This window comes from Eretmochelys imbricata, chromosome 8 (genome assembly GCF_965152235.1).
Source record: "Eretmochelys imbricata isolate rEreImb1 chromosome 8, rEreImb1.hap1, whole genome shotgun sequence".
NCBI lineage: Eukaryota > Metazoa > Chordata > Testudines > Cheloniidae > Eretmochelys > Eretmochelys imbricata.
This window is the reverse complement of record NC_135579.1, coordinates 15,797,198-15,941,376: the sequence shown is the minus strand read 5'-3', so window position 1 is coordinate 15,941,376 and position 144,179 is coordinate 15,797,198. Positions and strand designations below refer to the sequence as shown.

General features: G+C 41.3%; 4 protein-coding genes across 8 annotated transcripts; 2 read left to right on the top strand and 2 right to left on the bottom strand.

Annotated features, from left to right (window-relative positions):
- Positions 1-26,648: 26,648 nt before the first annotated feature.
- Positions 26,649-45,026, top strand: ZCCHC10 (zinc finger CCHC-type containing 10). Of its 2 annotated transcripts, none has more exons than XM_077824493.1 (4): positions 26,649-26,721; positions 34,026-34,187; positions 39,255-39,296; positions 42,907-45,026. In XM_077824493.1, the coding sequence occupies exons 1-4, from the start codon at positions 26,681-26,683 to the stop codon at positions 43,172-43,174; spliced, it is 513 nt and encodes a 170-aa protein (XP_077680619.1). In that variant the 5' UTR covers positions 26,649-26,680; the 3' UTR covers positions 43,175-45,026. The 2 variants fall into 2 exon arrangements, with proteins under 2 accessions (XP_077680619.1, XP_077680620.1); XM_077824494.1 differs by lacking the exon at positions 26,649-26,721 and adding an exon at positions 26,755-26,948.
- A 5,528-nt stretch (positions 45,027-50,554) lies between these two features.
- AFF4 (ALF transcription elongation factor 4) lies at positions 50,555-125,397 on the top strand. Of its 4 annotated transcripts, XM_077823484.1 has the most exons (23): positions 50,555-50,931; positions 78,931-79,024; positions 79,520-79,646; positions 83,882-84,676; positions 86,572-86,616; positions 87,240-87,326; positions 93,112-93,148; positions 95,170-95,218; positions 100,715-100,735; positions 101,450-101,504; positions 102,766-102,803; positions 103,197-103,359; positions 103,995-104,909; positions 107,528-107,616; positions 109,489-109,726; positions 111,987-112,084; positions 113,851-113,914; positions 114,057-114,193; positions 114,620-114,691; positions 116,591-116,684; positions 117,901-117,944; positions 119,106-119,326; positions 119,995-125,397. In XM_077823484.1, exons 3-23 carry the CDS (start codon positions 79,524-79,526, stop codon positions 120,111-120,113), a joined length of 3,504 nt encoding a protein of 1,167 aa, XP_077679610.1. In that variant the 5' UTR covers positions 50,555-50,931; positions 78,931-79,024; positions 79,520-79,523; the 3' UTR covers positions 120,114-125,397. The 4 variants fall into 4 exon arrangements, with proteins under 4 accessions (XP_077679610.1, XP_077679612.1, XP_077679613.1 ...); XM_077823486.1 differs by lacking the exon at positions 78,931-79,024; XM_077823487.1 differs by lacking the exon at positions 100,715-100,735.
- Positions 125,398-126,866: 1,469 nt separating this feature from the next.
- Positions 126,867-130,519, bottom strand: LEAP2 (liver enriched antimicrobial peptide 2). Its single transcript, XM_077824274.1, has 3 exons — positions 129,302-130,519; positions 128,646-128,785; positions 126,867-127,129 (listed from the first exon to the last, which is right to left on the bottom strand). Exons 1-3 carry the CDS (start codon positions 129,356-129,358, stop codon positions 127,093-127,095), a joined length of 234 nt encoding a protein of 77 aa, XP_077680400.1. The 5' UTR covers positions 129,359-130,519; the 3' UTR covers positions 126,867-127,092.
- Positions 130,520-138,062: 7,543 nt separating this feature from the next.
- UQCRQ (ubiquinol-cytochrome c reductase complex III subunit VII) lies at positions 138,063-140,444 on the bottom strand. The gene is made up of 3 exons (XM_077825056.1): positions 140,346-140,444; positions 139,010-139,178; positions 138,063-138,289 (listed from the first exon to the last, which is right to left on the bottom strand). Exons 2-3 carry the CDS (start codon positions 139,161-139,163, stop codon positions 138,195-138,197), a joined length of 249 nt encoding a protein of 82 aa, XP_077681182.1. The 5' UTR covers positions 139,164-139,178; positions 140,346-140,444; the 3' UTR covers positions 138,063-138,194.
- Positions 140,445-144,179: the final 3,735 nt, after the last annotated feature.

Genomic DNA, 144,179 nt, shown 5'->3' with positions numbered 1-144,179 from the left:
GTAATTGAGGGGAGTGTTGTGTCTGCAGAGGAGGTGAGTTCACAGGAACAATTGAGCCATAACTCTATAGTCAAATTACTAATGAAGACAAGCCCACTGAGATCAGAATCTGGCCTGAAGTTTCTAGTCCTCATGGTTGCAAAAATAACATTTAAAATGCTAACCGAGAATAAACCAATACTGTGATACCTGCCTAAGTCTGTAAACAGCTGGAAAGAATTTCTTTGAGAAGTGTGAACTTCCCTGCCTACCGTTATTCATGGGGAGATCTAAAGCCCCCTTCCCGATTCTAAATGTAAGCATTAACTTCTTCATTGCTTATCTTAACAGTGAAAAGGGAAAGGAGTTAGGAGTGAAGTCCTTGGTTGGGGGGGTGAGGAAGCAAACTGGAAGTTGCTTCTGGGAACAAATACAGAAAGAAGAAGAAGAGACACTGAAGGTATGTCTACACTTCGAGCTGGGGGTGTGATTCCCAGCTCAAAAAGACATACCTGCACTAGCTCTGATCAAGTGTAACTAAAACCAAAGTGTAGCCGCAGTGGTGAGAGGGGCTAGCTGCCCTGAGTGCATGCCTGTCAGAGGCGCTAGATACATATTTATGGCAGTTAGCCCCTCCCATCATTTGTGCTGCCACAGCTGCGTATTATTTTTAGTGCACTAGTTTGATCAGAGCTAGCATGGGTATGTCTCCTCAAGCTGGGAATCTCATGCCCAGCTCAAAGTGCAGACAGACCCAAAAACAGAGACGAGGGAGAGAAAAAGGAGGATGGGGAAGAAACATAGGGTAGGGATAAGGAGTAACCTAAAGGAGAGTAGATTTGCCCACTGAGTGATAATGCAGTAATGATAAGGTATTGATTAAATGATAAATAATAATAACAACTAAAAGTTTACTTATTATACAAAGGCACTGCTCTGTCCTTGATCTCTGTGCAAATCTTCATTAACCTCAGTGAGAGATCTGCTGTGGATTAAGGCGGGGGGGGGCAAACTACGGCCCGGGGGCCACATCTGGCCCTTCAGACGTTTTAATCCGGCCCTTGAGCTCCTGCCGGGGAGTGGGGTCCGGGGCTTGCCCTGCTCTGCACGTGCCGTGGCTCTGGGTGGCTTCTGGAAGCAGCAGCATGTCCCCTCTCCGTCTCCTATGCGTAGGGGCAGCCAGGGGACTGTGCATGCTGCCGCTGCCCCGCCCCAAGCGCTGCCCCTGCAGCTCCCGGTGGCCGGTAACCATGGCCAATGGGAGCTGCAGGGGTGGCACCTGTGGACGGGGCAGCACGCAGAGCTGCCTGCCCGCACCTCTGTGTAGGAGCCAGAGGGGTGACATGCTGCTTGAGGTAAGCACCACCCGAAGCCTGCACCCTTGACCCCTCTAGCACCCCAACCCTCTGCTCCAGTCCTGATCCCCCTCCCACCCTCTGAACCTCTCGGACCCAGAGCCCACACCGCCAGCCGGAGCCCTCACCCCCACACCTGCACCCCAACCCCCTGCTCCAGCCCGGAGCCCCCTTCTGCACCCTGAACTCCTCATTTCTGGCTGCACCCCAGGGCCCTCACCCCAAGCCCCAATTCCGTGAGCATTCGTGGCCTGCCATACAATTTCCATGCCCAGATGTGGCCCTCAGGCCAAAAATTTTGCCCACTCCTGGATTAAGGGATGTACTGAGTTCTACATATTTACCTTGACCCACAGATTGCAATTAAAATGTAATTTGGTCCTCTCTGCAGAATGAGTTTAACACTTCTGACCTAGGGTGTTTAGATGTCCAATAGGAGGTTGGCTTGACCTACTTTTCCAGCAAGACAATCTACTTTGTGCTTGTCCTGAGGTAGTCAATGCCCTACTTATTGACATTACTGCCCTACTTTTCCTAGCTAGAGAAAGTAAGGCGGGGCTTAGACCCATTTCAAAGGCAGGAAATCATCACCATCACAAATCTTTGCAGATGTCCAGGATGCATGCTGAGAATGTGCAGATTTTTTCTTCCATTAAATCTCAAACTTCACACCACTGTGTCATGCTCTTTTGGTCTGTCTAAGAACCACTTATGGGCTACAGATGCTTCAAACTACAAATGTTCTTTACTTTTTTCATAGTGGTTGGCTTTGCACTGAAGTCATGTGCATTTGGAAATGCCCCATAGATGAAACTCTTAATTATTAGCTTTTGTTAGTAATTTATTATTGGGCCAACTCCTAGATTGTCCGGAGTCCCTGAAGCTCCCATTGACACGAGTGGATTTGGCCTATTATTTGTAGTATTTATTCATTATAGATTCTATTTCACCATAGATGTACCTATCTCTGAATTCTGGAGAGCTGTACAGAACAGGCAATATTCTCTGCCACAAAGTGCTTACTGTTATGGGTACAAGCTGAAATAGTCCTGGACAAGATAGGACTGTACAGTACAAAAGCAGAGTGGTACATGGCCATTTTTAGGTGGCCTGCCTCAACAGCAGATGACCTGAGTTTTCGAAGGAGGAGAGTGAGAGTGCTTTGCATATGTTAAATGAAAGGCTGTTTCAGGCATAGTAGAAAAAGACAGGATGTAAAGATTGAGTGACTTAACCATTCTTATTTTTTGGCTCTGGAATTCTGATCACCCTTGTCTTGACTCAGCAGTCCATCTCTGTCCAGCAGAGCACTTAAACACGTGTTTAAATTCAGGCATATGTTCACAAATAGGATGCACGCACATGCTTAAAGTTAAGAATGTGTGACCTCTTATAGGAGCAGTAACACCAAGTTCCCTTGGACATCATCTCTATTAATGTGTTTCTATAAGTTTATACTCCTCGTCAAATGATAGAGTATGAGACAAATTCAGCGCAAGTGTAGGCAAGGATAACTCCATTGGGACTGTGCATGTTTAAGTCAGGCATTAATTTATCCTGTTTTGGATGATTTATAATTACAAATATCTAGCTTCAGAAAGCAGAAAAAAAAAGAAATTCATGTGGCTCCAGGAGAAATTTTGTCTACAAAGGCTTCCCATGGTGAATTTTGCTGCAACATGGCTGAGCAAGAGTTTGGCATAATTCAAGTCCCTTCCTATGGGAGGTTGGGGTCTCGTTGAAGATTTCCAAAACTTGTTTCCACTGTATGTTCAAAATCTGTTGGCATTTTACGGCTGGGTTCAATATAAATTCCATCCATTTTATCTATCATGGAAACCGATAGCAGACTCCGTAATCGTGAAAAAAATGAAATGTAGTGGGGGTTATGTAGGCTGCCATGGTGCAAAAGGCTGAGTTTATACTGAATCTGGCCCTTAATCTGCAACACCAGTAAACATAGACACACAATGAAGCAGGGCTTCTCTGCTTTCTCCACCTGGAATAAAACAGAAAGCATTTGGTGATTTATTCTCGTTTTAATATACATGGCACTACAGTGAATTCCTAAGCAGTGAGATGCGAACATAACATAACTTTAAAATTTTGCTTGGTGCAATCTGTTCAATACAACTTTGTTAAAGTAGCATCTTTCACACAAACTGAATCTTTGAACATTTTACTGAACTAAATATAGAGCCTGATCTGCTCCCACTGAAATCATGGGCAAATTTTCCATTACCTTCAATGGGATCATGAGCAGGCCAATAGTTACAGAGCCACCAACTTTAATAAATGAGAGAGCCATACAGGCAAGAGAAAAAGACATGTTGTCAGATGAGACTTGAAGATAGATGGAGAGTCAATGAGTAAGGGAGATTAATGAAAGCTGTACTCCAGATGGCAAGGGCCAAGTGCATAAATGTGTCTAAAACCACTTTAATCCCAAAACTCGGGATACATTATTTGTATTACAGTAGCATCTAAAGTCCCCAACCAAGTTTGAGGCCCCTTGGTGCTAGGCATTGTACAAACACAAAGGATTGTGTAGGCTAAGATAAAAGGTCTGTTTTTAAAACGTTAGCTAAAATATTTTATAATTCTAGTGTAGTCAGGGCAAGCTGCATTTTAACACATTAGCTGCTGGAGATGTACCCCTAAGCACAGAACAGGGAAGCAGCTCTCCCAAGGCCACACAATAGGTCAGTAGTAGAGTCAGGAGTAGAACACAGGTCTCCTAATGCCTAGCGCAGTACCCTACTCACTACACCATGATTTTTTACAGTGCATCTGATTATGTACAAACATATATCTACCACTATACAGTAAATAATACGGGCTTATCCTATAGTATTTTACTCATAAATACGTGAAGTATGATGTGGATACAGATGTCTGGCACTATGCTATATGTGTCTTATGTTGGAACTCACATTGGGCCAAAGTCTGAAATCCTGCATTTTACTATTTAAGTTGTTTCATTGACATCTAATTTTGTCATTGTGCAGGCAGTTTGAAAGACTAAAAACTGTTTTTTCCCATTTCTAATTGCTTATTTAACATTATTGACCCTTCCGATCCATATTTCCATTTCAGAAACACAACTTCATTTTCACGGCATTTACCAGTGCAGCAGGAGAAGTGCTATTTCTTTATAGACTTCACGCATAAATACGCAACAGTTTAGATACATCTGCATGAAGTTAAATCAATGTGACCATGGATTTCAAATATACATAGAGAGAATCTTTGTGACAGATGTGGAGCATCTCTATAATTATTTATGAACACTATATGTTGACCTGCTTATTGGGATATTTACTGTGTGAATATATTGGAGCAGTTTAATACTGGATTGTAAGGAAAAGCAGGCAGGAAGGACTCAATGGCTTAAGGTAAGACACTTCCCAACAAACACTTCAGGGTGGTCATGGGACAATGAGAGAGCCATTGGCTTCAATGGGTCTTAGACTAGACCCTCTGTGTAGCCTTCCAAACTGATTTTTGACAAGCAAGGTGAAAAGCCCAGGAATCAAGATGACAAAGAAATTCTGGATGCATAGAAAGTTGCTCTCAAGGTAGTTGTTGCTGGGTAGCTGCTCAAACCGCCCTGTCTGTGGAAGTTAAGCCTGCCTGGCCCATCATAAAAGGATGGTATGGCTTTAGGTAAGATAAACATACATGTTGACTGTTTGTTGTTTTAAAATCCTTTTCTCTAATTGCTTTATTCCTACTCTTAAGATTAAACAATACTTTGGTTTAAGAAAGCTATGTGGTGTATTCACCACTGGCCACAGGCTCCCAAAGGGAAGAGAACGGCAAATGCCAAACCCAGTATAACCTGCTGGGTAAGTGTGGTGAATACACAGCGTACTGTAGTCCAAAGCCTTGTCTAAGTGTGGGGGAATTGTGTGATTCTACCCCAGGAGAGATTAAGTCACAAGGCTTGACATCTGTAGGGGTGCACTCAGAGAGGGGTTCAAAGATGCAGCTATCCCTGCTACTGTGATAATCTTCTTTACTTCAGCATACAAAAGTACAGCACATGTATTATTATGGGCTTCACCCCTGTTCATCAGCACCCAGTGAACACAAACAGGGTCTGCTTCATCATAGTCTGCTTGTGCCAATGGGTTTGTGTCAATGTAGCCAAATTTTATTACTTCTCATTTTCAAATTTGGACCTAATCCTGCATTCCGTGAACATCTAAATTCCCAGGAAATCCAGTGGGAGTTTCGAGTGTGCAAGAACTACAAGCCTAGTTGTCTTAAGAAAAGGCATCATACAAAATTAATTGTAACAGACAGATGTCCTGTTGCTGATGTTTATCTGTGCCACTTTCAATTCAAATCCAATACTCTAATGTCACAGCAAAATCTTGGCAGCTGAGGCAAGGGCCTCTCATATGCTGAGTAGAAGGAAATTAATTCCATTCCCCTAAATGGGTTTATTGCTGGTGCAGATTCACTACCATCACCTACTGCTCCTGTGCTCACCTCCATGAGGCATTAGCTGAATAGCAGACATGGATTTGGAACAAGACCTTCGAGTTTATCACAGCTCTGCTATTGGAAAGTTAAAATACAAATGGAAAATGAGAATGTTTTTGCGTTATAGATTCATAGATTCATAGATATCAAGGTCAGAAGGGACCGTTACGATCATCTAGTCCAACCCCCTGCACAATGCAGGCCACCGAATCTCACCCACCCACTCCTGCGATAAACCTCTCACCTATGTCTGAGCTATTGAAGTCCTCAAATCATGGTTTAAAGACTTCAAGGAGCAGAGAATCCTCCAGAAAGTGACCCGTGCCCCATGCTACAGAGGAAGGAGAAAAACCTCCAGGGCCTCTTCCAGGAAAATTCCTTCCCAACCCCAAATATGGAAGAAAATTCCTTCCTGACCCCAAATATGGCGATCAGCTGAACCCTGAGCATATAACCACTGTGCACTAAATATTTTGAGTAAGAAGAAGGTAAGTGTGCTAGGTGTTCAGGGGGTAGACACTGGAGAAATTTTTCTGAAAAGATTTCATTGTGAAGCTGTCTGTGGCCATGCATGCGGTACTGTTGGTGAAAGTTAGACATACCCATGGGTTAGTTTAACTGATGTATTCAGTGTTTTTAAAAATGGGGCTTCATTTTCCATTCATGAACTTATATTCTTTGCTTGATTAAGTCTGTTCTACTTTTCTTTCTCGCTCCTTGTGCTTTGTAATTTAGCCAAAACTCCCACCCCCTTATCTCTGTGACTACTGAACAATCCACCTTGGCAATTTATATTCTTTAAATAGTTTTCAGGGGAAGATTAAGTTGCATTATTTTTGTAATTGATGTACAAATATGAACTTCTGAGAAGTGCACTTTATGACGGAGTCAATTATTTTATGTTATTAAAGTGGGAAAATGTTTTAGAGCACCATGAAAGTAAAGTAGTAGCAAAGCGAATGATAGGCAGCCCATGTTTCCTGGTTGATTGCTCTACACAACTGCAATGTTCTCATTTTGTGATTAAGTGGGAAATATAATTCTGTCACGGGATATAATTGTTCCAGAGAAGCTGGAGCATGATAAATCAACATTGAGTACACTCTGCCATGCTAGAAGTCATGGAGGGTATGCCTATTTGTCACTGCTATAATAAGAAAGACGCCTACCACATTTGTGCATAAGGTTTATTGCACTGGTGCTGAATTATTATTGACAGTGGGATGCAGGGCAAAGAGAAATGACCTGGTATATTAAGAAATTATCTGGACCAAATTCAACCCTTGGGTAAACAAACACAATTTCAATTAACTTCAAAGGGAACTTCACCTCCTTACACAAAGGCTGAATTTTGCTCTCTTTTCCCGTGAAAGTACAATGATTTCACTCAAGTAAATATCATTTAAATGTATAAACTGCTTGTACATATGCAGTCCTGATCTACCCCAATACCCTGCATACTCTAATTAATTTGGAGATCAGCAAATTGCATAATGACGCTATTTCAGAACTGAGGCCTGCACACTGTTCTTACATGGTAATAACTCTGGATAAGGAAATAGGTGGGATAGTCTCATTTCTGTTTTTACATATACAAAGAGAAACTACATCAGATAAAGGGGAAAAAGAAAAAAAGAAAAAGAAAGTCTCCATACAAAAGGACACCAATATTCCACACACAGATGGACTACAAGCTATCAGGAACAGTATCCCCGATAATGTCACGGCAAACCTGGTGGCTGACCTTTGTGACTTTGTCCTCAACCACAACTATGTCACATTTGGGGACAATATATACCTTCAAGTCAGCGGCACTGCTATGGGTACCTGCATGGCCCCGGAGTATGCCAACATTTTTATGGCTGACTTAGAACAACGCTTCCTTACCTCTCGTCCCCTAATGCCCCTACTCTACCTGCGCTACACTGATGATATCTTCATCATCTGGACCATGGAAAAGAAGCCCTTGAGGAATTCTACCATGATTTCAACAATTTCCATCCCACTATCAACCTCAGCCTAGACCAATCCACACAAGTGGTCCATTTCCTGGACACTACTGTGCTTATAAGCGATGGTCACATAAACACCACCCTATACCGGAAACCTACTGACCGCTATACTTACCTACATGCCTCCAGCTTCCATCCAGGACACACCACACTATCCATTGTCTACAGCCAAGCTCTAAGATACAACTGCATTTGCTCCAATCTCTCTGAAGAGACAAACACCTACAAGATCTCAAGCATTCTTTAAACTACAATACCCACCTGCTGAAGTGAAAAAACAGATTGACAGAGCCAGAAGAGTACCCAGAAGTCACCTTCTATAGGACAGGCCCAACAAAGAAAATAACAGAACGCCACTAGCTGTCACCTTCAGCCCCCAACTAAAACCTCTCAAGTGAATCATCAAAGATCTACAACCTATCCTGAAAAATTATCTCTCACTCTCACAGATCTTGGGAGACAGACCAGTCCTCACTTACAGACAGCCCCGCAAACTGAAGCAAATACTCTCCAGCAACCACACACCACACAACAAAAACATTAACCCAGGAACCTATCCTTGCAAAAAAGCCCGATGCCAACTCTGGCCACATATTTATTCAAGTGACACCATCATAGTACCTAATCACATTAGCCACGCCATCAGGGGCTTGTTCACCTGCACATCTACCAATGTGATATATGCCATCATGTGCCAGCAATGCCCGTCTGCCATGTACATTGGCCAAACCGGACAGTCTCTATGTAAAAGAATAAATGGACACAAATCTGACATCAGGAATCATAACATTCAAAAACCAGTAGGAGAACACTTCAACCTCTCTGGCCATTCAGTAAAAGACTTAAGGGTGGCAATTCTGCAACAGAAAAGCTTCAAAAACAGATTCCAACGAGAAACTGTTGAGCTTGAATTAATATGCAAACTAGATACGATTAACTTGGGTTTGAATAGAGACTGGGAGTGGCTGGGTCATTACACATATTGAATCTATTTCCACATGTTAAGTATCCTCACACCTTCTTGTCAACTGTCTGAAATGGGCCATCTTGATTATCACTACAAAAGTTTTTTTTTCTCCTGCTGATAATAGCTCATCTTAATTAATTAGCCTCTTACACTTTGTAAGGCAAATTCCACCTTCTCTGTATGTATATATATATCTTCTTACTATATGTTCCATTCAATGCATCCGGTGAAGTGGGCTGTAGCCCATGAAAGCTTATGCTCTAATAAATTTGTTTGTCTCTAAGGTGCCAGAAGTACTTCTGGTTTTTTTGCGGATACAGACTAACACGGCTGCTACTCTGAAACCATACAAAAGGACAGTGTGTTATGCCTCCTCTGTAACAGAATGAAGCTGCTCTGAGGAGAAAATGGCTGATGTTTCTATAGACAAAGACAGAAATTTAAAAGGGATGGTGGTAAACAAAAAACAAAGGCCTCAAAATATGGTAACTATATCTACAATATTCTCAAGGTTTTGTCAGTTCAGTTATTGATCAGCGGCTTTTACATTCAAGCAAATGTAAGATGGAGAATGTATGGACTGAAACTCATGGGTATTTCCTGCTAAAGAGACAATTTGGCCCCAAATGCCTCTAAACTGTTTACATGCTGAATGCCATCTCATTGCTTTGAGTTGCAAGTAGTTCATCTATGTAATAGTCCCAGGCATTATGAAGATCCATTGCTGACAAACTGTAAGAGAAGAAAAAGCAGAGAACCTACTCATCTGACATAGTCTATATCCTAGATATGAATAAGTATCTCCAGTCAAACCATTGTCCAGCCTGCCAATCTCCAGAGAATAAAGGATGGTTTTGTGACTAAAGCTCTGGGCTGGGACTCAGGAGATATGGGTTCACTCTCTCCATGCATCAGTTTCCCATTTTTAAAATGGGCATGATAGCACTTCCTTTCTTCCACCTTTGTCTGTCTCGTCTATTTATACTGTAAATTATTTGGGGAAGAGACTCTCTCTTAGAACCAGCACAATGGAGCCTTGATCTCTTTTGGGGCCACTAGTTTGTACTGTAATACAGGGAGTAAATAATACTGAGAACTGCATACTCTGCTGTGTGACTATTCAGGAGGTGGTCCTCAGGGTATGCATAGAATCAGAGTGCCCTGTACAATACTTAGAAACAGACAACATGCTACATAAACTCTTAGAAAGACATAAATAGGGGGTCTTTTACAGAAACATATAATGCCATGTCGCTGTCCTATATCAGTGGTCCCACAGCTACAAGAGATAATACATACAATGTTTCCTACAAATAGATCATAATGCAAAGCTGAACAGAATATTTAATCTTAAATTCATAATTATTTTGTGTTACATAATGTTGCCAGTTAAGTGACAGAAGTTTTGCTCATGAAGATTGTGTGAGAGACATGTGGAAGAACAGGTGCCCAAACTACTAGAGAATATTTGTGGTAGGGCACAATAAACTCACCTGCTGAAGGGTGAGGGGAATATTTACATTAATATTCTATCCTCTTTAGGCTCTTCTCAACATCTCATGTCCACTGTGAAGAAATCTTTACCAGTATTTACAGACTGAAGTGGATATTTGTCCTAAATATTGGGACAAATTTTGAAGTCCTGTTAAAACCAATGGAAGTCTTCCCATTGACTTTAACAAGAGATGGATCAGACACTTAGGTTTTACTCAATCCTTACTCGGGCAAAATTCCCAGTGACTTCAAAGCTCAGCACCTCTCCAGAGCACATCCCTGGGCTGGTTGAGGTTTGTTAATTCCACATCTGGGAGAATCAGCCTGGACCTCTCCAGCAGAGCTCTTCAGTAGAAAGTTATCAGTGAAAGACTATAAATATTCATTAATTTCCCATCCCACCTTCTTTATGCTCCTATTCTCTAATTTGCATGATCAGTTCTTTGGTACACTCTTCCTCACTATTGATGTTACAAGACCTTCTGGGAATTTCACAAATAAATAATAGCCTACAAATATTACCTAGCGGATTGCGTGCCCACCTTCATTTTCCATAGCCTGCATGTTCAACAGATACTTTAAGCAGAAATATTTATATATTGCAAATCTGCCTCTGTGCCCCAGACCTTGTTTACAGTGACATGCCCTGCAATTCACTAAAGCAGGCCAAAAACTCAGTGTGTTCTTAAAATAAGTCATAGCTAATATCAGTCACAGACAATCTTTGTACTGCTATAAATAGTCTAAGCATGTCATCTAATGTATAGTTCATAGTGCTATTCTGGGACATTCAAACACAAGTGGAGTTTGCAATCTCCTGAATTCAGGGTATCTGGAGTAGCATGCTTCCTCACACTCTAATTTGAATCATATAGTGCATAGGACACAGTTCTCAGAACATCCCCACTGTTTGTGATATAAAAGGTTACATGAAAGTCTTTTTCACCCAGTGCAAGTATCTCAAATATTTGTAGGTAAAGAACAGTTGTAAAGATATGTTTTCTCTTACCCTGGTTTCTGTAAATCTTCACACTTGAAAGATGGTTTACTGAGTGCTTATGAATTATGTTTTCACATTTCATAAAATGTCAAGACTGGATGACCCCTCTTCCCAAGAAAGAAAGAACTATGTAAAGTAGTGAGTATTGAAACAATAACTCCCAGGTCCAATAGCTACTGGAATACTTCTAAAATGCCTGTTCTACTTCTTGAAATTTGCTTGCTATATAATTGCATCGTGTAAGGCCAATTCACTGGCCAGAGCACCAACATAACTCTCAACAGTAGCAGAATTTCAATTCCTTTCTTCATAGATGCATTTATTTTTCAAAACAGAAACAGTCCAACATGCTCCCTATCCCCCCTAAAATCTCTGTTTCACTGCCTCTGCCTACACAGCAGGTGTCTTCCAACTGGCTGGCATTGAGAATTCCCTTCCAAATCCTTATTCCTAAACCTGGGCCTCTTCCAGGTTACTCCCCTAAATGAGCTGGTTTCCGGTTTGCTCTGAGGACCAGGTGACCTGATGGCTATCACCTGCCCCCTGGCCTCAAATCCATAACTTGGCAGCTAATCAGGCACAGGTGGTTCTAAACCCATCTCCCTAAATGGCCCATTCCGCCTCATGACACATGGCTTTTCTGTGACTCACTGATCAGTAAAGAGATTGGAAGACAGAAAGAATGGACAGTGTTAATTCAGGGGTGGAGAGTGCACTATTACTGTTCAGTAGTTAAGCATTTGCTTATATCTCCATTTTAACGAGATATGTATTTAAGCAAAATGCAAGGGAAACCTACACAACTTATCTACCTCTAGACGATGCTGTCTATATATTATTGTCCATCTAGTCCAGCATTTCTCAAATGTGGCCCCCAGGGTTTTTCTTGAGGCCACAGCCTTCTGGATGGTGATGGGGGGAGAAAGCAGCAGCCCCTCTTCTGGGGCTGCCAGCAGTGGTTGGGCCCTGCCCCCCCAGAGCCACAAACACTGGAGGAGCAGACAGCCAGTTCAAGTTCCTCATCTTCCTGGGAGTGGTGGGGCTCAGGCTTCTGGCTTCAGCCCTGGGGTGGTGGGTGGCAGGCTCTGACCACATGGCAGTGGGCTCCTGCCACGGGCTCTGACCTCTGGGTGCGCAGACTTGCAGCGGTGGACACCATCCCCAGGCTCACCACCCACCTCATCACCCCTGCTGCATCCCTACCCACCTCCCCATCCAAGGCCCAGCTTGTCAGGGCTGAGTTAGTCTGCTGTGAAAAGTGATATTTGTATGTTTGTTAATATCACTTGTCTCTGCCTCTCAGCTAGCTAACAAGTCCCACTGTTCCTCACGAAAGCTTATGCTCAAATAAATTGGTTAGTCTCTAAGGTGCCACAAGTACTCCTTTTCTTTTTGCGAATACAGACTAACACGGCTGTTACTCTGAAACAATGCCTACATCTGTAATTTTCACTCCATGCATCTGAAGAAGTGGGTTTTCTACCCACGAAAGCTTATGCTCAAATAAATTGGTTAGTCTCTAAGGTGCCACAAGTACTCCTTTTCTTTTTGTTCCTCAGACGTTCTTGTCAACTGCTGGAAATGGCCCACCTTGATTATCAATACAAAAGGTCCCCTCCCCTTATCCCCCCCAGCCCCCACCCCGCTCTCCTGCTGGTAATAGCTCATCTTAAGTGATCACTCTCGTTACAGTGTGTATGGTAACACCCATTGTTTCATGTTCTCTATGTATATAAATCTCCCCACTGTATTTTCCACTGAATGCATCCGATGAAGTGAGCTGTAGCTCACAAAAGCTTATGCTCAAATAAATTTGTTAGTCTCTAAGGTGCCACAAGTACTCCTTTTCTTTTTGCAAACATTCAAATATCACTTTTCACAGAAACAGACTTACTAGCTAGCAAGTCTAAAAAAAATGCAACCAAAAAAGCAAAAGAAACAATCAAAAAAGACAAGAACATGCAAAGCACCCTATTTGTGTTTCTATTCTGTTTAAGTCCAATAAAGAAGAGAGACAACTGAAAATTATTTTTATTACTGAGTCTGCTAAAAAACCCTACATAAATATGCACAGGTACATGTCCAAATCATACTAATTTATTTATTTATTTTTTCTAAAGTTAATTGTTTTAGGAAAAATTGTCTAAGCAGCCACCAACAAGAGTTGGCTTTCTGAGGCCACCAAAAAAATTGTTGTGAGAACCCTTCTAGTCAAGTGACAATGTTCTATATCTTTTTTTAACATACTCAGTTTAAGGCTTGTGAAGACAGCCCTGGAGAATCAATTTCTCTCTCTCTGGCCCGGCCTGAGTAGGCAGGCTGCATTCTTGACAGATGCAACTCAGTGGTTTAGGGTGGGGGAAGATTCCTTCCTCCTGTGAATCCCCATGGAAATTCACTTCACATAGCTCATGTACTTGGGATGTGCATGGGTTCAAGGATGTGGTCCAATGAGCCTTCATGCTGAAGTGAAGGGACCATCTCTTGGGACAAGAGGAGAGGTCGGTCCCTATACCCATTCAGTCTTTACTTCCCGCTGAGATTGCCAATACACATTCCAAATGTTACAATGATTTCTGTGGTGCAAGGACCTGTCCAGTAGGGCATGAGCGGAAACCCACCAAATTAATTTCATCTGGGCCACCAAGAAGCCACTGGTAACAGTTTTCATTCACTACCAACGAGGGCTGGATTTGAACTAATGAACAATAAATGAAAGGTTCTGCATCCAGTTACCAATCCCTAGCCTGAAACCTGTAGTACCCCCACTAAGATGCTTTTCATGTATTACATTATGCTGGTTTTATTCCAGAATGGAAATGCTTGTGAATTCATTTTAAACCAATTTAATAAATTCCAGTGATGTATTTAATGATGTAAGCTTCCACAAACTGCCCACGTTACGTCTTTGCTACGCTGACATGCTTCACACTCCAGTGGGAGACATTTATGAACTGTTGACACACAAAGATACTTAGCATTCACTGAAATGTGAACTCAGGGTCTAAAAATATCACACATTTTTATAGGCCGATGTTTGGAATACTCACCACACAGGAACTCAGAGAGGAAACAGTTAGAATGGCAACAATACGTTGGCATGGGAACATTACACCAATGATGCCCCCACTAGAAAATGATACACAGTGCCAAGTTCACAGGCACAGTGTGAAAGAGATTTGAAACCTTCAGAAAGATAGAGGGTGATCTTCAAAATGACAAGTGCAAGGGTATAAAATGCTGTTATTTTCCAAATGAAAATATTTGGCTTTTCCTTTTTAAAGAATCCTGCCCTCTCTCAGCATTTTCACTGTGGGTATCTGAAGTTATGACAATAAATCCATACTTAGCCACCTAAATAAAAGAGCCTGATATTCAGAGGCACGGAGACCATTGATTTCAATGGCAGTTGTGGGTGGTCAAAATCTATGAAAATCAGGCTACTTTAATTTAGATTGTATATTTTTTGTGGCAGGGACTATCATTTTCAATACATTTGTACAGTGCCTAGCATAATGAAGTGCCAGCCTAGTTGAGGTATCTAATTTTAGGCATCCATGTTTTAAATTATTGCTGGTAATTTGTGACCCAGCTTTCTTTCCATGTTAACATAGCCATGTAACCATGTAGGCTGTTTACGAGATGTGTTCTGTAGCAATCTGATGTTACACAGGCTCGGAATTTTAACACATAGGGTCAGTTTCTGCTCTCAGAGCTTCTCTAGATGATAATTTAATGCAGGGCAAGCCGGGGTACAAATCTACCACACTCCCACCTGCTGTGCACGAAATGACAGTGTGGACCCTGTTGTCATGCGCTACAGCAGTATATCAAAGTGCACTACAGGATTTTTAATATGTAGCAGCATGATTCACGAGGCCACTTCGTGCATGGTAGGCCAGAGTGATGTAGATTTACATCTGGTTTGCTATGCACCAAATCACTATATAGACATGCCCTCAATTACATCAGTGTTAATCCTGAGTATCTGCATTAATGTCACTAGTACTACTCTGGATTTACTAATTGGGATCACAATCTGGTTTACACAATATTCTGTGGTTTTTGTCAGATCTTCTATTACTTGTTGAATGAACAAGTGTGAAATTTTCAGTGATTTATTGTGAAATTTCTAAAAGGGGATGCCATGATACCAGGTAAACAGTGTGTCATAATATATTTAGCAAAATATTATGCAACTCACAGAAAAATATACAGAAGAATGGATGGGACAATACATTACTTGCCTGGGAAGTTATGAAATAAAGAACAAATAGTTGGGTGTTGTTTGCTTGTTTGTTTTTGTTTTACGGGTGTGTGTGATAGGGTTTAAAGACCTCACACAGAAACTGAGGCAGTGAAGGAGCAGTACTGGGCCAAGAGCCCAAATCCGTCTCCCCTTGAACACTGGGGAGGTTAAGATCCAAATCCAGATTTGACGGTTGACCCTCTCTCTTTAATGGTCCTGAACTAAAGCTCCAGATCTGAATGTTTTCAGGGCTCTGACCTAGATTTTAACTCCACTGCTGGCTTTCTTTTTATAAGTAATTTGGTTATTGTCTGGAAAACCAGGGTAATCTGATGCACGGACAAAAAGAATCAAGTCACCTTTACATGGTTAGGTAACTCAAAAGTGGGGAAGATATTAATCAAAGAAAGAAAATGGTGGAATTGCTGACCCCAGTACAGTTTCTGTCAGAAAATACTGATTCAAAGAAATCAAAGTGTTTTTGCCTGAATGTATCGATTTCATGAAAAATTTCCATGAAAAGTTATTGGAAACATTTTGATAAGGTTGAAGCACTTCATTCAACATTATCATTTTGATAATATAATATAGTTGTCACAAGGTGAAAGGAAAAGCACCTGTGACCAATTGTCTGCTGTCCAATGGAATGAAGTTACCTGGGCTTTATAAGGCAGGGAAGGGTGGCCAGGCAGGCAGGTTGGAGTGTCCTTGGAAAAGGCAGTCAGAAGAGGAAGGGAAGTGCTGCTGGAGACAGAGAAAAGCAGCTTGGGAGTGTCTTAAGCTCAAGATAGAGCTCCTGGGAGACTGGAGGCAGGAAAGTAGTTGTGGAAGCCTTCAGAAATGAGCAACCTGAAATTCCAGAGAACACTGTGCCCTGGAGAGGAGCCTGGTAACCACATGACTCTAAGAGGGAGAGTAAACAGCAGTTGGGGAGGGCTGAAATCCTGTGAACAGTTGAAGCCAGACCTCAGACAAGAAAGGCTATGTTTGAAACTACAAAATAGATCTCAACAAGAAGGGTCTGTGCCTGGAGGGAATCTGGTGAAAGAGATTGTGTGAAGCTATTGTATGTTAATAAATGAGTCCCCAAGGAGGGGTGTTATGTGACTCAGGTCTCTATGGACTTATTGAGAAGCTTCTGGGTGAAGGGAAACTGAGGCTAGAGGGCTGCAGAACCATTTGAGGCAGAAGGAGGTGCTGTGGAACAGGTGTGTCTGTTTAAAAATGTCAAGCCAATAATTTTAAAACAATGTGTTTCAAATTTATTAAAAGAAAATGTTTTAATACAGTTGCTTTGATATTCCCAATTTTCCCCCCACAAAATTTTAACTTTCCATTCCTTTTTGGGGAGAAGAAAATTTCAAAATGTCAGTTTTACATGTGGAATGGAAATTTGAAGTTTTGACCAGCTCTAATCTCTGATATGTTTGTATGATGAAAAACCTGGATAAGGGAAGGCTGTTCCACCACCAATAAGAGGAAAAAGTCTTCTTTACCTACAACAACCAGCGATGGATGACTGGTTAGTTAGTCAAAAATCCTTCCAGGCAGGGGTGAGGCTCAGATACATGCATGATGTGCTCTTCTGCTTTCCTAGGCAAACAGGGCCTGATTCTGTTCTGATTTACACTAGTGTAAATAAAGAGTAGCTTAACTGAAAGCAGGGTGCAGCACAAGTGTAAAGCTGAAATAAGATCAAAAATAGGATGAGAGACTTTCTAATGTAAAATCTACCAGTATGTTTGGATAAAAAAGGCTAAATTCTCTTCTCAGCCACATGGGCATATATCTGGAATAACTCCATTAAAGTCGATGACATTATGCCAGTTCTATACAGCTCTGACTGAAATCAGAATCTGATAAGGAATCTAATGTATTATCTTTGTAAACTCCAATAACATTACTCAAACCTGTGACTGAAAAGACCCCTATATTCACATCCTACACACTCTCATAGAACTGGAAGGGACCTCGAGAGGTCATATACTCCAGTCCCCTGCAGTTGTGGCAGGACTAAGTATTATCTAGACCAGTGGTGGGGAACCTGCAGCCCGCATGCGGCCCATCAGGGTAATCTGCTGGCGAGCCGAGAGACAGTTTGTTTACATTGACCGTCTGGAGGCACGGCCGCTCGCAGCTCCCGGAGGCCGTGGTTCACCGTTCCAGGCCAATGGGAGCTGTGGGAAGCGGTGTGGGCTGCACTCAAAAACTGTTATCATGTCCCCTCTCAGTCTTCTCTTTTCCAGACTAAACAAACCCAGTTTTTTCAATCTTCCCTCATAGGTCATGTTTTTTAGATCTTTAATAATTTTTGTCACTCTTCTCTGGACTCTCTCCAATTTGTCCACATCCTTCCTGAAATGTGTTGCCCAGAACTGGACACCAGTTGAGGCCTAATCAGCGCGGAGTAGAGCGGAAGAATTACTTCTCATGTCTTGCTTACAACACTCCTGCTAATGCAAACCAGAAGGATGTTTGCTTTTTGCAACAGCGTTACACTGTTGACTCATATTTAGCTTGTGGTCCACTATGACCCCCCAGATCCCTTTCCACAGTACTCCTTCCTAGGCAGTCATTTCCCATTTTGCATGTGTGCAACTGATTGTTCCTTCCTAAATTGAGTACTTTGCATTTGTCCTTATTGAATTTCATCCTATTTACTTCAGAACATTTCTCCAGTTTGTCCATATCATTTTGAATTTTAATCCTATCCTCCAAAGCACTTGCAATCCCTCCCATCTTGGTATCATCCGCAAACTTTATAAGTGTGCTCTGTATGCCATTATCTAAATCACTGATGAAGATATTGAACAGAACCAGACCCAGAACTGATCCCTGTGGGACCCCACTTGTTATGCCCTTCCAGCATGACTGAACCACTGACAACTACTCTCTGGGAATGGTTTTCCAACCAGTTTTGCACCCACCTTATAGTAGCTCCATCTAGGTTGCATTTCCCTAGTTTGTTTATTAGAAGGTCATGCAAGACAGTACCAAAAGCTTTCCTAAAGTCAAGGTATACCACATCTACCGCTTCCACCCTATCCACAAGGCTTGTTACCTTGTCAAATTATCATAATAATCTTTGTACAAAATATGCCTTGTGAAGTATCATTTGAAAACTAATAACTTGCTGGTCAATAATATCATGGCAAAATGAATACAGCAACAGTATAAATAAAGTAATGAGTTCCACCAGTATGATGTTAGCACAGAGGTGGGCAAACTATGGCCCACAGGCCACATCCGTCCCATGGGACCGTCCTGCCCAGCCCCTGGGCTCCTGGTCGGGGAGGCTAGCCCACAGCTCCTCCCCTGTTGTCCCCCCTCCCCCACAGCCTCAGCGCGCCGCGCCGCCAGTGCTCTGGCCCGCCACTCCTGTCAGGCAGCGTGGGTGGTGTGGCTGGCTCCGGCTGGGCTGCGAGCTCCTGCTACTCTGAGCAGCATAGTAAGGGGGCAGGGAGCAGGGGGTCCTGGGGGCAGTCAGGGTACAGGGAGCAGGGGGCGGTTGGATAGGGGGTCGGGTCCTAGGGGGCAGTTGGGGTGGGGGTGTGGATAGGGGTCAGGGCAGTCGGGACAGGGAGCAGGGGGTGTTGGATGGGGCGGAGGTTCTGGGGCAGGGGTCAGGGGTCAGGGGACAGGGAACAGGGGGGGTTAGATAGATATGGGAGTCCTGGGGGGCCTGTTTGCGGGCGGGGGTGTGGACAGGGGTTGGGGCAGTCAGGGGACAGGGAGCGGGAGGGGTTTGATAGGGGGCGGACTAGTGGGGGACGGTTAGGGGCGGGGGTCCTAGGAGAGGGTGGACAGGGGACAAGGAGCAGGGGGGGTTGGATGGGTCGGGGGTTCTGAGGGGGGTAGGAAGTGGGAGGGGGCAGATAGGGACCAGCGGCCAGGCTGTTTGGGGAGGCACAGCCTTCCCTACCCGGCCCTCCATACAGTTTCACAACGCTGATGTGGCCCTCGGGCCAAAAAGTTTTCCCACCCCTGTGTTGGCACATATTCAAAACTCTGCTCTGCCTCGGCAAAAGTTGTTAAACAGGCCTATCCTCAAAAAGGAATGTGTGTTTACCTCAGTTTATATATATCAGTAGTAAACAGCATTCTCAGAAAAGCAAGGGGAGGAGATAGCAGGAAACAGAACAATTTGAATTTCAGCAAACACAAGGTGGTGAAGAAAAAGCATGGAGCTTTCTTTACTACCAGACTCCATGTCACCTTCTTTACTGATTGCATAAACTTTCCTGTGAAGGGTAACCCTCGGAAGAATCCACACCAGAGGTTCACTGGACTATAAAAGAAAGGGGAAGAGAACCCCAACTTCTCTCTCGTTCATCTAAGAAGACAAAGGCACCAGCACCTTTGGGCTTCTGGGAGAGATCCTGACCAAGGAAAGGGTCATTCACCGTCTTGCTGGAAGACCTGGGGTGAGAAAGGCTATCATAAAGAAAGCCTTGAACAAAAACTTACTAGATCAAGTTTTAGACTTTAGATGTGTGTTTTTACGTTTACTTGCTTGTAACCATTTCTAACTTTATCTCTTATACCTAAATTCACTTAAAATACTATCTTCTTTCATTAATAAACTTGTTTTATTTTTTAATCTAAACTAAGACAGTGCTGTGTGTAAATTGAACTGTTTGGTAACTCCAGTTAAACTAGCAAATTGGTGAATATTGACTCCTTACAGGAGCAACAGATTTTAACATCTGAACTGTCCAAGAGAGGCCTGACTCCAAGGAGTGAAAAGAAAAGGAGTACTTGTGGCACCTTAGAAACTAACAAATTTATTTGAGCATAAGCTTTCGTGAGCTACAGCTTACTTCATCGGATGCATGCAGTGGAAAATACAGTGGGGAGATATATATACACAGTGAACATGAAACAAGGGGTGTTACCATACACACTGTGAGGAGAGTGATCACTTAAGATGAGCTATTACCAGCAGGAAGGGGGGAGAGAAAACCTTTTGTAGTGATAATCAAGGTGGACCATTTCCAGCAGTTGACAAGAACATGTGAGGAACAGTGGGGGAGGGGGAGAAAATAAACATGGGAAAATAGTTTACTTTGTGTAATGACACATCCACTCCCAGTCTTTATTCAAATTAGGTTAATTGTATCCAGTTTGCAAATTAATTCCAATTCAGCAGTCTCTCATTGGAGTCTTTTTTGAAGTTTTTTTGTTGAAGAATTCCCACTTTTAGGTCTGTAATCGAGTGACCAGAGAGATTGAAGTGTTCTCCAACTGGTTTTTGAATGTTATAATTCTTGACATCTGATTTGTGTCCATTTATTCTTTTACGTAGAGACTGTCCAGTTTGGCCAATGTACATGGCAGAGGGGCATTGCTGGCACATGATGGCATTTTTCACATTGGTAGATGTGCAGGTGAACGAGCCTCTGATAGTGTGGCAGATGTGATTAGGCCCTATGATGGTGTCCCCTGAATAGATATGTGGACACAATTGGCAACGGGCTTTGTTACAAGGATAGGTTCCTGGGTTAGTGGTTCTGTTGTGTGTTGCTGGTGAGTATTTGCTTCAGGTTGGGGGACTGTCTGTAAGCAAGGACTGGCCTGTCTCCCAAGATCTGTGAGAGTGATGGGTCGTCCTTCAGGATAGGTTGTAGATCCTTGATGATGCGTCTGCCCTGCCCCTACCCCCACAATCTACAACTACCAAAAGCTCCACTGCCCTGTTTAGTCCCTCAGGTTTATAACTTCTTTGTTGTGTGAGACGCCTCTCTCTTTCTCTCCTTTTCTCCCTATCTTATTATTGTTTGGTGACTTTTGGAAAACGAATTTGGTAGGTCTCAGTTCAAATCGTAGGGGCAGGCATCCCTGTCACTAAATTCACCACCACACTTGGAACTAGTATAGGGCGGTCTTGACAAAGGAGAGATGATCTATGTCTATGGAGACTTAACTGCCCTTTCACCCTTAGATTTGGTCCATTGCAGGCTGTGATGGGAAACGTGTACAGCTGCTGCCCAGGCTGTTCTAGTTCTGTGCTAAACAGAAGACTCTAGTTTCAGGGCCATTAATCTGCTATCTTGCTTTCATGAGAAATAAATTTGCAGAAAAAATATGGGCAAGGCAGTTCGGTGCGGGGGGGTGGGTGGGTGGGTGGAAGAATGCTAAAGCTTTGACTGGGAGCCACAGCAGGAATATCTACCTGTTCCTTCTGACGAACTGCCATAGAGCAGCTCAATGTTCATGTGATTGGCAGCTAAAGTTACTTTCTCTAGGCTTTCCCCCCACTTTGTGCCCGGTCTCACCTTTCCACACAAAGGGTGCAGCATTTTGGAAAGCAATTTTCCTGCAAGGCCCACTTAGAAGTACCTTAATGATACTGCAGCTTTAAATAGCAACCTAGCATGCTAAGACAGGATTGATGTGCACAGCCAGTTCATTGAGCCATCCTTAAGCCATCCTCTTCCCTTCAAATGGCCTGAGTGCTGTGTAAGGACGCTGAACATTTAGTCTAGGTTTTGGATGATGTTTGTAATCAGATTCTTGTATTAATCAGCATTTCAGTGCATTTCCTCTGGTTTTGCTGTTCAAGAGGCAAGTCAGGTCATAGGCAGCTGCAGAGGCAAGGCCCTCAGTGGAAGAAGAATGTAAACTGGAATGCCCTCCTAGAAGCTGCATAATTGAAGCATCAACACAAGTAAAACCCCACCACACTTTGGCAACAAACAACATACTGCGGAACAGCTTGGCATGTGAGTTTCCTGTGCAAAGTCTGCACCCTGTAATCAGAGGCCCTTTCTATGCTGCTAATTTTAGAGAAATCTCCTGCCGTTGCATTAGCATTGGTACAACTCCACTGGTGCTAGACACAATGGGAGTGTTAGTTCCAACGACGTGGGTATTCACCCATGAAAGCTCATGCTCCAATAAGTCTGTTAGTCTATAAGGTGCTACAGGACTCTTTGCCGCTTTTACAGATCCAGACTAACACGGCTACCCTTCTGATACTTAGTAGAGCTAGAGGACAGGTGCTTTTACCACTGTGTTGTCAAGACCTCTCTGAACAGGATTAGATGAAAGTGGTATAAAAGTGCTATAAAAGCTGGCAGCAGACAAACAAATTATAATAAATTATGGGCTGTTACAAGGATATGTTCTTAGCTATCTTGTCTTAAGGAAGTTTCTTAGCTCAGTCCTGGGAGAGGAAGTTCTCCTTTCTTACTTTCATCATCAGAAGTGAGATACCACCACAGGGATTCAGGCTGAACACCAGGTACTGGCAGTAGATTCAGTAAACAAGAGTCAGATACTACAGAAGATAATTATGAGTGAAGTCTCAGATATTGGACATCAGAAATTAAGAAAGATGCAGGAGTCGGATGTGAATAGTCACAGGATTAGCACAAGGTATCACCCAAAAGGAGACAGGGATTAGAAGCCAGATAAAGCCCCAAATATAGTATGACACCTGAAGTATAGGGCAACAGCAATCAGCCATTAGACATTACAGTTGAAATGTTTGGAGCTGGGAACTGCCATTAGATTCAGGAATGAGTCATACAATAATTAACTCTGATGAGCTGGAAATGTTTATATATAACAAAACCTTTTACTATCTTATCAGCCATAGGCAACATTTAATTGGTTGCCGCTGTATCAAGAGGATGCTATTATTATTAATAGAGCACACATTGTATGACTGCTGCTGGCATAGCTGGGAACTCCATTCCTTTTGGGCCATATGGAGTGGGGCAAAAAACCTGCCTCGTGATTCACCAGAATTGTATTTATTTACACTTAATTATAGAATTCATGGATTTATATAGGTAAATGTGGTTTATTGAAATGGAATATCCCCATTATTTGGAGAGATCACTATTATTTAATATATTATGGACCCATAATCATGGCTCCATATTTGAGGCAGACTTTAGCTTTTTGGTTGAAATAGGGTATTAGTAGGGTATTAGTAGAGAGATATAAAACTGGGCCTGATAAAATTAACATATATGCATGTAGGGGTGAGATGGTATTTTTGGGAAAGCTACAAGTAAATACTTTGAAGTGTTAGGATTTCTAATGAGTTAAATGACTCCTTTTTGAAATTTGAGGACTGTCTGATATACGCTTGGATCTCTCTAGCTCAAAGCCAGAGTGTTTCTACAGCTGCAAACTTTTCACATATTTAAATTTCCTTGTACATTTGTGTACAGGCTAGTTTTTAATTATTATTATGAATTGTTATGTGAGGAAACTAGGTTATAATTATGAATTGTACCAAACTGTATGGTTACAGTCAAGCATTTGTCAATAACTCAAGCAATTCAAAGTGGTGGCATTTAACATCAGAGGAACTTCCACCAATAATTACTCTTCTTCTCCACCTCATTTGTATGCTGCAATTCTATTGGTTGAAATGAACTGGTGTGAAGGGCTTGTATGTGTGTCAAGAGTTCTTATTGGTAGATTTAATCTGCACAAAACAGAACACTGGATTGGCTCAGAGTTGAGATGCATTACTATATTAGTTGTATATATTTAAAAATATAACCAACCTAAGAAAACCCAGCAACCCACAGGAAGGGTACTTCTTTGTCCAAAATATAGCATGTGAGTATGTGTGAAACCTGTTATATCCATTTATACAGTTAGTATCTCTAGAGCCTAATATAGCAACAAAAACACAAAGTGGTAACACTGATTTATGTAACTGCCTAGCATCACATAGGAACTCTGTGGTCAAGCCAAGGACACGGTCAGAACAAGCTCTGGGAAACAAGACCAGTTATTACACCTTATGACCTGAGCAGTTATCCAAGAATTTGGGGTCTTGTCCAGTTAGAAGGAGAAACTGGTGATGGAGTCAGGTGTATGTTTGTAAATAAATAGGATTGCATCAAAGTCCTGTTTCCCTGAACACAGCAGGAATCAAATAAAGTGTGGAGAGGCAAGCAACATGACCTGAATAAAATTGGGACAGTGTATCTATTTTTGGTTTATCTATAGCACCTATCACTGTGGTATCTAAGAACTGAAAATCCTAAATCAGACTGTGACTCCAGGGAACCTCAGCTCCTTTGGGATTATTGAAGTTTGAAAGCCATTTAATTTTATCATTCTTGTGATGAAGGATTTTTTCCTCTCTCTGTGTGTTTCAATGTTCCATTCAAACTAATCCAGGAAAGAATCAGCTCTACCATTCCAAATTCACTCAGTTCAGTAGTTCCCTGAAATGAGGGTGTCTGGGAGGCAATAATGGGTATAACTGAACCCTGCGAGGCCAAAAGAATCTTCCCCAGAAAGGGAGGGGAAGACAGAAGGAAATGTGGGCTTGTGGGAGGGGCCAAGATGCAGGCAACCCCACTGGGGGCAGTGTTCACCATGAGGAAAAAGTAATTAACAAGAGGAAGGAGTTGTGTATAGGGATCAGGCCTCAACGGAGAACATACTTGGCTGACACCTATGGGGGTGTCAGGGCCCAGTGTCGGTTTAAGAAGGCCCAGAGTGAAATGGATTTTGACCATTTAGGATTTAAACCATGGACTCATGCGCAGATTGTATTGTTCTCAGACATGTTATAAAACAAAGTGTGGAGTAGCAAGCACCTCTTGTGGTAAATCTTACAGATTTCCAGATGGCTTTTGACAGCATACACAGAGACAGTCTTTGAAGAATTAGGGCATATTATGGAACACCAGCAAAAATAATTAGACTAATCAAGGATCGGTATGATAATGCTAAAAGCGCAATCTGAGGTGGTGACAACATCAGCCAACAATTTGCAGTGAAAACTGTAGTAAGGTAAGGGTGTATTATGTCCTCACTATTACTTGCACTTGTCATGGACTATGTCATGAAGAAAGTAACTGCAAAAGGCAACCAAGGAATTTTATGGACAAATGATAACACACAATTGGATGACCTTGTTTTTGCTGATGACATTGTCATGCTTAGTTCTTAAAGAAAAAAAAGATACAGCTTTTGGCAGATACAGCAAAGCAAGCTGGTTTGTTCAACCACAAAAGAAGACAAAATATATAGCTATCCATGTATCAAAAGTACTCATCAGAGTGGATGAAGACACACTAGAAATAGTATGTTATTTTACTTATCTAGGGAGTGAAATGTACAATGATAGTGACACCATGTTAGATATCAAGCAACAAATATCAGAAGCACCACACAGCTTTCATAAACTTGAAAAGAGATGAAAAAGTAGCATGTGCTTAAATTGCAGCTAGGGAAGTTTTGGTTGGATATTAGGAAAAACTTTCTAACTCTCAGGGAAGTTAAGCACTGGAACAAATTCCCTACAGAGGTTGTGGAGTCTCATTCATAAGAATTGATTAAGAACAAGCAAGTTAAACAAACACCTGTCAGGAATGGTCTAGTTATTGCTTAGTCCTGTCTTAAATGCAGGGGACTGGACTAGATGACCAATTGAGGTCCTTTCCAGTCCTACACTTCTATGATAGGCACAGACACAAAAATACAGTTTTCTAACATTGGCAACATGTCTGTCCTCCTTTACGGAGCTGAGTCATGGAAATCTACAGCTAAAGCATCAAACATGGTAAGATCAAAATCTAAGCTAAAGCATCAAACGTGGTAAGAAGATGACGATGGAGGGCATATTAGGAGAGGCTTTAAGGATGCACTTCTATGGCCAGTGATAACGTGGAAACCCCCTGGGAAGAGAAAAAGAGGGTGACCTAGAGAAACTTAGAGAAAGAAGCCAAATCCACCAGTGTGACACTCAGAAGCGTGAAGAGACCAGCCCAAGCCGAAAACAAGAGACGGGAACTGGTGCCTATGCACTGTGGGTACAGGAGGGTAAGAGGGGGACGGACCGCCCGGGGAGAGGCATGCACATGGCCCCAGGAAGGGCGAGAGGCCCCGGGGGAGAAGGAGACTGGACAGAGCTGAGCGAACCGCTGGAACGGCAGGGAGCCGCATGAGCGGCTAGGCAGGCCCGGAGGAGTGGAGCTGAGGTAGATGACGGGCCCCAACGCACGTCCTCTCTAGCCGCCAGGCGCCTGGCTCTTTGTGGCAGGCAGCTGCCCGCTTCTCTCCCAATGGGGAAGGAGGAGGAGGGCGGAATTGCCCAGCATGCAGCGCGGTGGCCTATCGTCGGCATCCCTCACTTTCCGGCCAGGGGCTAAGATGGCGACTCCCATGCACCGACTCATCGCTCGGCGGCAGGCGTGAGTGCGCCGGGCCGGGGGCTAAGGGCGGGTCCTCGGAGACAGCGGATCCCCGAGGGGCTTGTCTTCGTGCGGCAGCCCGAGAAAAGCGGCGTCCCGTGGGCAGGAGAGTGGAGGGTTGTCTCGGAGGGGAAGCCTCAGGGACGCGGGCTCTCCTGGGAGGGGGCGCCTCGGAGGGGAATCCCGGCGGAGGCGGTGATGCTCGTGTGCGTGGGACCCCTCGGGAGGTGTGTGGGGAGCAGAATCGCTGCCTTCACCCAACCCGGAGAGCCTGCAAGTGGGGTGGGGAGCAAGCCCTTCGGGAGGGGGGCGGGTAGCGGTGGCTGGCCAGGCCAGTCGCGTACGCCAGGGGCCGTGGTATAGGCGGTGATGGGCAGTAGATAATGCATTGCAAGTGTACAGGACCCCTCAGCCCCTCCGGTGTCTGACGTGCACCTTGCAGCACTGGAGTGCAACCCCCCCAACCCCATAGGGGGACAGTCCCACGGTTAAAGGGCCGCAGCGTGAGAGCAGATTTTTATTCTTTTAAAGTTGTAAATCTTTAGTTGGGATGGATAATGAAGTACTTCCTCCGAGAAAGAGCTGACTCTACCCTGTCTGTGCTGACTGTGAACTGGGACGGGCCTGCTGTTCACTGATTCCTAAAAACAAATTCTATAATGTAGATTGGAAGATTAAGTTAACCATGGTACAGAGCCTTACAGGAATAATAAATACTCTTCACTTCTCTAGCTCCTTGCATCTGAGGATTTCAAAGCTCTTTACAAATGTTAACAAACTAAGTGTTTCACTATCAGTGTGAGATAGCTAAGTACCACTACAGATCAGCCCCCTGATAAACAAAGAGGTTAAATGGGCTTTTTTCTTCCCCTTTTCAAAAGTTCAGAAAATATTCTGCTTGTTTTTTACACCAGAAATTCAGATCGTGTGTGTTTTGGCAGACTATGGTGATTAAAGAACTAGTGAAATGATGGTGTTACAATAGTAAAGAATGAAAGCTGAATGACTGAGAGGGGAAGAGGTCTCAATCCGATTATTTAAAACTCTGGTTTTGAGTAGTTGTTAACACCAATGTCTTATTAATCAATCATGACATTCTTTCCACAAAATGTTAAAGGTTCAACACCCCCACCTTTCAGTTAAGGTGTGAGAACTCACAATACACCAGTCTGGGAGATTCATGAGGTCCACAAGTAAACCAGGGACAAAACACACTATTTTAAAGTTTAACAAAAGAAAGGCAGAAAAAAGTCATGTCAGGTTTATTAACACGTCCACAGAAGTGCACACAAAAAAGCATAAGCCTACATTTTTGTTTTTAAATTCTGTAGGTCACCTTAAAGTATCTTGGCCAAAGTAATTTCAAATGAATTTTTTTGTTGTTAGCCTTTCAAGCCAAGTGAGCAAAAGACAAGCCTGGGAGAAAGTACATCAAATGTCTGTTTAGGGTTTCACTGTAGTATTTGGGAGTTTATTCCCTGTAATGATTTGTTATATTTGTCTGTTTCAGTTGCGATAATAAGGGGTGGATAGTGTTATTGCATTTCTTCCTTTTTCCAGGATTATGTAGTTTTTCCTTGCTTTTCAGTGGAAAGTTTCATAATTTCGGATGATTTATGGAATAATTATTTCCCTTTAATTTTGGAACAGTCTCTCCATTTCAACTTATCCTTTTACATGTTGGTTGTATGTGTTTTGCATTGTGCTATGTATCTCCTAGCTTCCATTTACAGTTTATAGTCACTGATCCCATGTTCAGCATGAGCTTGCCTTAGGCCTTGTGTACACTACAGTTTTGTTGACAAAAGTTATGTCGACACTCAAAAAACGCGATCATAAAAACCGGTATTGCATGTTCACACTCATTTCCTCTGTCAGCAGAGCACGTCCACACTTGGGGCACTAGCATGAACAGTGTGAGCAGTGCACTGTGAGTATGTATCCCACAGTCCAGTCTGCCGCTAGGTCTTGTGGGAAGGTGGAGCGGATCGTGGCGCATCTTGGGACTGGGCTTTATGTCCTGTGAAGCATTGCTTTCTGTCCCAGCATTCCATGGGCTTCCGGCTTTCTTTTGCAGAATTTTTCAATGGCCCTTCTTTGCTGTGCACCCCGGCATCTTTGTGAGAAGGGATGGATCCCGCACTGCTCTCTTATGCTCTGATAACTGTCATGAAGATATCGCGGATGGCAGTGCAGTTAATTGTGAAGAAGACTCCTAGTCGCCTAACTGAAGAAGACTCCTAGTTGCCTGACATGCTGTGTGGTATGCATAGGAGCAACTTTAGATTGCTTTTGGCATTCACAGAACAGCTGCAGAGGGTAGACTGTTGCTTTTGGGCTCGGGAAGCACTGACTGGTGGGATCGTATTGTCATGCAGGTGTGGGATGACGAGCAGTGGCTACAGAACTTTTGGATGTGGAAAGCCACCTTCCTGGAACTGTGTGCGGAGCTCGCCCCAGCACTGTGGCACAAGGACACCAGAATGAGAGCTGCCCTATCAGTAGAGAAGTGTGTGGTAATCGTATGAAAGCTGGCGACTCCAGACTGCTACTGGTTGGTCGTGAATCAATTTGGATTCGGAAAGTCGACTGTTGGGGCTGCATTAATGCAAGTGTGCAGGGCAGTTAATCGCATCCTGCTACGAAGGACCCTGACTCTGGGAAATATGCATAAAATAGTGGACGGCTTTGCAGAGATGGGTTTCCGTAACTGGAGGAGTACTAGATGGCACGCACATTCCAATTTTGGCACCAGACCGCCTTGCAACAGAGTACATCAATAGGAAAGGGTACTTCTCCATGGTGTTGGAGGCACTTGGTGATCACCATGGGCGTTTCACTGACATGAACATGGGGTGGTCCAGGAAGGTGCATGACGCACGCATCATCAGGAACTCTGGCCTGTATAGAAAGCTACAAGCGGGGACTTTCTTTCCAGACCAGAAGATTACAGTAGAGGATGTTGAAATGCCCATAGTGATCCTGGGAGACCCGGCATACCCCTTACAGCCATGGCTCATGAAACCTAACACAGGAAACCTGGACAGCAGTAAGGAGTGGTTCAACAACAGGCTGAGTAGGTGCTGGATGACTCTGGGATGTGCCTTTGGTAGATTAAAGGAGCGCTGGCGATGCCTTTATGGCAGGTTAGACCTCAGTGAGGATAATATTCCCATGGTCATAGCTACAATTTGTACATTGCATAATCTTTGTGAAGCTAAGGGTGAAAGATTTTCTCAGAGGTGGAGTATTGAGGCAGACTGCTTTGCTGCTGATTTTGAGCTGTCAGAGGGGGGCAATTTGAATTGGGGAGGCTTTGAGGCAACATTTGGAAAATGAGAACCAATCATGTATCTCTCTGTGATTGGTGCTGCAATGTTACATTACATGTAGTTTTCCTAGGAAGCAATGGTGACATTTGGGGTATTACATTCCAATAAGCAAATGATTAAAATGCCTGTGTATGTATTGGTAGTGCCTGCTATCTTAATTTGTAGGAAACAAATAAAGATGAATTACCGTTCAAAAACTTTGCTTTTATTGTACAAGAAACAGCACACAAAGATGCTTGGTGGAAAAGGAGGTACCAGGGAAGGGCAAATGATCTGAGCTGTGGGTCCAGCTATCGTTTTCAAAGTTGTCCTGGGGAGTGGAGTGAAGGGGAAACTAAGAAATCCAGGAAAGCAGAAAGGACTGTGCCGGTGGAGTTTGGGGAGGGGTGCATGGAAAAAAGTTCTGAATGTGCTGCAGAGGAGGGTGGGCACGCATCTGCTCAGTCTGCAGCATTATTAAGGACTTCAGCATCTGTGGTTGCTCCTCGGTGACTTTAATCATCCGCTCAGTAGCATCCTTAACAAACTTCTGATTTTTTTTTTTTTCTGTCTTGCCTTTCAGCTTCCCTCCACTCCTTGCATTTTCTTTTCTCTGCATTGGAGAAGAGCGGTACCTCCTGGAACATGTCGTCTTTGCTCCGACTTGGGCTGCCTTTTGTCAACAAAACTTAGTAGTGTAGACAAGGCCTTAGTCTTGTCCATTTCACTTGTGTGAGATTTGCTATTAGGGCTGTGGTTAGAAATCTGTAGCAGTCTAGTTTGTTTGATCTGTTTTTTTCCCGGTGATTAGATTGCTTTTAGATTTTGATTTTATTTTGGTTTGGGTGGAATTGTCTGCTTTTTTGGTCAGGAGATGAGTGGTGTTGGGACCTGGAAGTGATGGTATGTTTTTGTTTGGTTTTACAGTCTAGTTTTCTAGTGTCTTCCAATAGAGAACATATGTGCTGGTTTGAGTTGGCACCAAAAGCTGAATGTTTGTTTGTGTTTGCACGTTCATTAAGTGGAGGAACTGTGCTAGTTCTGCTCACATATGGCATCTGTGGCAGAGCCAGCAGTCTAAGGCCTGGTTTTGTTCAAAAATTAGATCAACCTAGCTATGTCGCTCAGGTCTGTGAAAAGTTTTGCATCCTTAGTTAGGTTAACCTAACCCCCAGTGTAGATGCGACTAGATTGACAAAAGAATTCTTCCGTCAACCTAGTTACCTCCTCTTGCAGATTGAATCCAGGTTTTTTTCTGTCAATGTAGTCAATGTACCAAACTTCCTCCTCCTCTGAGCTTCAGTTGAGACAAGACTGATTTCTGTAGGAGTTGGCAGGGAGTTGATGCAGCAGAAAAATCTTCCCTCTCTACTAATCTCCATGGAGGAATAGGCAGGTGGCATAAGAATCTTCATCTATCTAATGTCTAAAACATATATTGCTACAGTATATAGGTGTTTCAACCCCTCTTCTTAGTCGGGGCTGGTAGCAGTATCTTTCCATTAGTTTGGATACCCCTCCAGCACATCCAAACCTATATGGTAACATTTTAGGAGCAAAGATCTTTTTTAATATTTGTCTATTAAGTGACATCCACCACATAAAATATATCAGTGATGGTTTACTAGCTGTTTGGGGCCTCATTTTGTTTACAACTCCATGTATTCAGTAGTCTAAATACACCTAGTTAACCTTAAGTTCTTTTTTTAACCTTTGTAAAATTTCAAGTAGAGTTATTTTACTAGGCTAATGGGGGGCTGACCACTGAGTGCAATGTGCGTCTCAAGGCAGGTCAGTATTCACAGACATTCTCTCAGTGGAGTCTAGAAATGGAGCTTGAGAAAATGAAACTTTTAAAAACCTTTCAGTAGCCCTAGAATCTTGTTCAGCCTACTTACTAAAAGTACTGTTCCCTACTGAAATTAAATTCTCAAAGTTAATTGTGTGCAATTAATTGTGAGTCTTACTTTTTCCCTATTGAATCTAAATTAGCACCATTTCTCCTTAGGGCTACTGCAAGAAGCCAGAGAAGTTTAGTCTCGAAAAGGTGTTGGATGTTATAGACAGGATGACTATTAGAAACTTGATAGACCTGGGAGCCTGAGTAAGTGATGACAAAGGCCAATGAACCATGCCATTCTTCTGTACCTCAGTAGGTGACTCATAGTTCCACACCAAACCAAAACATCCATCAATGCTAATAGCCTCTCTCTCCTCCTTCCTCCTATCCTCCTCCTCTTTACTGTGTCTAAATGCTAAATATGGAGTTAGGAATTTTCCTCTTTCTAGTAGTATATGGCTGTTGTATATATGTGGCTCTGAATGGACTGAACTTTCCGAAGTGAGTCTTTCAGTTGAGGGAAGAGGGGTAAAAGGCAGAGCTGAAAGGCAGCTTGGTGCAATAAACTAAGCAGAAGACTGGGAGTCAGAAAATCCTAGCTTTAATCTTGGCTCTGGCACCAATTTGTGATGTGACCTTGGGTGAGTCACTCAATATCTCTGCTTTAATTTCCTCATTTGTAACATTAGACTAATACCTACCTCATGGGAGTGTAAATATGAATCACAGTAAAAATGCTAAATATTTTATTTTAAAGCTAAAGAAATTAATGAGGCGTGGGAGGGAAAAATAAAACAGAGGAAACAACTTTACCTCCTTTCCTGTGTCAGTGAAAAGTTATTAGTGGGAACTCCCTTCTTCAGGATGAGTATATCATCAGAGTCTCATTTAACCTATATTAAACTGAAAGGAAGCATTTTTTCCTCTGTGAATTCTAGCAAAGTATTGCAAAATTCTGTGAATATTTACCAGTGTGGGCTCAAAATTATTCACCCATGTTTACTATGATGATGGTGAAAAATTAATAGCTTACACCTTCTCAGGAAGCAGGTGAGTAAAATTTTGCATGGCTAACTCTAGTGAATTATGCACGCAAGAAAGCCAGAATCAGGTTATACTTGGGATGGACAGAGTAAAATGTTACCTTTGAACTTCACATGCCTCAGTTGCATCTTTTGTGATAGCAGTCATTAATTGGCTGCTGAAATTGTAGGATTGCTCTTCAATTTCCCACAAGGAACACAGTGTCCTATTTAGTCTGACATTCTGTCCTGCCTCTAATCACTAGACTCCCATGATTTGAAAATTAGGCTGTCCAAAATATTGCAGCAAACTGACTCAATGGATAGGAACAGATTTTTAGGTGCTTGTTTGAAAAAACTACGGAGGCAGGTACAAATTCTTTGGAGATTGTAACATCGAGTACAATTTACTAACATTTATCTATGTTTATGTAACCATATTTCACACAGTTGGTGCCGGAATATAAAAGATGCTGCCAAAATATTTGCCAGTTAGTTTGGGACAAGAATTGTGTTTTCCATAATTGAATTACCTTTGTTCACTGGCTGAAACTTAAGAATTGCTCCACTTCCATTTTTCTTCAAACTCTTTAATAGTTGCTTATGAATTTTAAATTCTGAAGGGAATGGGAAATTATGAACTCCCAGTAGAGTGAGGAAAGATTGAAAGAGAAACCAACCAATAGGAGTTACTAAACTAAAATATTGGCCACACACCACTTGCCAAGAGCCAAGTGTAGTTTAGTCTTTACCACTTCAGCAGAAAGAGAGAATTGAGAGCTCCAGTTCTGGAATAGAAAAGTGTCTTTGTGTTCATTCTGATAAATAACTGATACAGGAACATTCCAGTAATCACAAAGGACCCAATCCTGCCATTGACTATATGCAGACATATGCATGTGCTTGTCTGGAGCTCCAGTGAAATGCAGGATTGTTCTGATTTGAGAAAAGCTAAAGCACCAATAAATACAGGCAGACAGTTGAAGCTCAAATTAAACAAGACAAATACTTTGTCTTAGGACTGGTATGCTAAAATGTACCATGTAATTTTCAATAGACAGTGCTGATTGTGCTTAAATATCCCAGCTTTAAATACAAACCTGCTCTTAAGCAAATTCTGTATTTTTGTAGGGAGGCCAACAAGCAGCATGTGAGATGTCAGAAGTGTTTAGAGTTTGGACATTGGACCTATGAATGTACAGGGAAAAGAAAATATCTACACAGACCATCAAGGACAGTTGAATTAGCGAAAGCTCTGAAAGAAAAAGAAAACAGACTATTGTTGCAACAAAGGTAAGATCAGCTGGGCTAAAGCTTAAAAGCCATTAGCAGAAGTATGTATAGACTGTATTTGGGAGATTGTAGTAGCGTGGTAAGTTTTCTTTGTGTGGTTTTTGTGTTCATTCTCTTGAGTCTGTATGTGTAACTCCCATTAACATTAATAGTAACTGTATGTACATCAGAGGATGTATATATGTATTTGTATCCCACAGTATCCACAAGTTATTTGGTCAGCCTCTCCCTGTTATAACTTAGGTCAAACAGTTTTTTTAAACAAAAATGGATCACTGGAATAAAGTCAAAATAAGTAATGGGGCCTTTATGTAATGGGGCATTGTTTTCTGGGCACCTTGATCACTTACCTTATTACGTGTTTACAGGGGGCTTAGAAAACAGTTTGTGTACATCTTTTCTAGTGTGGGGACAACAATCACAATTAGAAAAGTATGTGATGTGTCCATTTTTGTAGTCTCACCATAAATGTCCACCAACAAAAACATAAGTGCTACGTTAACAGTGTATCAGAAGCATAGTTTTTCCTTGTATTTAGTTTTGAAGAATAAAAAGCAAATAGGGGAGCAAGATATGGATTCATATGTATTGCCAATTCTTTATTCCTAGAAATATCGGGGATACATTTTATTGGATTAAAAGAACTACATGCTTTGCAGTTTTGACATCTGAGACACCTGGGCAGGTGATACCTGCAACCAAGAAGAAATAGCCAAATTGGACTTTGCCTTAATCTGAAGTGTGACTTCACTTACTCTTTTGGCCCCCTAGATAGAATTTTGTTGTTTCTCCCAGCGAAGAAGAATTCAGTATTCAAACATTTCACCCTTTTAATCAAAAGTGCCTTCAGAGAGAAAATAATTTAATGAACTGAGAAGCTTTCCAAAATGTTGAACATAAAGGGATATTTCATATAATTTTTATGTCAACCATCCTCCTAGCTGTTATCATATACTGAATAGCAATGGTACTCACTATTGGTAGCAATGGTAGGAACACTATCATAGGCAAGAACTAATGGCTGCTGATGTGTTGAACCATGTGTTGTGTAGACTTGTTTTAAGCAGGGTTAGACAACACAGTGCTTAATGCCATTGGCCAAGTGAAGCCCAAGGATTTAAGGTGTCCTAAGCATTTTAATTCTAACTTTATTTTTCCCTTTGTCAGTTGCTTATGACTTTCTAAATCTTTATTCTTTCGGGGCTGAAATTTTCTATGCAAGTATAACACGGACAGACCCCGGTTGTCGGCGGGGGGATCAAACCTGGGACCTCTGAAGCTTAATATATGAGTCTCTAAGGAATGAGCTAAAAGCCTTAACTGAGGCAGTAGCAGATTCATTAATCTCTAAGTGGTCTTGGTGCCACTAAAGGGGACAGAACATCACATCCAGAAGGTGTGGGGATTACACAAGGTCTCCACCGAAGGGTTAATTTTCTTTTAAAGTCTGAGCAAAAAATGGTTCAGCCATTTTTAAAAACGTGAGTGGTGTGGAGGAAAATACTTTATTATAAAAAAAATGTTTTAAACTATTTCTTTTTAAAAGGTTTAATGTGGAAATAGTTTGGCATTAGAAAGGTGAAATTTGGTATGAGGCTAATATTTTATGAGATGCACTTTTCAGTGGTGCAGTAAAAACTGGTTTTGATTTGGCAGTTATGAGTCTTTGAAAATCATAGGTGGTGCATTAAAATTTTTTTTAGCACAAGCACTTTTAAAATAATTATTTTCTAGAGAAAAGTGGGATGTGGGGGGGGTGAGGGTTTTTAAAAAAACTTGATTGGTGTGCATAATTACAGCATAATGAGATCCAAAATCTATTTCACTTATGTTATGACCTGTGTACATAATGATTTTTTTGGACTTTTCTTAAAAAACCCCAACAAAAAGCTAGGACATTCCATATAAAAACCTACATAGAACAATATGGTTGTAAAAGTAATACGCATTTACAAGGGCCAGAATTAAAGCCATTGTGTCAGTCTTAACATCTTCATTTTTTGACAACTGTAGTTTTTTAAATGGAATAACTGCATATCTAATATAGCCTTGCACTGGCAAACAAGTCTCGTTGTCCAAGACTAGGTAATGTGAAAATAATTTTGCATTATGATCCTTCTAGTTAGTTATTAACCTAGATGGAGGTTGTGTGACCTAAAATCAAGGAACTTCAGTACAAAGTAATAATTCTGATTATGAAGCCCTCTAAGACATAATGACTGTGTGCTTTTAGACACTTAAATTTATTCCAATTTTGATGCAACATTTGGAACATATTTCCTTGTCCCTACTTGTTAGGTATCAAGTACTGTACAATAGCTGGGGTGAGGAAGGGAAGTGAAGTAAGAATGAAATGTAAAGATACTTTAAATACTGCAAATAATGTTCTTAATGAAGACAATGAAAAGAGAATTTTAAAGGCTTCTAAAATTCTAAAAAGGTTGCTGTAAGATTCTAAAAGAGGAAAACTGAATTACCGCTTGTTTAAAAATGTAATACATTTTATGTAGTACAAAGCTGAGACGTGTAATACCTCCTCAACATCCTGAGGGCAGACACCCTGGCTTTTCTATAGTGAATGATGACATAAGTACAGTACCAAATGGAGGCTTGAAAGGTTTCATTCCAGTAGCTGCCAAGTTTTGTGCAACTCTGTGTGATACATGTAAATTACCCAATTTTTAATATTTGTAACTAATTTGCATACTAGCACAGACTTCAGCTATGTGATTCTGTGTAGGGGAGGAGTGTGGATTTAATGCTCATGCATCTGTAGAGAATTAATATCTTGGTTTATCTATAGGGCAGCAGCGGGGCAATAATAAAACAACACAGGTTTGATCCCACAATCTTCAGATTTATGCCATCGTCCTCTACCATGGCAACTATAGGAATAACTGATAGGGGAAGCTTACTGTTGTCCCCCTATGGAGCCGATTGTAGAGGGGGAGATAGCACACTTTATTACTGGGTTAGACAACTGCTTGTGAATGCAGAGTATGAGGATTCCTGATTTGTATTGCTGGCTCTGGAAGCTGAGTATGGTAGAGTAGAGATTGCATAGCCAAGTATAATAATGTCTCTGTTTGGATCATCTGCAGAGTTTGAACCTGGGAGTTCTGGATTTAAAAGTATAAGCTTCTACCACTTGAGCTCCAGGACAATACACATTAGCATGGAGGTAGTAGCAGACTCATAAACTTATGTCTGGGTTGGCCACTAAATTGGGACAAAGAATCTACGCTCTGTTATCATGGGTTAGGCTAACACATAATCTAGGCCCTTTCTTCTGAGAGGCAATTTGGCAAATTAGAGACCGGGGTTGTATTCCCAGCTTTGCCTGGTGTAAAATGAATGAATGACAAATGCCTCCTCTAAGGTGGAGCATGAGGCCCTGATTAGTAAAGGTTGTGGAGGTCACAGAAATATGGAGAACAATTAGTAAAAGAGTTGGGATTAGAATTTGTGAGCTCCTGGTTTGTAGTTTAGTGAACCCTCTGTATGGCTACTGGGGATTATGTGAGGAAAGCACTCCTCTTGCACACAGACCCATGACGTTTTACCAGTTGTTCAGGAATGCTTGACATCTTGCAATATGCTCATGCATTTTGCAGGTCTGTGTGACGGTAGGCAAGTCTGCATTCTCCTTGATGTTACCTACCACCATTTTATTAAAATATTATGTTAAAAAAAAAAACCATTATTTCGGAATCTGTATGGATGAGCTCTGTTTTCTAAAATCCATTGCTGCTCATCTTTTAAATGAAATGTGAGTAACTGAATTGTAAAAACCAGAAATAGTTTTTGCGTCTATTTATCTAAGTTTGCTTCTAATATTAGGCCTTGATTAAGGAAAGAATCCCTTTTTGGGAAAGGTCTTAAATCCACTGGATGTCAAATGGGACGTAAATACAAGCTAAAGTTAAACATATGCTTAAAAGCTGTCTGGAGCCAATGGCTCAATGGACTGCTGTGGTTAAGGCATATCAGTTTCATAGCCAACAGTGTACCAGGGAGTGATGTGGCCAGCATCACATCAAAGATGGTGAGTAGAGGAAACCTTTCAGTGTGAAGTCAAGTGATATGCATCTGAAGAAGTGGGGTTTTTATCCACAATAGCTTATGCCCAAATAAATCAGTTAGTCTTAAAGGTGCCACAGGACTGCTCGTTGTTTTTGTGGATACAGACTAACACGGCCACCCCTCTGATAGTTGGTACTCAAACCCAGGATCTTCAGGACTGTAGCTGAGGACCTTCACCACACAGACACGCTACTCCACTCCCCGAATAGGGATGGAATTAATTACATACTTAAATGCTATGCAAAATAGAGACCTCATGTGGTTTACTTCTGCTGTTGGCTGAAAGGGTGATATGACCATATGAATTGAAAGGGGAACAGTCATGGCAAATTTGGCCTAATTCTGCTACTTTGTGGAAATGTTTTCTCAAAAGTTAAGACCAACAGAAATCTCCTTCGGAATTAAAAAGGAAATCCCAGGGAGAAAGTATTTTGTTAAACAAGCATTTCACTGCAGTGTTTGAAACCCAAACTTTCTATCAGTGTGTGAATGCATGAGGACCTGAAAGTGAAATAGCTAGATATTATTAATAAAAATGGACTTTTTTCTCTCTATTGCACAGGAGAGAAATTCATGAAGAACGTAAATGATGAAAGCTAATTTAGATTTTGAAAACTTAGTTTTAATAATTTGAGATATTAGGTAAAGAAAACTTGTACACATCTTCTTTTCACACCGACAGTATCACTTTAATGTAAATAACCCTTAGCAGAAGGTAACTGAGAGTGTGGCATACTCAAATACAAAAAATGTTTAAAAGGGTAAAATACAACAGTTTTTTTTAAGTAATAGGGAATGTCTTCTTGGGTTGAAAAATGGCTGAAAGTGAATGTGCCAAGTGAACTTTAGTCATTACAACCCACTGTTGACTTTTCTGCCAGTGGGATGATGATATTATAAATCTCAACTCCACTATGCACCTGTTTACTTAATTTTTCCCACTGCATTAATCAAAGCCATTGTTTTTCCCCTCCCCTTAATTAGAACTGGAGAAAGTACTGCAGAAAGGAAGACCAAGAAAAAAAGGTATGTGGGAAAAGATTAAAACTGCAGCTATTCCATTGCATTATGTTGCACTCATTACGGAGAGGGTAATTTGAAAGAGGGTGTGTGGGATACGGAAAGTAGAAATTGCAGTGAAGGTTGTTTGTTGCCTTTGGCCTCCTTTAAGTAGTCATGCTATGAGCATTTGAAGTTTCTCCAACCCCTTCACCTTCTAATTCTCTGACTTCACTTTTTCCTTTTTGATCTTCCCTTCTCTACATACTCTTCCCTTTAGTAGAAAAAAATATTCCTTCCTTTGGCTAGAAGGGCATTATTTTGTATTTCAAATAAGTGCAATAATTGACTACGGTTTTCCAATTAATAATAGTTCTTTCTCCTCAGCTTGCTGTTCCTTCTCTCTTCCCCATTCCGAACTGTCATCTCCCTCTAAAAGTTTTTCTAGCGACTGTAAACAAAACAAATCCAAACCCAACCAAACAAAACTATCATTGACACTAAAATTGGGTCTTATGAAGCAGCGTTAGCGCTGCTGGGAGCCCACAGCTACACCAGTTTAATTATTGTGTTAGTATAAAAAACAAGTAGAACTTTGTTATATGGTTGCCATTGGTGCTGTCATGTGTTCAGTATCTGCGAGCAACATTTTTGTGAGACAATCCCAAATGGAAATATGGTATAACCGTCTTCTCCCACTTCTAGCTTAGTGCCTCCTTTATTGCTGCTCTGCTGATTGAAACAGCCACCCATGCTCCACTTCAGAAAACAACCTTGGTGTCAAAATCCCTCCTTTAGGGGAGACTTGCAAACAAGTTTAAAATGTTGGTCTGGTGTCCTTTTCTTTGTATCTCTATGAGATTATATATGTAAGAGGCCAGAAAGGCTTTTTTAAAAAGCCTGTATTTACCATAAGATATCGAAAATGTCAAGACTGGTTTTACTGGTGGATTTCTGGGTGAGCTCTCAGCTCAGCTGAAGAGGCAATGTTTTTTATTAAAGACGTCCTTTTATTTTGGAAAAAATATTTTAGACTTTATTTTTACATTGACAGACCCATTTTTTTCTTTGCAGATCACCTTTAAAACATTACACATTCTTGGTTTGAATTGTTTTCTCACGTGTTATAGGCCTCTTCAGATGCAGCCACAGTATTCATTTATTTGCATATAAGGCATCAAGTACACTTATATGCGTTAGGAAGAGTTAAATACAAAAATACTCAACACAGCATGTTGTTGTATACTTAAAATCCTGAAGTTAAGAGATGCAAAAGTTAAGGTTCCAGTAGCATTGCTACAGGCTTAACCAGAAAAATACGAAATGACAAAACTCCTGCAACTGTGCCCCATAACTTTTAGGTTGCTTTGGGCTTTCTTGTGCCCACACTAGCCCTTACCACCTCCCTCATGGAACTCTTTTGGAAGGTAGATTGCAAACCCCAAGACACTTGGTCTTGTACTCTGGCTGATTCTGCCTCCTTTGATCCATGGGTCTACTGCTTATTCTGAGGCACTTATCTGTAGTTGTATCTAGTGTGCAGTATCAGAGATCTGATTCGGGTTGCCTTATATAAAAATCATTTTATTGATACATTTATTGAAATGGAATTTCAAAATCAATGCATCTATTCAGATACAAAATATAAAAAAATGTCTAGAGCATGATCTAAAGGTTACTTTTCTTACACTGTCTAAGCCATGTGTGTATCACTGCCTCTTTCAAGGAAGTACATTTCTTCATCTGCCCCAACGATTCATCCCCCTTGTGTAACCAAACCAACATACTATATATTATGTAACCTTCTGAAAGCAAGTATAGTAGAACCTCAGAGTTACAAACACTGCGGGAATGGAGGTGGTACATAACTCTGAACAAAACTTTATGGTTGCTCTTTCAAAAGTTTACAACTGAACATTGACTTAATACAGCTTGGAAACTTTACTATGCAGAAGAAAAATTCTGTTTTCCCTTTATTTTTTAGTAGTTTACATTTGACACAGTACTGTACTGTACTTTTTTTTTTTTTTTTTGGTCTCGTCTCTGCCTCTGCCCGATTGCATAATTCTGGTTCTAAATGAGGCGTGTGATTGACTGGTCAGTTCATAACTCTGGTGTTTGTAACTCTGAGGTTCTGCTGTAGATGATTTTCTGCTTCCTATCCCTGGCCCTTGCCCTCTCCCCAGAAATATTTCTGTCAAGGGAATAGCTATTAGACATTATCTGAAAGTACCCACTCTACTACCTATGTAGTGATCCATCCTAATGATTCCGAACACCACTTTAAGATGTGGCTTTTATTAGCTTATTTTCTGGAGATTCCTACCTGAGCAGCTGTATATAAACTGCCCTCAATAGAAAAAAACAGCTGTTTGGGGGGAAAAATACAGATAACAGATGTATATTAAGATGTTAATGGCTCAGAACATTATAACACACGGCTCCACGTATGTCAGTTTGACACAACTGTGGGTGCACAATGAGGCAGAGTTAATGTAGTTGTTATAACCTTAGCTTATGAATTTCCTGACTTAGTGATTTTCAACTAAGCACCCTTAATCTTATGAGAGCATTTAATTTCCTTTTTTCTGGAGAAAGGCGAACCTATGCTTAATATTTCTAGCACTTTACATAGTACCAGTTAGGAATGACATTCAGTTGACTGAATGGAATGAGAGCAAGGTGAGCTAGCACCTTTGGTTTTTGGGTGAGGTATGTTTGGAAAACCTGTGTTGTTCATTTTTGGCACTTAGTAGCATTGTCCATATCAAAATCTCAAACTGCTTAGGAGCAGTAGCACACCTGCAATAGCTTTATCTTAATGGGAAAATGACTGATTTTTAAAAATCAAAATGAAAGCTTGGAGTTTGCAGAATATGAATTCAGAAAAATGGCAGAGCATGCAGGCCTTCATGATATTTACCCCCATATTCATGTTTTTTCTTTGCCCTTGATAAAGCTATTTTTAAAGGATTTGTTTTTCTGAAAGTTTCCCTAAGGTTATTAAAATCTCCATCCCACAAAATGTTACCGTAGTGGTGGGCACGTTGGATTCCTTCTCCCTCAGTAGCTTGGGAGCAGCATCCCTTGGGTGAAATTCTGACCCACTGAAGTCAATAGTAAAACTCTCATTGACTTCAGTGGGGCTAGAATTTCATCCAGGGAGAATGTACAATAATGTGTCAAAGGAACAGATCTTCATTAAGCTTTTCTAAAACCTTTGTTGTCCAAAGTCATTTTTTCCTATCACTTAAAACTTTTATTCCCTCTCTCCCACTCTAACCAAGCAAAGACCCCAGTCCTCAGTAAGGATGATACCTGTACCAAGTTTCAAACCTTTGCTTTTTCTCCTGTAGTTATGTTTTGTTTTACAATGGGGAAGTATGTATTGTACTGTCCCATTACTCAAATGGCTGAAGGGTATTTGTTCAAAACAGAAGCAAGAAAGTGGAGGAAATACCAGCTTCAGACAAAGTCATGTCTGGAAAGTTTGAGCCCAAATGGTGAATGTTTTGAGCTTATAAAAGCAAGCTTATAATGAACATTGTTTTTTGTAGTTGTGCCTTCAGCAGGTCTGTTCAGTGACCACTGTACTGGGAAGAAACTCTCTCACCTGTCCTTTTCATGTTTCTTGTAGGTCTAAGAGCGTGACCAGTTCCAGCAGCAACAGCAGCATCAGTTCAGCTAGTGATTCTTCATCCGAGAGTGAAGATTCCTCTACCTCTTCTTCTTCTGATGAAAGCGACAGTGACGAAAGCTCCTCCACTTCCTCATCCTCCCCATCTTCAAGTAGTTCTTCCTCTTCCTCAGACTTCGAGTCAGATTCTAGTTCCTCCAGTAGCAGCAGCACCAGCACAGACAGCAGCTCTGATGATGAGCCACCGAAGAAAAAGAAGAAGAAATAGCATGGTGCCATGTTCGGTGACAATGTAGGACTGGTATTAGTGAACGATAATGTCATTCTGTAAGGAGGTTTTGAATACATTATTGCCAAACAGCTTAACTGGTTAAAATTTCTACAGTTTAAAACTTTCTAAGTGTTTTACATATTCGTCATAAGACATAAAAAGGTATACATGGCAAGTGAGACTTATTGAAAGAGTATTTTTGTGGTTAATTCTTTAATAGGAAATTTTACTTTTTTAGTTTAAAAATCTGTCATCAGATTTGTTTATATGACCTAAAGTCCAGTAACCCTAATGTTTACATGCCAGAGAGCAAAACCTTCTTGTTTCAGATTGTGCTGTATACATCATATACTGACTCTCCGTTTACAGCAGCTTCATTTATGTTTTAGAAAATCCTGTAAACTAGTTAGGAAGGAAGAGGAATAAGAGCTTCTAACACCATTGGCTGTGTAGTACTCAAATAGCATTACCATTATCTGGCTAAACTGAATGCACAGTATTGCTCAGAGGGTGACTTCAGTCCCTTTGCTGAGAAATATATTATACTTTGCTGCTGAGCTTTTCTCAAATGGCTTTTCCTGAGATTTCCAGGTCAAAGATTAATTGCAACATAAAACTTTTATTAGCGCTAATTTGTTAGAGATCCATATGCTGTTTGTACTGTACAAAGGCTTTAGCTAGTCTTTTCAACTTTGCCTGTTTCCTGAGCTCATGGAACTGTAACATTCTCTGAGACAAAGAATGTCTCTTGCAGCAGTAGCATTGGAATAAGATGAAGGTTATGGGCAGGGGGTGCGAATCATAATAACTGATGCTGCTTAGGAGTTTCATCTTTGTGCCTTTTTTATAAAATTAAATGTATCCTAAAAAGAGAGGGGCATAGTGGTGTCTCTGCCCCACCCCCTCAACTCATTTAGCTTTCCACACAGAATATGAGTCAGAGAACTTGGAGAAATGGTAGTAACATAAATATAATCGAGGCATTATTTTCAAAGCAAGGACAAAAAGCTATTTTCATTGGAAGTTTGGTTAGAAAAAATGAGTCACCTTTAAATATAGTTCCCAAAAGGAAGATATTTCCCTTTTGCTATTTTTGCAAAATTATTATGTAGTGTAAGATTGTCAGTTTACGTTTGTTGGGCACATGGTAGCTGGCATTATAGTCTGCAGTATAAAATGATTATTTGGCTCAGTCCATTATTTTTACATAAGAAGTTTGTGCACATTCGTGAAAGAAATGAAAGAGGCATATTAGCTAAAAAAACCCAGCAAACTAGCATCACAACCCTGCATATTGCAAGATGTCTTTTGCAAGTTGCTAAATAGAACTAATTTGCTGTTGTGATGAATTTAAGCAGATGGCATTAGTCATTTAATTTTGTGATGCAGTCTCCTTTTCAATTTCTTATTGATGGAGTTCCCTTTTTCTGGGACAGGGCATCATATGTGAAAGAAAATTCTTAGATATCCTGGTTTAGGTAAAATATAGTAATTAAACTATTTTTTATATTTTTATGGAAAAAGTAGTGTGTAGAATTACTTTGGAATAAAATGTGCATCTATTTAAATGTTTGAAAATATGTATGTTGTGTGTTTTAGTCTGTAATCATTACTGAGTTTTACAGAACATGCTGAAGACTGTAAATAAAACTACCAGGAAATTGTTTGTCATCTTAGAGAATGTACCATTTAATGGGAAAAGTTAATAAATTATTAAACACTGTTTGCTAAGTTTATATTCATTGGAATATACTGTAAATTTACTGATATGGTGGAGATTGGGGAAAATAACTTTAGAAAATGGGCACACTTGCCGATCCAAGAAGCTGTCTGCAGGAGATAAGACAAAACAATACAACTGCTAAAGAGATTAAGGAAACCTATGTTTAACTTCTGGTCTATTGGTCCCTGAGCTGGGAGGTCTAAGGAGACAGTATGCTATTTCACGGGATACTTTATATCATTCAGTAGTGATTAAGTGGTAGGCCACGAAAGGAACTCCTTCCAATATTTTATAGCCAAAAACATAGTAGCTTTTTATGTAGTTAATTAAATTTATTTATTTTAGATCACTTGCTCTCAGATGTGATATTTCTGCTTTATTTTAAATCCATGCTCCATTCTGTTTTATTTATCCCCAGCCGTTTTTATCTTACAGGGCAAAACCCACCAGCCTGACCAGAGCTTTCAGCCATCCAATTCTTACTAGCTCAAGTCCTGATTTGCTCTTAAAAGGATATTTTATTTCACTTTGATTCTGCAAGGAAAGGTATTTCTTTAATCACCATCTTCCAAAGCTCTAAATTAGGCACAAATTATAATTAATTTACAAAGATTACTGACTAGAAATTGTTACATTTACTCAGTAGTTATTGAGACCCGTGCTGCTTTAAACAGGCTCAATTTAATGCCTCCCCATTACAAGTAAAACTGCCATTGCTAATTGAACTGAAGCAATTGATGCAGTCTAGTGGAAGAATGGCCTCAGGAGAAGTGTCATATTTCAAGGGGAAACATTGCTGACGGGATGGAAAAACAAAAGGCACAGGCAACTTGATTTTCTAGTTTGGAGTTTTATTAAACCAAACATTTGTGAGAGCTGGACGTAGGTTTTTGATGCCCTAACTGAGGGCACGTAAGAGGGCTGTATGTGAGATGGATTTGTAGATAGGATTTTCACTAATAAATAGGAATTTCTCTACTTTAAGAAGGTTTTAGAGTAGCAGCCATGTTAGTCTGTATCCGCAAAAAGAAAAGGAGCGCTTGTGGCACCTTAGTCTCCTTTTCTTTTTTCTAATTTAATTCTTCACTTTAAAAAGAAATGATACTGAACATCCTACCCTCAATGGGTCAAACTGAGTTTATACAAAAAAGATATTGTCCCAAGCCCTGTTCTCCTCTCACTTGAGATGCCACTGAAAGCTGCTTGTGCAGATCTTCATAAGTTAATTTACCCTCAACTTTTTTGTATGGTTTGATCAACAGTAAAATAATCAACTTGATTTTTTGAAAAATGAAGGATTTAAAAGGGGTATTCTGTCAAAGTGGAAACTTTAAAAAAAAATAAAAAATCAAGGACTGCAAATTTAAAAATGCTTCCATTTTTTTTTTTCTGCTCCTCTGTTGATGTTTATAACGGTATTTTCATCAAAGAAGAAACTGTGTATACACAAAGTGCTGTTAAATGCACAAAGTAAATAAACTGCAAAAACAGATTTCTTTTTTTTGCAAGCACTTTTAAGTTATAGGAACCTGAAAGATTACATTTAACTATAGCTTTTACAAAATTTTCAGGCAATTAGGATATTGTTTCCTCCTTGATAGTATTTTTGAATAAAGTTGATATTTAAATTATAATACAGTCTCAGATTCAATACCCTGTTGAAATGCAGTTCACATGTCTCACAGTTATTGTGTCAGGCTGGCAGTAGACTTGAGCAGATGTTCTTATCTTTTTGCACTCTGCTCACAATTTGAGGGGTCTTTGCAACAGTACAGGATAGAGACATAATTTAATTTTAAATGAAAAGTTAGATTCTGGAGCTTAAGATAACATTTACTGAAAAATACTATTGCGCTGGACTGCTGCCACTGGAACACTGGAGGGGCACCTGTTGCTTTATTTTTAAATGAAGAAATAAATATCGGATCATACTCATTGGCGGAAGTCTTAATCTCACTGACATGAAGTCAAAGGCCCGGAACTCTGCTTCAATATATTTTAAAAATAAACAAACAAAAAGCAGGACTAGTGACTGTTTAAAATGTAAGACCTTATGCAGTAAGGAAGAGGACTCTGAAAGAGCCTCTACTTGCAATCTGTATTAGGAGGACACACTACTGGTAAATCAACACAAAGTGTAAATGTTGAGCCTAAGTACAAATGCTATGTATGTCTGTTTAAAAAAATCCCTGTAGCCATATAACCAACCTTACCATGAATGCGAAGGAAGAAAAGAAAATTCAGGATCCATACAGACAACCATAATTGTTGGGTTGTGAAGGGGGGATTTTTATGAACTGGAACAGAGATTGAATCCTCCCCTGGGATATTGAGCAGTAGTAAAGATGCTTCAGAGCCTTCACATTGCAGGAATCACTGTGGCTAATGTACACCTCCTTTTAATTATAAGTTAGCTGTTTTGTTTATGCCAGACTAGTGCAGAAGCTCCTGCAGGCCACAGTTACCTTCTGTGCAGGGGGTGTAGACCTAACCACCTAGTGTCTAAATAAAGACTGCTGTTTTAAAGTACTGTAATTAGCTGGCTAGTATGTATCTGCGCTTTTGTTCCCTGTTGGGTGGAATCAGACGTGCACAGCTGTGTGCCTACCTCCCAGCCATGTTTGTCCTTTAGCTCAAGGAGTAGGGGGCCTGTGCTTTTGCAGCAGGAGAAATTAATTCTATCTCTCCTGGTGCCATAAAATTCTGAGTCGCCCTGATGTCCAGAGTAGCAACAATTGTGTGAAATTCTAGATGGATTTGTTTTAATATGCATGGAATAAAATGTCACAGGAACAAAACACTTCATTAGCTGAATTGGGGGGAAAAAAAGAAATACAGAAAAACACCTTTAAAACAGATTACACAAAGGAATATGGGTAGTCCAAAAGCAGCATTTTTACAGCAAACACTCAAATTAGCACTGGTAATTCATGCATTGATGATGATTGATTGGCTTTTTCTAGTGCCTTTCATGAGACGATCTTAACGTGGTTTACAAACATAGTGTGATTAACGGTCCCAATAAGAAGAGGGTCCATCCTTTTCTGTGCGTTCAACAATGTAACATTCTAAGTATAAATATTTAAACAGTAGGACCTCATCTGTGTAGTACACAGCTGTATAAAATCAGAAAGCATTTGTAGATGGGTCAGGATTACAAGGACAGAATTACTAGATGAAGAAAAAAAGCCTCTCTTTAATCTGATGCCTACAGTCTTTCAAAGGGACAGATGCTCAGATGCTAAAGTGATTTGTGTACCTAGATTATGCTGCTGCCATGAATTCACTCAATGTCTGAACTGGCAAGTATAGGAATAATGCTATAAGCAACACCCTGTGAACATATGCCAAAAATAAGTTTAATATTATATTTGAGATTTTAAATGGAAAGAAGTCCAGAGCAGAGGCTATCTTAATGACTTTTCTCTTGTGCCATATGCCTCCTAGATGAAATTCATCCTGGGTTGGCGGACTTGAAGTACTCCTGCACATGTGGGTATGGAAATTGAGTATGAATGGTGAGGATGGTGAAGGGGAGGGGGTTTTGGATCCATGTTTTCACTGATGTGTTAAATGACTGCTTCACCCAGTTCTTGATCCACAGAACCTAGTTGACAACTGTCCACATCAAAACTAGAAAGTCTCACTGGAGAAGCCAAAACTTGAATGTAACAGGGACAATGACCTACCTTCTCACCTCTATATATGATACTTTCAGTGGTACTATGGGTTTCCTCCAGGTGGGTAGAGTGTGTGTGAGAGAGGTTGTGCTGTCATTGCCTGTGTTGTGCATGTTTTGTAGCTAGAGGACTTCATGCTTGAGGGTTGTAAATCAGCACTTTTCACCACCTGGTGAAACAATACTAGTTAGGACAAGGTGAATATATAGTCTGAAGGATGAACACAAATACACAACCATTTGCTACCTGACACCATATTTCACTGACATGCTGTCATCCTTTTATTACCTCAGACAGAATTCAGTAATCCTTTAGTAGCATGATTATCTGTACAAATGTTGGAAACGTGAAAAGACAGTATTTTGGGGGGTTAACTTCAAATGCATCTTCCTAGAAAACACTGTCAAGGTTCCTACTTCTCTTGTCTCGGATAACATAAGTGATAATGAGCTGGTCCTCTAGTGACTTTTAGTTAAAGCATTTTGAGATCTGTTAATCTTATTTTGAAGTTAAATTTGTTCATATGTAAGTTTGGAAAAGGAGTCTAAAACTATATGTAAACTTTTGACAAATAATGGGGGGAGTCCTTCCTTCAAACTATTAACTACAGTTTTGGTAATTAATTATTGCATAAAGATCAAAGGAAGAAACCAAAGAAAGGAACAAAGCCAACAAAAGCTGATATACTTGTCACAAGTTATCTTTCAGCCACATGTGTATCTCAAGTCTAATCTCAGGCATCAGACCAGGAAATACATCTCACAGATGTTGACAAATTCCTAATGTCCTGTTAACTTTTCAGTTTAACATTGCCATCTATTCACTGCCCAAAAACTTCACTAAAGTAGAGTCAAGGTTGACTAGCACTGCTTCCTCCTCTTCTACAATATCAAGTTCACTGATACTTAAACCACTAAAATCCACTAAATATAGAGAGATGTATGCATCAGCCCTGCCCTTAACCTTAACTGTGTCCCATTGAGTGATGCCCCAACCTTCCCTGACTGATGTAACACCCTATGCTTACAGAGGCTATATAGTTCTGTGAGGTTGCAGCACATAGGTAGAGTAGGAAAAACTGTCAGACAGTCCTCAGGAAAGCAGGAGTTGCATTTAGGGTGGTATGTATGAATGGCAGCTATGTACAGTATCTGTCCTGTCCTTGATCACTTCATCCACTCTGCACAAACCACGGCCAGCCGTTACCAACCCTAACAATTCCCCTCTGGAACATCACCTGCTTTCTAATCCCTGCGTTAGTCAGTACAGAACATATAGTTGACGGAGAGGATGCAATTGTGGGGGATACACCCCATAAAATGACTGGTTTATTTAGTGCTTACAGTAGGGCGGCCCTGGCTGAAACATAGAGGCAATCAGTGGTGGCTCCTACCAGTGCCAGGAGTAGAGTTCAGGGTGCGGGGCAGTGCGTTCTGCCATTTTGCATCGCCTGGCATCTGATGGAGAGGGGCACTAAGTGTTCTGGATGGACAGCAGCCAAGCCTGGACATAAGGTGACCAGATAGCAAGTGTGAAAAATCGGGACGGGGGTGGGAGCCAACAGGTGCTTATGTAAGAAAAAGCTCCAAAAAGTGGGACTGTCCCAATAAAATCGGGACATCTGGTCACTCTACCTGGACAGCCTCAAATGTTTAGGTGCTGAATCTTGGTAGCTGCACCTGAGGGCTGCAGCACATCAAGTAGGCACCTCTTCTCCGGCAGGGGGAGCCTAAGCTCCGCCCCTTCGCTCTGCCCCTATCACGTGGCGGGATCCGGCGCCTTCCCCTGAGGAGGCGGGGATTGTCTCTGTTGCCTTCGCCCAGGTCACGTGCCGGGTTCCCCAGGCCGTGCCTGGGGGTCACGTGGCCGGCGGCGGGGGCTGTGCGAGCGCGATGTCTGCTGGGTAATCCGAATGCCCGGCTGCGGGAGGAGCTGGGCCGGAGTCACTGTTCTGAGGAGCCAGCCAGCGGGACCCGACCGTGCCGGGCCGCACCGGAACCCAGCCGCACGCCCAGCCCAGCCCGCAATGGAGCGGCGGGACCCCCGGGGAGCCGCCGCCGCCCCCGCGCCCCCCCGCCTGTGACCCGCTCCCGGAGCTCCCCCCGCCCCTCTGGGTCCTGCCTTCCCTCTCCCCGGGGCCCGAGCCCGCTCCTTGGGCCTGGTCTTTGTGCCCGGCTCCGGGCCCTGCCCTCCCCGCTCCCGTCCCCCGCGGCCTGACTCCCCTTCTCCCCCTGGCTGTCGCTGACTCAGTGGCGGCTCCTCAGTCCCCTTTGGGCCTCCTCGTCTCCCGCCCGACGGGCCGGTGGCGGCAGCCGGGAAATGGTCCGGGCCTAGCGGAGCAGCGAACGGAGGTAAGGGGAGGGGGGCGGTGCGGGGCCGCTCCGGCTCGGTCTCGCTCCCTGGGGCTGGAGGTGGGGGCTCCCGGGTGTTTGTCTGGACAAGGCCCGTTCTCTGGCGGTGGGCTGTGTCCTCTTCCTCGGGAGGTACCCGGGCTTTGGCGGAGGGAGGGGGGACATCTGCCTCCCCTCCGGCCCCGAGCATGGGCTGGGTAAGAGTGCCCCAGAATTCCCTGAGGGGCCATGGCGTCTCGGGGGCGGGAAAGATCCAGTTCCCCGTATCTGTCCTCGCTTATTCTTTATCCTTTTCCCCGCCCCCGCCTTTTCCAACTACCTTCTCTCTCCCCCCGGGCTTGAAACTCTTTCTGCTGCCCCTTCAGTATTAGTAAGCTCTCCCTCCTAGACCGTGCCTCGGCGCCTCCTCTTGGTCTCTTTGTAAACTTCCACCCACTCCTTGCCTTCCCCACTCTCCGTCCCCTGCAGCTCTGGATGGCTTCTTTCATGTCAGATGTGACCTGCTAAAAGAGGCATCAGCCTCTATCCCTAGATTAATACATGGAGATGAGCAAACCCCCCCCCCCCCCCCAACACTCACGGGTGGGTGGATGTGTATCCGTACACATAATCTCTACTGAGATGTGCTGGCATTCCCTCTTTTCGAGAAAATAAAACTTACATGGTTCTTGGTAAATGTGGTTATAGGTTGTTAGGTTTTTCTTGGTGGTGGTTTTGCTAATGAGGCCGCCTCCTCTTCCTCTCCTAGCTGTTAGATTTAATCCTCCAGTAATTGACGTCAGTGCTTTGTTCCTTGCACTTTGCTGTGTGTTTTAGGCACTGAGCAGTTCTAGGGATGGATCAGGCAGAGGAGTGGTGGGGAGGCCTAGTCTGTGGTTTCGTTCATGTTAAGCAGTTTTTGTGTGTGTGGTAATGGGTGGGGTAGGAGGAAGTCAGAGTTTCTGGCTTATTAGCTGAGCCACAATCAAATCTTCCTTCTGAACCAGTAGGTGATGTTTGTTGTTGAAAGCCACTTGGTGATAATTGAATTGCCCTTTGGCTAAACAGGGTACAACAACTTAAACAATATGCCTTTAAGTCAGGGCAATATTCTTCCTTTTCTGTTAACAAAATGTTTTAATAACTATAACACAAATGGTTACATTTTCAGTTCTTATATTCATTCATTTATAGGAATGAAAAGATGACTAACATACAGTTTTGAGCCAATATACTAAATTTAAGGGTAATAAAGTAGCAGTGCTTTGTAGCCAGTCCAAAATAACTGAATACACTGTGTGTTCATAAGATCTATTGGTTAGTTAGGTGCTAGACGCAAGAAGTGTGGGACCTTTAAATTTCCTAGGCTCACCTCCTTTGTTAACTACTGTATCTTTCAGTCTCTTGGTTTATTATGAAAATATCTGACGGAAACATTCACATGATGATGTGCATTGTCTTGCTTCCATCATGTCAGTTAAACCTCCTGTTTACCTCAGTAGGAGCCGATCAGGCCCTTATATAGCATGTTAGTATTTGAAGTGAAATAGGATTGTCCAAATTTCCAGTTCTGTTTTTTAATTTATATTTTCTCCTCTAGTAGTTGAACTCCTCCCCACTATGGATGAGTTCTCCAGTTTTCTCCCTCTAATGTTTCTGAACAGTAATGGAGTGCCAGCCCAAAGGAGTTATTGGGAAATAGGGCGTAGTCAAGTGAATTGATGGAGTTAACTGCCTGATTTGTCACCTTATAGACTTTTCTCCAATGAGAAACTTTTTTTTTAAAGTCATGATGCTGCCATGGGTGCCATATATTGCACCCTGCTGGTGTCTAACAGTATACTATTATTTTTGTGGGTGGCCAACTTTCAGCATATTATTTTAACTGGGATCTGTGGAATGACTTGTATAATAATACTGCTTCATTTGACTTTCATTCTTGCTATTGCTGCATTTTATTACCCTATTAGGCTTTAAATATATCAACGCTTTTTAATATTAGGATTTTTTTTCTGGTCACTGTGCAACATGCCTGTAACATTTAACATAGAAGTGCAAATTCATTGTTACTGCTTATTTTGAATAGTTGCGACCGGTCTTAAAAGGATAGACAATGTCCAATCTAGAATTAAAAGTAGCATTTCAGATGCTGTTAGTGTCCCTCAATCCTTTTGCCAGTTTAGTTTAGTCACTTTGTTCTATATCTTAAAAGGTTGCAACAGGGAATCTGATTGTAAAGGGGAAACAGTGTAACTGACTACAGAGTGCTGTTAGATGTACAAAATAAAGTGCAATTTTTTGAGTACTGTGTTTTCCGTGAATTCTTTTCCGGTTACAGTGATCTTGGATCAATAGTTAATAGAACTTCAGACAATTTTTTTTTTAAAGGTACACTATTAGTATTTTACATTTGTCTGTAAATCAGCGTGTCTTGGCACAGTTGCTTTCAAGATCCAGATATTTCTGCTTCTAAATGTATATCCTCAGACTGTGGTAAATGACCTAAACAGCATTTTGTAAACTGTCTGACAAATATGGAACAGAAATTTTATTTAAAAAAAAAATCCACGGAACCAGAACAGTCATAAATCATAGTTGATGAAATAGCTGAATGATGAGGAAAATCTTGCTACATTTTGGAGCTACTTAAGTCATAATATTTGTTTTATTCAGATGTTTGTAAATAACAATGTTGCAATGGAAGTCTCTAAACTTCTTGAATGGTTAAACATTAGCAAGTGTTGTATTACTTAGTTCCTTTTTTTTCTCTGACTAGTAGTGGCTGCTTGCCAGGGTGCTCTGGCTTTCTTCTAGAGCTGTAGTTGCTGTTTCTTGACTATATCAGAGGTGATCAGTGACATGTGGCCTGCAGCTTAGGGACTGAAGCAATGATTCCCAACACTTCTGTGTTAGTTTGGATGGCAGCTCCCCTGTCACCACATTGTCTTGTGCCATGGCTCCAGAACAGTTGCCACAATCTTCCCCCAACATCCCTTTCTGCCCTTTTCTTGCTTGTCATCTTTTTTTCTGTTTTGTTTCTTACATTAACTTTGGTTTGCTACTCTTCTCCTCCCCATTGTTTCAGCTCAACAGAAGGCTCCATGCTGCTCATGGTGGGTGCAGAAGTATCAACTGGTGACACCCATGATTGAACTTGAGTGTTGTGAGCAGAGACATGAAATTGAGGGTGACCATTAGGTAGCTGCCTGAGCTGGCCAGCAGATATATATGAGCTGTTCCTGCTGCTGCCTGTATTGAGACAAAACATGGAGGGAATGTAGGTGCCTTTCAAGAAGCCACCTGTGACAGCAGAAGGTGGTTTGCATCAGGGAGAGAAGGGTGGATCTTAAGTCATGTCGCTTTCCTGGCCATGCTGTTTTGCCAGCTCCCATCAGGACTAGTCGAATGTGCCAGATGGAGAAAAACTGGTTGAAGGATATGGGAAAAGTCTTCAGATTTGTTATTGTCAGATTTCTTGTCCTTCCTACAGTAACAGCTCTCAGCCACCTAATTTCAGACTGTTGTTTGTTGTTCATGTGGATTTGTTTCAGAAGTATACTCCTATCTGGTGCAGGAATATGTGCTTGCAACTATCCTCAACATAAACACAAAAATATCTTTAGTATACTAGTCTTTTGTTTCGTTAGATGTAAATGCCACTTTTGTAGCTTATATCAGAAGGATACCAATTTGGATGTCATCATGGCTATAAAGAATAAAATGTTCCTGAGTTGAAATGCAGAAGCATTTGATATTGTAAGTATATTTGTGAAGACAAATTAACAATTTTATTGTCTTACAATGCCCTAAATTAAATTCTTCACTGATAGAAGTGTATAAAATACACTGATTTAATTGATAACTATATTAAAAAAGAAGTTTTGGATCACAAAATCATGGAGCTAGAGATGGAAAGAAATTGTCTGGTCCATTCTCTGCCTACGCAGGATTGTTCCTATTAAGCAGTTACCAAAGTCCTGTCCAGTTCCTCTTAAATAGGCTACACAATTCCACAGACTAATGATTCTCCCTGTCAGGAAGCTTCTCTCCCCTTCCCCCCGCAAAGTGCTGAAGTATTCAGCCTGAATTATTCCTTATTTTCATAATATTACTGCTATATCCCTTGTACTATATGCTTCCTCACCTCCTTCAGAGCTTGTCTTTGAGCATGTTTCATGGGGCACACTCGCTGCTAGGGCACTGTTTCATTGTTTCTTGGTATGCTTTAATTGCTATATATTGTAATTGTAACCACTAATCTTTTTGGCAAAGGTTTCTTTATTTTATTTTGTCTTAATAAGCAATGTTTGTTTTTCAGAATGGCCTTTTGTAAAAAATGGGTATTTTTTCTCTCTCAGTATTATGGCACAATATTTGGCTGCTTTTTTAAAGCCAGTGAAAATAAGTGGTGGTGAATTTGGGATATCTTCCTTAATCTCTATTTTTAAGTAATATACCTTAGTTCTAGGCATTATAACATCTAGATCTTATCACTAGTCATGTGTGCACTTAATTCTGTATGGTATCTATTTAAGGTAGGACAAATAATTGTGTAACACTTTTGAAATGGATTGAATATACTTAAAAGCTACTACTCTTTAGAGGAAAAAAAGTGTTTTCCTTAACTCTTCTTGATTTTGAGTTTTCAAGATTTGACAGAAGTGACATCTAAATTTTCATGTTTGTCATACCTTCTTTAAAAGTCTCTGTTTTAGGGACTAGAATATGAAGTATAGTACCTGTCTCAAGTCTTGTTAGTTTGGAATTATTAGGCAAGTATATGTATTTTTTAAAGGAGGAATGTATCATATCATTGAATAACTTCAATACAAGTAACAAGGTCTTTTATTGATCTGGAAAGCTTTCATTAGGGGAAAATGGGGAGAGTCATTCACACACCTACACCCAATGTGAAATTGTACAGCGATGGAAATTTTTTACACAAACAGAATTTTGGTAGTTCATCCAAAGATCAGTATTCTGAAACTTGCTGCACAAGTTGTTAAACTCTTGTCTCTTCTTTCTCCCTTTGTCTTCCTCTCTTCCTTAAATCCTCTTGGTTTTCCTGCTTAGGTGGAGAGAGTACTTCAGAGATCAGGATTATGATAAATTAAAATATGACTAGGGAAGGAATATGGTGGAAGAACTGGTAGACATTAAGGGCCATGTGATTCAAAAGTACAAGCCAACGGTTAAATCTGGGTAGGATGATGAATTGCCTTACCCTTCTAGTCCAGGGGTTCTCAAACTTCATTTCACCCTGACCCCCTTCTGATAACAAAAATTACTACACAACCCCAGGAGCAGGGACTGAAGCCTGAGCTCGCCCACCTGAGCCCCACTGCCCTGGCGGGGGATCCAAAGCCAAAGCTCAAGGGCTTCAGCCTCAGGTGGGGGGCCTGTAACCTGGGCTGTAACCCTTGGGCTTTGGCCCCAGACTGTAGCAAGTATAATGCCAGCCCTGGCAACCCATTAAAACAGGGTCCTGACCCACTTTGAGGTCCCAACCCACAGTTTGAGAACCGCTGTTCTAGACAGATCTCATTGTTTTTACCACCAAGTACAGCACTTAGATACAATGGTAGTAGATACAGTGAAATGCCTATATATAAATAAAACCCTAAAACAACTCCCCTAATAGAAGCCAGTATAAATAATGTCTTGAGTGGTCGTCCTCCAACAGAAAACCTGGAAATAATATAGGCTGCCGTATATCAGGACGTACTTGTGTAAAATTTGTTTACCATTACATCGAGTGTGTTTTATCAACCATGTTAAGGGTTGCATAATTAAAATAAAAATTGTCAGGAAATACAAGAGTCCAAACATGGAAAGTTCAGCCCAAAAGGCTGTCATGTATTTTCTGAGGAAACTGAGCTTGTAAAAATGTGGGGGAGAGGGATTTCATGGAAATTGTTTTACATAATTACAGCAGATACTAGCATGCTCCAGCCTTAACGAAACAAATAGCATTTAATGTAATGCTAGTGGCTCTGATTGGTTGGCAAATTAAAAAAACAGTTGGCTGTGAATTGTTTTCTTCTTGTCAGTTTAAAGGGCCTTGCAGTTTAGCACGTAGTGGAAAGCTAGTATGTTTATCCTGCCCTCAGTCTTTGTAACATAGGTTTGTTGGTATGAATTAAGGAAATGATCTGGTCACTGAGGTCATAGATTCTGTGACTTCTTTGGCTCGGGCTTCAGCCCCCCGCAGCAGGGCTTGGGCTTCAGTCGCGCCCTGACCAAACCCTGTTTTTTGTACATTTTTACCATGACTGCTCCATGCATTTTGACTAATTTTACCATGACAAAATTGTATCCATAGTATGGATGTACCAGTAGAGCTGTCCTGATTAACCCCCACTGGAGGCGCAGCTTCACGGGTGTAAACCAATTCCTCAAGTGGCATAGAATAAGCTATAGTGGCAAAAGGACATTTTTGCTGGTATAACTGTGTCTATACTAGGGCTTTTGCTGCAGAGCTTTGCTGGTTTGGAGTGGAGGAGGGGGCAAATCATCCTAACAAGATATGGCCATGTATGTAAAACTTACTTGTGTAGACCAGGCCTTAGTATCAACTTGTATATTCGAAAAATTAAACCGAGACATAAAGGTTCCCAACGTAGGTACAAGCTGCTACATCGCTGTTGGCCCTCTCTTTCCACGTGGTGTCTTAGTTCAGTGCTCACCATGGTTGCACAGGCTAAGTACTTCAGTAATTGCACTTATCAGTTCCTAGCTATTTTAATACTCTTAAAATGAAGGCTGTGTATACTACTTTGCCCAAACCTCTTGGGCCAAAAAAATTGACTTGGTCTTTATAGGTGTATCAGACAAGTGTGGAATTTGTATTTAGATCAAGTTTCTCTTATTTATTTTAGATATCTGTGAGAACAAGATTAAAGCATTTAACAACAAAGCTAGTAAACATATAAAGATTTCAAAGCATAAGACTGTTTTGTAACATACACTTACTCTTTAATTAGAAACTACAGAAAGGAAATGTCTGCTCTTGTCTTTGCCCTATCAAATCTGATTGGCACAACTAAACAGAAAATTGATAGCTTATTATATCATTTGTAGAACCCCTTTGATTCACTTCCTTATGACTCTTCTTTCTAGGGTTCCAAATGTTAAGTTGCGCCTCAGCCACATTGCTGGAATAACTTTGTAAACACTTATTAAAAATATTGATTTAACAGGGCAGAAAATAAGTGTAGATAGTGAGTAAAGAAAAAGGATAAAAAGGCAGTTCCTAGATCAGTGAATTCTTAGCCTATAATATCCATACCAGGTATATTTAATTAGGAAAAAATACCAGTAACGCTTCACTTATACACACCCCTACTCAGTACTCTACTGGAAATACATTTTACCAGTGGAGAGTTTTAATAATCACTTAGTCCTAAGTGTAAATCAGCTTTTCATTAGCAAGCTGCTCAGAAAGGATTTTTCTTTTTTCCCTTTCTTGCAATATTTTTCTTAATTTAAAAAAAAAATTGCGTTCTCTTTTGGCTTAATGACACAAGGTCTTTTACTCAGTCAGCATTTATCAATAGCCATTTTTACAGGGTTTTTCTCACTTACCTATTTGCCCGAACAACTTTATTTTGTGTGTTTAGGGGCAAATCATGCTCTTAATGCCCTACGTGCCTGCAGATGAGATGAGTGCAGTGGAATAAGTGTTTGTTTTGTGTGTAGGGGTGTGTGGGATAGGAGGAGAATGTGTGCCTGGTATGGATTTTGGAACACAGTACCTATAGTTCTAGGCTATCATAGCTTTGTGTGTACAGTAGCTATTAATGGGACTCCAGTCCTGATCAGGAGCCTCCGAGTGATGCCACAATACACAAGATAAAATTACTGTAGGATAATGTATGGAAGCTGGGTGGTGCCATAAATTATTCCTTAGACCAGGGGTCGGCAACCTGCGGCACACAAGCTGATTTTTAGTGGCACTTTGCTGCTAGCCAGGGTCCCGGCCGCTGGCCCTGCTCATCCCGCTACTGGCCTGGATGGATAGAACGCCGGGCTGGCAGCGGGCTGAGCGGGGCTGGCAGAGGCTCAGTGCACTGCCCATATGGGGTTCTGTCTACTGCCCAGGCTGTCAGTCTGAGGTTCTGCCAGCCGGGGTCCCGGTCCCGGTCAGCCCGCTGCTGGCCCCGGGTTCCGTCTATCCAGGCTGGCAGCAGGATGAGCGGGGCCAGCGGCTGGGACCCCAGACCAGCAGCGCGGGTGGTATGCTGAGCCGCTCAGCCCGCTGCCGGTCCGGGGTTCCGTCAGGGGGCCCCTGTAAATGTAAAATTTATTACTGGCACACGAAACATTAAATTAATGAAGACTTGGCACGCCATTTCTCAAAAGTTGCTGACCCCTGATTTAGGCTGTTGTAAACACCTCGGAGCCTGGACCATCTTTTTGGTCTGTTTACATGATACCTAGCAGAATGCAGTCTTCCTGGCCCATGAATTGGGATCTTAGGTGCTATGGTAATACAAATAATAATGGACTTAGGACTTAATAAAAGCTGATAGGAGTTTGGTGCCTAACTCTATTAGGCTCCTCTGAAAATTCTAGTCTAAATATTCACCTCTAGAAGGTAAAGGTAACATGAACATTATTTCACCTCACTTTAGCCAGCTCTCTAGTGGGATGTTATCCACTGAGAAAATCTACCACTTACCTGACTTTCCAAACGCCATTTTCACTATGCTATTAAACACAAACTTTATAGTTATGGAATGGTCAGCTGTTGAATATTTATGCAGTACAAAACCAATATTTCAATAAAACTCCACAAACCTTACTAAAAATCTAACTTAACCAAAAACAAGAACTTGCCATTCACTTGTATTTCATCTCCTCATACCTGCATACTACATGAGTTTCAGAATTGTAATTCTTACTCCTGGGGGAATTCCACACCAAAAAAAGGAAAAATTCTGTGCACAATATTTCAAAATACTGCATATTTTATTTGTAAAAATAACACTGTATAATCATGCCAGTTTCAATTATTTGGTAATTTATTTCAAATTATGTCTGTAACTATACAGACAACAAAAATAGATTCCCCCAGGAGTAGAGAGTTGAAGTAAGCCCTAGTGCAACCCAGTTCCTGTTTCTCTGCCCCCTCCTGGCCCGGACATCTGCACCCTCCCCTTCCAGAGCCCAGCTGGTCCCCTCCCTGACCCAGACACCTGTAACCCCCCCCAACAGAGCCCAGCTATGGGGTGCACCCCCAGCCCAGACACTCGCAACTATTCCTGCCCCCGAGCCCAGGGATCTAGAGCAGCAGTTCTCAAACTTTAGCAACCCGAAGCCCCCCATTTTGATTTAAAATTTTTCATGGATTCCCAAGCCCCCTGCTCAGCTCTAGGCCCTGTCCCCACTCCATCCCTTCCTCCAAGGCCCCATCACTGCCCCTCCTCTTCCCCGCCTCTTCCCTCCCTCGAGCGTGCCCCATCCCCACTCCTCCCTTTCCCTCCCAGCACCTCCTTCATGCCAGGGAACCGAGGGTACTCCAGGGCGTCCGCCGGCCCCTCTGATCAACTCCTCCCTTCCTCAGCTCTGCATTTTGTGCAAGTCACCTCCTTCCTTCAGGAAGTGCTGGGAACTACAGCTGCCCAGAACTCTGCAGCTCCTCCTCACCCAACAGTGTCCTGTGAGCTGGGCTCTGTAGGGTCCAGGAGCCCCTATGGCGGCCAGTAGCTCTGCAGCACCAATTCTGCAGGGGGAAAAAAGAAATTATGCACAGAACATTAATTCTGCACAAATTTTGCATTGTGTAGTGGTGAAGAATTCCCCCAGGAGTAAATAATTCTATCTGCTGCAGTATCTAAGCATACAGTGAGTCAGGAGCAGAATGGTATGATTGGCACTCTGCTTAGGAGTGGCCCATCACTAAAATAGTTAGTGTGTGTCGGGTCAGGGCCAAAGGGGTGTGGGTGTGTTTCAACAGTGTGGGTCTTTCCCACATAGTGTCAGCCTGGAGTCTTTTTCCTAGGGTAGCTTGAAGCTTAGAACATTGCCTTTCTAAAAGTTCAAACAGTATTAGGTGCCACTGGAGGTTGAGTACAGTGTTTTTCTTTGGGTTCCTGTCCACGTATATCAATATAACTTAGGCTGAGTACTTGAGGAGCTTCCAGTAAATAGCAGAGTGCTGCCCCCATTTTGCTTATTGCAGTATCCTGAAATTTCACAGGATAAGAAGGATTTCTTGGCATGTATTTTCTATAATATTTTAAAGCAGTTTTAATCAAAATCTTATTTTTGAAGCTTTGGCAGGTTCTGTCTTACAGTAAACTGATGATTGGTGAATCTTTATATGTGAGCGCAATCTGGTATATTTACCCAGTGTCAATGTTACTTTAAATAATTAAAAATTCAACTGAACTTTACTCAGATGTCAACTTCAAGTTTAGCTTGTGTTTTTTAACTTGATTGATTCCAGAAAAAGTTCTTCTTGTCTTTGTTTTTAGTGTATGTTTTCTGTAGGACACATTAAAAAGTCATTTAAGATTAACAAAATTTAATGAAACAAGCATTACACAACTCTACCCTATTAATAAATTAATAACAAATTAAGCATTTCAAGATGGGTTACGTTCGTGTTCTTGTGAGTTTATAGATCCTGAAGTTCTTAAAACTGTCAAGTTTATTTTGCCAGAGCTAAAACAAGTTAAGAGCAAATAGTCAAAAGCAGCTGTGTTCAGTGGCTTCAGTAGTTTGTCAAATATAAGTTCATCTTTCAGCCAGGCTTTAGGGGAAATTACATGACTTCAATGAAGATCTTTACAAAATACTATAACACAAAAGGCTCTGTCCACAAAAATAAGTCAGGTAAACTTTAGATTATATTGTTTGGTAAAAATTCACAACAGGACCATTAAAGGTAAAATTTGAGTGCTATATAACGGGTAATCAGACATTTTAAAATCATCTGTTTAATGAGGAGCCAGTATAATCTCTAAATTATTAGACTATGTTATTGCGATAGAATGTCCCAGGACAGCAGTTTCTAATTGTGACACAAACCAATTAGAGTCAATAGCAGACTGCAGTATGAAGCATCTTTTGGGCAAAAGTCAGGGAAGGAAAATGTGCATATCAGGGTAGTTGTTTGTGCTCAACGAAAGAGTTAGGGTGGGATACTGTTGATGTAGAGTTTTTGCGTGAAGTTAGTGGACTACTGACCGAGAAGTTGGAAGCCAGAGAATGGGTTGCTGATCTTCATAGCTGAATCATATTAGTGATCTGGAGAGATGATTGATATACATTGCAAAAGCTATATATTTTATGGATAGCTCCGTTGCTATTCTAGGTGGGAAGATAGACTCTCAGACGCAAGGAATATATAATAGCTTTTAGAGCAGCATGAGATACAACCTCCATGTTTATTGCTGCTTAGACATAATGATTGAATTATGAAGAATATGGTTTTCATTTTACAGTCTTATCCAGGAGTTTTGTGTAAAAGATCACGATAACAGCTTACACTAAGAGATGGATTATATTCAACAATCTGAGCTATCAGCATTGGATTGTAAATGGTGAGGGAAGATACGACATCAGAAGGGATAAATTAGAATTCAGTCATAAAACTTTTTAAAATAAAGGCTTGGAAGAGGGAGTGTGTGGGAGATAAGGGAATGCCTGACCTCTCAAATGGAGGTAAAAGGGCAGGAAACCAAGAAGGGGGTGGAGGGGAGTGCTGGCTAATGCAGCACAAGTTCTCTATCTGTTATGGAACCTGCCACACCTGCTTACTGAAAAGGATTTATATAGCTAAATGAATATTTACTAACATTTCTAACAAATGTTGTCAGGTAAGTACCTGTTATTGTTTTAAATATTTGCTACTGAATGGTGTTAGTGTCTCTATGGCTGCTGCAGTTCTATTGCTGTTTCGTAGCAATCTGCTGACAAAACTTGTGACCAAGTGATGTTTAGCATTAATGATTATGCTAGAAAGTTTTAACCTTTAATTCTTTCTAATGGCACATTGGGAACGCCTTCATGTATGAGGACTACAGCTCTCCTGCTATGCTACAGCCTGCTCTGCAACCTCATCCTCCCACTCCGGGCTGACAGATAGCTGCAGCTCCTGTTGCTTGTTCAGCTATATGCATCCAGTGTGTAGCTTACTGGCTGGCTTGCAGCCACTCACGGTTCTTCCATCTACCAGATCCTCTCTGCTTCTAATTCTGCGTCCCCACCCACCTAATAGCCTAGTTACGTCTCCTGCTTCAACAATTCTCCTCTTCCCCATTTCAACCTAGAATTTGCCATGGTCCCATTCTCCTCCTTACCAGGCGTTTCCCAGCTGCCACTCCCTCCCCTTCTGCATTCTTAAATTTAAAAGGGAAAGTTTGAGTAACTGACTTTGACATCATTTATCAAAAAAAATCTCAAGTCTCCAGTCTTTCTTATAAAACTGACAACAAATAAAAGGTTGAGGCTTTGTTGAATTTTGTTGTGGTTAGAGCAAGGGGTACTAGGAATCAGAACCCAAGGATCATATTGTCTGTTCTTCCACTGGGTAAATCACTTAACCTCTTAATGTTCCTGTAAAACTACAGCTGTACTTTTCTATATTAAAGTATAATCTGGCAGGCAAATTCTAGACTTAAAAAGGTTACTTAACCCCAGTCAAGTCTCAAATATTAAAGAAATTCAGCTTATTGGAAATAGCATAACATATTAGATTTATTGGCTCTGTTGTTTGAAGAGCCCAAGGAGAACTTGTGCGATTGCTCTCTGAATATTTAAACTCTGCTATGCATGAGCACTGTTACAGGTTTTGTGATGTTACACATTTTATGCATTTAACAAGATCTTGTCTGCACTAAGAATGTTAGGAGATGCAATTCACTATACTTTGCAACTCAGTTTTCAGGAACAGTGAAAGAAATTGGGCATTTTTATCACCATAATCTAATCAGTTATGAGTAGGGTTAAATCATAGTGGTAAAAATGCTCAAATTCTTTATATGATACTATCATTGCCATTGCTCATATCTTTCCATCCACAGACCTACTGTGCAGCACTATGCTGTTTTTGCAGAAGGCACACTGACTTGTCAACCAGAGGGCAGCCTGGGTGTTAGAGGACGGCAAAAAATATTTGGAAGGGATGCTGTCTATGCTGCTCCCTTTTCTTGGCATGTGGGAGATCAGGGAAAGGAGTTAGACCTGCTGTTCTGAGAGTGAAACTAGAAAGGGGTAGGAGCCCTGGGTCTCTCCAGTCCAAGGAGTTCTGGGATGGGCTTTGGAAAAAGCCACTCAAAGAGCCTGGAAAGTGGCCTAAGTAGACAACAAGGTGCCTGAGTAAAGTACCCTGAGGAGAGGATGTCATTTGGCAAGACAGCTAGACATAGTTTCCACCTCAGGGATTTGGCTAAGGGACTGGTAAAGCAAAGGGAGTGGATTTGCAGAAGGAGAAGCAGGGAGAGTTTAAGGTTGGACCTGACACCTGTTTTGTTGTCTGAGGATGAAGGCCTTCAAAAAGGGAGAGCAGTATTGCTTAGGGGCCCTACCACAGAGAGGAGAAAAAGAACTAGAGGGTTTTGTTTTGTCTAGACCAGTGCTTCTCAAGCTATCTGATGTGGGGGACCAGCAATTTTTTTTTCCAATGTGCACGCAGACCGGCAGCCGATGGCTCGCGGACCGGCACCGTCTGTGGACCACCACTTTGAGTAGCACTGGTCTAGACAGCATACTTGGTCTTTATTCTCAGGAAGGGGTTGAGTTTTGTAATTTAGCTACACAGGAAAACCAACTTGCCATTGAGGGAAACAGAAGCAATGGTTTCATTCTCACTGGATATGTAAAGCCACGTCTACGTAGTCCAAAAGTCAAAGTCAAAGTTCACACGAGCCAGTGGCTCATTGTATTGTTGCGATTAAGGCATGTCAATTTCATAGCCAACAGACACAAGGGAATGACATGGCCAGCATCACATCCAGCTGCCTTTGACAACCCTAATCTGATGAATCAAGGCTAATCCTTATGTGAGTAAAAGATATGAGTCCCCCACTGTAATTCATAATAAATAACTGGAGAATGATGATAATAGCTGTGTCAATTATGTGTCACCCACTCCAAAAGTTCTGGCACTTCTAAGAGGCAGCAATATTCTTCTCTCCTGAGTTGCTACTGCTGTTTTGTCCAGATGATGCCTGTGAACTGAGTTGAGCAAATTGTGCAAATTGAGATCTTTGCATACCACTTGGCTGCTGGGGTGACCAGGAGGGAACTTCTTGACCAAACAACAATCTTGCAGTTGAACACCAAACAGGTTTGGTTTGACTACTGCAAACTTGACACAGCCACTTGTTACGTTCCAAAGTTTGGCAAAAGGAGGCTGGGCAAATGGCAGAGAAAGAAACCTAGATGTAAACTGTTGATGCTTTGTTAGTTTGTTTTCCCATGCATAAAGAGGAGCAATTAGAGCCTGCTGACTGTCAATTCTGCATGTAAAACCTAAAAAATAAAATAAAAGCCAGCCCAAATAAGAGTTGACGTGCCTCAGTAGAACCAGTTTTCAAGTTTTCTACCAACTTATTACTGAAAACAGCCTTAAATATATTTGTTAGCATTTCAGTTTTTAAATTAAATGCTCTGTTGCAGTGAACGCTGATCAGCATTATAGTTAGCCTAAGCATTGAGCTGAAGATTGCACTTGCACAGGGCAGCGGGAAATCTTCAGATAATTGGCCCTACCACACTCACTTCACTGGTGTCAAGATAGAGGGTGTATCAGGAAGGACTGGCTGCAGTGTTGTTGTACTTTGGCAACCCTAGCTAAGGGAACAGACGCTTGAGTATTTTTGCAGCAAGGCATAGGTTAGAGCAGCTATGAGGCTGCTCCCCAATTCCTGCATCTGGTTCAGCTCCCAATGTAAATTGGGAGTGTAATGGCAACTGTGGCATACAGCCACCTTTATGTTCTCATCCAGCTCCTCTAGGCATGTTTTGTGGTAAGTGCCATTTTGGCTGGATCAAAGGATTGACTGGTATCTCTGTAAGAAAGTGTACATTTGATTGTCTTATCACAACAGACTGTAAAGAATTGTCCTTTGGATCACTTCAGGGTGGGAAGAAATACTTTTTTATATGGCTGGCTCTGGGAAAATAGAAATTCTAGTTGAGTCTGGAATTCAGCACAATGAGAACCCCCAGGCATGCATCAGTCAGGGACTGAGCATTCTCAATTCCACTATTGAGGGTGTGAAGCAATTAAGGTAATTTGGTGATGAGCACTGTTCTAAAAGTCTGGGTAGAGAATAACGAGTGTATCATTATAATTGAGAACCTTTTCCAGCAAATGGCAATATGACTTTTTTTTTAAACTGGGTTGATTGAGTCTGCCAATAAACCTAATTTCCTTTTCTTTGTTTACAGTGGAGAGCCCCTTATGTCATTCTGACTATATTAATTTAGCATGGAAGTTCAAATAATGCCTCATGCTGACCTACATAAGGCACCAGAGACTAAACTATATTTATGGTCTTTCAGTGGATTGCTATTTATAGGTTAAGCGAGGGATTGCTTGTGAAGCATCAAAAAAAAAAAAAAGTTACCACTTGATATAAAGTTATATATGTGGGCTGGTCAAACATTCTGACATTAACTTGGCCACTGTTATGCAAATTACATTGGACAGATTATTTCTTTGAAACTTCACTTTATCACTCTAGATAAGTGAATTGCATTTAGCAGAGTTTGTCTTTATTTAAAGACAGGTTTCAGAGTAACAGCCGTGTTAGTCTGTATTCACAAAAAGAAAAGGAGTACTTGTGGCACCTTAGAGACTAACCAATTTATTCGAGCATGAGCTTTCGTGAGCTACAGCTCACTTCATCAGATACATACCGTGGAAACTGCAGCAGACTTTATATATACACAGAGAATATGAAACAATACCTCCTCCCACCCCACTGTCCTGCTGGTATTACTTTAGATAAGCTATTACCAGCAGGACAGTGGGGTGGGAGGAGGTATTGTTTCATATTCTCTGTGTATATATAAAGTCTGCTGCAGTTTCCACGGTATGTATCTGATGAAGTGAGCTGTAGCTCACGAAAGCTCATGCTCGAATAAATTGGTTAGTCTCTAAGGTGCCACAAGTACTCCTTTTCTTTATTTAAAGATTGCTAGTAATGGAAGAACCTGCATTTCTTTTTTGGTGCAGGCATCTTCTGCTTCTTTTGCTGGTCTGTGAAAATCTTTGTTCTTCCTTTGGGTGTGATGGTCCTTAATACCACTTCTTAAACAAGAGAACTATGTACTTTGGCAGTCATTTAGACAGCATTTACCATTTAAAGTAGCATTTTTTATACAGCTGACATCCAGGAAAGAAACTTGTTTGTCATTCAGTAGTTTATTTAGCAAATATTTGGTTTGTCCATTTTGGGGGCATAAAACTTGAGAACATGACCTCCTTATGGTAAGTCTGGTAAATTCTTTAAATGATCGATCTCCTGGATGGAGGGAAAAAGTGAAACTAAAAGGCCAGAAGCATATAAGCATGTTGTGGTGTTATGTATTGTAGCAACTCAGGTACCTTGCTGAGCATATAGGAATATTTCTGTTGAAGTAGTAAACTTCTGTGAAAGCAGAGGTGATGGGGGATAGGTATAGGAAATGCAGTGCCTTGAGAAATATTGCAAATGCTTAAAATTGAATTTTGTACTCAGAAAAGCTTTATAGTGAAGTTTACTTCACATTTTTATAACAAAGTTGATTAAAAATTGTATTCTGTTTAGTATAAAATGACTATGCTCAGCTGTTCATCCTTTAAAGCATATTATGTATTCTATTTTTATAGCATGCATATCCTTAATCGATTAAACACTGTTTCTAATAGCTTTATAAAAGATGAGCAACAGGATATCCTAAATAACTTGATTGCTTTTTCCTAACTCTTTCAGATTGCTTTCCTCTCTAGAGTGAGAGGAATGAGTGTACTTTGTAGAATCCACTCTGATTGCAATTGTGCTCCTACACACTAATCTTGTCATGACAACAGCAACTTGAAACTGACTAGGTAGCATGAATAGTCAATTTCATGTGTAAGCTGTGTCTGAACTAGAAATGAAGCTATTTTTGAAATAGCCGGCATCATTTTTGACACTCTGTCAAATATTGTCCCTCATCAATCATAATTAAGTGCAGCTTGCCAGTTGATGTACACAGAGCCAGCCAAGACCTGTGAAACACCACTGCAGAAAGCATATCATGCTAGAGGGACATTCATTCTGTTTCAGGTCCTGAACATATTTTGGCCCTGGCAGTATTAGTGGCCAAACAATATTGAAGCAAATTTGAGGGTGTGTCCTGAGGGTGCTGTATCTACTTTTGGGTCCACGTGATTCATTTCCTCCTGCAGAGGAGCACAGGTTTGAATGAGACCACATCTCTTGAGAGAAGAGAGAGAGATGTTCACTAACTATCCTTACAGCTTCACCACCTTTAAAAAACTTGAGACAATGAATGCTGTGAAGAGCGAAGTGAGCTACATAGTGTTCAGTTCACTTTTTATCAAAACTGAACATGTTTTTTTAGCACAATATCCAATAGGATGCTTGACAGTGAAATACAAATTGAAATGCAAGATAGACACATAATGGAATGTCATGAGAAATTGTGAGGAGAGGCAGTATCTCCATAATCAGAGGGAAGTGGAAGTTAAATTCAGATGTGTTTGACAGACTTGCTCTGTTCTGGGATTTGCTATTCTGTGTTTACTGTTTAATGTAGCACTGTCCTTGTAAGTGAGGTCCAGAGAACTGGTAAGAGCAGAGGCAAGAGAGTGAACCTGTTTGAAGTAAACCTTGTTTTTTCCTTTACACCTCACCTGAAAGAATGTGGGGTTATATTCCTGGAAATGATTTGACTAGACTCAAAGCTGATGTATACTATTTCAGGTCTTGTGTTACAAAAATATAAGGAGGTTCAAAAGTCAAAACAACTTACTGTGGAGTTTATGAAAAGTCAACTCCTTTCCTAACTCCAGTGCCACAGGATTCATAGCAGTAAGTGTGATGCTTCCAGCTGAAGTTATATAGTGTAAAGAAGTCAAAGCCATATTAGTCATATTAATATTTGGTGCATAAACAAGCTTCTTATAATTAAACTTAAATGTTGTCTTGGCTCCACCATTTGAAGCAAAAGTTAAGGACATGTATGAACAGGATTTTGGAGACTTAATATTGCTTGACTTAAACAGCAAAACTTTGTTGGGAAACCATGTTATAACATGGCTTGATCTTGCCTCTGTGGGCAACACCTAGCTACATCTAAGAATTTGACTTGAGAGTTTGTCTTCCCATTGTACTTAATTATAGCAACCACTAGTGACCTAGAATTGAAAAGATGTGAGGAATTTGATCCTTTGGTTATAAAAGCCAATTGGCTTTAGGTCTGATGAATTAAGATCCATGTAAAAAACTAAGATCAGGTTGTTTCAAGTATCTGTTCACTTAAAAAAATCTAATTAGAGTTAAGGTTTGTGCTTCACATTAGTGTTTTTTTTCTTCCCAGGTTCTTTTGGACTGTAGGAATTAGAACCCTAAACTCAATTGTTAGAGAACAAAGAAATACCAAATTAAAGTTCCCCCACATATCCCTGAAAAGAATGTACTGTGGTCATGTTGCATAAGTTACAAATATGCAAAAACTAGGAAATGTACAGTTAGTATGCTGCTTCATTTGCCACACAACCTTAATTCTGCCCCCTTTTTTCCATTTGGATCAGCAGCAAGTACTACCTGGATCAGTGGAGCTATACTCAGCACATGAGGATCTATTTGACTTTATGAATAGGAGTCCTGATCTGGAGCTGTAGTAGGCATAGAAAAAATGGCAGTTATAGTAAAGGATGTGAAGTACTGTGATGTTAATTTCTTTCTGACATCCCTGCAGGGGGAGAGTCAAGGTCGTGTGGTTGTTCCTGAAAGCCATTCTTCTCCCTCCATCCCCCCTGGTGGATTTATGTGGATGACAGAGAGCGAGAGCTGATAGCTTAATGGCTCAAAGGAGCACAGCTTCCAAGTGCCTTCCTCCTGCCAACCGACTACCTGGGACAGCAGTCCAAAGAGAGGAACTGGTAGCTGTGCCCCTTAACTCTTTCTTAGTTCCTTCATGGCATCTCTTAGGCTTGAATGGACAAAGGGTAAAGGAGGAACTGTCAGTTGAGGGACTGCGAATGTCTCTGCTGCTCCTCTTGCAGGAAGTGCAAAGCTAGGAACCCTATTCTCAGGAGCCATGCAACTGTTTTCTCTGCCTGCCCCACAAACATACCAAGGGACAGGGAGCAGATAGAAGAGCAAAGCTCATAGCTGTGGGATTGTTTCATTTGGAGGAGGCAGTGAGAGGAATGAGAACCAGTGCCAGCTGCTCTCAGGAATATGGCTACCAGTTGCTCTCAGGGCTACTAGCTCAGTTGAGGAGTCTCAGCCTGCAGAGCCAAGAATGAACTGCTGTATATAACTGTTTAATTTTTAGAGCTTGTTCTTGGTACTGAGCACCAGCTATCAAGCTGATGCCTCAGTGAGATTTATTTGTGGAGCCACTGCTGCCTCCTCTCTCCCCTAACACCTGCACAAGGTGATAATTTTCTGATTTTAAGAATTTTGGTGGGTGACGTGTATATTGGGAACCCCTGGAGCAAACTACATCAAATTTGCACCATAAATTCTATATGGACATACCACTGTATTAAACATTTTTATGTGCATTTTTGGGTGAAGATTGACAAGTTGCCTTTAAACAGAAACCATGTTGCAGCCTTAACTCTGGTGCTGCTGGAGTTGCCCCATAATTTGACTCTTCCCCCCCCTCCCCCCATCAGATTTTTAATGGTTTTTAATTTCCTACAGTTTGGTCAAAGTGTAATCCTTGCTTAGAACATCATTAGTCTTCAACATGTTAGAATATATATTTCAAGTCTGAATTACTGGCTTAATAAAAGTAGTAGTATATTTGTGGCCTCCTTTTTTCTAAATAATCCAAGAACCCTTTACAAATGGGTTGTATGATAAATTATGTACAAAGATCACTTCATCCACCACTGAGATGCAGTGGTTTCTGGGGTAAAAATGGTAGCTGTTTAATAGTGCACAGTAATACTATACAATGGTTAAGGGAAGGAAGTGAAGCATACCACATCCAGTTGAAACTACAGAGCAGGATGTAATAACCCAAACTAATTTGGCTAGGGCACAAGAATGAATACCCTGCTCCTGCAACCTTTACTTGGCCAAAAGTGCTCAGGACCACTCTGTCTCCTCTAGGAGTGAGCGTCTCCAGCATTACAGTATATCCTTTTACCATTCTGGAATATTGGTTCAGAGTTAACTTGGAGGGAAAAGCACCACACAGTGAATCACCGTTTCTTTGTTCCTTGGAAGCTTCTCATTCAAATATTGACCAGGCCCAACCCTGCTTATCTTGAGTGCTGACAAGATCACAGCATGTTGTAATTATCAACATTTTGATCAATGTGTTTGCCTCCAACTCTTTATTTATTAGATGCCAATCTCACGGTGGAATGTACAGTTTTAGTTCCTTTCACATGAGGGATAATGTAGAACAAATATTAGATGCCTTTATATTCAGGGTTTTGCTGCTGAAGTAGCCTGTGTTTTGCTTCGCTAATATATTTTTCCCCAAAGATATTAATGGAAGGGGAGATCCCTCCTTGTTAGAGGTGGAGGTTAAGTAAAAAGAGGAGTGTTTCTTCTCCCTCATCAAAGTGAATTTATGGGCTCAGGTCCTCTTATGACCAAGTGTGAGTATGGTCTCTCTGCATGTGTGTAATCATGAATTTATTGCGATCCTTGAGTTATAACTTAAGAACTTATTTGGTATAGTAAATTCTTTCCTTGTAGAGCAAATAAAGCTCATAGTTGGAGGTATCCCAATTCAAATAAGATTTCCCCCCCCTACTTGGAATACAGCTTCTATATTTATCAGCTTAAAGAAAACTGCAGCCCTTTCGTTAAGAAATACGAGGAAAGGAATGTGGAAATAAAAGGGGTATTTTGTTCTTTGCAAAGTTAGCAACATTGACTTTTCCTGCAGCTTTAACCATATGTAACAATATTTTCAGAGTTCTGTGTAATTTATCTCTGGTTCTTAGTTACTTGGTCTTGCTGCAGTTTTAGTTACCAGTTTTAATAAACTTTTACTTATTTGTGAAGGTCATAATACTTTTAACCAAGTGTCGGATCTTCATAGGATAACTTTGCTCCTATAAGTATTTTAACGGGTATTTAAAAAAACACACAGGCACAAAAAACAAACCCTCAATCTGTAAAAATGGGTGGGTTCAGAGGAGCCCAAATCTTCCTTTTCTGTCTGTGACTTCCTGTCAGCACTTGTCTGTGTACTTTAGATAAAGTTTTCTAGGTGTACACACTACATTGTGCAAAGCTGCTTTGCGTACAATACACCTTCCCTTTCACAATGAAAGGGAGTGTTTTACTTACTGTTTTTTTTCCTGGCTGAGAAAATAGAAATACAGTAGTTTCAAACTAAATTTTAACTTTAATACCTATTTAATTGAATCCATCTTGCAGTAATTTGCCAAGATTTTGTTTTACCTATGCATACCTTGCATTTCCAGTGCAATGAAGTCATATGCAGAGAGGTCACTTTAATCACCTTTTAAAATCTTGTTTACTCACTCATGGAATCCATCACTGTAGTAGGTAGGAGCCAGATACAAAAAACCAGATTGCTTTAGACTGGTCTGTTAAACCATACTTTTCTTCTTTGTGTCAGATGGAGTTATTTCTATTTCACTCTCCTGTGTCTATGAAATAATGTTGGCTTGTTCTTCAGCATAATTACTGAGGAAAGGCTCTTGATGCAAACCAGCTTTTTCACATTCTTTGAAAATGTCAAGAGTTGGGCTCAGTCTTTGATCTCTGAAGGAGATCTACAGTTGAGCACCATCCACTAAATGTGCTTCACCTAGGGCACCATCACCTTTCCATCAAACACTGTTGCTTGGTGGGTTGTGGAAGGAGAGACGGTTTCATGGGGTATGTCTACACTGCAATTAAAAATATGCGACTGGCCCATGCCAGCTGACTCTGGCTAAGGGGCTATTTATTGCAGTGTAGACCTGGGCTCTAGGATCCTGCATGGTGGGAGGGTCTCAGAGCTTGGGCTTCAGCCCAAGCCCAAACGTCTACATCACAATTAAACAGCCCCTTAGCCCAAGTCAGGTAGCATAGGCCAGCCATGGTCTAATTGCAGTGTAGACATACTCTATGATAGCAAATTAATATAGCTATTGGCTATCAGTTTTCTGTAGCATTTGTAGTACTCTTTATCCTGGCTACTCTAGAATATATCCTCTTCTATGGGTTTTGCAGATCTTTTCGGTTCTTCAGTGTGGGAGCAATTGTTTTGTAAGCTCATACATTGTAGCATTTTAGCCTATGCAAAGACCTTGGTGGCAAGTTTTGTAGTAAGTTGTTACACTTCCAGTGTTAAGCCATGGGAGCACTTGTCTGATCATTAATCTACTGGGCTGTCAATGAAATACAAAAAGTGATTCCAGTTTTTTCTGGGTTTTTTTCTTCTGTGTCCATGTAAATAATTTGTGAAAACAAAGTGGGCCTCTAAAGTGTAAACTACAGGGTTCTGGGGTGTCTTTCTACATCTTGAGTATTGAGAAAAAGGACAGAATTTTCTACTTTTCTGTTTGAAATATAGTGAAAAATGTCTAATATAGTTGATGAAATTGGGTATGTCCAACATGAAGAGCTAGATATGTGTATTCTCTAAAGACTGTTTATCGTTCATGGCTAAATGTTTCATCACAGCCAAACAAGCAGCACTGAATAAATGAATGGCTATTGCTTAATCTCTTACTTTATGAAACTAGAAACCCTTGACTGCAAATGAGTACTTTTGGAGGATATGAGGCAAAGGTGTTGTAGGCTTGCTTTGAAGACCCACTAATACCTTGTTGAAAAGTTGGAGTTGGGAGTATTTTTCTGTATGTAACGCTGTGTGTGTAGGATTATTTGGGCACCCAGTTTTGGCAGCTGTGTCTTTGTTGCTTTAATGGGTCTAAGAAGACTGAGCAATGCTGCTGTCAGTGAGGGAGCATGATGAATTTATGAAGGGATGGATTCTGAATTCATGAACTCTTCGATCTTTTTGATTGTTGAGTAGGGGGGGACATGGTGAGAAGAAAGGATGTTAAGCCTATCCCTAGACATACACCTAAAAAGAGATTTCTTTATCTTGATGTCTTTCATAAGAACAGCCATACTGGGTCAGACCAAAGGTCCATCTAGCCCAGTATCCTTCTTCCGACAGTGGCCAATACCAGGTGCCCCAGAAGGAATGGAATGAACAGAACAGGTAATCATCAAGTGATCCATCCCCTTTCACCATGTTGCCAGTAATAATTGGGAGAAAAGGGTGCCTGCTTCCTTGTCTTCACTTTATTCCTGTCAGATTTAAGATGTGTGGTTAATAAAAACAACTGTTCATTGTTTAGTGAAAGATGAAAGCCTCGAAGACTTTGCACCACTTGAGATTCAGATGGGTTACTCTGACTTGCTTTGCATAGCTGTCTTTAGTTGGCTGCCTGGAGTACCATGAGCCAGTGGAAAGAATAACTGCCAAACCTTTTCAGAATAAGTGTGTACCCTGCTTCCTCACCATTGTCTCTAGTATATTTCTTATACAATACATTTATTATTAAGTACTGATACAAGAGGAAATGGTTCTCTTTATAACCAGGCAGCAGGGATTTAAGTAACACTCACTTCACTATTCTCATGATGATTTTATAATTCATAGAATAATAGAATATCAGGGTTGGAAGGGACCTCAGGAGATCATCTAGTCCAAGCTCCTGCTCAAAGCAGGACCAATCCCTAATTTTTGCCCCAGATCCCTAAATGGCCCCCTCAAGGGTTGAACTCACAACCCTGGGTTTAGCAGGCCAATGCTCAAACCACTATCCCTCCCCCCATTCTGTCTTTATATTTTAAGTTTAATTTAGAGGAAAATTTGAGCATACAGAAATCACAAATCTAGAAAGTCAACATATCTGTTGTTGTTTCCAGTGTTGTAGCTGTGTGGGTTCCAGGATATTAAAGAAACAAGGGGGTGAAGTAATATCTTTTATTGGACCAACTTCTGTTGGTGAGAGAGAGAAGCTTTGAGCTACACAGAGCTCTTCCTCAGGTCTATAAAAGTACAAGATCAGATAGAGAGTTTAGCATAAGTAGTTAGCACATATTCTATCTGTTTGACGTATCTAGTTGTGACACTGAGTACCTTTTATAGACCTGAGGAAGAGCTCTGTGTGGCTCGAAAGCATCGCTTGCTCTCTCTCTCAGCAGAAGTTGGTCCAATAAAAGATATTACCTTACCACCTTATATCTCTTGTCAGTAGAACATACGGAGTTATCACAGTTATTTCTACTTTTAAGTATAGGGAAAAACTCTGGAACCTCAGATACCACTTGATGATGATCACTGTAACCACAGCTTTGTGAAATAAGTCCATCTTCTTGTGACAGTTGCATTGCCTCATTTGATTTGGCTTTTCGTAGGGTATGTCTTCACTAGAGCATTACTCTGGACTGTTTAACAGGTATTGCCCTAATTCCCTTTCCCATCCCCACACATAAACCTCTTACCTGAGTTTAGTGATACTTTCAACCTATGCTAGCTAGCTTATGAGGGGTTGTGGGTTAGAACCTGGGGGCTTTCGCTTGGGCTGGTAACCTGTTCACTGTGCAGTAAGGACTGGGGCTAAAGCACTTGTGTGATGATAGTCCTGCAGTGAATGTCCACGGTTCCCCTTGTATCCCCAGAAGGGACCACATTCTCCCACAATTCATTGGGCAGCTTAGCATACTGGATTGCACAGAACCATGGGATATGCTCCCAGAAGTCCTAACGAGACACGGGGAGTACTGTACCAGTAAAAACATAATAACTTGGGTAGGGCTTTGCAGTATAACTGCTCAGACCCAAACTAGCCTAACCTGTGTGCTCAGACCCTGGCTTAACGATCACCTGGAGTAACTGCAGTGAAGCCATACCCATCTCACGCTAAGGAGGACTGGGAAAATGAGAGATAAGATGTTCAGTGAGAGGGTGGGGTGGCAATAAGGATGATCTGGGTGTTGGAAATGTGCAGTCCAACTCCTTTTTCTTTAAAAAAACAAAAAAAACAACCAAACAAAAAAACAGCTGGTAATAGGTTTCAGCTTAAAACAGTTTCTTTTTAACATAAAACCCAAACCCAACAACTGGACACAGCTGGATTCAGTATTTAGTCAGTGGTTTTTTTGGGTTTCATGTGATGTCTGACTATTAATGTGCTTTGTTAGTGTAATTTCTCTTCTCCCTCTCCCTCCGCCCCCACCCCCCCCCTGCCTCCGGGGGCGGGGGTTAATGTGTTCTCCAGCTCTTGCATTTTGACACTGGAATTGAGGCAAGAGGATCAGAGCATAGGAGAATCACTTCTGGTTGTTAAAAACTTAATGAACCATCTGTGTAGGATGCCTTTCATCAAAATTAAACATTCATAGTTTAACTGGTTTAAAAAAAATTCACTGAGAATTATAATGTAGCTGTAAAAGCCTTAACCTAAAGGAGTTTGCAAAACCAGTTAATTAGTATGATTTTAATAGACATACCTTTGTCATTTGCTTTTTAAAGTACCTTTGCTGTTTACTATTTTTGTTTGAGCATAGACCTGCATCTGGTTTCTCTCAGGTGACCATCTTATAGCTGTATAGTACTTGCCCATTTCTTCAGCCAGGGAGCTGTCTGGGATAACTTACATAGTTATGAAAATCCACCAAACCAACAACCCATTAAATTAATCTGTTAACATAATTACCGTATGCAAACTTATAATGATTTTAATGGCTGTTATTCACTGGAAGCTCTGAAGATTTAATCTGATCCCTTTTAAATTCTTGGCTTCAGTGAAACAAATACAATCCAAATGACCACCTGTGAAGAATTTTTTCTTTTACTATAATGTTTAAGATGGGGATTAGTGGAAGGGAGACATTCAGGTAGCTTGTGTAATATTTCTAATTACCTCTTCTCCATAGGTCTAGTAGTGTGAGCTGAGAGAGCCAGTTTAACTCCAGTGTTTCCCCTGACTGAACTCAGTTCCCAAACCAAGGTTTCCATCTTTACTGTCTTTTATGTGAAGTTGTTGCATACATTGCAGTCCCTCAGTGCAGTAAGAAGAGTATTTCCATTAGTTTGGATAGTCCTGATTATTAATGTAAGGTTGGAAGGTGCTCCAGGTCTTCATTTGTAAAAGTTATTGCTGATCAAAATTTGTTTCTCATTATTACATTGTGAACATTACACCATATTTTTAAATAGCTGCAAATGTTAAGTCTGCTTAAATGTTAATTAAACTTTATATGCTTCTAAACTCTAGTAATTGTATGTCTTCTAGATATGCCTAGATTACCCATATGGATAAAGTATTCTAGGAGGAGGAACAAAGTAAAGCTGAAAGGCTTAATCAAAATTTACATTTTATAGTCAACAGGCACAGAAGTTAAATGCAGCTGTTCTAGGTGACTTTTAACTGAACAGTCTGTATAATTAAGTCTGAGATTCATATTGTGTCTATAATATCTTTTTGTTTCAATACTTTTTATAGGAAGACAGGATACTAGCCCAAAGAAGGATCTTATCTCTCAGTTCTGTATCCATGGTCAAGTTGAAATGAATTTTCCAGGTTCCGTGTATCATATGTGTATTGTGGTTTTTTAAATTAAAGAATCCTTATCTTTCCTTTATCACAAAAACTTAAATTAGTAACCATTTTAAGAAAATTTGTTTATTTTTTGCCATTCAGTCTGTTTGGACAATCAAAGTGAACTAGTCAGGTTCACTTTCCAGGTGCCAGTTTTTATAGGGCTCAGACTTGAAGAACAGATGAATGGCTTTCAATCACTTTAGCTTATCAGGGCTTTTTATTCATGTTAACATTCCTGAAGATGCAGAATAGTACATTCAAAGGTTTTCTAGCTGACAATTTTGTAGACTGGTGTTAAGCTAACACAATTAAGAAACATCATTTTTGCCCATCAAGACATGGCCTGAACGGAACACTCTTATTCTGTTTACGTTGTAGACACTGCTGGAAAATACTTAAGTAAAACCAAAACCTGTCTGTTAGTTTTCTTTTTAAATTGAATATTTCCACTAATATTGCTTAAAACTATATTTTGGCCGTAATCTACTTTTCAGCATCTCTTAAAGTTCATTATACTAACTTAGAGTATGAGACAATCAGAATGAAGCTAAATACAGACAAGAAAAATTACAGTGAAAGTAAGCTGAAGTAACTATTTAAAAGGCTGAGTAATAGAAATTGAAGAAGACTACTCATTTATTTAGAATAGAGTAACTGTTTTATCATGTAGATTTCAAATAGAATACTTCAGCAAACATTTTGAAAATAATTGAGCAGTTGTCTAAACAGTCAAATAATGGTCTCTTGAATTAACGTAACCTTTTATTTTGTTTCATCTTATTTAGACTGTAGCATCTTTCAGGGACACTAATTTCTTCTTTGTGTAAACACCTTGCACATGTGGTGCTGCATAAACAACTGAATGTTGATTTGCACTTATGACGGTGCAGAAGAATAGTACACACAAACACCACTACTAGTACCATCCTATTCATAATCTTGTTTCCCTAATTACTTTGTCTTGATGCTTTCTCAAGTTCAGAGAGACACTTTTTAGACATCCTTTTTTAAAATTTGGCCTTATTGCTTATAATTAAAGCAGTGTGTCAGTTGAAGCAGACATCTCCTAAGTCAGATTTCAGTAAACTTTTCTTTAAAAAAGAGAAATTTTCCAGTTTCTTAACCCATACTGATCAGTAGTTCCTGACTGTACGACAGGACAGTGGATGAGAGGCTGCAATATTGCTGTAATTGAGGTGTTTGCTGAAATATGTATTTAGAGCAGAAATGTCGTTTTTTAGGGAACCTAGAAACAAGAGCAAAGCTGAGGTCTAACTACGATAGAGGATGGACACCAAAGAAGCTGTGTTGGGGACAAAAACAAAGCAAAATAAGGTAGAGCAAAAGTAGAGGCCAAGCATTGGACATGGGAAGGGATGGAGTGTGGGTGGGGGTTGTATACTGAATGGGGGAACAGTCAGGGGATATAAAGAGGAAAAGTGGTGGAAGCTTTTAACAGTGAATGGCAAATGGATACTTCTTTTTTTAAACCAGACTATTCTAACTTAAACTAATTATGCAGGTGAAATGGTTTGGAGGAGTAGGGATTCGTTCACCTATGAATTCTGTGTGAATTTTTCCATTTTTGATCGTTGCCTAAGCTCTACCAGTTTTACAGATATAAGCTAATTGCTGACTGCAGGTTATAGCAAATACAGATGCCAGCTGTTTTTAATTAAACTTCTTTTCAATTTTGGATATCTCCTACTGTCATAAGGGGATTCTTCAATTGAACCATTCTGTTGGCAAACTGCATACAATGGAACTAGCTCTGTTCACTTTCATCCTTCATTTCCATTCTGTGATCAGAAATTATGTTTTTGTTCATAGCAACATGAACCGTGAAGACCGGAATGTGCTGCGTATGAAAGAAAGGGAAAGGCGAAATCAAGAAATTCAACAGGGCGAAGAAGTCTTTCCACCTAACTCTCCTCTCTTTGCTGAACCATATAAAGTTGTGAGTTTATGCTATTATAAAAAATGCAGTTCTTTGTGGCAAAAACCATATTTTCAATTATTTGGTTTCTAGTCTTTTTTACGTGAATTTTTCTAGTGCCCAGTTCTTGTGACAGTGATAAGAAGCAGAGCTTGAAAGTGAGGATGGATGGTTACTAGGTAGCAGGACTAATAGATGCTCAAAATATCACTCAAGAATAAAGACACTGCTTTAATTGAAAGGATGTGCTGAAAGGAATAATGAAACTTCAGCTAACTTTTCAGTTTTCTTCTGAATTTGTTCCAGCCACCCAAAACATTTCAAGTGTTGGTCAGATCTGTTATGGTGGCTAGCTTTTTTTTTAAGCATACTAACATTCATCTACAGTACTCTAGCTACAGGTAAACCCAGGAATAGGATGTTTGACTAGCAGGTTGGTTTTAAATGCAAAACTGCTTAATAGCCTGGGGTTCTTACAGTTTAATATAGCCAGGTTCCTTAAAATTCATTGACTATTGTGAGCCTAATTCAGGGTTTGGTGTAACTTTTTTCTTTTCTTTACGAACTTTTTAAAGTCCCTACCCATGACTTTAAACCCCCACTAGATTCTCTCCTAAGGATCTATTTAGGCCACACTCAATACCTATAGACTAACACTATTTATGTGCTGGAGGCAGAAACTAATATTGGGAGGGTAAGATGATGACATCCATGATTTTAATTCTTTATTATTCAAGAACCTTTTTTTTAAAAAAAAAAAAAAATGTCAATTTACTCTCCTCTGGTAGAGTGAGGAAATGAGACTTGGGGCTTGTCTGTATTAGAAAGTTTTGCTGCTTTAACTTCACTGTTATAGTTGAAGTGGTTAAGCCTCCTAGTACGGACATAGTTATGCTGGCAGATAAGTGCTTATTCCACTTTGGTAAGCAGAATTGGTATAACTGCACATGTTAGGGCTTGGACAAGAAGAACTGTATCAGTAAAAACAAAAATCACACCCTTAACTGACATAGTTCTACCAGTATAACTTTTTTAGGGCAGACCGCCCTGTAAACATCATTTAAGGGCTATCAGAGAAATAGCCTCAGTCTGAAAGATTAGTTATGGCATTGCTTTTTTTGAACCCCTGCTATCTAGTCTACTGATGGTATTTGAGGTTCTTAATATCATACTCCTGAGGGCATTCTGTGTCAAAAAATTAAATTCTGCACACAATATTTTAAAATTTTGCAGATTTTATTTGTCAATAAATAAAGGCAGAGGCTCCAGCATGGCAGTGGGGAGCATCACTCTGGGAGATCACGCTGCAGCCTTCCCACCCGGGAACACAGACTCAGCAGTGAGGCTGCACCCGACCCAGACAAGCAGAAGGCCTGGGCCTGCCCCAGAAAATCCCTGGGGCCCTACCCCTCTGCATAAGGTGCACCAGGTGTGGGGCAGGCTGGCTCAATCAGACAGGATCCAATTGTGGAGGGGCTCTGTCGGGGAGATCCAGGTGTGGGGTGAGAGGATTCTGTGTGGGACAATCTGGGTGCAGGCAACTCAGTGAAGGGCCTAGGTGTGGGGGGATCTGGATGCACAGAGGCTTGTTTGGGGGCAGAGGGGTGGTTTCCAGGTACAGGGGCAATGGAACTCTGCAGGAACTTCCAGGTGAAAGTGTTTGGGGCTCAGTGGAGCAATCTGGGTGTGGGCGTCTCAGCAGGGGGGTCAGGGTGCTGGGGGAGTGGGGATTGGTGGGGTGGGGGTTTGGGTGCAGCTAATTGAGGGTCAGTGGCATGTTGATCTGGATGTGGGGACTCAGGATGGTGGTGGGGGTTTAAGTGCAGGGTGTTCAGTGGGGGTGGTCTGGGTGCAGGGGTGGGGGTTGGAGGCAGGGGGTGAGGTTCAATGTGGTGGGGTTTGGGTATGAAAGGATAGGGGGGTTCTGGGGTGTATGGGGTGAGGCTTGGGGGGCGGGTGTCCGGATATGGGAGGTCCGGATGCATGGGGTTAGGTGGATGGGGGGAGCAGCTCCCCATACAGTGACCCCTTCCCTTGCAGCTGAGGAGTGATGGGGGCAGGAAGCAGGGGAGAATGCTGAGCTTCCTGCAGCTGGGGGTCACAGCCACAGCCACTCCTTGCAGTGGAAGAGAGTGTCCCGTCCTCTTCGGTCTCCAGCCCAGCCAATCAGCTGAGGGTAGGAGCCGCTGGCTGCAGTGATTTACCTCTCCACTGCCTGCTCCGGCTGCCTGAAATGAGGTACCTGTGCAGCTAGGGAGTGGTGCACGACTGCTCTTGCAGCTTCCCTTTGCTTCCCTGTCAGAAAGTCATTTTTCTGCAGGTAAGCAAAGAAATCTGCAGGGGACATGAATTCTGCACACATGCAGTGACGCAGAATTCTCGCAGGAGTAATATCACTGGTACAATTGTTCATCGTCAACCTAAAGCTATACTGTATAGAACTCATGTCTTTGATAAACACAGCCCAACTTTGGCCCAGATTCTAGAGAGAATTCTATTGGAAAGATACTTAAACAAAATGTCCACTGTTGTGTTCATAAATGAATACTGCAAAATTGTGCTAGAGCATGAATGGAATTGACTAGAAACAGACTACAAACAAAAGTTACGTAAGTGGTTCATTTTCCTTGTCCAAGTTGAGAAGTGCATAAGTAAGAACTGCATAAATAATTACTAGATTCTTTTCTTAAAAGTGCCAGTGCCATTTTTGTGTGGCCAGTAATACTTCCCTACAACTCTCTTCTAGAAGAGTTTTGTGATCCTAGCTCAGGGCTTTGAACAAAAGATGCTTTTGACCACCTACCTAGTTCATATGACTAAAGGAAAAATTGTTTATTACCATAGAATTATAGCAGAATTTAAAAGGAACTGTGGCATTAAGGCTCTTTAAACCTTTCCATTACATTTTTCTTTCTAACTGTTGGCTTCTTACTTCCTTAAACTACTTTGGACCATTTCCCCACAAACTATCAAAATAAGCATGCATGGGCCTCTACAGGATGGCCTAGTTGATTTCTCTCCCCCCCCCCCCCTTTTTTCCTGCTGTGCCAGTAAGGCTGTCTGTTGTTAATTTCTAGTCAATCCTCTGCTGAAAGAATGGTGGCTATGATGTGAGATTTAAAGCCAGGGACTATATGGAAAGTTCTTGGCTAAGTGAGGGATTTGAAGGACTGTTTGGAAGGGGGCATTGAATATAGAAAATGGCATATAGTAGCCCATCTTGTCTATCTGGCAGTTGAACAGTCGTTATTTAAAACAGCTGAACTGGCCTAATGGATAAGGTTGGTTTTGTTTGTGCCAATCTCTAATTGTTCCCAACGCATTAGGCTCTCTGGCCAGTCAGTTGTCTGGTCTACTTTTGATAGATAGATCTTGGTTTGGGTGGAAGATTCTGCCATTACAATATTTACATTTTTTTCCCCCTGCACTCAGTCCATGATATTTCATAAACTAATATCTGTAAACTAGCTACCATTTTTTGGTAATAGGAAGCTGCATTTAATGTTAAACTTGATCAGGCTTTATGGATATGCTATTAGTTATATTAGCCCACTGAAGGCTGCTTCTTAGTGGTGCACAGCCAAATGGTCTTTTACTATGTGAGTTTTTCAGCCTTTAAGAATAAAATATGTATAGTTTGAAGACACCTGGGGGAGAGTAAAGATAAAATAATTTTAAGAGGATGAGTGAAATCTTAAAAATAAGATTACTAGCTTTAGAAATCAGAAGGGAATAATAACTACATAGTTCTTTGTATATTAGGAGAATAACTTAGTACTTCTACAGAAATTTTCATTGGGATTCTCAGTCACCAATAGGAGCTGAGTGCCTAACTCCGTTTGACAACACTGAAAAATCTCAGCCTCTTTCTGCTCTGAACTGGTATGCAGAGTTCATTTATTACTACTTATGTATTAAACTTAATAAATTATTTATTTAAATTTAAAGGGATTAAAATATTGAACAGAGGGCGAAACTGGGACGCTACACAAAATAGTCTTGGATGCTAACTAAGTTCTTAATTCTGAAGTTTGGGTTTGCATCCGATGAAGTGAGCTGTAGCTCACTAAAGCTTATGCTCAAATAAATTGGTTAGTCTCTAAGGTGCCACAGGTACTCCTTTTCTTTTTACTCTAGTTTTGTATCAAGTCAGCTTACCTAAGCCAAGTTGTATATATCTTAGATTTAGGAATCTCATTTTAAAAATACTTCTTAAATATATTTTTAATCTTCTATTTCTGTTATACTTTGCACAGACCAGCAAAGAAGATCAACTGTCTAACCGTATTCAGAGCATGCTTGGAAATTATGATGAAATGAAGGATCTTATAGGAGACAGATCTCTTCAAAAGCTTGTTGGTATTCCCAAACCAACAGTACCATCAACGCCTGATGAAAAATCAAACCAAAGTTTCTTTGGTGAACAGAGACACAGTACCAGCTCTCATCAGAGCAGCAAATGGACTCCTGTAGGACCCGCACCTAGCACTTCCTCCCAATCGCAGAAACGGTCCTCAGGTTTACAAACGGGACATAGCAGTCAGCGGAGTGGTGGCAATAACACTAGCGGCAGTGGCCAGAGGCATGACCGTGACTCATATGGTGGTAGTAGCAGCAGCCGCAAAAAAAGCCAGCACGGATCAGAACACTCCAAATCCCGTTCTTCCAGCCCTGGAAAACCACCTGCTGTTTCTTCATTGAGCTCCAGCCATTCCAGGTCTCATGGAAGTGATCATCATAGCAAGGAACATCAGCGTTCAAAATCTCCACGGGATCCTGATGCCAACTGGGACTCACCTTCCCGTGTACCTTCATTTTCAAGTGGACAGCACTCTAACCAGTCTTTTCCTCCTTCACTAATGTCCAAGTCCAATTCAATGTTGCAGAAGCCCACTGCCTATGTAAGGCCCATGGATGGACAGGAGTCTATGGAACCAAAGTTGTCCTCTGAACACTACAGTAGTCAGACTCATAGCAACAGCATGAGTGAGCTGAAGTCTAGCAGCAAAGCACATCTAACCAAGCTTAAAATACCTTCTCAACCACTAGATGTAAGTTGGTACTGAGTTTGGGGTTTTATTTTTTTTCAGCATTCATGGCTGGGATTTTCAGAGGTGCCTAAGGGATTTGGGTGCCTAACTTCTATAGCAAGGGCGGGCAAACTTTTTTGCCCGAGGGCCACATCTGTGTGCAAAACTGTATGGAGGGCTGGGTTGGGAAGGCTGTGCCTCCCCAAACAGCCTGGCCCCGACCCCTATCCAATCCCTCCCACTTTCCGCCCCCTGACTGCCCCTCTCAGAACTTCTGACCCATCCAACCCCTCGCTCCTTGTCCCCTGACCGCCCCCTCCCAGGACCCCCTGCCCCGGGACTCCCCCATCGACCCCCCCCTCTGCTCTCTGTCCCCTGGCTGCCCCCCAGAACCCACTGCTCCTTATTAAACCTCCTTGCTCCCTTACCCTGCTGCTCAGAGTGGCAGGAGCTTGCTGCCCGCGCTGCCTGGCAGGAGCAGTAGGCCAGAGTGCTGGCAGTGCGGTGGCATGGCTGCGGCAGATGGGGGACAGCGGGGGAGGGGCCGGGGGCTAGCCTCTCCGACTGGGAGCTCAAGGGCCCAGCAGGACGGTACTGCGGGCCATAGTTTGTCCACCTCTATGTTCTATGCGCTCCATTTAAAATCCCAGCGTATATGACTACCATTAACTTACTATAAAAATACAGGACTTCTCATTGGAAAGTGAAGCAACTTTGTAGTTTGTCAGTGGGAAGTCACACATTTTTCTTTTGTATTTTAAGGAGAATTTTGTTTATTTCCTTCTACATCCCCAATGTGCATGTCATGGTTTTTACATAATTGCATACCATATTGGAGCTTTTATGGTCTCCTGTTCTTTCTGATGAGTCATATGTAATGGATTTTACTCTTGGTTATGTTAGATTGTGGCATAAACCAAATTCTCTTTTGAACTGTAGTAATTGTTATGCATAATTTACCTACAGTTTTTTAAAAACAATTTAATAGGTTTCAGAATGTAAGCAATATTTTTTTGTATAGGGCATATTTAACTTGTTTTAGTGGTTTAGCTACTCTTGGAGTGTTGAGTATAGGTTGCTTGCAACTGCACAGCCATATTGGGGATCAATACAGTTTAAAATTATTTTAATAAGATGCTATTGCATCTGCTCTTAGCTACTTGAATAGCAATAGCTGGGAGTCTTTTAGATATCCCAAATAAATGGCTAAATACAATATAGAAAAATATTGGCCAGGGTTAAAAATCATGCATAAGGAAAGATATCTATGCCAAGTATTCACAAATGTGTGAGTAATTTATATTTTACACTAAGACAAGCAGTATTGCAGCTCTCTCCCCCTCTACATGTATTAGGACAGAGGTACAGGGAATTATTAAAGTACAAAAACTGTAAGTAGACCATATTATGCTCTAATTAATAATGCAGCTAATGAGAGAACAGATCTAAAGTCATGTTATTGGTTACCATTATGTTTTTTCAATCGCTTGGGTTCACATAGTGGCCAGTGACTTACTTGCCTCATGAACTTATAGTTTAAAAAATAAATGAAGCCAAATTTTCAGATGTTTGTACGACACTGGCTTGTTAAAATCCTGGTAATATTTAAGGGAGGGATACAGGAAAGGGATTAGAATAACATGATTTTTATGATATCTCTGTGTATCATTGCTAAATGTGACTGCTTTGTGCTTTAGGAAATCTAGGATTTCTGCAATTTTGGAGATATCTGATCCTAAAACTATTGCTGGTTCTTTAGTCTAGCAGTGCTACTTCTCTCACTGATTCTGGATGAATATCATCAGGACTTGGGCCACAAACAAGTATAACTTTAAATTCTGTGTGTTAAGGGGTGGGGCGGAGGGAGAAGTCTTGAGGTATAAATGTAATAGTTAATCCTGAACTTTGATTTATAGGCATCAGCATCTGGTGACGTGACCTGTGTGGATGAAATTCTAAAAGTAAGTTGTCTATTCTTCCTGTTCTTGACTTTATTCATTAAATAAACAAACACTGCTAAAGGCGGAAAATGGAGTACTTGCCTGCGCACGAAAGAAAATCAGCAGTGTTCCAAGAACGCCACTTACATTACCTGACTTCCTAAAAATCATCAGTGAGAAAAGTACTTGGATTCCAGTTTCTGCTGCAACTGCTGTTGTGCCCTTCAGTTTCCTAGATCTTCTTACTAAGTATTGATACAAATTGATGTCCCTGTTTTAAACTTGCTGGTAAAGTTTTGGAAGAACAAAAAGCAGCTTATCAGTTCTATGTATTTTCTTTATTGAATGTATTTTAGTGTCCATTTTCATGGACAAACATTTTTTTTAAAGAATTTTCAGATTTCTCTGCAAAAGTGTGCATTATATAGGCAGAGAATGGAACTGCATACTCAAAATGCTGTCAAATGGATATAGTAAACAAAAAAAAAAAACAAATTAGTCTCTAATATTAAATCTTAGGGTTTTACATCTAATGGTTTAGGTAAAAATATTTCTCACAGAAGTGTGTATAGCTTTTTAAAGTTGACATTTTGATGTGTTTTAACCTTAACATATAATGGCTTTGCTGTTTGGTTTGGTTACAGGAGATGACCCACTCTTGGCCTCCCCCTCTGACTGCTATTCATACACCATGCAAAACCGAACCTTCAAAATTTCCTTTTCCAACTAAGGTTAGTGAATGACAAACCTAACTTTATATTTATTTAGTAGTTAAATATTGAGTGACATTAAAAGGAGTTTCTCTAGTTTTAAAGATCAAGAATTGCACTGCAGGATTTTAAAGCTCTTGTTAAGTTCAACTGTGCATTGTCATTTGCGGTTTGTTTGAAATAGGTACTAACCATTTGTCTGAAAATCCATCTTGGCTTTGCAACAGTGCCCATGATAGCCCTGTAAAGAGCACAAATCTGTTTTTTCCCATCTGCATTCACTCAACTGCTGTACCTTCCTGAAAGGAACAAAATTGGGAAGCAGTATCTGGCTGCTGTGGCTTCAGTCCCATTGAGAACAATGGGAAATGACAGCCATTTCGAAACAGAGCAGTTTTTCATTGATTTTTCTGTAAATAATGCTATTTTCCATCAGCAGGGGCTGAAGAAGAAACTTTGTTACGAAGAGCTTTGTTGTCATGACCATTAATCTTAAAAGGTTCTTTTCAAAAAGTACTCATTGCATCAGATCGTCTCAGTAGGAAAGGAAGGAAGGGAAAACTGGTGTGTGCGCACGCTCATGAGAATGTGGATAGGATCCAAGAGGGAGAAGGGAAACTGCACAGTACACTCTGGTTGCTTTGTGCTGGTCTGTAGTGGGGTATGTACTGGTAGATCTGGCCTTGAAAGTTTAAAAAAAACTTTTTTTAAATTGATAGTACGTATCTTCATATCATTGGAAATATCACATAGTAACATTCTCTTTTAGTATTTATGTATAACATTTTAAATTAAAAACAAAAGAAAATATAATTTCCAGATAAAAACTACATTAACTTGTCGTAAGGTTGAATACATGTCAGTAACTTAAAAGCATCTAGGGATCCTGTAATTATCTCCAAAGTCAAGCATCACAAATGCAGGGAATGTGAAGGTATGGTTAAGCTTATAAGAAATTTGGACATATAAAGTATGGAAATGCACAGTTAAGCACTTAAAAAAACCAACTGAATAGAGTTAAGGTTGTTCTATCCCCTCCCCTCATGGTATCATTAATGTCTTTAAAAATCAGTATTTATAGTTCTAAAGTCAATGTATGTTTGTTAGCCCGGTGTCACTTTCCAGAACAAGGCATCACTAGAAGAAGACAGTGCAGCTCTTACATCCCTGTATCTTACATCTATCCCTCATTTCTCGTGTGTGATCAACAGTGAAAGAACATTGCAATATCATTCTGCTCCAGAGTTAACACACCCTTAAAATGGATTGGGGCAATCTGCTCTTCCCTTGGCACTGTTTCAGTATTTACAGGCTCAGCAAATGTTACTTCATAAATAACCTTTATAATGTTAACTGAATAATCTTCAAAGTCTTGAGGGCTAGACTTATTTTTTTGTAATGAAAGCTGAGATTTTGGAGCATTGCGGGCAGACTCCAGAAGAAAGTAAGAGCCCACTGAATGACCCAATTCGATCCCTGATAGAGAATAGTTGAGTTATAAGTATATTTCACTTGAAATTTATTTTTGTCAATTGTTTTTTACGTTCATCTATTTCATTCTTAACATCTTATATCACTTGCTTTTTTTTGTGGGGAATGGGCACTGTCTTCTTATGTAATCTCCAAGATTAATGTAGCTGCCTTGAGCTGTGGTGAAAATTACTAATATATTTCTCTAAAATGCTCTGGCCAGGTCTCATGACTACCAATGGACATCACCTCCACACCCCTGCTGTCAATACATACCCACAAACAGAGTCCAATCCTCCCTGTAGAGAACAGAATGGGGGACCTGCACAGGTCTCCCAAACCTAGGGCCAGCCCTGTACCTGTCTTTCTCCTTTGTACTGTATGTTCTTGTTTGCTGCTATCCAGTGAGCTGATAATTTACAAAGTATTCTACAACAATTCCTAGTTTTACTTCATGATGCAAATCCAGAAATGAGTCTCATCATTTCATTATCTGTTCCCTTTTGGTACTTATATGATCTTGTCAGTGTAATGACTGATCTAAAAATCTTGCACACATTTCATCCAAGCTTAATTTGCTGAGTAATACAAAATTGGCAACCCAGTTGTAATACACTAAGTTAAGTTTCATAATATTCAAAACTAGTATGTAATAACCCCAACATACTTGAAGAAATCTGTTTCTTTACAGAATGTTTTTTCTCTACCTTGCTAACATGTGCCTATTTGTTATTGTAGGGTTGTTTATTAATTGTTTGGCTTGTGGGCCTTTGACTTGACTTTCCTCCCAAGCATATATATTGAATCATTTGTATGGGGTGGGGGAAAGAAGCTATATTAGATTACTTGGCCTTGCTGACGTATAAGAACAAAAAGTCAGGTCACATTTTTGGACCTTTATCAACCTGGATTGTGTTTCTTAAACCAGCTTGCAAAAAATTCCATTTATGGCTTCTCTATGTCTTCTGACTTTTAGCCAACTTTTTTCATTCTATGACTATGCATCTTAGATGTGGAACTCTGTTAAATACTCTCTGCAGATCCAAAGTCTATAATTTTCTCTGCCATGTTGTACCCCCTGTCATTCTTGGCAGGAATATCTTTTAAGAATTCCAGCAAGTTAGTGATCCATGGGTTTGTTTAGCCTGAAACCATAATGGAATGCAGAAAAAAAAACAGAACAGCGGTTTACTTTAATCAAGCTGTACTGTCCTAAGAGGACTTGATCTCTTCAGAAACTGTACTTCCTTCACATTAATATGCTGCTAGGTTTCACAGCATTCTATTTGTGTGCTAACACTTGGTGTGTCTCGCATGCCAAACTACAAACTTAGGCACTTTTCTGTGGACTAATGTGTCAACTTAGATTGTTAGGGGAAGGACTGTCTTTTTTTTATGTGAATTGTGCCTAGAATGGTGGTCCCAGATTCCTGATTGGGCCTATTGGTATTACCTTAACATATTTTAATAATGGTAAAGCAGGTCCTAAGCCAGAACAAAGCTGCATGAAATTGGCTTCCTCACAGGATTACTGTGTAGATCTTTTTCGTAACAAATCTGGATAAAATTTTTGATGGAGCTTAGGACTCTAAATACTTAAGTCACTTTTGAAAATTGTACACTCTGTCATTTGGTTTGAGCCATGGTCTGAGGCCTGAGGTTACTGCTCCATCCTCAGGTAGATTTCCTGCAGATGACTGTCAGACTCCAAAGCCAGAATATTGGTATTATATATAAAATGTCTGTCTGTATATGTGTGCATAGATAGACACGTACCATTCAAACATCTTAAAAGCCAAGGATTTATTGTACAGGTGAAAGTTGCTCAATTATGAGGTCTGAGACTGAAGTCTGCTCTCCACAAAGCAAATAGTACGGCAGCATTGTAAACTTCTGCCCTGGAGTACCTCAGATGTGACCTAGAGGAGGGATGGCTAAGGAAGGGAATGGGAGTTTTGTTTCCAAGTTTATTCGGTCACTGACCTCTCAGAGTATCAGCAATGGCATTGATTAGGGTTAATTGTGTTGCTGTTAAGTTAGTAATATGGAAAGTGGAATTGAGACCGTGGTCTCATTTCAAATAGAACCCAACGGCCATCAAATGGCAACCACTTTTAGTCACTGCTACCTGGACTAGAGCCAAGTCGGCAACTTACCTCAGTCCTGCATTACCATTCTGCCCAATTATATCCAGTCTTCCCTCTCTCTGCTTTTTATGTCTAAGTGCAGTTTGCTTCCTGCTTAAATCTCTTCATTGCCTGTCCTGACCAGTCTGTCTGCTGTTACTCCCATTAGATTAATATGGTCTCCTTCCTCTCCATTGTTTCTCAATTGTCCCTTCCTAAGTAGTCCCCTAGGGGAGATGATACTGCTGGAAATAACTTTGTAGCTGTAAGCTTGTGCTTTTGCTTGTCTGAGTTTCTTAAAGTGAAATGTGTTCAAAACCAAAATAGATGATTAGAAAATGGATTTAAAACAAAATATATCTTAATCAAAGTGCGCCCCCAGGGTATGCTATGGTGTGACTTAAAAATATTTAAGTGACACAAATGGATAATTGCACAGACGTTCTTTTATAGCATTCAAGATGTGTACATTAGAAGAAACAGATGTAAACTGCTTTTTGTATGCCCACCCCAGGATAGTAGTTATCTACAAGTGTTATTGAAATTAGGCAGCGTAATAATTTTCCTACTATCCTGGCTTCCATTTTGAATGATAGCCTACCACTTTTGCCTGCTGGCTACTTTTGGCCATGGAGGCAAAAAGAAACCAAATAGCAGATAATCATTCTGACATTCAGTATGTCAGTGTGAAATATAAAAATCCGTCATTGCTTTAACCTTTTGCATGTTTCCAAAGTTTATCTGGTAGTTATCTGTTGAAGCTGGGAAGATGTCACAAGGCTTCATTTTGAGATAATTTAAATTTTTACTCTTTTCTTTGATTAAAGAAGCAATTTTTAAAATAGAACATATAAAACAAGCTATCTTTAGGAAGAGGGAAGTCTTTAGCAGAACACAGTGAGCTTTATATCCTGCAGTGAAGAACTCCCAAGAAATAAAACTCTCCTTTATGTATTGCTGCTTCAACAACTTACTCATCTACAATAAAAATTTGAGAAGTTTTTAAAGGTTTTTAAGAACATCTAAACATGTTGTGTAAAGCTCTTGTTTGTTCAAAATGTTTAGAGTACCATTTTGTACATACAGCACTTCAGTGAGCCAATTGCTAGGGAGATTGGTTTACAGGCTTATTATAGAAGTTACAACCCACTGTTGGTTGATTACTTGATTCTTCTTGGCAAACTAATGGAAGAGTATTTGAATTAAGTATACTAGATTCAATTTCCTAAGCAGTGCATTTCAAGTTGTCATGTATTTTCAGCTATTTCATATTTTTAGGGCCAAAGCTGGACTGCATTGAAACAAGGTTATGGTCAGAAAAGGTGACTATATAAATATGGCATTCTTATTCGGCAGTCTGCTCCCTGTACCTACTCAATCAGATCTGTTTATTTAAGGACTATAAAACAAGCTTTTGTTTTTTTTAAATTACATTTAGCAGGATTGACTTTGCACTACTGTGTGTGGGAGAGCTGGATTTTGTGGAATCTAATCAGCTTCTGGTGCCAGGGTCTCTATTGCTGATGTCCAAGCCAGAATGAACATGACTTGATTTTCAAGGCTAGATTTCCATAATTTGGGTATATAATTTACATAAGCAAATTAGTCTAAGGGCTTGTTGGGATTGAGGGGCAGTGATCAATCCAGCAGGGGTCAATTTATCATGTCTAGTCAAGACGCAATAAATAGAGTGCTCTCCCGTCAACTCCGGTACTCCTCCAGAGCGAGAGGCGCAGGCGGATTCGAGGGGGGCGTATCAGCTGTCGACTCACCGTATTATTCACGTAGCTGAAGTTGTGTAACTTAGATCAATTTCCCCTCCCAGTCTGGACCAGGTCTAACTTGTGAGCACTGCTAAGATAATTGTACATAAATTAGGTGTTGAGTTGCATGGGTAACGGGGGGGCAGGGGACAGCACACACAGATGGGCTGGTGTAGAAGGGGAATAGGGGCAGGCCTAGTGAAGTAAGTCCCTGTGCTAAGACCATGTGCTTGGGTTTGGAATATCTTTTGGGGTAGGTGCAGGGAATTTGAGCCCAGAGGAACAATCCGGTACCCGTATTCCTTGCTTTTGCTTCACTCTTCTACTTAAGTCCTAATACACTGCAGCCTTTTAAATGTATAGGGGGCAGTATGACTCAGCCTTTACTTTCATCATTAGTTAACGCTCCCTTTTGAAGTAATCCTATGTAACTTTTTATTCCCTTAGGAGTCTCAACAGTCCACTTTTGGCACTGGAGAGCAGAGTGAGTATTTAAAGTAGTTTAATATATTTTAAAAAATATTTATATAAAATGTTTTCATGTTACGACTAATGTCCCAAATGCCCTTTGGGCTTCTTGGCTTTTTTTAAATCTAAATTTTCCAGAGAGGTGTCTCAGGTTAAACCCCCAAGTTAGCATTTCCATATTTTCTTCCAGTCTTATACTATAAAACAGATAATTGGCTTTCTTTTACAAGTCCTGTTATATGATCTGAAAGGTAATGATTAAACTGTATTGTGGTTGCTGGCATCTAAAGGAAATACCTAGCTGTACCCAGTCATATTACTGTAATCCTCTGAAAGATGCTTTCTCTTTAGAGGTAATTGAAAATCATAGTGATGATTGTATGTGAAAACTCAAACCCCAGTTTCTGAAAGTCTGATGTCCAGCAGACAAATTAATATGTGTAGTAGAATAAAGTATAAGGTTTTTTATATAGCTGGGGCCAATAGCCACACTGTAGCTTCTCCTTGTTATGGCACTCCATGCTTACCTTATTGGGCATAATTCAAAACCGAGAATATAGTAATGTCAGGAGCTCTAGGGTATGATTATGCATATGCTCACTCTCCGCTACTACCAGAGCACTTTTCAGAATTTGAACAAAAGCAACAAAGCTCTTGTTGAAATAGGTCTTTCCTTTTCCATGAGAATTACTCAAATGGATTATTTACAGGTAGTGCGTTTAGTGTGACTGAAACACAGCCCATACTCCTACACTTTCATCAAGCTTTACCCTTCATACCCCGAATAATTAATCAGATTAAGTAGTAAAAGCAGAGAGTGGCTTATTCTTGTATATTGACAAGCTGCTTACTCTGAACACACAATAAAGAGAGGAATTAAGGAAATAAATTCAAACACTTAATTAGAAAACCCATTGCTATGGTATATTGGCCTATCTATAAATGCTTCATATAGAAATACACTGTAAAATGGAGAGAAGCCAGCCTAATGAGAGGCTAGGAGTGATTCTCAACTCCTAAAAATTTCACTGAAAACCAAATTATGACCACTTCAGTTCTGACTCATAAGACATGTTGTGGTGCCCTGGACAGCCTGCCAGAAGTCAGGAATTTAAAGTGACCTACCTTGATTGGTCAGAATGGTGGGATCCTTACTCAGCTACTGGAGAGCTGAGTAGAGATGATGCACAAGCTAATGTTAACATGATGTATCGGCTGAGTAACTGCATGTCTCTGCATACAGAAAGCACTACAGTTTTCCTAGATAGTATCTTTAACTGAGAGAGAAGGAAAACAAATTGTTCTTTCACAGCATTCAGAATAAATGAAACTTACTGCTGTCTTAAAAAAAAAAAATCACTTAAAATCTGGTCCAGTTTTGTATATTCAGGGTATGTGTACACAGCAAAGAAAAACCCATGTCTGGGCCAGGCCTGCTGACTTGGGCTTGTGGGGTGTGGGCTGCAGAGCTGTTTTGTTGCTGTGTAGACTTCCAGGCTCAGGCTGGAGCCCAAGCTCTTGCAGGGTGGGAAACAGCCCTGTAGGCCCAAGTTGACTGAACGGGCCAGCTGCGGGTTTTTCTTTGTTGTGTAGACATACCCTCACTGTTCTTGTTCATGCAGTTTTCTGCTGTGCTAGCCTTTCACCTCTGGATCTTCTAGTTCAAATCTAGGTAAGAGGATATTAGTGAAATAATTCTATTAGTCCCAGTCTAATTCATGTATAACTACACCAAGCAAGTAGAACCGTTCAGCATGATTGGCTCTGCTTAAGAGAACTGTAAAGCAGGCATAGAAAGGGTATATTGCATGTCAGGGTTGAGGTGCATTGATGGAACTCTGTGGGAAGTTTGCATAACACCTGCTTGCATCGTATCTGGCTTACACCAGTTGTGTTAGTACCTCCATTCCTCAAGCGCTAAATTCACTCAACCCTTCTTGCCTTCAGATTAATCTAGGATTTTTATTTCTTTTAACTTTGAAGTGTCTCATTTTGCTGCTCATTTTTAAGGAGCGTACTTCTCTATTTTTTTTCCAGAAAGATTCAATCCCTCATCAAAAACGTCCAATGGTCATCAATCGAAATCGTAAGTTACTCTTATGAAAGGATTAGAACATCCTCTTCAATGTTTTCCAAACTACTATTTCTGAAGTGTTTTTGAAGGATTTTGGCCCATTAAGATGAAAATAGCCATTTCTCCACACTTTAACACGGATATAACAGTTCTTCTTCAAGTGCTTGCTAATGTCCATTCCATATTAGGTGAAGAAGCTAAAATTCCACATGGTCTTCTGTTATCCCCTCCCTGGATCTGGGAGACTGGTATGCCACCTTCAACTTGAAGGATGCAGTCTTTCAAGGACACAGACGCTTCCTCCGGTTTATCACCACTACCAGTTTGAGGTCCTCCCATTTGGCCTGGCGACAGCACCGAGCGTGTTTACCAAGTGCACGTCCGTGGTAGTGTCTGTCTTCAGGCGCCAGATCTATCCGGACCTCGATGACTCGCTCCTCAAGGGCAGTTCTGGGTCTCAAGTCCAAAGGGATGTCATGGTGCTTCAAGCCACGTGCTGCTCTCTGGGCCTTCTGATAAATGACAAAAAGTTGATGTTTGTGCCAATGCAGAGGATAGTTCATTGGAGCGGTCCTCGACTTGACCTACACCAGGGCATTCCTGCTGTGGGACAGGGTTCCACATGCTGACGAACCTCATCACGAGTTCCCTCTGACTACAGCCAGGGTCTGTCTGTACCTGCTGGACCACAAGGCAGCGTGCACTTACGTGGTCCGCTATGCCTGGCCCCTGCAACAATGGCTGGGGACAGTTTATTTCCAGTCCCGAGACCCCCTGGAAAAGATGGTTACGATTCCCCAGGCGATACTTCCTTTGCTGCGATGGTGGACCGACCACAGGACAGTCCTGGAAGGGGTTCCGTTTGACAACCCCCCTTACTCCATCGAGTTGGTGTCAGATGCCTCAGACCTTGGCTGGGGTGTGTATCTCTGCGACCTCCAGGCACGGGATGTGGTCCCCAGAGGAGGTGAAGTTGCACAGAAAGATCAGAGTTCCAAGCAGTCCGGCTGGCGTACGGAGTCTTCCTGCCCCACCTGTCAGGCAAAGCGTACGAGTCCTGATGGACAATACAGCCTCAATGTTCTACATCAACAGGCAGGGGGGAGCATGCTCATCGGCTCTCTGTCAAGAGGCACTCCATCGATGGGAATTCTACATCAGCCACAAGATCCACCTGGATGCTTGTCACCTTCCCAGCATCAAGAATACACTGGCGGGCCACCTCAGCAGGGACTTCTCTCACCACGAGTGGTCACTCCATCTAGAGGTGTAGCCTGTATGATCTTCCAAAGGTGGGAAACTCTCCAGGTGGACCTGTTCGCAACCAGACAGAACAGGAAGTTCCACCAGTTTTGTTCTCGGCAAGGTCTGAGCAAAGGCTCCCTCTCTGCCTTTCTCCTGTTGTGGTCAGGGAGCCTGTTGTACACATACTCTCCGATTCCACTCATCAGCAAGGTCCTGGCAAAGATCAAGAGACAACGCGCAAGTTGTTGTGATTGCTGTGGCGTGGCCTTGCCAGCATTGGTTCGGAACGCTTATGAGCCTGACAGCAGGCCCTCCGTGGCCCCTGCCCAACCAACCGGACCTGCTGTCACAGGATCATGGTTGGCTCCCACACCCCCAACCTTGAGTCTGTCCATCTCTCAGCGTGGATGCTGTGTGGCTGAACCTGGAGGAGCGGACCTTTTTGGAAGGAGTCCAACAGGTCCTCCTGGAAAGTAGGAAGCTCTCAACTAGACTGACTGACTTGCCAAGTGGATGAGGTTTTCCCACTGGGCATCCTTCCTTTGCATTCCTTCATACAGGCTGACCTGGACTACCTGCTCCATTTGAGGAACCAGGGCCTGGTGCACTCTTCCATTAGAGTGCATCTTGCAGCCATCTCTGTCTGTCCTTGAATTGGGGGGTGAAAAGCAGTGTTTTCCCATGACATGGTCAGATTCTCGAGAGGGCTCGAGAGACTCTTCCCTCAGGTATGGGCTCCTGTCCCTCAGTCGGATCTTAACTTGGTCCTCTCTAGGCTCACTGGCCCACCCTTTGATCTGCTGGGTTCTTGCTCCTTTTCCCACCTGTCATGGAAGGTCGTGTTCCTGGTGGTGGTGACGTCCGCGAGACAGGTCTCTGAAATTAAAGCCTTGACCGTGTGTGGTGGTTCTGAGGTCTTCTACAAAGACAAGGTTCAGTTGTGGCCCTACCCGGCCTTCCTGCTGAAGGTGGTATAAACCTTCCATATGAACCAGGACGACATCCTCCTGGTGTTCTGTCCCAAACCACACAGGACCAGTGAAGAGAAGTGTCTTCACATGCTGGATGTCCAAAGGGCCTTGGCTTTTTACTTAGAACGTGTCAAGCCTTTCCATAAATCAACTCAGCTCTTCATCACTATGGCAGACAGGATGAAAGACCTTCCGGTGTCCTTGCAGAGGATTTCCAATTGGATCACCTCGTGCATAAGGACCTGTTACGACCTTGGGGGGGTTCCGCCACCGATTGTTAGAGCCCGCTTGACGAGAGCGCAGGCATTTTTGGTGGCTTTCCTGACGAACGTCCCTATCCAAGACCTCTGTAGATCTGCAATGTGGTCCTCTGTTCACACGTTCACGGCTCATTATGCCATCATGGAACAGGCCAGGGACGACACTGGGTTCGGCAGAGCTGTGTTGCAATCTACACGTCCGTGAACTCCTACCCGCCTCTGATGGTACTGCTTTGGAGTCACCTAATATGGAATGGACATGAACAAGCACTCGAAGAAGAGAAGACCCGTTACCTTTTCCGTAACTGGTGTTCTTTGAGATGTGTTGCTCCTGTCCATTTCACAACCTGCCCTCCTTCCCCACTGTTGGAGTTTCTGGCAAGAAGGAACTGAGGGTGGGGGAGCCGGTGGTGCCCCTTATACCGTGCTATTTGGGCACCACTCCAGAGGGTGCCAGAGCTGGTATCCGTAGGGGACCGGCAAGGGAAAAACTTCAAGTACCGGTGCATGTGGTGAGCACATGCACCTAATATGGAATGGACATGAGCAACACATCTCGAAGAGCACCAGTTATAGAAAAGGTAACTGTCTTTTCTTATGTAGAATCTTAATTCTTGTTGATTACCAGAAAATGGCTACCAAGCCCATGTGAAAAGGACACTTTCCAAGATGGTAGACATAAAATTTGAGACTAACTGCTGCTTCACAAGGGCACATGTGTGAACGTTGCTTTTCCCCGCTTTCCTTTTTTGTTGTTGTATGCTAGCAGGATACTTATATAGTATTTCTATTCTTGGGATTGCTTGATGTTTCAGTACTTCGACAAGAATGAGGAGGGCAGGTAGGGTAGAGGGACCTTTTAAAATAAATGTTCATGGTTACAGAGAAATCCAATTACCTGGGTTGTAAAGTAATGATCTACTTTCAGCTGCCGACAGTTACAAAAATGGTTTGGGGAGCTCTGATGTTCTGTAGTCAGAGGATACAGTTGTGGAATATGCTTAAAGAAGCTTAAATTGGGGGCCCTTTCTTCTGCTTGAATACCAAACATTTATCATACAGATGTTGATACAAATGTGGTAAACTACATCACCGTACATACATACCGAACATTACACTTCATCTGTCTGCTACACAACCATAAAAAAAAAATCAGTGTAAACTAGAAGCTTTTTGATTAGTGGTTTTTTTCTTCATAAATTTTTGGTGACTTTATTCTTTATAATGAGTAAGTTGGGTGAAAATTTGACACCTGGTGCTCAAAGGTTAATTGTTTCTAGAAAACGCAAATATGTACACCAAAGTAAGTTAAGTGGCTGTCTGTATGTTACTCTTGGGGGCATTCTGTGCCAAAGAATTAAAAATTCTGTGCACAATATTTTAAAATTTTGCAAAATTCTGAAAATTATATTTGTCAAAATAACACTACATAATCACTCCAGTTTCATTTATTTTGGTAATTTATTTCAAAATACCCTGTCAGCAAGTATGCCTGTAACAATACACACACACACTCTCTCTCTCTCTCTCTCTCTCTCCCCCCCCTTCCCTCCCTCCCTCCCCCAGGAGTAGAGTTAAAGAAATCCCTATGACAACCCAGTTCCTGTTTCTCTGACCCCTTCCTCTCTGAACCAAGCCACAGCGGCCCCCCAGCCAATACATATGAATCCCCTGTTCCCCCAGAGCCCAGCCACAGGGCTCTTCTTGCCCAGATACCTACAACCTCTCCTCCCCAGAGCCCAGCCATGGAGCCCCCCCCAGCCCAGATAGCTGCACGCCCTCTTTTACTCACCCCCACTCCTCCCCCCAGCCTAGGGATCCAGAGGGGAAAAACAGCCTGATGCTCGGTCCCAGGTTTCCACAGTTTCCTGCGCGCTGCCCTCTCCTTCCCTCAGGGCTAGCTGGGAACTGCAGCTGCCAGGAACCCTCTAGCTTCCAACTCCCCACAGTGTCTTCTGTGTGTGGGCTGGGCTCTGCTGGGTCCAGCAGCCCCTAGTGGCAGCTAGCAGCACTGCAGCCCATTTCTGTGGGGCAAAGGAAATTCTGCATGCACAACGTTACTTTCTGCGAAATTCTGTATTGCGCAGTGGTGGAGAATTCCTCCAGGAGTAATATATGTAATTAAAGTGCGTTTATGTCCAGAAATGTTAGGTTTTTTTAAAAAATTGTGGGGTTCTGTAGGATTCTATTACTGTGACAGCCATGTCAAATTTGATCAGTTTACAAATATGCCTTTATCTACCAGTCCTGCAAAGCTGAGCTCTTAGAGTTGACCTGGACTTGTTGCTTATGCATTCTCTCCAATAAATAACATTCTGCAAAACAAGTTTTGCCCTCAGTTATACCAGTTCAGTTTCAAAGTCTTCAATTAGCAGTTGTTTTACTGTGTAAGCAGAAATAGAACCCAGTTCTTTCTCCCCTGCCTGTCCAGGCTTCACAGTGCTAACAGGAGTAGAAAAGCAGTAACTCTGTACCCCTCTGAAAAACCTGCTGTTGTCTCTGTGACTAGATATGACTTCGCACACAGCCTCTTTACACAGTTGCTTTTAAAAAAGATGCTTACCCGCATTAAGTGTAAGAGATAATAACAGAAGGATTACACCCTTAATTTTTCCTTTGCTCTTTTGTCATAGTAATATTTCAACAATGCTATACTTATGGTTGGGGCTGGTATTTTTGGTGGGTGCAAAAATTACCTGTGGGGGAATTGGAGCAATTTCTGCAACTGGGGACTCTGAGGAGATCTGTGGACAATTGCTGGAAACCCCCATTAGATTCAGGTGTGGGTGAGAGCTTGAGAGTTTATTGCAATGAATTTATACTGCCTTAAATAAAATGATAGGGCAAGATTGCACTTTGTGTAGTCAGTAAACTTGTTCCTTTAGGGAGACAAACATTAAATGACCTTTTTTGGGGGAAAAGATATGTTGGGGAGTAGACCCAAGATGTTAGGAATTTCATTAAAACAGCCATACTGCGAAAGTACCTGCATGGGAAACTTATTTTTTAACTTTCTCATTTTCTTCCTCCAGATGTGAATCAAACCAAACAGAGTAAGATACTGTTTTTATATACACTAAAGCCTTTAATAGCAAAAATAAAACAAAAGATGATAAAAACCCTAATGAATGTATTCTCAAAAAGAAAAGGACTACTTGTGGCACCTTAGAGACTAACAAATTTATTTGAGCATGAGCTTTCGTGAGCTACAGCTTACTTCATCGGATGCATCTGATGAAGTAGGATGCATCTTATGCTCAAATTTGTTAGTCTCTAAGGTGCCACAAATACTCCTTTTCTTTTTGCGAATACAGACTTAACACGGCTGCTACTCTGAAACCTAATTAATGTATGTCTTTCCAGTATTCAGACATTATGCTAGGATTGTGAAATAGATTTAAATATGTATATTGAAACAGCTTTTGTGACAGCAGTGAAATAAAATGTCAGAATTCTAAGTGTCACTCTCTAGCCTCCTTAATTCTATTTAAACAATACTCTTAATCATTTGCATGCAAGAAGGTAATCGTATAAGTGGTCGCTTCTCCTTTCACACTAAAACGTGACACGCAATATTTTTGTATAAAGTATTCTTATACTTAAGCATTGAACATTTTAGTATTGAGTTCTGTGTGCTCCCACACGCAATGAACTCTGTAAACAAAGGAAAATTCCTAGTAACATTTTAGATCAGTTTATAGCCTAACACCACTTTGGAATTAATTTCTAGAGTATATGAAAAATTTATTCCTCTTTCTTTCATTCAGTATGTTGAAAGATGACTTAAAACTCAGCAGCAGTGAAGACAGTGATGGTGAACAGGTATGTACCATAATTATTAAAGTTTTAGAAAAGTTCAGCAGACACAACTGAAGTGTTCAATACTAAGTTTCTTTTTTAAAAACCTGCAGTGCTTGGCTGGTTGTAAATTGAACACTTGTCAGTAAGCATTAATTAAAAAGCAAGATTTTTCAAAGTAACTGTGTAGCAGTACAGTAGAACTACTTTTTGGAATATATAATCACTGTTTGTTTGAGTCCTTGCTTCCAGTTTTGCCTTTAGACTTCCAAATCTCACTGTGTAGCAATTTCATATTGCCTTTTCCCCAACATAAAATGGAACAGAATGTACTCAAGAAGTATAAACTCTTAGTGACAAGGAGACATTTTCAGGATTGATTTTTTTCCCCTCACATGTGGTGGCCTGCCATTTAAGGACATAGCACATCTTCAAAATAATACGTGGCATAAATTTTTCCACACACCAGTAACTTCAGGATTGGGATTGGTTGTCTAATGTATGTGAACACTCCCACCAAATTTCCTTTTTCTGTTACTACTTCTACAGTAGCATCTTCACTCTAGTTGGGAAACTGGATTCTCCCTTAGTGGATATTAACTCTCTGTAATACAAATTGTCCTATCTTTGGCACTGATCTTATATAATTTTAAAAATAGCCCTTTCGGGAACCTAGATGGCATGGCTGTCTGCACTGCCATTTAGTATCCCAGGGTCATTTTCTGTTTTAGTTTCCAATCCCAGTCTTGTTTTTTTTTGTTTTTTTTTGTTTTTTTTTGTTTTAAATCAGGATAATGCTGTTGAGGGATTTTGCACAATCGCTAGGAGCACGGAAATAGGGCCTTTCGTTGCTTAACATCAACCACTTTGGGCTATTGAGGAATAACCCTGATAGACCCAAGTTGTGACCAGTCGTCACACACAAAGATGAATGACACAGGGCAATGAGTAGGGAGGAATTGGAACTCTTAAAACCATAGTAGGCTGTATAGGACTCTGGGGAGATAATAGTTCTTTGACTTTGCTACTTGTTTGCTGTGTGAACTTGGCCAAATAATTTAATCTGTCTGTTTCCCTCTCTGAGGATAATATGCAATTTTGTAAACTACTCCAGTGTGTTCAGATGAGAGGTGCTATATATGCTAAGTGTGTGTGGTGTTGGTGATGAGGAAGGAGCATTAGAGCTCTATTTTTGTTTTCGTCTCCATGCAGTACACAATACATAATGTAATTTATGGAAGCTTCTTCCTCACCCTGGTTTTATTATTATTTTTTTTAATTACAGGATTCTGATAAGATAGTGCCAAGGAGTACACCTGGAAGGTAAGCATTTATAGCTGATTTTTAGCAGTTCACAGCAAATGACGTAACGACACTTGAGCAGATGAGTTTTCCTAATTTGATCTGACTGCTCTAAAAATCCATGTCTGACACTGTAGACATCTGGCTTGTGCTAACCCAAGAAGTGATTAGAACTTGATAATTGGTTAAACAGCTTTTCTCCTCCAACATGTAGATACTTAACAGCTTGAAAAATAAAGCCACAATTGTTTAGATAAGTAATTTTCCAGTCTATTTGCTGTACTCAATTATGTAGAATTTTCTGCTGGATAATTAAGACGTCAAAACCTTAATTTTTCTGTTGCAAAAAAGAATTATGTGAAACTTGCGTGTATTACATAGTCTTGATTATTTTACTTTTTTGTCTTTCCCCAGTAATTCTGAACCTTCACAGCATAATAGTGAAGGAGCAGATAATTCCAGGGATGACTCAAGCAGCCATAGTGGATCTGAAAGCAGTTCTGGATCTGACTCTGAAAGTGAAAGTAGTTCCAGTGACAGTGAGGCTAATGAGCCATCCCAGAGTGCATCTCCAGAGGTAGGCTTTGATATCTGGTTTGAGTTATAATCCATCTACAATAATCCCTGAGTACCATGATCTTCGCATCAATCTTGACTGTTAAGAACAGAGCGATAGTTTGAGAAGATGCTAAATAAAGCATAAAATTGACAAACCTTTTTGAATGATTTTCAGCAGCAGTTTATCAGATTCTTTAAATGAACTGTTTAAAAAAACAAACACATTTAGCACTTGGCTTTGACATGTACTTCGTGCCACTTGGCTCTGAAAGCTTGGGAGTCAGACATGCTTATACAGTAATACTACAACAATGAAAAAAGTAGCTTAAAGCATGTTATGCACTAACTTCCATTTAGTCATTGATGTAACTGTGATATGGCACAACGTTTTGGGTCACAGCGTGATGCTGTGCTTGGGCCAACAGCATCCGCTGTAGTGCCTCTCATCCTCTGCCAGCAATTATTTGTCAAGGCTCTGTGAAGGCATAGGATGTGTGGCTTCCACACTGTATTCCAACACATCATACTTTGTTCATTAGCACAGTCTGCTTTCTGCATAGCTGTTACCTTGGTGTACAACACAATATTGAAGCCTTTGGAGTGAAATGGGGCAAAAAAATATATAGTGTTTAATACTCCTCCCTCTTTTTTTAGCCTGAGCCACCCCCAACAAACAAATGGCAACTAGACAACTGGTTGAACAAAGTGAATCCGCATAAAGTGTCACCAGCTTCTTCTGTGGAAAGTAATATCCCATCTTCACAAGGCTACAAAAAAGATGGCCGAGATCAGAGCTCCGGGAATGGGTATACGGATCAAAGTGTGTCTAAGGAATCCATTTCCTCCACTCCTGTGCGAGATTCCAAAACCACCCAAAAAGGATCGGAGAGCAGTCGTGGCAGGCAGAAGTCACCTGCACAGAGTGATAGCACAATACAGAGGAGGACTGTTGGTAAAAAGCAGCCCAAGAAGGCAGAGAAGGCAGCTATTGAAGAGCCCAGAGGAGGGCTTAAAATAGAAAGCGAAACCCCAGTAGACATGGTAACAAATATGCCCTCAAACAGGCATAAGGCAGCCACAAAGGGCTCTAGAAAACCCAACATAAAGAAGGAGCCCAAATCTTCTCCTCGGCCTACAGCAGAGAAAAAGAAATATAAGGCTTCAAGCAAACCTTCCCAGAAATCCAGGGAATTCATAGAAACAGATACCTCATCCTCTGATTCTGATGAAAACGAGAGCCTTCCTCCTTCATCACAAACTCCCAAATACTCTGAGAGCAATAGGACTCCTGTTAAATCTTCCATGGAGGAGGATGACAGCTTTTTTCGGCAAAGAATGTTCTCTCCTATGGAAGAGAAGGAACTTCTTTCACCACTCAGTGATCCAGATGAACGATACCCACTTATTGTGAAGATCGACCTGAGCCTCTTATCAAGAATACCAGGGAAGCCTTACAAGGACACAGACCCACCCAAAGTGGAGAAGAAAAATGTACCAGAGAAGCATACAAGAGAGTCCCAAAAACCAGTCTCAGACAAAAATTCCACCAAGGGCAAAAGGAAGCATAAGGTAAGTGATCAATTGAAAACTTATCTAGTCTCCATCTCTTGGTGGCTAACTACTGAGGTGAGATGGATAGCTCAGTGGCAAGGGAATCTGTCTGGCTTCTGGGTTCCTGGGACTTTCAGTGTGGGTGGGGGAGAATTGGAGTTTGTGTGAGAGCTTGTTGGCATTGTAACTCTCATTGCTCACGATGAAATTTATGCTGGGAAATTCAGACTCTTGTGGAATTGTTGGGTAAGTAGCCTTTTCTTATTGACACCAGCACTGGCGCTAATGTTTCAATCATCCGATTGTCAAAAACTCTATTATGCTGACCTTTGCCTGGTAATGTTTTCAATTATTAGGAAAATGCAGGGATCCTTGATAGGAGAGTGGACTGAATGATTTATTGGGTTTTCATCCATGTGTGATTCCTGCAATTCTGTGAAATCATCCATGGCCTTGGGGACTGAGAAGCCCTGATTTGGAGCCATAAGGGTATGTCTACACTGCAGTTAAACACAGCAAGCTGGCCTTTGTCAGCTGATTCAGGCTCACAGGGATCAAGCTATGGGGCTGTTTAACTGTGGTGTAGATGTTCAGGCTCAGGTTGGAGCCTTGGCTCTGTTACCCTCCCTCCTCTCAGAATCCCAGAGGGCGTCTTTGCCTCCTCTCTCCCCCCACCCCCACCCCACCCACTTTCAGGGCACTTCCACTACTCCTGTCCGGAGCCATAACATCCACGCTTCTATTTTTAGCATGCTAGTTCGAGTTGAGCTAGCACAAGTCTTTCTGCCCAGACTGGGAAGTTCACTCCCATTTACAGTGTAGACATATTCTTAACTGCTCCTGGCCTAGGCCCTGTTGAGGGAATATGCCTGCTCCTACCTCTCTTCCAGGTCTGTGTCAGCCTCAGGACATGCTGACCACTTACACCCCCTTTCTGCCAGGAGCATCTTTTAACAATTCACGGCCTCTTGATATTTAGCATATACCAACAATAGCCCCATTATTCTCTCAACTGCTCCGAAGGCATGTACATGCAGTTTTCTGTCTTATCTCTGGTCTGACTCAGCTCTTTGACTTCAAGTGCGCAGCAGTAGAAAATAGAATAAGGAAACAAAGTCAAACATAATGTAAGAATAATGTAGATATCTCCCAATTCGTCACAATATCAAAGGGGCACTGGTGGCATAAAGGCTGCTGCAAGCTCCCTTCCAAACAGTTGCCTTCGACTGTGCCAGCTTCCCTGCTGAGCAACCAAGAAATGATCTCCAGCCACTCCTGGAGTGAGAAGCAGTATGGTCTGGTGAACTTGACATGAGACTGAAAACAAATGGATTCCTCCATTCTTATTCCAGCTCAAATTACCTCTTTGCCCTGCATCAAGCAATGAAACTAAGGTGGAAAGGATTCTTGTCTGAAAAATGGGGATAATACCTACTTTACAAGGATGTTGTTCTTTGGTGTTTTTATAGAACTACTATACAAGTTCTAGCACTCACTTGAATGCACTCAGTCTCTAGTAGCTTCAAACCTAATGGCCCCCCTCTTATTTGGCCAGTTGTTCCTTGCAAAACAATATAACAAAAAAGGTGGCTGTTATGGACAGAAAGCAGCATAAAGAGCTGTGCTCCTACATCAGGAACAGAAGGCTTTGGTGGGACCAATTAAACTTGGGCTGTATCCCAAATCTCACTAATTACCTCCAAGTCCCGAGACCATCCCTATGCCTAGTAGTGCAGTCATGGTGGACATGAGTATGTTTCTGTGGCAAGTGGGAGAGGCAAACTATTTTTCAGGCCTACCCCAAAATACTGAGGCAGGCTGTGTGAGAAATTCTGCAACAATCACTTCAGAAATCCAACAGCTGATGAATGTCAGTTGCTTACATGTTTTGTTGATCTTTGGGTGCTGGGTTATAGCTGTTCGTAGCCAAAGAGCATTCTATTACTGGATTGCATTACAGTAAGATTTATTAATTGGACCCTATTCTTGATCTTAGTTGTTCATTAGAATTATTATTTTATGCTTGTTTTTCTGCTTCTGCTGCTTATGTTAGATTTGAAGTTTAATGAAAGTGTGTAGGTAGGTTAGAAATTCACTTTCAAAACCTTTTGATTTTACAGTCCACTATTTTATGAAGCATCAACTCTGTTATCAAAAGTAATACTGACAAATGTTTAATGAAGCTTTTTAAAAAGTGCTTTTTTTAATCCCCTATAGTCTGACTAAAAACCAAATTAATTTCTTACTCTTATTGGGAGACCTTCATATGTCAGAATAATGAGGTGTAGATTGTCTTAACCTAGTTTATTTCAGCCACATTTTTTTTGTTATATTTTAAGTAGTTCAGTAATTTCAGCAGCCACATTTCACTCCTGGTTCTACTGGTAGATCATTTGCCATTCACTACACCCTACTGCCTTCTGTTTGGGACAAGTAATTCCATTGTGGTCAACTATCTTAAGGCATGGGCTCCATCGCGTAGGAAATGATTTTCAGCTCTGCTGTAGTGTTACTGTTCCATATGTTGTAAAAGGTTTGCTAAATTGTCTTAACAAATATAAAACATTATGAGGGACGGTTAACCTGTAAATATCAAACTTTGTCCTGATAGCTCTCTTGTGCTTGCTTTTATTCAGAATGATGATGAAAACAGAGCCAGTGAAGGCAAGAAAACTAAACTGGAAGAAAAGTCTTCATCAGGTCACAAGACCTCCAGCAATAGAGAGTAAGTGCAGGGGGAAAATTGGCTGTGTTTTAAATCTATAAGGCTTGGCATACATTAAGGGGAAGATTGGCATGCAACACCCTATATGTACTTAAAAATCTCCCCCTAAGTATCTGCTTGCCACCATTTACAAAGGAAAAAATCAGTTTGCATCTCACTGGGTAAGCTTTCATGTGCAAGCACTCTTCAGACTCTGCCCTTTTACCTTGACTTTGGGGTTTTCACAGTAACTAATCGGTATGCTGGTATTTCCCAGAACCAGGCACGCTGGGACACTGTTCACTCCTAACAAAGAACAGTTGGATTATTTAACAACTTTAATTCATTATTACAAAATAGTTTGTTCAAAGGGCATTTCCCTTTGATAAGGAGTTGGAACAGGCTGGGTTTATTTCCTGCTGGGACTAATTTTCTCTAATTTTTACCTTAACACAGGGCAGTGTTTAAAAATAGGTGAGCTGCATAACACTAACATATGTAAGACTTAGCAAATCTGCACTTCACCTAACCACACTCACAAATTAATCCACCCCTTGCAAAATGGGCGATTAATTCTCCATTCAGCAGATGTGGAAACTGCAGCACCAAGAAGATTTAATTTTTTTTTTTCCAAATTACGCAGAAAGCCAGTGATTCGTCAGGATTAGAACTCAGGTCTCTTGACTACTTCTTCTCCCATGCTTCAACTACTGGATCATTTGTGTTTAAAAAAAAAAAAAAAAAAAAAAAAGATTTGTTAAAAATAATTGGCCACATTTATATTTGTGATTACCATAGATTAGTTCTAATCTACAATTGGCAAAATACAAGCCTTCCAATCTTATTCACACATACAATTAATTTTTCAATGAGTCAAAGTGCAAATTAGCAAGGTTCTTAGTGTACTTTTAATCAGTAACAAGTTCATTTTTGTGGATTTTCTTTCCAACTCCTTAAAAATATGTGCTACTTCAGATTACACAATAAAAATATATAACTATGCACTGGATCACATATTCCACTGTAATGAATAATCTGAAGAAACCTGTTTGGCCACTCTGAATTACCACAGTGTAACAGAGAGAGACAAGGTAGGTCAGGTAATATCTTTGATGGGACCATTAGAAAATATTACCTCACCCACCTTGTGTCTCTGATATTCTGGAACCAACACGGTACAATAATACTGCATACCACAGGGTAACACTCAATTTCATTGTGTTCTGTTGTGAATATTAAGATTTTTCAGAGCCTCTGTAAAACTGATTTGCAGATTCCTTTGCTGGGACTGTTAAATTTATTCTTACTCTGATATTTGTCTTCTGTCAGCAAAGAACCAAATGTTCTTTGTATTAATGGTATGAAAAGTGTTTAATTTTTCTTTGAGCAATTAATGTGCAAATAGCTGTCCAAATGCCTGATCTTCCCAACTGGAAGATGGGCTAGCAAGCATGAGGCTTGCCATTGATTGCCAACAATAGTCCTTAAACAGTCAAGGCGGGGAGGTGATACATATTTACTGGATGACTGAATTAAGGGTAGCTTTACCTTGTGGTTGGGCAAATAGAATACATGCCTATACCATCTTAGTCTAGACATTCAGAACAAAGTCTCCACCATAACAGTGCTATAGACAGGTTGGCACAAACATTGGCATTAACTTTACAGGTTGGGTTTTGTTTTGTTGAACAAAAGTGGTTTTCTGGCTAGAATCTGCTGCCTTTTCAAGTCAGAACAAGATCAGATGGTAAAAACAAGCTCAATCTGGTTCGCCCAAAAGCCAGTTATTAAAAATTAGGTGAAAAATAAATATTCCCATATACAGTCATGTTAGGTAAAAATAATTCTTGTCACTGTATCTGAAAATAAGCTGTACTTATTCACTTTGTGCAGGTCTTCAAAGCAAAGTGCAGGTAAAGAGAAGGACCTGCTCCCTTCTCCTGCGGCCCCTGTCCTTCAGAAAGATCCCAAGCAAGATCATGGGTCCCGGAAGAGAACAGTCAGTCAATCTTCTTCCCTAAAATCAAGCAGCAACAGTAATAAGGAGAGTAGCAGCAGCAGTAAAAGTAACTCATCTTCCAAACAAAAAAAGACAGAAGGGAAGGCTTCTAGCAATGCCAAGGAAGTCAAGGTAAGGAATTTATTCTGTAAATGCTTTCCTCTAATATTCACTGTTTCTCTGCGTGCAGTCTGGCATGTCAATGTGTAATCCAAGCAATAATTTGTCAGGCTTTGACTTTAAACTTAAATGTAATTTAGTTTTTAAAGGTGTTTACTCCCTGTGGTAGTGCACAAGTAATTGGGTCATAAGGAAGCCTGTAAATGGAAAATAACTCAGTAGCTATTCATTAGATTCATAGTATCCTGGGGGTAGGTTGGTACTAATCTTAAATTTACAAATGTGATTAGTGCTCTTCTAACTATAGAGGTTGCTTATTAATCATTTAATTTGATTCCAGTGATATTTTTCAGAGTTGTTTATATAAAAGTAAAATAGGGGAACAATATGATATGATTTTTTATGCAGTTAAATAATTGAGCCAATTTTGGTTTTAGCAGATTGTATATCCTGACTATAAAGGAAAAGACAGTTCAATCCTCCTCTCCCTGACCCCCGAGGGTGTGTTTCAGGGAAGGACTCTTCACAGGGCTACAGAGCTAGTCTGCTGACTTCATCTGGTGTGGAAGCCAGGTGATCTGATTAGCTGCCATCAGGAGAATAAAAAGATTTATGTTTGAGTTGGGGGAGAAGATGGAGTGGGACAGGAGATTTTGCAAAGAAAAATCTCTAGAAACTAATAGGTTGGGAGGAAGTTCAGGTTTGCTAAATTGCAGATTCTTGTGCAAAAATTGAGTTCTTGTGGCATTACACTGTGTCTCTGTGTGTATGTGTGGAGAGGGAATTAGGGATTCTGCCTGCTCTCACCTATATAAATGGATACTATTGCATGGTGCATAACATCTGAGGATGTCTGATAAAACATGGTGGTATTAAACCTAGCTGTATGATAAGCAGTTCTCACTGACTGCTGTACTATCAGTTGGCAAGAACGTAATATGTCAAAGGCAAAATGTGACTATAATTCACAGGGTCTGGATTGCATTGTAGCGTATTGGTGCCATCTTGTCTTGAGGCCTCTGCAGCAAACAGAAGCTCAAAGGCTAATGAGGCATTAGGGATGTAATTGGTATGTTGCAGTACTTGGCAAATCTTCTAAATTGCTAACCTCAGTAATGTTTGAAGCAAAGTCAGAGGAACTAATCATAACAGCCACGTGTGCAGATTGAAACAACAAATAGACAGGAACTGAGAAAAATGTAACTTGGTGGTCAAGAATAGCAAACGAGTGAAATATCTAAACTAGGAGCTCAGACATCCACCTCAGATGCTGACTTCATCAGATTTTGTAAGGCAGGCAGGGTTGGTCTAGTCAGTGCATGCATGGGAGGCTTCCAAGGAGCCTATAGGGGATTATATTGTAGATTTACTGGCATCTTTTTTTTCCTCTGCATTAACACTGAGCCAAGTCTGACCATTTTTTTTTTTTAATTTGGTAATTACTATCTCCTTATAGTTTAATTTGGTTTTAATTCCTGTCTTAAATTAGTAGAGTCTTATGTGCCACTGAACATTTGCTGCAGCTGGCTGTATTTCTGTTCTGAAGTGGCTGCATTTTGGTGGTGGGTGAAGGGAGATTATATATTGCTGGTTTTTTTTGAAGCACTTGAAAGTTTGTCTCTTACCAACAGAAGTTGGTCAAATACAAGATTACTCCACCCACCTTCTCTCTCACTTACTATGTCATGTTGAGCTGAAGTTGTATGATTTTGGGGGGCAGGAGCCATGTCTCTTTGTGAAGGCTTCTTGCACATTTTGAATGCTTGAAAAATAGAATGATCACTCCACTTCCGAAATATTAAAGCAAAAATCATGCTACAGAGTTGATTCTTCTAAAAGGAATAGAAAAGCAGAAAATACATGCAGCACCTCTTCTAGAAGGAGAGTAAAAACATGAATGTTAACCATTATTAAATTGAGGAGGGGCATTCAGTTGTGCCTGAAACCTTTTGTCAGATTTGTTCTAGAGGAGATCCATTTAGCCCATCAGAGTGGGGGGGCTTGTAAGGGAGCTGGTAGGGTTCCTTGATCCTCGGTCTGGCTCCACCCCCAACATATGTTGTAGCACCAATGAGGAGAGAAGCCTTTGTAAGTCATGATGTATAAGTGGTAAATGTGAATGGCAATTAACCTGCTGCAAAGCTGACCTAGTTTGCATTTAACAAGTGTGAGACCACCAGGAGGAACTTAAGCAATGAACAATCATCTCTTTTTAAAACAGATTTCTAACTGCTTTTATAATTACTAATTGTGGCAATTTTTTTCTTCTCAGGAAAAGGTTCTAAACAGTTCATCAAACTGCCCTCCTGCATCTACCCCAGCTACAGACAGCTCAAAGTCCCGAAGAGCAAAGCTTGTTTTTGATGACAGGTGAGAGCAGTGAGAGTTGCCATGCACATTACATTTCCTCTTCCCTAAACAGGGCACTAATTTCAGTGTGTAATTTGTAAAATGTATAGTAGCTTCCTATGTATAGGGGATGTTCTTTGTCATGCATGTACAGTACTATTCTCTGGAGACCTGCAAGCTGTTCATGTAATTGTATGCCTGCCTGACACATGTATCACTAATTTTGGCAGACGTCTCAACCACTACCAGGAGCCATAGCCTCCTTTGTGTATTCGTATTCAGCCTGAAACAAGCAAACAGTGGACTCTGACAGTATGTGATTGTCCTGTGTCCATTTTTAAGAAATACTATCTCCCTTTCTGCAGACTCACTTCACGTTCCACCAGACCAGTCTGCCTGTCCTCTTTGGGCTGAGTTGGCTTCCCCTCCTGACCTCCTGGGTCAGTGACTGCTCTCAGTCATTGAGAGGATCCTCTGCCTCTGGAATTGCTGATTCACAAAAGTGGGAACATGGAATCATTTGTTCTTGTATTATCAAAGTTGAAAAATTTTGGAGAATGTGAATCAGTAAAAAATGATCCCAAATTCACATCAAGATTATCCATTCATGAAATATTTCATGCAATTCTTGGGTGTTCTCGACAGGGGCTCAGTTCTAGTTTTATCAGCTAATTCAAGGTTGATTTAAAATTATTGCTTTCTGGATTAAGTACTTTTAGGGGCCAACATAAAGGACCATATGCAAACAACCTGATTATGGGAGTGGTTTGCTTTTCTTCTGCTATGTATTCCCAGACAAAATCAAGTTATGATGGAGTTGAAGTTCGGAGCACGTATGTGTAGTTAGAGGCAAGTTATAGTTGTCCACAAGCCAAATATGTTAAAGCCAGGAAATTGAGTTCAGGATAAACTTAAAAGAAATCCAAATATATTAAGGTATGGAAATGCATAATTAGGGCACCTGGGTGGCTTTGACTATGCTCTGCAGTGACACCCATGCAATAACCATATAATTATAATTAGGCATTTTAGTATTTGTGGTTTTACATTACAGTAAACTGATTTTTAAAAATGTTTTTTCCTTGTATAGTGTCAACTAGTGCCTCTAAGAAAGGAGAGTATGATTCACTTTTAAATAAACTGTTATAAAACACTGACTTTAAATGAAATCAGGTGTGCCCAGTACTTCATGTTGTGGTGAAATAGGGGAATGATTAACTCCAACTATTTGCATGTTTGGACAGTCTCGTTCAGATTTTAGACAATGACCTTGCAAATACAGCATTTAATACAGTAAAATAGAAAATTCAAGATCTCTTGTAATTATTCTTTGGAGCTTGCTTTAGGACATGCAGCCATATACCACAATCAGCTTCTGTGACCTAACTTCAAAAATAACAATGGAATCTCCATCTGAACATGTCTTGATTTCTTTTGAAAGTTTCATATCTGGTTAATACTATTCTTTGATCTGCAGACTGGGAGCTCTGCACTAGGACATGTCAGATAGCTCACACCTTTGCTAACATGTCTGATTTGCTTGGCTAGGGAATGTGGAATAAGTTGGCTAAATCCAGTGACTCTTAGCGGTCTTAAAACAATAGTTGGAAGTAACCGAAGTAACTAAATTTAACTGTCGAAAGGTCTTTATGATAAAAATTATATGTGCTGTAACTTGAGGAAGGAAGAATAAGCAATGTCAAAAGATCCCATAGTTATAAAGCTTGACACACAGAAAGGGATTCAATTTTTATCTTATTAAACTCAGAATTTCTGTTTGTTTGCAGGATGTACTCGGCTGATCATTATTTACAAGAAGCAAAGAAGTTAAAGCACAATGCAGATGCATTGGTAAGTAGAACCCAAAACATCTATCAGGTGGTTGCACATAAGGTTAGGTTGGTTTAACTCTTCTGAACCTGTACTCTTCTCTAGTGCTGTAATTCTCTCCCACTTCTCTATATTTTTGTTTTTAAAGTTTCATTCTCTTCAGTCTGACAGGTTTGAGAAAGCTGTTTTGTATCTTGATGCTGTAGTGTCTTTCATCGAATGTGGGAATGCATTGGAGAAAAATGCTCAGGAATCCAAGTCCCCGTTCCCTATGTATTCAGAAACTGTGGAATTAATCAAGTAAGCTTTATAAAGCAAGTAGTAAGTGAAGCCTAGTGATCAGAGCTGGGGAAATGGGAGCAGGTGCCCTGATTCTATTCTTGATTTTGCCACCAATACTTGCAATCTCTCATCTGTAAAAAATTTACCCACCTTATCCATATTTCGAGGCTTAACGTTGTTGTTGTTTTTTTAAAAGGACTTTTAAATCCTTTCATCTAAGAGTCTTAATATTAGTGCAAATTGTAACATAAAAACAAAAAAGTTCCAAAACTTTCCTCATCCAGACTTTTGAGTAAATCCTCTATGGATCTCTGGTAAAATATGAGGGCAGCTGGAACTAAGCCTTAATAGTTTTCTTAAAAGAATATTAAATGAGAAATGGCAACTGATAAATAACATCACACTTTATTTTATTTGTCATTTACTTGATGTCTTTGTTTGCAGATACACTATGAAACTGAAAAATTATTTGGCACCAGATGCTACGGCTGCAGATAAAAGGCTAGCAGTGCTTTGGTTCGTACATTTTGGTGTAATAAAACATCTTGAGTCAAATTAGTGAGTGCACTGTGTCCAAAGGTTACTTACAGTGGTATTTTTAACTATTTCATTTTTAACTGAATTTGTAAGTTCAGTGCTCCAAGGTATTTGAGGTTTTCATTGAACCTTAGAATCGGGGGGTGTGGAGGAACGTTCTGAGGGACGCAGCTGGGGCCGGGGCCAGCCCGTGTTGGGAGGGAGCGCCATCCAGCTCTGCTCCCGGCCCCAGCTGCTGGCCCCAGCTGCCTGGTCACGGCCCCTGGCCGAGGCTCCACTCCTGCCTCCCCTCCCAGCTATGGCCCCAGTGCTCCCAGAGCTGGAGCCTCACTTCTGGTCCCGGCTCCGGGGCCAAGGGTGTGCAGATGGGTTAAGGGAAGGCACAAGGTAAAAAGTTTGGGGACCACTACCTGAGATAATGAGAGCCAGCATAGCTTCTCCCTTTCATGTCTGGTATTAACGTTCCTGTGTTTTTGAATATTGAGGGAATAAAAAGGATACATTTAGGACAAAAAAAAATGTTTAGTTTAGGTTTTATCACTGAAGTGATGTCAGTAGTGCCAAGAACCTGTTCTTCTTTCTCACTTATCAACTTAGTGAAAGGTGAGCAGTCAGCTAATACTTTTGATGGGAGTCCGATTTCCTTGTCATGTCTGATCCATCTATGGCAGTGGTCCCCAAACTGTTGGGTGCGCTCTCCTAGGGGGGCATGGAGGAACATTTTAGGGAGGAGCAGTGGGGTCCGTCCAGGCCAGCCTCAATAGGGGCCTGGGAGGGAGTGCTGCCTGGCTCCTGGCACCCAGCCCAGCTGTGGTTCCAGCCCCAGCCTCAGTCCCGTACCGCTGCCCATGTCTCCGGAAGCCACAGCCCTGCTCCTGACTGTGGCTCCTGGGTTGGGGGGGTGGACCGGTATAAGAGGGACGCGATGTGAAAAGACTGATCTATAGATATGACAAGCTTAATATTAAAGGCATGTGTGGTTAAAACAGACAGTTTTTTGGACTAATTATATGCTCGTGAATTTTTGAGTAGAGTTAGACTACGTTACTAAAGCTGCAGCATCAGTGTCTCTGTAGCTCTGCTTCCATGCTCACACTTAACGTGGATGTGGAGTTTTCCTGTTACGAGAAATTGACAGTGTTGCTGTCAAGTTAAATGTATATTTCTCTGCCATTGTATCTCTTTTTCTGAAAGCTAAATATTCCATAAAGCATAGTGATTGTATTAAATAACGTAGTGATTCTTCTGGAAACAGGAATATCAACGTTTATTGCTTAAGAGATAAAGGTGCTATAGCACTGATTTTAGCCTCTGCTTTGTAAAGGTGGCCTTGACCCTGAACTGCACGCTGACCCGTACGGTTGAAAGAAGCAGCAGTAGAAGACATGGGGAGCCCAAAGATCTTGTGCCCACCTACTGATTAGTTAGCTTGGGGTATATGTCAACAAATCACCTTACTAACACTCCAAATTCTTCAGGCTCCTGAGTGCAGAGAAGACAGGAATCAGTTTGATGTTGTGTGAGGGGTGGAAATATGATGTCAGACTCTGCATGTTGTATCAGCACATCCTGGTGTAATGGGCTTCATTTATTTGCTAGTCTAGGAGATGATTTAGAGTTATATTCTCAATTCAGTGAGCAAGACTCTGGTTATGTAAGTAAAGACAGTGAAAAGTGTATATCTGAAGTCTTGTGCTCAAGCTTAGACTATCTTTAGTTTCCCTGGCTAATTAAACATTGTTACTATTGATGGCAAAACTACAACTCCATACCTCAGAGAGTGTTAGAAAAACACACAGCTGCTAGCTGTTTACTTGCATTATTGAACTGTGTAAGCACACACTCATTGTTAAACGTGTTGCCATTTTTTTTGCCCAGTCTTCGATGCCAGTCCCTGTTATATTTAAGGCTTTTCAAGCTGAAGAAGGAGAGTGCATTGAAATACTCTAAAACACTGACAGAACATCTAAAGGTAAAAAGTTACTATATTACTGAGATAGTTCTAAAAAAAAAAAAAAAAAAGAAAAAAAAGGAAATTCCCAGGTACTCTCCTGATTTCTCTTACACGTGTACTTTGATATGCCCCTATCTGGAAATGTGGCCCTTAAAGTAAACTCATGTTCAGTGTTTTAGAACTCTTTTTGTTACTGCAGCATGACCACAATGTTGTCATAACCCTACTGGTCTTAGTGTAATAGTTTTCCATTTATAATAATTTCAGCTAGCTTTTGTCTGCTTTGAAATCTGCTGAATTGTTTATTCTTTAGAGAGGATAAAAAGTACATCTTCTTGGCTGCAGACATTACAAAGTTGAACCTTCACTTTCATGTATGATCTTAAGGGAATTCTGTTTCTAGTGGTACATTTTATGACTGCAGCTCTCCCACATTTGCAGAAGTTGGTGTTTTGAGTAAATAATTTTTAGTCATCTAACAGCTTTACCAAAGTTCCAAAGACAGTGCTCTTAGCCAGCTTGCCTGAACTTTCATATACTTCCATATACTTCCATGAGACTTTCTAGAATTTTCAGTAAAAACCTGTTTTAAATCTAGATCAGGTTTAAGCCTCCTACCAGAGGCTGAAAAAAAGCCTCCTTTTACTCACTTATTTGAATCTAGGTTGTTCCAGATGAGGTACTCGGTCAGGGCATTTAAAACTCGGATGAGATTGCTTAATCTGAATTTAGGCTGGAATTTTCCAAGGAGCCAATAGGAATTAGGCAACTTATTTGGAAGCTCGTAGGCTTCTTTGGAAATCCTAGCTTTAAAAAGAGAAGAGCATGCTAATATAATTTCTGTCTTTTGAGGAAAGAGTCTAATTGCTCAATGCCAGTGTTAACAGCTTTCACATTGCTGTTAAAAGGTGAAGATTGGAAAAAATATGAAACTTGCCACCAGAGGCAATAGTCTAGTGGTTAGTGGAAGGAATTAAGTAGGAGACCTGAGTTCTTATCCCAGCTCTCTTTCTGGCTTGCTATGTACCATAGACAGATCACTTGAATTCTTGGTGCCTTAGTTTGTCAGCAGTAAAATGGAATATTTTGTCCAAATTTAAAGTGCTTTGATTCTCCCATACTGGTTCAGACTTTTGCTTGGCACAAAGAAATGTATCCATTTGTAAAAACCTGTTTTAATAAGCAATTAACATGCCCTTGGAAATCACCCCGCAAACTTATTTTTCCCAAACAGAATTCCTATAATAACTCTCAAGCACCGTCACCTGGCATGGGAAGGTAAGCAGCTTTGTAACTTGTACATTTAACTACTTTCCTTCTTGATTTAGACATTTTAAATCTTGTGGGGACAGGGAATGGAAGAAAATAATCTGCAGGAGCTGAATTCAGTGGTTGATTGATAAACTAGCTAGATATCTTTCCTGTGAGAACCAAACTCTCAACAATTAAAGTGAAAACTATTTCCTATATCTCAATTTATGTACAATAAAGTGCCTATGCAAGGTTTATAAAGTCACTGTTTACTCATGTTATATAATTTTATCTGAAGTCCCATTAGCCAGTTGTACTGTTGCAAGGATCCAGGCTTCAGCTATGTGTCAGATGAACTGTTAAATGTGTTCATTTAATTGTTCAGATAAATGTTTTAAAACACTTCTGTCCTTGAAAGCACTCCAAGCGTGATTTTAAATAACTCCTTACTGCAGTAGCCTCCTGTATGGAATTAATACACAACTCTAATTTTAATGGGTTCTGTACACACACACACACACACACACACACACACACCCAGCATTAAGAGGACAATAGACTTCCTAAAATGCCTGGCCTTGGAACCATTTGAGCTTGCAATAATATATTCAAAACACAACAACTCCATGGGAAAACATAGGGAGCAATTTGCTTGTATTGTTTAAACCCTCGGAGTAGTATTTAGATGTATTGATCTGTGTTCTGTGTAGTCAGAGAACATATAAATCTGAAGTAACCTTCTAAAATTTGAAATTTCTCAACCTATTAAAAATTTGAAAATCTAACATGTATGGCAATATAGCCCTTTCTTGGGGTTCTGATTTTTTTCAGAGGTTTCTTTTAAGTGCATTCCTTAACTTACATTTATTAAACATTCCTCTATAAAATGATTAAATTAAATGGTGAGGAAGTTTGGTCATAAGATTAAACCACAGAACTCAAAGCCTTGGATGCTGTTCCCAGCTCTGACGCAGACTTCATGTGACCTTGGACAAGTCACTTAAACTTCTTGGTTTCTTTACTTAAATGTAGGTAAAGAGAGATCCAAGGATGGAAGGTCCTATAGAAGTACAAACTATTATAATTCTAGATTAATACATTATGCAGCTTGATGTGTCAGAATACATATATATTTTTACATTTTGTATTTTAAAAATCTTGCTTGCCTTTTTTTTTTTTTTAAACTAGCAAACCTGTTGGTATGCCATCTCCGGTATCTCCGAAGCTATCTCCAGGGAATTCAGGGAATTACTCTTCGGGGGCAACCAACCCTTCAGGGAGCAGTTCTTCTGTGACTATTCCACAGAGAATCCACCAGATGGCAGCCAGCTATGTCCAGGTTACATCCAACTTTCTCTATGCCACTGAAATTTGGGACCAAGCTGAACAGCTTTCTAAAGAGCAAAGAGGTAAGACTTGGCAGAATCTGACTGTAAAATGAAATGTGCTGAATTGTGCCATAAATGCTAATAGATCTTTCACATTGAGAGAATCTGCTAATAGTACACCAGGGATGTTTTGTCAGTTGGTGTTTTGCTGTAGGGAAAGATGGATTATTAGTGCCTTAGAATTTCAGTAATATCTCAGACTTCTCCTATGATCTTGATTCTGAATGGTATAAATAAGCCTCACACTGGCAATATATAGCCAGATATAATTTTTGGGACTTGATGTAACTTACAGTTTACAATGATGGACTCAGATTTCCATTTCTAAAAATGTATTTAATGAATATACAAATTTGTTTGAGAGGGAACTCACCACTTCTGAGACTGTTTAACTTCAGTGCAAACCCTTTTCCATCTGTTCCTATCAATCATTTTATTGCAAAAATGTTTAGTTTTCTATTGGAAATTGTCTCTAAAACAATAAATGTAAAGAAACCTTTTTTCCCTTTCATTCCTGTACCATTTTCACCTCTTTCCACCTCTTCTCTCTCCCCTGGTGTTGTCTGTGAGAGATGTGTAATATTTGTTAGTATGTCATAGGTAGATTCCTCCTCAGTACCACATTCTCCAAAGGGAAGTCAATGTGAGTGTGTGTGCATAGTTTGATTTGTTTTCTTGTGTCATTCTAGAGTTCTTTGCTGAACTGGATAAAGTTATGGGCCCTCTGATCTTTAATTCGAGCATCATGACAGACCTAGTGCGTTACACCCGACAGGGATTACATTGGTTGCGTCTGGATGCTAAGTGATATCTTGAACTGAAGGAATCAAAAGTAGAACACACTTTTCTTGCTGCCTCTGATTTTCTCCACAACACTGTGTCATGTCAATAAGGAAGACTGCCATAACACATTGCTTAGTTGACACTAAAAGCAAGGAATGCTTTCACCTCTCCCATCCTCCTCTGTGTGTTTAACCCCAAACCACATCATGTTAATGGACTTCTTCAGTATTCTCATTTTTAAGTTATTTAAATATTTTAAAATTGGCTACATATTAAGATATGGCTTCACTGCTCTGCATTGAGATTGGAATTCCAGTCAATAATACATAACTAATCAGTTTTAAATCCTATTTATTTTCATTTGTTTTTAAAAATTTTTACAAAGCCCAGTTATGGGCTCTTTTAAGACTTAGCTATTTTTTCCTATAAACTTACCCATCAAGTACTTAGCGGAGATTAAATGTAGACACTTTATTTAAGTACTGCGTGAGCTTGTTACTCTGTAATGTCTTGTGGTGGTAGTGCTTGTAAAAGAAAATAAGGGTTGTTAGGTTCTAAAGTGTAGGGACACCATGGTTTTCATGCCTATGACTCAAATCTTAAATAAGTACAGTTTTATTATTGCAGAATTTGTACTAAATTTTGAGAAAAGTTCCAGAGATATTCTTCTACACATTAAGATATTTCAGTTTAAATGAAAATATAAGAGATGTATATGGAAAGATATTTAGTTATGTCTAACTTGGATTGTTTTTTCAATACAATTTCAGAACACTTGGTTAACACTATAGCAATCACAAAACATTACAGTAAACTTGCATTTAATGCAATATGGAAGTGGTGTGAGAATGAGCTTCAGTCTCTGATAGGTGCATACTGGAAATGTTTCATAAATGGACAATCTTGTGCTTTTTTTATATCTCCATTTAAAACAAGTTTTGTCTCCTTGTTTGTCGTTATTTGACGCTTACTGAAGCAGCCAACTGAACAGTTGAAAGAACAGATAAATAATTCCTATTAGAGCTGTTTGTATCATTTCCATTGACTGGGAAACCAAAAATCATAAAAAGTGATAAAAAGATCCATCTTTTCCTTTTTGGGGTCTGCTAATTGATGGACGCTATCACGTGGTAATGGCCATTGTGAGGTGCAGAGCACATCTTTCACAGGGACATTGTGAAATTGTTCTGATGTAGAATTTATTTAAAACTTCTGTTTAGCCCCATGTTAATGGAGGCCCCCGTTAATGTTAGATGTTTTAGGGGAGCAGAATATTCACTTTAGAAGTATGTTGGTGCAACAAGAATCCTGCATTGAGTTCCAAGTGGCTGCTTTTAAGAAGTTGTAATCCAAAGTACCTTTCCACATAAGGTGGTTGTTGTCTGAGTAAAAGGTTAAAAATTATATTTCTTTCAATATTGCTTAGTGCCCCATCATGTCTGGTGTGCCTTATGCCTTACTTTTAGATGAAGATTTTATGAACTGTTTACAAGATGAAGTTTTACAGCAGGACCATGTATACTGTATGGAGTTGGTCTTCTGCAGTACTTTTGGTAAAATTCCATTTCTTTTTCAACATCCTAGTGTGTGTCATAGAAACTGACTTCCTGTTACAGTGGTCTCCTTTTAAAGAGTCAAACTCTGAACCATTTAGAGTGGTATTATGGAATGCTGCTTTGTTTTTATTTCCCATTGCCCCCTTATTCTGTACCAGATGTGAACGTGCATGTTCAGAAAAATTATTGCACTAAATTTGTGTGTAGTTGTGTAAGTGCCAAAATGATGGCAACCTCAAAAGAAGGAATAGAATTCTACGCTACTTAGTACTGCAGTATGTCCTATGGGCTTTAAGAGTTAAAAAGTTTTGCAAATTAGTAACTTGACTAAACTGTAGCTGCATATTCGTAGAGCTTCCTATGTGTTCCAACATTATTTGTACTTCCAGAAAAGTTTGCTACATACAAATGGAGACATTCAACCTATGACTTTCCCCATTATACTTCAGCCTACATTCAGGTCTGTTTGAGTACCCTTTTTATTTGAATCACAATGTAAGTTAGTTTCTCTGTGTTCGCTATTAGAGATGGAACTTTCTTTACTCTCAAACTGTGCATCTTGGTTAATGGGACACTGTCAACTCTTTTTCCTTTGTAATACTCTAAAGTGCCTAGCACACTTTTGACGCTATATAAAAATACCTTCTTAGAAGCTGCATTGTTTGTATTTTTTTTTTAATTTTATTTTTGTATAAGGCTGCAGTAGCCGGCATGGCTGTTTCTAGCTTGCTCCGTTATGTGCACCGTTACCGTTGATGTAGGCAGTAATGGTCTCATCTCTGGGAATATTATTTTTTCTTAACTAGAGTCTCATCAGTATCTTTGCGTGGTATATTTTTCAAGAGACCAGTTTAGTGTATCCCTTAGCTCCAGACCAATGGATTCTAAATGTTTGTCTAAAAAAATCTAGAAGACTCTTTACAGTCTGTCAAAATGGGGACCTGAACTGGCAGGTAGAGGCCTGCCTAAATAGTATACGTTCTGGTGAAATCCTTCTGGAGTATTGTCCCAGGTTTTCTATCTGTGTAAGACATATACACAGGTCTTGTTAAAAAAACAAACTCCTCCATCGACTTAGGCCATTTCAAATGGATTAAACTCAGTTTGACAACTCCAAAAGCATATCTAACTTGAGATTTACCCATTGCTTCAGAGAGAGAGAGAGAATTTTATTTTGCCTGATAGAGTAGCTAAAACAAAATGAAAATCGCTCATAAGCGTCCATCTCTCTGTCAAAATGCAGGCTAACAAAACCTGTCCTTTTTTAACCTTTAAGCAGCAATGTGGGAAACGCATGTCATTTGAGTGCTAATGCAAGTTGCACAGTGTCTTACCATGAAGGAATCCTTAACTCCTGATACTAAGGGTTCCCTATATGGTTATATTTTAACAAACATCAGTGTTGTAGTTTTTATTCATCCCTCCACACCCACCCCAGTCCTCCCAGTGGTGAACCTTTTTTTAAAAAAAATTTTAAAAAGGCTTAATAATCAGACTAGGCTTGCTCAGACATGAAAACTATTTTGAATTTGCGGTCAAATTTTCAGATTCCGAAATGACAAGTTGCATCATTTATAATTGTAAATGAGCCTACAGGACACCAGAACAAAATAACCCATGATTTATTTTGATTTGAAATATTAGAGCACATTGGATGGCTCTTTTTTGTCTTTGACGGCAGTATGCAATTTGTATTGTATGTGTCTTTAATATATATGTGTGTGTGTATATATATGTATATATATATATATATGAACTCAGTCTGTCCAAAGTATGTTATACTTGTTTTTAGATTATAGTGCAACTGATTATATTGATATATTATTTATTAAACTGAGTGCTGAATCACCATCTTACTGGTGATGAATCTTGATATTATACAGGAGTGCAATGTATATTCTTTTAGATTGCTGAGGCTTGATTGCTGTGATTTAAAAAAAAAAACACCCTAAAATGTATTTATGAATGACCCCAACATATAGAGAGTCAGTACTTTATGAATATAATTTCATACTTGCCTGGGGCAAGTGAAATAAATCCTTAGGCATGCAACTGTGTAGTTTTGCCAAACTAGTAGAAAGAGACTACCTTTGCTTTATTTAATATTTTGTTTACCCTAGCAGAAAAATTTACTGTCATTGCAGTGTTTATATTAAAAGAGTTACAGAAGGGCCTGAGCAAGTCAAGTTTGAATTAATTTACCCATTGGGGAGCAAGTAACTTCCAAATCATTGGTTAGCGCCCTAACAAATATTTCATAAATATTTAGGTTGAGGATTGAATTACTTTAGGTCTAGTGAATCAGTATTATGGAAAGCTGTATATTTCCAACACAAAGCTAATCTTAGATATCTTTAAACAAAGAGGCGCCAAAGCTTTTGCTAAGCAACTCTGTTAGACAAACACAGACTATTCTAAGAGGACTGATTTCCTGGAGATGGAAGTACAAAAAGAATCATGTCAAATCACATTATTTTTGAAGGAGTTTTGTCTGTGATGCCATTTAAACATAGCAGTGTTAGGAGGAAAGAGCGGGGGTAGCTATAAAAATAAAACTAGATTCTTGTCTCATAGTGAAAATTATTGAGGATGCTAGAGCAATGAGCCTGGCCAGTTCATAGAACAGTCTTAGAGAATGACAGCATTAGCTCTTTCTCTATTCCAATATTCAGCTGAGATTAAATTGAATACACTATGTTGAGCAGTTTGAAGTGCTGCTTCAGGATAGTTTATATAGGCTATCCACATGTAAACTTTTTTACCTGCTTTAATTCCATCTGGAAACTTAACAGAAACGCATCCATTCCAATTGATGTAACTCCATATTTATTAATGGAGTCAATACTGGCAAATTGGAATGAAATGTTCCCGGTCTTGAATTTTTTAGATATAACCGTAGGAAATCATGCAGTTAGGTACACAAGTATTGTAGCCCATATTTGTTGGCTGCATTGGCATTAAATATCTGAAAGTTCAACTACAAGGACCAGACATGACTTTTTCAAGCACAGTGACTGACGTCTGTATCTTGTCCCCCTTTTAAATGGTTTGAAGAAATTTTGTATATGGAGGATAAAGTGCTTATATATTTATTAAAGATCCTTTATCTTATTTGAAATTATTATTATTTGGTGAAGAAGGGTTGTTTTTTCTTTTGAGGAGGGTTGGGTAGGGCAGGGGAGGGTAACTTTTAACCTACCACTTCAAAGCCCTTGTTAATCATGCAGAAAGGTACTGTTAATGACGGGATGTCTCTATCCTATGCTTTGTACATGACAAGTCCATGTCTTACATTTTGTTTCTAGGCATCGGTCTTCAACCAAAACTTACAAAAAAACAAAAAAACTGTGATTTTATTTGTTGCAATACATATGAAATTTCAAAGGGTACTTTGAGGCTCAAAATTAGGATTTCTAAGTCAGTATGTGCATTTCACGTAATAAAGCTGTTAATGGTGAGCAAAGTATTATATACTAACTAGATTTTTCCACATCTGTATAGTATATTCAATGTATTTTGTGGTATTGAGATTATAGAAAGTTTAGTGTCTGAAACATGCGTTTAATGTGTATTTTTAAACAAATTTATGGCAATTAAAATATTTGGAGAAAAGGGTATCACATTTCAATTTGTAAAGATCTTTTTAACTACTGTGTCATTAAAATGCTTTGTACAATGCAAAACTGTAACTGGAGAAACTAAGTTTAATAAATATCAAATAGATTTTCTGTATTAAACTTTATAAACACTGTGCTTGTATCTTGTGTAGGGTTCCTCCTCAGGGGTATTCCATCTTCCAACTCAGTTCTCTGGGGTCCTCACGCCCTCGCAATATCTACCTGTTGCCATGCATGACAAGGGAGAAGAGTATCTGTTATGCAGGTGGCACAAGACTTATTTTGATATTTCACTTGATTCAGTGGAAGTGGTCTTGTTTCTTTCAGCCCAGTTGATTAGCATGCAAACGTGATAGTCACTGAAATACTTAAAATTAATCTGATCAAACCTGAAATAGTTACTCAGTTAAACTTGCTCTTACTTGATTTGAGCAGTTTGGCAGCAATAGGTTTGTTTTCTTCCAAATACGGTGGGGAACACTGGAGTATTGAAGGAATCTGCTGTTTTGAGGTTCTTGTTTAATAAGATTGCTCACTCTGTTCCCTTTCTCAGAAGGGCTGCTTGCCTGTGAACTGTTGGCTGGTATCAGTGGGAGGAGAGATGATTGGTTTATTCGCTCACCAGGCCAAAGGGTAAAATGTCCATAGTCCAGCTGCACATTAACACGTTCGCAGAGGTGGGCAAACTACGGCCCGGGGGACACATCTGGCCTGCAGGACCCTCCTGCCCAGCCCCTGAGATCCTGGCCTGGGAGGCTAGCTCCCAGCCCCTCCCCCGCAGGCTCAGCTCACTGCACTGCTGGCGCAATGCTCTGGGCGGGGGTGGGGCTGCGAGCTCTTGCCGGGCAGCGCAGCTGGAGCGCCGCAGGCTGACCTGGTACTCTGTGCCGTGCAGTGGCGTGGCTGGCTCCAGCCAGGCAGCACGGTGCTCTGGGCGGCGCGGCTGTCGCACCGCCAGCCACGGGTGCTCCAGGCTGTGCAGTAATGGGGCAGAGAGCAGGGGGGTTGGATAGAGGGCAGGGGAGTTAGGAGTGGTGGTCAGGGGGCAGGGAGGTGTGGATAGGGGTCGGGGTGGTCAGAGGGTAGGGAACAGCGGGGTTGAAGGGGGACAGGGTCCTGGGGGGCAATCAGGAAGGGGGGGGTGGAATGGGGTGGCGGGGGGCAGTCAGGGGCAGGGGTTCCAGGGGAGGTCAGGGAGAAGGGGTGGTTGGATGGGGCAGGAGTCCTGCGGGGGGCAGTCAGGAGTGAGAGGAGGGGTTGGATGGGCCAGCGGGGGTGGTTAGGGGACAGGGAGGGGTGGTGGGGTCGGATAGTGGGCGGGGGCTGGGTCATGCCTGGCTGTTTGAGGAGGCACAGCCTCCCCTAACCGGCCCTCCATACAATTTCAGAAACCCGATTGTGGCTCTCAGGCCAAAAAGTTTGCCTGCCCCCGCTCTTTCGGGAATGCCTCCCCAGCTTGCACCCTCCACTGTGACTTTTTGTTCATTAGACACAAGACAGAGCAAGTCTGTTTGCTAAATACAAATCTTTGTTTATCATATAGAAAAACATAAAATGTGAACAATTTTTAAAAAAAAAAAAGCTACTAAGATGCAAGGTCTTTTATTCAGCTTGTCATCAGAAGGTGCAGTCTAGACCAGTGCATGCTTTCAACTTTCATGAAATGCCCTACATCATTTCATATATCACGTTTTTCTGAAAAATACTAAATATATGCTATTGCATAATTCAAAGTGTCCTAACTTAAGAATAGTTAATAGTTAATAAATATTTTATATATAAGGTTGAACGTTGTAAGAGGTAACAATATTTTCTTCTCCTTAGTGACAGCTCACTCACGGGAAATTCTTAGGGAACAGCGAGTCTTCCTGCAAAAAAGGACATAGTATTAATCATTAAAGGCCTGGGCTGACGTAGTTATGTAGGTCTCAGCCCAGTGTACACATGCACATAGCATGGTTCATTTGGTTTAGCTCTCTGTAACTAGAATTTAAAGTAAATCTGGTGTGTACTCTTTCAGTAGTTCTCAAATCTTACTTCAACACATCCTGAAAGCACGTTTTAGGGAATAATGATGCTATCAGTGACACACACTGGCAAGGAGGGATTGTTTGATTTCTAGGGCAGTCTTCTTTCAAAAATGTATTGTAAAAAGTGATGACCTGAAATCAGTTCCTCGGCAGATGAAATGCACAAGGTTTGGTTTGCCTTGCTTGGTGGCTTTGCTTTATTGCTTTGCACACTGGCTCAAGAACACCTGCCTGTCCTTTGACTACACCCCTGATAATGCTGAATGCATTACTGCGTAGTGGAAATCCCTTTTTATTGCTATATGCATCTTTCTGTACCTGCTCTTGCGTCTCTGAAAGGCTGAGGGGTAACATACCAGTTTTGTTAAACTGTAGTCTAAAACAACCTGTCACAAATGCATCTAAAATAACAATTTGACTTCTATTATCTACTAAAAGATATCCTTTCTATTCACTTCCCACTGTGAATGCAGTGTGCACTGCCAAAGCACTATACCCATCTCTTCCTAGATTGGGGGTGTAGGGTGCTGGGCATATTGCCACCAGCCTGGGCTCTCCCATAGGAGTCTGTCTTCAGTTATTTAGTAGTAGTTTGGTTTTCGGTGTCTTTGTTTAGACGTAGTTGGAGGAAATGGGAAAGGGAGGGCAGCAGAGAGGCCCTGTTCTGTTTGTGTCTAGTAATGTAGACTAATTCACATTCAGACTTCTGAGCTCCTTATCCATCTCATCTAAATTAAAATGTCTATCCTTTATTGTGAGATACTGCTTTTTAATGACACCACCTGCTTGAAGGGGGATTGATTTTTAAAGCTAAAAAGCAGTCATCACTTAAGTGTGTCCTGCAAGAATCGTCCCTTAGAATGTGTTAACTACTTATGCTAAACAATCTGTTCCATTTTGTATTTAGCTGTGCCGCTGAGTACCTTTCCCAGTCCTGAAGAAGAGCCCCGTGTAGCTCAAAAGCTTGTCTTTCACCATCAGAAGTTGGGCCAATAAAAGATATTACCTCACACACCCCCCCTTGTCTCTCTAATATCCTGGGCCCAGCACTTCTAAATTGCAACATCTTTATTAGAAAATATATAATCTTTGTAGCGCAGAGTAAAAAAAAAAAAGATGTTGCCAATCTCCATAGAACTCCTAGGAACGGTTCTGCATGCAGTTTGCACTAAGAAAATTAATTTTGAAAAATGTCTGAATCTATTGTTCCAACCCTTGCTGCATCTATTCTTTCTGTACTGTATAAATTTCATCTCAAGTATTGGATAATTCAGTGAAAATTCCCCCTGTACACTGGTGTGAAACATTCCTGTGCCTTTATCCTTCCCTTAAACATGTGGGAATGAGTAGTTACCTGCATAGCATAGAGACGCATTCACTGTCATCCCTGCATTTGGCTCCTATGGGTCTGAGGGAAATCCCTCTCCAGAAAGGTGTCATCCTCCTTTGCCTTGTTAGCTGAGAGCTTGGATGATGCAAGGAAGCACAGTGTACCTGAAACAAGATTGAAATACAATTGTCGTAAAGGAACGGTGGCTTCCTGCCACAGTTAGTCCGAGCTTGGGTTTAATGGACTTCAAATACCTGTCTCAGCAAATAACTTATTTACAGATGCCTCATTTGGCAGTCAGATTATAACATTGTTATTGAAACATTCTTATTCCTTGGTATGTTTGTAAAGTTCTATATCAAAAGTAACTAAGGTGCTCCAGTACTCATGGGACGGAAGTAGCCATCCTCATTCATAGGTGAAGAGACTGAGGCAGACGCACTAAATTACTGGCCTAAACTGACACTGTCCGTGTTAGAACTGAGATAATAGCTCTAGAGTTTCTGGTTCCTGCTGCCCTCAGACCACTGGCTTGTGCTGCCTTCACTTGCTGAAGTAACTGAGACACACACTGCCATTAACTCTAAATACTGTTCAGCATTTTATGCATGTAAGCACATAGACTTTCATCTTAGTAATTGCCTGACCATTTAAATGAAAATGTTTCCTTCTGCTCTTACCTGGCTGAGTAGGGCTGCACAAAGTAGTAAGACAGCTATAACTTTCAAACACTGCATCTTCTTTGGATAGGCTGCCAATTGCTAGTAGCATTCGTGGAAGGTGGTGGACTCCTGAATGAATTTTCCAAACCTTTCAGCTAGACTTTTATAGGCTCAATTCCCTATCCTTGCATCAGCTGCCAGTTGTCACAGGGACAAAGTTCGTCTTGGAGACCAGGAGAAATGTAATAAGTTAATGTCTACTAAAGTCACCTAGTTCAAGGTCGGTCTATCTGACAAACTATATTTACTTTTCTTACACGTTTACTTAGTATGTGGGGAAACTGATCATACAAACTGTTACTTTTTTTTAAACCTAAGGCTGTGTACCTGCCTGCAAAAAGGGTGGTTGGCCTTATTGGCCCCAGTGTATTCGCTGGGGAGCTACAGCTGTAACCTTTTCACTTCCATGGCTGCAAGTACTTAAAATGTTGTGGGTTTTTTAAATAGGGGAGGAAGCATTGTCTAGGCTAATAGTTTTAGCTTGAGAGTGGAAGATGGGAGTTTGATTCTGCTCCTCACTTTTAGTGCATTAAAACAGCTTATGCAAATTATTTAACCTGTGAGCCTCAGTTTCTCCACATCAACTATTACATAATACCACCATCAGAGGTGTTTTGAGACCTTTTATTAATGCTGAAGGGCTTTGAACTTCATGATTTTCATTCAAAATTCATAATGCATAATTATAAATGTTAGTCTCTGGGGCGTTAATATGGACCTATTCCAAGGTAATGTGCGTGGTGCTGTATGTATATGAATAAAAGTAATGATACAGTTGTTGCTTACCTAGGAGGGTTAGCACAAGTGGCTGTTTAATTGGCTGGAAGAGGCAGCAGGGTGGCTTCAACTGTAAACTTGTACTAGCAATATTCGCTTCTGAAAGCGTAAGAGTGGGATCTATTCAGACTACGGCAAGGCCTCCCACTTTCTCTCACATGATTTTTTTTATGTGTAAAATATACTTTTAAATAAAATGCTGGAGATGAAATTAATGCAGTTGGGTACCTAATGAATCTTTACCAGGGCCCTGTGCAGTGACTGAGATGAAACCCTCAGCAGTGGAAATATTCTGCCTCCCACTCCTGTGATTTCTTTTTCATCTAGACTTTTTCTGATCAAAAGTAGCATATTTATAAGATGGAGGAACCACAGCCAATGGGAGCTTCAGGGGTAATGCCTGCGGACAGGGCAGCGCACAGAGCCGCCTGGCCATGCCTCCACGTAGGAGCCGGAGGAGGGACGTGCCGCTGCTTCCGGGAGCTGCTTGAGAGCCTGCACCCATGACCAGAGCCTGCACCCATGACCCCCACTCCAGCAGCCCGACCCCCTGCCCCAGCTCTGATCCCCTCCTGCTCTCTGAACCCCTCACCCACCCTCCTGCACCCCTGAGCCTGCACCCCCAGCGGGAGCCCTCACCCCCCCAGCCCAGAGCCCCCTCCTACACCCTGAATTCCTCGTTTCTGACCCCACCCCAGAGTCCGCACCCCCAGCCGGAGCCCTCACCCCCTCCTGCACCCCAACCCCCAATTTTGTGAGCATTCAAAGCCTCCCATATAATTTCCATACCCAGATGTGGCCCTCGGGCCAAAAGGTTTGCCTACCCCGCTCTAATGTGCTCCTGCAGGGGTCACGGCTGGGTCCAGTACTATTAGTGACTTGAATAATGAAGTGGGGCATATGTATAAAATGTGTGGATAAAACCAAGATGGGAGGGGTTGCAAGCACTTTGGAGGACAGGATTAGAATTCAAAATGACCTTGACAAATTAGAAAATTGATCTGAAATCAACAAGATGAAAGTCAATAAAGACGTGCAAAGTACTATGCTTAGGAAGGAAAGGTCAAATGCACAACTACAAAAGGGGAATAACTGGCTGGGCAGTAGTACTGCTGAAAAGGATTTGGGTGTTATAGTAGATCACAAATGGAATATGAGTTGTCAATGTGATGCAGTTGTGAAAAAGGTTAATATCGTTGTGGGGTATATTAACAGGAATGTCATATGTAAGAGATGGGAAGTAACTGTCCTGCTGGACTTGGCACTGGCAATGCCTCAGGAGGAGTACTGTGACCGGTTCTGGGCCCCACACTTTAGGAAAGATGTGGTGAAATTGGAGAGAGTCTAGAACAGGGTTCTCAAAGTCCCGGCCCCCAGGCCCTCTGTGGCCCGAGAGCCTCCCCAGTGTGGCCTGTGGGGCTCCAGCAATTTTGAGGCCGGGTCTCTGCCTTGGCCCCACCTGCCACCCCCAGGCACACCCGCTCCCAGAGCCCAACCTCTCACCCCTTTTGCACCCAAACTCCTGAGAGCCTGCACCCCAATCCCCTACCCCAGACCACCTCCTCCACCCAAACTCCCTCCCAGAGCCTTAGGCAGGTGGGGGTGGAGTTTTGGGGGGTGGGTTCTGGGCGGCATGAGTGACATTGGCCCGTTCGGAGGATTTGAGGACTGGCACTGGCCCTAAGGTAAATTGAGTTTGGGACCCCTGGTCTAGAAGAAGGCAACAAAAATTATAAAAGGTTTAGAACACTTGACCTCTGAGGAAAGGTTAAAAAAACCTGAGCATGTTTAGTTGGATAGTCTTCCAAATATGCTAAGGGATGTAAGAGGACTATGATCAACAGTTCTCTATGTCCACTGAAAGTAGGACAAGCAGTAATTGGCTTACTCAGCAGTAAGGGAGATTTAGGTTAGATATTAGGAATAACTTTTGAACTATAAGAGTAGTTAGCTTCTCGAATAGGCGCCCAAGGAGATTGTGGAATCCCTGTCATTGGAAGGTTTTAAGAATAGGTTAGCCAAAGAAGGTCCTGTCTCAGCACAGGGGGCTTGACTTGACCTTTTGAGGTCACTGCCAGCCCTACCCGTCTATCGTGCTATGCATGTGAAGCACTCCGCACCTGGCTCCCAAATCTACTCCACATATGGTTCTATCTCAGTGGGAATCAATCTAGTGAAGGGTTTCAGAGATTACAGAGCTTGTGTAGGAATGAATATCTTTAGCCCATTCCCTTACACTTATTTTAGGAACACTGAGGATACTGGAGAGCGTAGTGGCTGTGCAGAGTCTGAGTTCCTTTGAAGCTACTGTGTAATGGCACAATACAGATAAAATACAATTGATGTAGAAAGCTCCAATGCAGAAAGCTTTCAATGATCTCTGTCAAACAGCCTTGACATAGAAGGGTGTACAGTCATTTTCCACAACTTTTTCATGTGCAGATACTTGCTGATGTCAGCCTGGAGGGAGGAATTTCAATTATAATGCCACGTTGTAGGACTGATGTTCCCTAAATATGCAAAGAACAGCCCTTGCCCAATTGGACCGGTGATCAAAATAGAAACCTTATCAGACAGATTTTCTGCCCCCCACCCCCACCCCCCCCTACGCTTCTGGCTACCTCTGTACCCGCTCATGGCAAGCAAGAATTAAACCTTCTGTACCCCTGTCTCTGGCCCTGCTGTTTAAGATGGAGATCAGTTGGTAAAGTACAGCAGGTCAAAAGAGCTGAGCCTGAAGCAATTGCTTGTGCTGAATCAGCCCTTTTTGCCGTTGCATCTTGTTCATCATAATTCTGAGGAACCCTAATCCATTCTGCAGCCAGTCTCCATATTGCCTACTTAGCAGCCCTTACAAACAAGCAGAGATGAGTACAAGAAGCAATTGCCATCCAGCGCTTTAAGCAGGGAGCTGGAAAGGCTTTTAGAATCTCAGCTGGCACTAGTCACATAACCTCCTCTGTGCGCCAATTTCCCTATTTGTTAAATGGGACTTGTGGTGGTGATGGGTTGTGTGGTGTGACACTTAATTTGTCTGTAGTGGACTTTGAAAGTCTGATGAGCTGTATAAATATAGCTTTCACCCCCTCTTGCGAAACAGTAGCTTCCAGTTTAGAAAGGAGCGCTCTCCCTCTTTTCTTGCTTATGCAAGTCCCCTCTTGTATTTCTTCTGAAAGGTGAATATTATAGCAGTTTTCAGAGTAACAGCCGTGTTAGTCTGTATTCGCAAAAAGAAAAGGAGTCCTTGTGGCACCTTAGAGACTAACCAATTTATTTGAGCATGAGCTTTCGTGAGCTACAGCTCACTTCATCAGATGCATCTGATGAAGTGAGCTGTAGCTCACGAAAGCTCATGCTCAAATAAATTGGTTAGTCTCTATTATAGCAGTGGAAGTCAACCGGTTGTCTTTTTCTTTCCAGAATAGGTAAAACACGGGTAATGGCAGCTTCCTCAGCCCTAACAGGAAAGGACATCAGGGGTGGGCTGTCATTCATCTGGAATTCTTTACCAGATAAGGATTACCATAAAGGACATGGATACTAAGTTTGAGATGAAGGATGTTTGTGTGAATCAAAGAGCGGGGTGGAGATGCACTGCAGCAGAATGCAGCAATTTGCCCACATTTTAGCTCAACAGCTCTCAGAGCTTGAAATAGTCTCAGGCTTCACAAAGCAAGTAAAAAAATAAAAAGCAAATACTGTAGCAAAGTGCTTTTGGCCTGCAGCAGAAAGAATGCAGGTGTTCTCCAGCTTGAAGAAATAGTCATTCCCTAGGGAAGATATCCATTACAGCAATGGATACAGACGCTTTACTAGTTCAGTAAAATCACACTGTAGAGCATTGTTTGAAAAAAAGGGTGTTTTACACTTTTCATTAGTTTTACTTGTAGCAGGCTAAACCTGTCATTTAAGCTTTGAAACGTGAGTTGGGTGAGGGAGGGAGGAAAAAAAGCTGTAAGCTTGCAAAGGATTTTATACTGCAATCTAGTATTATTAAGTCTGCCTTTGATGGGCTTTGCCACCATTCTTACTAATACAAAAGCGATCACCTACCAACGTTTGCCATAGTGGCTTGGAAATTGTAGCTGTTTCAGTACACTAGTTTTAGGCTTTGATGCCACTGAAATATTACTCCTGAGGGAATTCTGCTCTGAAACAATTACAATTCTGCACACAAAATTTGCAGAATTTTAAAATATTATTTGTCAGTAAATAAATGGGGCTCCAGCACGACGGCAGTGGGGAGCATAGGCCATTGGCTGCACTGGGGTGGGAGATCACCCTGAAGTCCCCACTTCCCCCAGTACGGGGATTCGGCAGTGAGGCTGCACCTGACCCTAACACAGTGCAAGGGCCGGGCCTGCCCAGAAAACACCCTGGGGCCCTGCCCCTCTGCACCAGGTGTGGGTGGGCAGGTAAAGCCCAGCAGGATCCAAGCGTGGAGAGGCTTAGTGTGGGGGGATCCAGGTGTGGGGTGAGAGGTTTCTGAGTGTGGGCGGCTCAGTGGGAGATGGGGATGCACAGGGGCTCATTGGGGGGTGCAGGGGCAATGGGACTGCAGAGGATCCAGGTGAAGGTGGTTGGGGCTCAGCGGCGGGGGTCTGGGTAGGGGAAGATGGGGCTCGGCAGGGGTGGTCTGGGTGTGATGGACTCATTGGGGGGGTCTGGGCGCTGGGGCAGGGGTCCAGGTGGAGCTGGGTGTGGGTGGGGTAGGGCTTGTCGGGGTGAGGGGTCGATGGCTTGCTTAACAGGGGTGCCCCAGCTGCTGCTGCATGCCAGGCTGCCACTCCCCCCCCCCCCACTTCCACATTCTCCTCCCCTGCCCTATTCCACCACCCCCCATTCCTTCCCCACTGCTTCTTCGCCTCCCCCCTTCCCTTACCCAGCCCCACTGCAGGCATTCACTGTTGAACAGAAACAGGAAGACATCCAGCACCCAGAAAGAGAGCGCAATTGGCACTAGAAAAAGACAGCATTCAGCTGCAGTCAGCAGAGCTGAGAAGTAGCCTCCTTCAGCTGGACAACTCTGCGCTTGCAGAAATGGGGCAGGGGGAGCAGCACATAACCCCATGTGCCCCCCATACCTTGCCTTTGGGAAATTCTCCACCCAAAACTGCACCTATGCTCACCCCTCCGCCTTGCTCTCTGCACAGCTTTGCTGCAGGGACTTGAAGTAATTGGGGGGGGAGACATTTTCTGTGGGTACGCAGAATTCCCCCAGGAGTAAAATATAACTCAAACCCAAAGTCAAACTAAAAACAAGGTAATTCATTTTTCATTAGCACAGGATGAGCCAACAAGGTGATTTAGCACTGAAGGGCTGTTTCCCTCATCTTCAGGTTTTTCTACGTGCTTGGCAAACATCTAAGATGGGGCTGATCCATTCCAGACAAAGCAGTATGAGCTTCTTCACTTCAGTTAGGGTTAGACTATGCAAAATATAGCTATTAAGGTATTAAATGCAGCCCATGTTCCTACATCTCTGTTAATGAAATGGTAAGCAATCTACAAGTTTCACTTAAGATTCCTTTCAGTGCCTATCAATGGGGTATGAGAGAGGCAAAGCCAGCCCTTTCCATATCCACCATCTTGTTGCTTGAAGATCCAGCCCTCTGGGCCCAGTGATAGTTATCACAAAGGCAATATGTATTCAGAGAAAATAATTTCACTGTCTCCCTGCCGGAGACACTTCATGCACATTCTCAGCAGCTGCCTGAGGAACAACATAGCAGTAGGTTGCTTTTCATCCTAGCTCTAAGCAAAGGGTAATTAAGCCACAGGGGAAAAACAGTTGGAACTAGCTGAAGTTCTTTAGCTGTTTGGCCTGAGAAAGGTGAAGCCGTTTTAGCATAGCTAGCAGAGCCTGTATTGACACTGCCCCTAAAAGAAAAGAGATGTTCTGATTACTTTTTAGAGACAAGCTGGAAAAGGAAAAACCTTGGGTATAAATATAGCTCTACAACAGCCATTACAGACAGGAAACTATCTAAATATACCCTAGTGTAAACATATCTCAGGTATAAATGTAAGATTTATCTTACATTTACGCTGGGACCATCCCTGAACTGAGAAGCAGTTGTGTTCTGTGTTGGTAATGCCACTACCTCATTAGTCCCAGTGGCCAATGAATTAGACAGCTCATACAAGAGCCAGCTGAATAAAACCATTATTGTCTAATCATTTTCACAATAGGGCAACAGTTCCCAAACTTTTGAGGGTCACATCCCCTTACAGCTGTCCATGCCCCCCTGGAGCCAAGAGTGGGGCCACAGCTTGGGGGAGAGGGGAAATGCTGACAGGAGTAAGGGGGCCAGGGCCAGACTGAGGCTGGTGGCAGAGCTGCAGCTGGGCCCGCAGCCAGGTGCTGCTCCATTCCCAGCCTTGCCCCCAGCTGGGAATGAAACCACAGCCGACAGCTGTGAGTGTTGCAGGACTGGGAGGGGAGCCATGCTGGGGATGGGGCCAGGGATGCAGCTGGGGATGGGACCAGAGCAGAGCTAGGTGATGTGCCCTCCCCACCCCTATGGGGCTGGCTGGGGCCCTGCCACACCCCCCTGGATGGTCCTCCACACCTCCCTAGGGGGTTGCGCCCCACACATTGAGGACCTCTGCAATAGGGTCAAATTCCACCTTTAATTATGGCTCACTGACTGAGTTACAGATTTAGGACTACACACTGTCCTTGAGCCACACCAGATCTCTTATGGCTGTCAGCAGCACGTTTGCAAATAGAGCAAAGGTAGAAGGAGCTTCTTTGTAATATTTAAACTTTGAGTATGTTGTATGGTTGGATTCAGTGTAACTTAGTTGTAAAACTGAGTATTTTCCACTACTTATAAGGGCTTGGCTACACTTGCCAGTTAGAGCACCTTAAAGCAGCCCTGGGCACCCTAACTCCTGAGGTGTCCACACTGGCAAGGCACACAGAGCACCTGGACCCTGCAGCTGGAGCGCTCTTGGTAATCCACCTCCACGAGAAGCATAAAGCTTGCTGCACCCTGGCTGAAACGCCCGGGCATCAGTGTGGACGAGGTGTTGCATTACTGCGCAGTGATTGGCCTCCGGAAACATCCCATAGTCCCCTGAAGTCAAGTGGCCACTCTTGTCATTGTTTTGAACTCGGCTGCAGGCATGCGGATATCCCCTTTCAAAGCTTCGTTTCTGACAGTCGGCATCCTTTTCTGCTCTGGGCCAAAGCAAACCATTACTGTGGAATGCTGCTGTTGTGAGTGTGTGTGTGTGTGTGTGTGTGTGTGTGTGTGTGTGTGTGTGTGTGTGTGTGTGTGTGTGGGCCCTCCCCCTCCAAAACACACTGTATCTCCCCCCACATACACACAACACACTCCCCCTCCACTCCCCCTCCACTCCCCCATTTGAAAAGCATGCTGCAGCCACTTGCACACTGGGATAGCTACCACAATACACTGCTCTTGGTGGCCACACCAATGCACTTGCCGGTGACAGTGTAAACACATAGCAGTGTTTTCCCTGCTGCGGTCTCCAAAGGCTGGTTTAACTCCCAGTGCTGTACATCTGCAAGTGTAACCAAGCCCTGACTTTGGTTCTTTTCATGCTCCTCCTTTAGAAAATAAAGGAGACACATAGAAGGCTTCCACTCCCATTAAAATCAACAGTGAAACTGTCTCTTTATTATGCACTTAAAGTTGCATACAAAACATAGATAAACAAAGGGTGTGATGGAGCTCACTTTTAAGATATTGTTTCAAGTTGTCTGCATGAAGACAACACCGGATCAGTTACACTGAGTGTATCTGGAATGTCTTTAATGGCCACAAAGGCCAGACACTCTTAAAATAAAAACTTGAGATTCTGCAGAATTTAAAATCTGTCAGGGAACCTCAGCTATAACGAGTGAGAGAGACAAGGCCAACAAGCTGATCTAAAGCAGTCAAAGACAAGAATTCCACACAACACTGCAGGATAGGAACTAAGATTTATTGAACAAGCTTTTACAGCCTGCTATAATAAATATCCTTTTGTGTGTACGTGAACAAGTTTAGAAACAAAGAAGGGTCACTGACATTAATGCAGTGAGATCTCTATATTAACTGTATTACTCATCATTTTCAAAGTCAGCAGAGTTCTTCCTTTTCAGTCGCTCAAATTCTTGGTTCCCCCAGGTGTAAACAACATAGGCCACCACAAAAGCTTAAAAACAAAAACAAACAAACAAAGCAGTGACTATCTACCAGTTACATGACAGTAGTTACAATGTGAAAATTTCTTGCATTATGCTGTACTGATTACAGTCCTGGGATAGAGACTGGAAGTGTTACTGTGTAGAGATCACCATGATTTAAGGTGATTCTGTTGGATATTTAAAGCTCTCGCCAACATAGATAGGAGTTAAGCACCTAAAAATCATCCTGATGAGTATTCGCACTCTGCCATCATCCTATTATGTATGCCTAGATTTGCAGATAATCATGTGTGTACTATGAATGGCTCTATGGTGCATGAAGAGTTTCTCACGAAATCTCTCAGCCCATTCCTCTGGACTTAAATCCATCCATGACAGCTGCTGGCCCCATAGCTAGAACATTTTCTCTTTCATCTCCCTTTCTGCAGCATACCTGCTTCACAAATTCTCTCATGCATTTGTAGTTTTGATGATAGTTTTATTCCCTGAATTTGTTTAAGATCTTTTTATAAAAGTTTTAACATGAAATTCCATTCTTGTGGGCAGGGGAAGGTTATTTTATAAGCTTTTTAAAAATATCAACGATCTGAAATATAGATGAAGAAATGACACCAATCAGCATCTTTAATTTAATTCTGGTGTTAGTGAATGCAGTGCATACGGTACACGAGGCAGTTCAGAAGGCACTAGTTTAAATAATTCACTCAAATAAAGGAATTAGGACTTACGAGGAGCTACCCTGAAGACTCTTGCACGAAATCGCCTCCATACATTCGGAATTCCTTTGGTGAAGTAGTTAGGGAATGCCCTCTGCTCGAATGGAGACAAGCTGTAAGTGATCACATGCCTCACTCTTTCCAAGTTTCCAAAATGGCCACCCATTTTTAATTGCTTGTACTGCAAAAGCAAAGTGCTAGTTACTATGGAGATAGACTCTTTGCCACTTTTATGGAGACAGAGTGATTTTAAACACAATATTCCTCAGGATGGATCCAAATCGATGATTTGTATGATTAAAAAATTGGATTTCTAACATTTAAATAGTTTTTCTTTTTAAAAATAAACCCATTTAAAACAAAACCTGAATTTAATACAAAATATGTTAAGGCCCAAGCTTATTACAATCTCTTAAAACATTTAAATAGAAAATATGCTGCACTCAGGAGCCTCCATCAAAAACGTTGAGTTACAGGATGCTTTTCTATATGAAGAATCAGTGAAATTCTACGTTTTGGGATCACACTTTATAAATACAGCACAATGGGTCACGTACTGTATTAAAGCCTTGATCCTGTGGGGGACTTAGAGGCTGTATTGCTGAGTGCAAGACACTGGCAAAGTCATCACAAGCCTTTGGACCCGGCTTGTGACCCCAGGAGACACCATCAGGTATCTCATCACTGGGTAGCAAATGTAAGGTAAAGGCTCTAACTCAGCTGACAAGGTTTGAATGGGTTATTTAGAAACTCAGGGTTGGGAGGGACCTCAGGAGATCGTCTAGTCCAACCCCCTGCTCAAAGCAGGACCAATCCCCAATTTTTGCCCCAGATCCCTAAACGGCCCCGTCAAGGCTTGAACTCACAACTCTGGGTTTAGCCGGTCAATGCGCCAGCCACTGAGCTCTCCCTCCCCCCATCCACGGACGCGAATGCGCCCCTCTCTACAAACTGTCCCGAGGCACACATGGAAACGCTGGTTAAAACCAGGGGCTTAACTCGAGGCTTTCCATGGGGTGATTTCAGTCAAGCCGCCTGGCTGGGGCTGGGACCCGCTTAGAGGAGGGACGCGCAGAGCGGAAGATACGCGGGGTTACTTCGCCTTCCGCCTCAGAAGCCCCCCGGGGTTACAACAAGGTCCGGCTGGGTGGGGACGGGCCCGAACCGTGCGTCGGGAGTCACTCTCCGGGCGCAGCCACAGCACGAGCGGGAGACTCGCCACCGCCACCGCCCCCCTCAGCCCCAGGGCGACACCGGCCGGGCCGCGGTGCTACACGGCCTCCAGGCCCCGGGAGCCGCGCTGCGGTCACTAGCAGCGGAGGAATGGACCCGGCCGCTCCCCTCTCACCCAGGCCCGCTCGACCGCCGCTCGCTCGGACGCCCGGAGGTCACGTCTCCGTGGGCTCGCGGCCCTGCCAGCGCCTCCCTTCCGCTTCCGGGGCGCCACCCGGGGTCACCGCCCGGCCTGGCCCCGCCTCCCGAGCGAGGGGCGGAGAGGACGGGCAGACGGCCGCGCCCCCTGCAGGCTGGGAGGGCGAGGGAGGCCGGGAGCCCTACCCCAGTACCCCCTGGGGTTCCTCCGTTCCCCCCAGGGGTTTCCAGGGTCCCTCTGCCCCCCCCACTACTCCCGTGGGGTCGCCATGGTCTCTGCCCCCCCACTACCCCACAGGGTCTCCAGGGTCCCTCTGCCCCCCCACTACTCCCGTGGGGTCGCCATGGTCTCTGCCCCCCCACTACCCCACAGGGTCTCCAGGGTCCCTCTGCCCCCCCACTACTCCCGTGGGGTCGCCATGGTCTCTGCCCCCCCACTACCCCACAGGGTCTCTAGGGTCCCTCTGCCCCCCCCCACTACCCTCGCGGAGTCTCTAGGGTCCCTCTGCCCCTCTATTAGCCTCACGGGCTCACCCTAGTCTCATCCCCCCCACTACCTCACAGGGTCTCTAGGGTCCCTCTATCTCCCTCCACTATCCCTGTGGTGTCTCCAGGGTCCCTGTGGCCCCCCATCACTGCCCTCCCCCCTTGGGAACTACTCCACACACCATCTCTGTGGTACTAGTCCCCTCCCCCAGGAATAACCCCTCCTGAGGTTACTCTGACACCAAGGTCTAACCCCCCAAATCTCACAGTGGATTAATTATTTTTGCTATTTGTAGAGAGCAGCCAGGGATGTGTGTGGCATGACCATGCTGGGGGCTTTAACATCACTCTGAGGTCAAGGTACTAGGCCTCTCTCCTGCTCCAGATAGGTCATACTGATCCATGGATAGGGGGTACAGGAGTAGCAGCTGCTGCTACGGCCAATAGGTTAATTAACCTGATAGCCCCAGACCCTGAGTTTGCATTTGAGACAGGTCTTGTTTCTTCAGCCCAGTTTTGCTTGTTTTGTGGGAGTTTCCTGAATTTCTCCCTTAATTAGAGTGTGTGGTTTCTTTCATCTTCAGCATCTTCCAAGCGCTTCCCTCCTCCCTCAAAGGCCCTGCATCATCTTCACTAAGAAGCCTGTCAACACCACATGATTCATCCAGAAAGATTGTTGCTGGCCCAGGCAATGAGAATGCAAGAACCAATCTGATGAGCAGGGCAGTGAAAATAAGCAAGCTTAATTCTTATACCTGGCTCTCATACATGACAGCATATTGTACTGCTACTGAAGGGTCATGCTGGCCAGAGATTAGAAATTTACAGTCAAAACTCATACCAGTTTGAAATCATGTGCAAAGCACTTTGATGATCCACTGTAGTCCTGAGGTGTTAGTAAATAGAATCCATTGATATTTTGGCATACAATTTTTCTAGTGGTTAAAATTTAGGTTAGGGCTGAATAATTTTATAGTTAGTTTTTGTTATCTATAAAGTTAGTTTTCATTCCAGTTAGTAAAATCTCAGGTTGCTTAGCTTTCCTGCCTCAAGCTGTAACCTTAACAGTTGCAAGGATGAGGCTGGACTTCTTCCTCCTAGCAGCTACACCATTGCACAATTAGGATTTGCTATCATCTTTTATTTGCCCAACTCAGCCCAATAACTTCACAAAAGTAAGAGTCTATAGCATCAGTGTCTTTGCTAATTGTATTATCAAGGTTTGTTTAAGTCTTCTGATAAGCATCAGATTGTCCACCATGGCAAGCAGGATAGCCATGGCCTCATCACATGTCAAGCTTTATGTAAACACTGTAGTTTATCACTAGGATTTTGCAAGACTGGTTTTTATATTGGGTGTTATTTGTAATGAAGAGGTAAAGTAAGGATCTTTACCTCACTATATAGAGTCAGATTCTTCTCTGAACTTGATTAAATCACTTCATCTGTTTGTGCCTATTTCCCCATTTACAGAATGTGGATTAGTATTACTATAGCACCTGGGAGCCTTACTCACAAACCAGGACAGCATTGTCATAGGCACTATCAAATCACATATAAAGACATTTCTGCCCCAAAGAGTTTAAAATTTAAGTAATACTTCTTTGAGAGGATGGGTTGTGAAGTGCTGTAAAGCCTCAGGTTGGCAACAGCTGAATGGTCCATGTTATTAAGTTCTCAATAACGTACAACAGTTGGTTGGTTTTCCAGAAAGCAGCTCATGACTATAGTAAGTACACATAGGGAACATGTCTTGCCTTGGTAATAGTGTCTAGATAGTTACCATTTTGTCTCTCCCATGTCCACAAAAATTACACATTTACCTCTTGTGCTTTAGAGTTGGAACTGCATAACTCCCAGTAGAAAGTTTATTACTCTAACTCACTGTGTCACCAAGAACTAGTCAGCAGGATTCTAGAACATAGATTTTGAAGTATTTTTATAGTAAAAAGAGGGTCTCTTTATACTTGGTAGATTGTCATTTTAAACAGCTACTATTAAGGAGCAAGCTTTGAACTAGAAAGGCATTGTAAAACCATGCCAGGTGAAAGGGGGATACAGGCAGCTACTTCCCATAAGACTAATTTGAAGTCATTTTAAGTTTTAGAATGGATTTTGTTTAAATTGCTCCTGTCTAGAGTTCTTAGGGCAGATTTCCATTACAGAGTATGTTTACAGCAGAAGTTCATGGGAATAGATGTTTAGAATAGTAACAGGACCAGAGATTTAGCCCTGGAGAGCCACAGGAGTAGGGAACATTAAGTTATTTGATGTACTGTACTTAAAAAAAGAGGCCAGGCTTAATTGCTTTAATTTCAGAGTATTCAGGTTTAGGAATACCAATACATACAGTAGAACCTCAGAGTTATGAACACCTCTGGAATAGAGGTTGTTTGTAACTCTGAAATGTTCGTAACTGAACAAAACATTTTTTTTCAAAGTTTACTACTAAACACTGAATTAATTCAACTTTAAAACTTTACTGTGTAGAAGAAAAATGGTGCTTTTAACCATCTTATTTTAAATGAAACGAACACAGAGTTCTCACCTTGTCAATTTTTTTTTAAAAACTTTCCCTTATTTTAGTAGTTTAAACACTGTACTGTACTTGCTTTGTTTCTTGCTACTTGCTTTTTGTACTTGCTACTGCCTGATTGCATACTTCTGGTTCCACCAAGAATGGTTTCACTTTTAAAGGTCAGTTCACAGTCTGAACAGTTATTTCTTGTTCATAGCTGGTCAGAATAGAAAAAGCAACAATATTAAAAGAGTTACTAAATGCTAGTTTTAAATAACCCATCAGTAAGGAGTGTAATTTTTCCTGGGAACTATAGAAACAATTCTCTTAAATGTTTGAATGAGAATTTTTTTTTTTTAAACTAGTTACTGCCCAGAAATGTAGTTAGAATTTCTGGTACAAAAATCAGAATGTTCTCCAGATAAGTAGTATATTCACTTACCACAAACCTCTAAAAAAAGCCCTAGCAGTTTGACAGAACAGGTTGTCCATTTACCTTAGATTACTATGACAAAATTCAAGGTTAAGGAGAGGGAACTGGTTTGAATCATTAAAAGTATATTTAAAAATTGAGTGATTGAGAAAGTCAGAAATACTAAAGCCTCCTTCTGTGCCCAGACACTTGCCAAAAATATCAGGATAAAATGTCTTTTGGATGCAAGCAGGACTGAACAAGAGCCACACAAATGCCATGACATGACAGGTGTTTATTCCCCTTATTTTTATCCATAGCAATAAAGCTTACAATAGAATTATATCTTTGATAAAAGTGTACAAGATTTCAGTTATGGATTATTTCTCCATATA

Coding starts and splice junctions, on each gene's coding strand:
- ZCCHC10 (XM_077824493.1), top strand. CDS start 26,681: ATGGCGACTCCCATGCACCGACTCATCGCTCGGCGGCAGGC. Junction 26,722..34,025: donor CTCATCGCTCGGCGGCAGGC/GTGAGTGCGCCG, acceptor GTATTTTTGTAG/GGAGGCCAACAAGCAGCATG. Junction 34,188..39,254: donor AGACTATTGTTGCAACAAAG/GTAAGATCAGCT, acceptor CCCCTTAATTAG/AACTGGAGAAAGTACTGCAG.
- AFF4 (XM_077823486.1), top strand. CDS start 79,524: ATGAACCGTGAAGACCGGAATGTGCTGCGTATGAAAGAAAGGGAAAGG. Junction 86,617..87,239: donor GTGTGGATGAAATTCTAAAA/GTAAGTTGTCTA, acceptor GTTTGGTTACAG/GAGATGACCCACTCTTGGCC. Junction 95,219..100,714: donor AATGGTCATCAATCGAAATC/GTAAGTTACTCT, acceptor TTCTTCCTCCAG/ATGTGAATCAAACCAAACAG.
- LEAP2 (XM_077824274.1), bottom strand. CDS start 129,358: ATGCAGTGTTTGAAAGTTATAGCTGTCTTACTACTTTGTGCAGCCCTA. Junction 128,786..129,301: donor GTGCAGCCCTACTCAGCCAG/GTAAGAGCAGAA, acceptor ATCTTGTTTCAG/GTACACTGTGCTTCCTTGCA. Junction 127,130..128,645: donor TGCGTCTCTATGCTATGCAG/GTAACTACTCAT, acceptor CCTTTTTTGCAG/GAAGACTCGCTGTTCCCTAA.
- UQCRQ (XM_077825056.1), bottom strand. CDS start 139,163: ATGGGTGGCCATTTTGGAAACTTGGAAAGAGTGAGGCATGTGATCACT. Junction 138,290..139,009: donor AGTCTTCAGGGTAGCTCCTC/GTAAGTCCTAAT, acceptor TTTGTTTTTAAG/CTTTTGTGGTGGCCTATGTT.